General features: G+C 48.2%; 1 protein-coding gene across 2 annotated transcripts; it reads left to right on the top strand.

Moving 5' to 3' along the window:
* Nucleotides 1-28,446: 28,446 nt before the first annotated feature.
* PEMT (phosphatidylethanolamine N-methyltransferase) lies at nt 28,447-135,926 on the top strand. Of its 2 annotated transcripts, none has more exons than XM_024102295.3 (7): nt 28,447-28,717; nt 36,608-36,715; nt 78,736-78,851; nt 97,213-97,358; nt 108,531-108,642; nt 130,324-130,398; nt 132,118-135,926. In XM_024102295.3, exons 2-7 carry the CDS (start codon nt 36,623-36,625, stop codon nt 132,170-132,172), a joined length of 597 nt encoding a protein of 198 aa, XP_023958063.1. In that variant the 5' UTR covers nt 28,447-28,717; nt 36,608-36,622; the 3' UTR covers nt 132,173-135,926. The 2 variants fall into 2 exon arrangements, with proteins under 2 accessions (XP_023958063.1, XP_005289078.1); XM_005289021.5 differs by lacking the exon at nt 28,447-28,717 and adding an exon at nt 29,008-29,272.
* Nucleotides 135,927-143,741: the final 7,815 nt, after the last annotated feature.

Here is a 143,741-nt window from a genome sequence, read left to right as displayed (position 1 = left end):
GAGAATACTCAGGGTGAAGGCAACTTGGGTGTGGGGCTTGGCTTTGCATGGCACACCCTCAGCCCCGGCGCAGCATCTCTGGGTTACAGCGTGTGGTTATAAGAAGCCCTTGGTTCCTGGTTACCACTGTATTTGCATTCCTGCAGTTGTCCCAGACTATTCCCCATTCGCTGAGTGCACCTTCCAGCCAGCCCCACCAGCCAGCCCTGGACCTGAAGAGAAGCATTGCTCTCCAACCTGTTGAGACCGGGCTATGCTCCAGAATACAGTACACCCGTTGCTGACAACAGGGTAAGCCAGAGTAGTGCTGAGCAAGTTGTGCTGCAGGTGTAGGCAAGGACAAATGGCCATGAGTGATGCTTTGGAAACCATGGTTCAAACCCCCTCCAGAGGTGCAGAGGTTTTGGGCCTTCACCTGTGTAACTCTCCTGCCAGGCTGTAACAAGGGCTGGGGTAAAATATCTAGGGATTTCGCTAACAATTAACAAACATCTGGGCTCGAGCCCCTACCCAGGAACCTGGGAAAAACTAAATACCTTCCCTAAACAGGCATCATTTTCCCACCTGCAAGCAAAGAGGCTGTGTATGCACCAAGGTAACTGGGGGAGGAGCACAACATTAATTTGAGAAAACACAGCAATAAACCAGCAGTATGAATAGTAAGTAACCACCACCCTCCTCCCCGCTGCACACACACGTACACACACGTACATCGTGGGCAGTAGTTCTTTGACTCAGTTTCCCCACCTGCCAGGATGAAATTCCTAAGGACAAATGTCCCTTGACGCCTCACTTCCCTGGTTCCCCAGTAGATGGCAGCAGAGAGCTCCTTCCCCTATGATGCTTGGACCACAGGGTTACACCTGCAAACTGGAGTAGGCTATAGGCAGCCCCTACAGTTACGTGACACAGTATTGGCCCTTCTTAATCCATAGCCATCGTGAGCTGCTTCTGACCCAGGGTGTCCTTCGTAGTGGAGCAGAGACAGGACTCCGTCGTACTGAGTATAATGGGGATGCTTTATGGAGGCAGACCCTGTGTTCTGTCTGGCTGCCTAGCACCCAGGCTGGTGTCACCATGGAGGAGTGCCCTAAATCCTGATGTGGACCTAGCAGACGTAGAAAGGGCTGCTGACTTCACTACACTCAGCAGCCTCCTCCGGGCGTCTGCCCTTCCGTCTCAGGATATGCTGAGACATGGTATGACCCGGCCAGTGTAGTAATGTAGCCCCCATAACCCATACTCTGGCTCGGCCGGATGTGTTGCCACGTGAGACTGACACCGTTGATTACCAGAGCCCCTGATGCAACAGGCTCAAGGATCTGCAGGGACTATCGAGAAGCTGGTGTGATCCGCAAGAGCGGGGTGACTTTCGCCTCGGAATGGCGGGCGCTGCTGGTGCCGTCATCACCATCGCTGGCGGCGTGTGATTGGGGCCCCTGACGGACGCCCCTTTTCATCAGCAGGTCTGGAGGAGGTTTGGTTAGCGTGGTCACATTTGGTTGTCCCAGGCAACTCATGGGAGAACATGAGCCAATGACATTGCATTGCCTTCCATCCGCTTGGCCTCTAACTAGCCACATCTCCATATGCACGTTGGAGGGGAGGAGAAGTCCATGGAATCCAGACTCCCAGGCACTATTTTTGTTGCCCTTTTAAGCAGCCTTGATTCGTTTCCTTTGCAGAAAGCGAGGGGAAAGGGACGTCAGAAAAGCTTCCAGCTCTTCCTGCATTCTGAAAGGGCATTTGGCAGGTGCCCTGGAAAGAAATAAGGCCCACAAGAACTACAGTTGCCCCAGAGATGCTCACGAATAAAGGATCAAATCCCGGCCCAGTACGAAAGCCAGAGTAAATGTGCTGGGGATTGCTGGGAAAATGAAATCCTCCCCCTAAACTGGCCAGTGCCAATGGGCTTGTTACTACAGGAGGTAAGCTGTAGCAGCTGCTGGGCCTGTATTCCCCCTGCACAGTATGTTTTGGCCACTGGATGGTCATAGCCACTAGTCCACAGCCTGCCTGCCCGTCCCTCCCACAACACCCATGCACGCTGCTGCAGAGAGGGAGCTACCATGCAGCAACTGAGCTGTCAGGCCCCTGGTGCTGCCTCCCCAAAGCTTCCCTCCTCCAGTCAGTGGGATTGTGGTATTTCCACCATCTCTTGGACCATTTGTAGTCAGGTGTGCGTGTGCATGTGTGTGTGTGGCAGGAATAAAACCGAACTAATTACTTCGGGGGTGGGAGGGAGGAATCTAGTGGTTTTACAGCTGCGTCTGAATTCCGCTGGCGTGCGGGTATGGGATGCTGGAGATGATGCTAGCACAGTGAGTTCTGGCGATGCCAATGGCTGACGTATACAGCTGCCCGGATTTTGCTTAATAGGGCAGAAAACCTAGTCGTGTTCCCATTCCACTAGTAGCGCACACCAGAATGACTGGCTGTGTACTTTCACTGCCCGACAGCTGGGAGCCAGCAAATGCAGTTCGACGGCTACAAAGGCCCATGTGTGTGATATGTGTCTATGACGCCCCAGTATGGGCCCTGCAGGCGAAACTCATGATTGTCATCAGCTCGCACACCAGGCATATTACACACAAACAACCGCACCTCCAGATGCTGGGGAAATGCATGTCCTGATTGCTGCAGCCAATGTGTGTGCATGGAGGGGTGGAATATTCAATCCCCCACCCCTCCAGCCAAATACTGGATTGGTCTGAAAGGGGGATATCCGGGAACCCATGCCAGACACTGGTTTGCCTACTGTGGATGCCCTGTGGAGACAGACACCACGGTCATCAGCAAACCTGTACAGCTGTGGTAATGGGGGAGTAGCACCCAGGATGTTCGCTTTTTGTAGTTTAAAGAGGAATCTCTGGTAGCTGTAGTAAGACCTTTAGCCTGCTTGTGGGCTGCAGCCCGTAGGGGGCGACGTATCGCATCCACACAAGCAGGTCTGACATTGCATCCAGGAGACAGGTGACACGGGCACATGGCACGGCCTCCCCCCATAACAGAGAGGCTCAAACCTGCAGGAATTTAGCAAGGGCTCCCCTAAAAAAGGCTGCCTCTGACCCAGTGAGTACCTAGCACCTCCTCCTCCTTCTCCCCTTTCCAGAGACTGTCCCCAACACTGCTCACTGAGCATGATGGGAGCTGCTGCCTAGATGGGAGCTGGTGCACGCTGAGCTCGTGTGGGGCCCGTGTGGGGTGGATTATTTGGTCAGAGCTGCTCTGCATGTTTATACTTCCAGAGATGCGCTCTGAGCCCAAACTCTGGGAGGGTCTGAATGCGAACCAGGCTCCTGATCTGGATCTTGTAGGAGGCAGGGCCGGCTCTAACTTTTTTGCCGCCCCAGGCAAAAAAGAAGAGCGCTGCCCCACCCCCAAGCACCGCGCTGGGCTGCCCAAACCCCCATCCCTCCCCCAGCGCCATGCCGGACTGCCGAACGCGCCCCCCCCCCCCCAGTGCTGCGCCGGGCCGGGCTGCCCAAACCCCTGAGTGCCATGCCGGGCCGGCCAAACCCCCGCCCCCCCGGAGCGCTGCGCTGGGCCGCCCAAACGGCCGAGCGCCGGCCGGGCAACCCCCCGCCCCCCCTCGAGCGCCGCACCACCCAACCCCCCGGAGCGCTGTGCCCCTTCCAGCGCCGCGCCGCTGAAACACCCCCCCGTGCTGCCCGGCCGAAACAAACAAACAAAAAAGCCCTTGAGTGCCGCCCTGCCGAACAAAAAAAAACAAAAACAAAAACACCGTGAGCGCCCCCCGCCACCCCAACATTGGCCGCCCCTTCTAAGGTGCCGCCCCAAGCACATGTTTGGTCGGTTGGTGCCTGGAGCCGGCCCTGGTAGGAGGCCTGTGATAAATGAAGGGGGGGAGGAGCTCCCTTTTATGGGCACCCAGCCAGCCAGTTAGGTATAAAAGCCCTCTTAGTAGCTGTTCTCTACTTCCTTTACTTGTAAAGGGTTAAAAAATCCATAGGTAAAAGGAAGGGAGTGGGCACCTGACCAAAAGAGCCAATGGGAAGGCTAGAACTTTTTAAAATTGGAAAAAAACTTACTCTTTGTCTGTCTGTGGTGTTCTCCATGAGAGCAGAGACAAGGCTGGAACTATACTGTAAGAGCTGCACCAGGTACGAAAAATGATCAAATCATACCTAGAAACTACTCATTTGAATCCCCAGATATGTAAGTAGATCAGGAAATGTCTAGGAAGATGTGATTAGGTTTATCTCTTTTATTTCTATATGGTTTGTAGACTCCTCTGTGCTAACCCCAGGTGCTTTTGTTTTGCTTGTAACCTTTAAGCTGGACTTCAAGAAAGCTATTCTTGCTTCTTAATTTTTGTTTTTGCTCTTTTTAAATCTAGCAATAGCCTGAGTTTTTAGATGTATTTTTTTATTTTTTTTTAATAAAGTTTACTTTTTTTAAGAACAGGATTGGAGTTTTGTGTCCCAAAAGGTTTGTGCACATGTGGTTTAATTAGCTGGTGGCAACAGCTGATTTCCTTTGTTTTCTTTCTCAGCTCTTCCCCGGAGGGGGTGTGTGAAAGGGCTTGAGGGTACCCCCATAGGAAAGAATTCCCATCTGCGCCTTCCTGGGTTCTCAAAGGGGTTTTTGCACTTGGGTGGTGGCAGCATCTACCCATCCAAGGTCAGAGAAAAGCTGTAACCTTGGAAGTTTAATACAAGCCTGGCATGGCCGGTATGAATTTTTAGAATCCTTGCGGGCTCCCACCTTCTGCACTCGAAGTGCCAGAGTGGGGAATCAGCCTTGATAAGGCCCCTATGGTATGCACAGTGGGAACAGTGGGGAAGGTCATACTCAAAGCCAAACACGGCGACCTGTGGAACGCTGAGCTTGAAACTGTCAGTTTCTCAAGACAGCGTCCCTCCTCCTGTGGGTCACATGCCATCGGCCGGAAATGTTACAAATGAAAAACACCGAGCTGTTCAGGCAACAGCGGTGGATCCGGATTCTGAACAGCTCTCAAAGATCTCTGGGACGTTTGGTCCATGCCCAGCTCTAAGTGACAGTCCTGCAGGGGCTCAGAGCAGAGTTGAGTGAGTGGCAGGGAAATTAGGTCTATGCTAGAAATGTACATTGGCCCAGCTGCGCCGCTGTAGCGCATCTGATGAACATGCTCTAAGTTGACGGGAGAGAGAGCTCTCCCCTGTCTGCTTAATAACGCCAGCTCTGAGAGGCGGTAGCTATGTCGAAGGGAGACGCTCAGGTGTGTGGATCCCCTGAGCGACATAATTAAACTGAAGTAGTGTAGACCAGGGCTAAGTCTCTTCTTGCCTTCCACAGCCCCCCCTGCCCTGGTATGAAGGGAGGTTCAAAAGCTGAACAGTCAGTGCCTCTTTTCCCCTGGCCTTCCAGGAGATTGCGGAGCGTGAGAACAAAGCTCGGGAAGGCTGAGTTCTAATTAATAAATACATAACAGCTGATCCCCCCTCCCCCGCATTGACCACTATGGAAACATGCTGCCCAGAGTACTCTTTATGCAAGACTTGAGGGACTCATCAATTGCTCTGAGAGCAAGAGCTTCGTGTGTGCGTAGTGAAAGGGAGCGAGCGTGTCACAAGAGTCAAAGAACCAAGGCTGTAGTTGCTGGGCAGAATCTATTGGCTGGAGCATGGGCTAATGGTTAAAGTGGGGGACTAGGAGCCTGGGTTCCAAGCCCAACTCTGCTACTGACTTTCTCTGTGTCCTTGTGCAAGTAATGTCTCCGTGCCTCAGTCTAGCCATCTGTGAAATGGGAGTAACAGTGACCTACTTCCAGGGGGTTGTGAGGTTAAATTCATTAATATCTGCAAAGTGCTCTCTCAGCCTTTAATCACAGGAGTCCCATATAGTTGCAAATAACGATCCATTTATCCTTCCACCCTTAAATCGAAGTTGGTTATCATATAGCATCTGTCATGGTTGAGTCTAAATGCTTCACAAAATTAAAGAGCAAAACGCCCCAGAAGGATTGATTAATGACAGTAATTATTATTCTAGTAAATATCCGTGCAGTAAAAGATACCCGCTCCTGGGGCAAAATGCTAAGGAATCTCCCCTTCTAAGCGGCTGTTCAGTTAGTGACCTTCCCGGGGAAAATATCTGTCCTGGAGAGCTGGTCCTCTGCTGCTTATCTTGTATTTGTTCCTAGGCTGATGCAAAGTATTTGTAATGTGATGCAAGAACTGGCCACATGAGATAAAAGAAGTATCGGTTTCAAGTGGAGGACAAAATGGTGTGAGCTGACCACCCCCCCCAGCCTGTCCTACCCATGGCGGTGGCTCAGATCTGCTCAGCTCTCGTAGGTGGTAGGAATGGACCCTCCCTAGAAGCAGCCTGGGAGTTGCAAGGCCACCTAATTCCGCTGTCCCCATTTGGGATCGGAGGCTGTTGCCCCAGGCGACCCCAGCTGATGGGCGAGGGCTCCTGAAAGGGAAGCATTTGGGGGCTTAGCTTGACGGAGAGGAGGAGGGTGTGGAGATAGTGTTATGGACCGGCAGGTGTGGGAAATTCACAGCCCCACCTCCGAGCCTTTGGTGGCTATTCTAAGCTTGGGGGTCATGGTGATGAGCAGTGATGTTTTGGTTTGGGGAGCGCACCTGGGAGCCGCCCCTTCCAACTCGGTGCCCCCACGCCTGGCCCTGAAGCTTCCACTGTCCCTAAGTGACACTAAGGGCCGTGTTCACTGCCGCATTGCAGACACAGTATGCTGGCTGTAAAGACACTATAGGGGAATTCCCCTGTCCTATGGGAAGTCCCTGGTTGCTGTAGAGTCAATTTAGGTGAACCTACAATATCCCCTTGTAGGATCCCCAGTGCAGGGGGCATTCCAGGGGGAAAGGAGTGTGCCTAGAGTGCACTGGCTGTTCCCAGCTGCCAGCACAGCCCAGAGGAGATGTTGGACACTGGCTCCAAGTTAGGGAAGAACAGAAGGTATCTCAGCTGCACCGGGGGCTGCACGAGCTCCTGACAAGCCTAAACAGACCTGAGGCATAAAAGTGACTTCAAACCACTTTGTTCTGCTTAGCTGCACTGACGGATTAGGGCCACAGCGTCTCTTCTCCAGCATCCCAAGGCCATACAATGGAACGAAGGGTGGCGGTTTACTCCCCTGCTGTTCTGAGCGTGCGCTTGACCCTGTAAAGTGACTGGAAACGGCACAGTGGGGTTCCGTGTTTATGGAGGCAGCGGATTTCGTAGGCAGTTCATTCAGTTTCCAAGCCAAAATGAACTCAGCCCAGGAGTTGAGAGTCAAGCTGCCTAGATGTGACTTGTGCATCGCAGTCATCACCAAAAAAAAAAAGGGGGGCCACAGGTCAGGTTATCGCTGTGCAACCCCAGCACCTTCAGATCCTGCTTCACTTGCACCTCGCTGGGTTGCACAGGAGAAGGCCGAATGCGGCAGTGCAACCGGAATTGGGCTTATCGTAGGTGAGCCAGAGCAGAATCTAGCTCGCTCCCCCTTAACTGCTGCCCTGGCATCGCTAACAGCAGTTAGCACCTCCTTGGGTCACTGAAGCGAGCAGATGCAATTCCGAGCACACTCCGGGAGCAGCTGAAGAAGGCATCGTTTTTACGCAGTCCCTTTCCAGAATAGAACGGCACTTTGTGCCAGATCCTTCGCACGATTGACCTCCATGGATATTTGCCTTCTATGGCTCTAAACCTCTGAGGAGCTGACTTTAAGTTTGTCATTGAAAGGTTAAAATAAAGTCAAGTAAAATAATGGCTCTTTTACTGGGGAGCGGGTGGAGAAATGTCCTACTGCATTTCTAGACCGGTTACACTTTAAAATCGCAGCCTGGCTCTCATTAATTCTCTGGCGTTTATTAGAATCTCATGAAGCCAGATGAAATCATTGTGTATTCATGTGGGCGTTAGAAGTACACTAGTATCAATAGGCCACTTATGGTAGCTTTATTTTGTAAGTGTTACCCATTTTTCCCTGGCTGTAGAGAGCTGATGGCAAAGGGAAAAGGAAACCGGTTTTCTCTCTTGGAGATGATGATAGATATGGGTTTATATAGCTTTCTTGCCACAGAAGGAATCAGAAAGCACACCACAAGTAGAGCCGGGTAATTACTGCTAACCATTTTCTATGACTGTCCATTCAGGTTTGTAATTAAATTGGCTTTGTGCATGTTCCCCCCTTCTTTAGCACCAAAGTTCCAGGGAATAAGCTGGCAGGAACGTTCAGGCAACCAACAAATCTTCTAGCACATTAACCTACAACTAATTTTGAATTTGCAAATGTGACTATTCACACCAGCAACCTGATTCTACGGGTTCTGCTCCATCTCACTTCTCCAGTCAGGGAACAGAAACAGGATCATGTGATCGGTGTGTCCAATCAGAGCTAACCGACGTGCTCGAATTTCGAAGCTTCGCAACAAAGGAGTTACAGGCCGGGAATCCTTCACAGAAATTGTTTGCACAAATATTTTGTATACTAAATACAGACAAAAAGTGCCTCAAACAAACTGCGTAAAGCTATTCGGGGACCCATTTGAGAGCAAAGAGGAGAAATTCTTCCCACAAATGTTTTGCTATGAGCAGTTCACCAGGCTGCTTTTACAGAAGCGAGCGAGACCGTCGAGTGGCAGCGTGCTGAGCCATGTTTTAGATTTTACAGTGGATTTGGCCAAGGGTAAATACCGGCCCAGTCACTGAAGTCAATGTGCAGTCGTCGTGTAACTCACACTGGTGAGTGTGTTACAGGTTCTCTTCCATGCCTGATGCACAGAGGATACGAGTTGGTTACAGACCCAGCTGAGGAGCGTTGGCTCTTTATCTCAACCTCTGGCAGCTTTTGCCTTTAGCGCTGGAGGTCCCTGGTGTGGCACCCAAGCAGATTTCTTGAAGAGAGAGAGAGAGAATGTGAGCCAGGACAGACATCAGGGTTTTCTCCCACCCCTTTCAAAAAATGTAGTTTGTTGCCCCTATTCCACCCCGCCAGCAGCTTCCCGTCTCATCTGAAGGACAATGCCTCTGTCTACGCTACAAACCCTTAGTCCCTCCCTAGGACTCGAACGCAACGCCCCATTGGCTCCCGCAGCCCCCCCGCAATGACATGCTGTCACCAGTTCAGCAAGAGCCTGCCATGAAAATTCTCTCCCGTCGCCTCCCACCATCAGGGGAGCCGTGGTGGCACAGAGGAAGGACCAAATGCCACCACCCTCACTAAGGAGGCAGGCAGCAACGCTGGGCGCAGCAATGCGGTCAGCTGGAAATCTTTGTGCTTGAAAACCACAGGGCCAGATCCTCCGCTGGTATAAACGGGTGTAGCACCATGGAGGTTAAATGGAACGAAGCCAATTGACATCAGCCGAGGATCTGGCCCGCTGGGTAGCATGGCACAGCAAGATGTCCAAGTAGGGTCATTAGATTGTGAAGCTCCTCAGTGTCTTCCTACCAGTGTGTGACTTCAGTACAGGAGATCATCCCTATTGGGCACAGCACTGACGCACATGCTTACGTCCCATTTAATCACGTGCTACGTTCGCCCAGCCCCTAGCAAAATGGTCTGACCTGTGGATTCCCAGATTTTGGGCACTACTGCAATACAGTTAATAATAGTAGTAATGACACCAGCTCCAGATGGGTTCGTGGCTCAGGTCCATTGCTAGTTATTGACCCACCAACCCCCGAGGGGCCCGTGGGAAACACCCTGATGGGAGACTGGCAAGCTTTTGCCTTTCCCTGCACTCCCGTTAATTAGAAGCCGCTAACTCTCTAGCAGCGACCGCCAGGAACTGGTTTCCTCTAGAGGTTCGGCTTCCCACAGTAGCACTGACGAGGCTTCAGCGTCACCCTTTGCTCCGTTTTTCTGCCATGTATGTTGGTAGAAGGTAGGCACGAGAGAGCCGACCAAGAGGAGCAGTTACTGACGAACACGCTCTGTGGATCCTCCCACTGTGAGACCAAAGCAAATCAGTCCCCCGCAGAAGGAACACACGGGCCTGTGTGGGGTTTAGTGCTATACGTTATTTATAAAGCACTAACAGCTTGAAAAACAGAGGCAACACGGTCTAGTGGGTAGAACAGTTGCCTGGGATTTAGGAGATCTACGTTCTAGTCCTGCCTCTGGTACTGAGCTGTTGTGTGACCGTAGCCAAGTTACTTAACATCTGTTTCCCTCCCCCCCTTCTCTTTGTCGACTTGGATTGTGTGCTCTTTGGGGGCAGGCACTGTCTCTTGCTATGTTACTGTACATCAGCTAGCGCAGTGGAATCCTGGCATTGCTTGGGACCTCTAGGTCCTACTGCAGGAGAAATAATTATAGCTTCGCAGCAGCTCTGCTCTAGTTAAGGCTGATTAATAGCAATCAAGGCTCTTGGCCTGTTGAGATTAGTCTAAACAGAAACACCGGGATCAAGAGTAGGACACAACAGAGCACAAACAGCGGAGCAGTGAAATTCGCTGTGCGGTTTGTTCCTATGCTGTTCAGGGTTCAGGAAGTTGGTGTAGGGAGCTGGCATTACCTTGATGTGTACGCCTGGCAACAGGGCCCTAAGGGAGGAATACCCACATGGGCCCAGTGGCCAGTGTAACACAGATCAAAACGTGGTGCTTCACCGTGAGGCAACCTCTATGAACTGAAACTCTTCGGAGCAGGGCCATTCTCCTACTATATGTATGTACAGCGCCTAGCACAATGGAGCCATGATCCTCACAGGGGTCACTAGATACTATCACGATACAATTAATAAATAAAGGAATAAAGGTTTAAAATAACATGCCGCCGAGTGAATTGAAGGGAAACTAATAATAAATTAAACGGGAGGGAAAGGGTAACAGATCTGGTGTGTGCGAGAGAGAGCAGATATTTACAGCAAGCTCTTAAAGTTCCTCACAATAAACCCATATGGCTCTATAAAATTGCTTCCTACGCTCCCCAGTGTAATAAAGTATTAAGCTCTGTGGTTCCCAAAGCAGTCCTTTCCCAGGGTTTTTCTGTTAGGGGTGACTTGGGTGGGAGGGGTAGCTGATTGGGGCAAATGTTTTTAATGCGGAGGCCCTGGGAAGTTAGCTTCACGTGGTTTTTAGACCCCACTTTGAAATGCAGAGAGATTTCGGAAAGCTGAGCTCCGATCTCTGGCTAGCTGGGTTTTATTGTATCAATGCAAAAGGAAAAAAACCCAGCCAAGGGCCAGATCCTCCGCTGGTGTACGTCAGTGTCACGTGCGATTGAAAGTAATAGGGCTATGGTGACTTACTCCAAGTGAGGATTTGCTTCCCTCCCGCAATATCATTATTGCTGCCACCGTGTATCTGTGCCGCTCACACGCCCGCAGCGGAAGTCGTTTGGTCACAGGAGCAGCGATTTTTTTTTTTCCAGGGCCCTTTGCAAACATGTCTCTTTCTAGGTCATTTTGCAACAATCTCGCTTCTTACCCCAGCTGGAAACAAACTGGGATTCCTGTAAACAGGAACACAAGACAAAGCCAAGGCAATGAATGTCACGGTGGCTGCTGTACAGTGTCTTCTGGGTGCCGTGACTCATACCCCCTTTCACATCCCTCTGGATCAAGTGCAGGATGTTTGTCTGAAGCATTAGCCAAACTCTTCCACTCCAGGGACGGTGATATTAAAAGGCGCACGCTGTTCATTTGGGGAACTGGCTGAGCAGATAAAGCGGGGCTTTGTAGTCAAAGACCTTGTTCCTTTGGCTTGAGAGGCCGCTGCTGGGTGATGCAATTCTCGGCTCTGGTGTCGCTGTCACACTCTTTGTACGGGCACCACCTGTGGATTCTTTCCCTCTCTTCCTTGCTGTCATCTCTTTTGAGTGGCAGCGTTCGCTGGGCGAATACACTGTGGCTATTCTGGACTTGCCAGGACCGGGGAAGCTCATCATGCATTAAAGCACGCTTGAAACTGCTCTAACTTGCATCAGGCCTTGGCCAGACCCAGAATAAGGAGGGTTGGTGTTATCTTTACCCCCTCTCCTGTCCCTGCCCTAAGTGCAGCATCAAGGTAACTGAAAACCAGGGCCACTGTTTTCAACTGGACACCAACAGAGGGAAAGTCTGCTCTCTGCATGGGGTGGGAGGAAGATCCCTGCTTTCCAGTGGCTTCTTGGGCTCCCCTCCCTTCGAGCCCATATATTAGTACATATGCAAATCTTCACCACTCTCCTGATCCACAGGGGCACAGGGATCTGCCCCGGATCATCTTACAGGATTGGGGCCTACGAGGGGAGATCTAGGAGAAAAGGGCTTGCTTAGCCGGTACCTCTCCTTGTCAGCATGCTGGAAGCAGCGCCAGTGTCTCTCCTAAGTCCCCGCATCAGGCACTGGGGGACCGTGTCTTTACCCACAGCCAGGAGCTGCTGTAGCAAGACACTCACCTGCAGTCCTTGCTGGGAGCAGCAGGGATCCTTCCTTAGCTGCTGGTGGGAGAAGCTTTCCCCACTTCGCCATGGAGAGTAGCCAGAGAGCAGGCTCACCCCGCCGCTTTCTGCTGTCCCTCTCCTGAATCCCCTTCTCTTACTGCCCCTCCGTCCTGGCCAGAGCTGGGCAAAAATTTTCGGATGAAACTTCTTTGCTGAAAAATGCAGATGGGGGTTGAGCGAAACATTTAGTAAATTCATGGTGAATTTGCTGGATTGCTTCAGTCTAAAAAAAACAAAACAAAACACCCTCCTTCCCCCCCCCCCCCAACAACGTGAGGAATAAATTGAAATGTTTCATTCCAATTTTTCAATTTCTAAACGACTTTTCAGTTTGAATTTTACTTCACTTTTATGTAATAAAAGGTTTTGGACAAAAACCCTCAAGCAGATGTTTTATTCAACTGAATGTTTTATTCAAATGAACTGAATGCTTTATTCAACCCCAAAGTATTTTGTTTTTCTACTTTTCGGGTTCAATGGGAAATGTTCGAAGTTTCGTTGTGTTAGCCCTAAACATTTTTTGTAACATTTCAGTTCCATTTTTTGCCCAGAAACCCAGTTATCGGCACAGGTCTTATCCTGACCTGTCTTGTTGTAGCAGTCCTGAGCCCCCAAACAGAGCTGCCCTTGATTTTTCCCCTGGGATCCCTCCTGCCCCTGTCCATTACACCTCCCCTGTCGTCTAGGCTCCCTGCCATTGTGCTGTCTGCTCCACTTGTTGCGTGGCTATAAACCCGTATGGGGCCTGGATCAATGTCAGGAAATACTAAGGTTGCAGGCTGGTTTTGGAGGGGATGGTATGATGGGATAGCCTAATTTTGGCAATTAATTGATCTTTGATTATTAGCAGGTAAATATGCCCAATGGTCTGTGATGGGATGTTAGATGGGGTGGGATCTGAGTTACTACAGAGAATTATTTCCTGAGTGTTTGTCTGGTGAGTCTTGCCCACATGCTCAGGGTTTAGCTGATCGCCATATTTGGGGTCGGGAAGGAATTTTCCTCTAGGGCAGATTGGCAGAGGCCCTGGAGGTTTTTCGCCTTTCTCTGGAGCGTGGGGCACGCGTCACTTGCTGGAAGATTCTCTGCACCTTGAAGTCTTTAAACCAAGATTTGAGGACTTCAATAACTCAGACCTAGGTTAGGGGTTTGGTATAGGAGTGGGTGGGTGAGATACTGTGGCCTGCGTTGTGCAGGAGGTCAGACTAGACGATCATAACCTTAAAGTCTATGAGTCTGAGTCTATGGAGCACATGCCGACTAGAGATGGTCCTTCCAGTAAGGAGCACTGATGGGGGAATCTCCCACTGCCCATGTGTGGGACCGGTGGATAACAGAGAATGTCAATCTCCAGGGCTCTAAAACCCAGCCCTGATTTTACCCCCTGCTGTGCGAAGGATTAACTTCCTTCCCATGGCCCCTCCATCCTGAGAGCATAATGTTTGGTGTCAACAGGGTGATGATGAATGGGCTGGTTTTATTTTAGCCGGCCAGATTGTTTAGTGTTAGGATAAAAAAAAGGCCACCAGCCAGAAAGGACTAGACTCTGCCTTAGTCATCTGAGTCGAAGAGGATTTACAATTCCGTCTCCACGGCCACCTGTCACCAGACCCTAACCGGAGCTAGCGCAAGGCAATGGCTTAACAGAACTGGGCACCCTGACCTCCGAGAGGCAGCCGGGGGGAATGGCAACCTAGGGTAAAGAACACTTTGTCCTTCTATGTCTGTCTGTCTATGATACGTCAGTAGCCCTTATCCGTCCTAATACTGAGTGCCTCACAGTCCTTCATGGACAAATCATGCACCAGCCCTGGGCGGTAGGGACGTGCTGTGGCTCTTGACAAACTGGAAGGGGTTCAGAAAAGAGCTCCCAGAATGACTTGAGGGCTGGAAAACCGGCCTTACAGTGAAAGATTAAAGGAGCTCAGGGTTTTTAATGTAGGTGAAGAGGTGATGTGATCGCACTCCAGAAGTACCTGCGTAGGGAGAAGATGTCTGACAGGAGAGGGTTATTGGATTTATCAGACAGAGGCAGAACAAGATCCCTTAGCTGGAAGCTGAAGCTAGACCAATTCAGATTAGAAATAAGGTGCACATTTAAAAGTGGGTAATTAACCATTGGAACAGTTGACCTGGGGACAGGGGTGGTGCCAGCCTCTTCCTGGGGGGGCTGAGGTGAGCTAGACAGAAAATTGGGGGGGGGGGGGCTGTGCCCCCCTCGCCACAAAGCCGGGGCTGCGGCTGCTCCTCAGGTCCCCAACACCCTTCAACTGCTTGCAGCTGGTAACAGCCGCCAGGACAGGGGGATCCGGCTCTGGGTCTGGCAGAGCCCTCAGGGGGCAGAGCCCAGGCCAGAGCGGGTCAGTGTGGGCAGCTGTGGTGAGCCCTGGACCCTCCACCTGCCCTGGGTGGTGCGCCCTGGCGGGCAGGGACACCGGCTGGGAGCTGTTCTCAGGCTCCCCTGCCTCCTGCCTGGGTTTTCTCCTGTGCTGCTGCTGGCAGTGGCTCTGCCGCCTTCAGAGCTGGGCGCCTGGTCAGCAGCCACCACTCTCTCTGCTCTGCCTTCAGAGCGGGACGGCCAGAGAGTGGCAGCTGTTATGGGGGGGGGCAAGGCAAATTTTGGGGTGGCTACAGCCCCCGCTAGACGCCCAGCACTGCCCCTGCCTAGGAAGGTGGTGGATTCGCAGTCATTTGAAGTTTCTAAATCAAGGTTGCATAGCTTTCTAAAAGATACGCTCTAGTTGGATATTATGGGCTCGATGTGGGAACCACTTGGTGAAATGCTGTGGCCTGTGGTATGCAAGAGGTCAGACTACATGCTCACAATGATCCCTTCTGGCCATAAAATTAGTTATCCCCATTTCACAGATGGGGAGCAGAGTAGATTTAGTGACATACCCAAAGCCATACAGAAACCTGTGGTAGAGCTGGGAATTAAACCCAGATCATTTCACTCCCTATCCAGGGCACCATCTTCCCCACTCCATGGCACCGTTCATCCTAGCAGCTCAGTGTCTGCACAGACATTAATGAAATGAGCATTAGAGTGGAGACCGTATTGCCCCATTTTACGGCTGGGGACAGTGACGTGCACAGTGGTTAAGAGTGACTTGGCCAAGCCAGGAAGAGAACCCAGAATGCCTGATTCTTATTCCCCTGCTGAAACCAGTGTCTGCTGCTCCCATCAGTATGTAAATAGCCCAGTGAGAGAGAAGGGGAGACTAAAGGAGTGGAGGACTTTAAACTAACATGCAGCCACAGAAGGGAATTTTTTGTGGGTCTGGCTTTTTCCCGACTGGATATGATTTATTTATATTTTCAAATTAGTACTTTTTTGCCCTCTGGCACACACAAGTTTTAATATATTCAGAGTAATTTCTCTGAATCCCTAGGGGGAAGGGGGAGGGTGACCAGACAGCAAATGTGAAAAATCGGGACGGGGGTGGGGGGTAATAGGAGCCTATATAAGAAAAAGACCCCAAAATCAGGACTGTCCCTATAAAATCAGGACATCTGGTCACCCTAGGGAGGGGGGGGAGCCATCTGATGACAAGGACTTTCTCATTTCCATCCAGATCTGGTAACCTCAGTCTCCTCAGGCCATGAGTTCATAATCTCCCCTGAGATGAATTACAGTATTAGTGATCAAGTATCGGGGGTAGCCGTGTTAGTCTGTATCTACAAAAACAACAAGGAGTCTGGTGGCACCTTAAAGACTAACAGATTTATTTGGGCATAAGCTTTCGTGAGTAAAAACCTCACTTCTTCGGATGCATATGGTGCAATGAAAGCAATCCACCTCCAAGACTGTGAGGGAACATGCCTTAAAATAGACCTGATGAGCCAGAAGGAGGTAATATAGCAACCTGCATGGAACTTAGAGGGAGAAGCACAGGTTGCAGGAGGGAAGAGTTTGAAGGAGCCACCAGGAAGTCAGTCTATGTGCACATGGCTGGAATGCTGGCTGCAATCGCAGCGTCTCTGTAAGTAGGTCTCATAATAAAGCCCAATTTAGTTTTACAAGCATGGAGTCCTCTCATGTTATTACCCAGCGTGCGGTGTCTGAAACATAATGGTGGTAATACTAGGTATTTTAGGCTCTGCTTAGGGGCAAACAGTGTGTTACATGGCAGATTATCTACCGTCACAGAAAGGAGGAGGAGAAGAGGAGGCCACTGGGGAAACTGGCCAACCTGAAAGCTCTCAGGCACTGTTAAAGGTGGGATGTAAAGTTTAAACTGGCTTTATGCTGTTTGGCTTGTCTTCTAAAAAGACCATTGTTTATATTTAAAAAAACAAATGATTCCTGAGGTCTGTACACACATACACACAAAATCAATGAGCAGTGGTGCCAACCCCAAGCATTCAAAAATCATGACTCAGCCCCCCCACCCCTGCATGAGATTGTCTACAAAAATCATGAGATTAAAATAAAAAAAATGGTTGCGATTGTCTTATTTACCATCTGAATTTTGAACTTTTAGGTTGCAGTCAGGTCATGTTTTTAAACTTTTCTCCCAGTGCCAAGGGCTAAAATCTTATTTTTTAACAAGATGAAAACTGAGAGTTTCATGTATTCACAAGACTCGGGCAGCTGGGGATTTAAGAGAGATATCGACTCTTGTGTGACTCGTGATAAAATGGATAATAACCCAAAGCTCGTGGAATTTCTTCCCTGTCAAAGCCTTGAAGAATCCTCCCTTTTTACAACCCATTGGAAACCTCTCTGGAAGGGCCTGAGTTGAAGACAGTGTTCTCCCTGGCTGCAAGAATTGTTGTAGCAAAGACTTCCTCTGCGTGCTGTCCCTTAATCAACCACAGGGGACTGCAGTTAAGCAATGCACAGTACCGCAGGAGCTGAGTGCACTGTTTGAGCCCAACTCACGCCAGCCAGGCTCACTGATTACTCCGTTTTATTAGAGGGCTGAATCTAGCCCTGGGGACTAGTTTTAAATCCACCACAAATCCTTGCTCAAACTTTTGCCGGGGCTAAGAAGTTTGGCTGGCTCGGAGCATAGATGCTGCAAAGCCCCTTAAAACTCAACACTGCTCATTTTGAAGCTTGCTCCCTTTGGAAGAGGCTGCAGCTTGGGCAGCAAAGGCCACGGTTTCAGCTTGTAGTGAAACCCAGGCAGGGCGGAGCAGCGTGAAATTTGCTGTGGTCAGAAAGATGCTCAGTAGTGACATTGCCTGAGTTCCAGTGCTCGCTCTTTGTTGCTCTTTTGTGCAGACTCTTGTGTGGAAACTACTGTGGGAAGGTGGCTAAAAGGTTTTGGAAGGCTTGTGTCGAGCCTGGTTTTATTTCTGCCCAGCTCTTGATTAAATCGATACAAATCCCAGCGACTTTCCTGAATAAAGCAGTGAAGCGAGATCAGTGAGGCTAAATCACCAGCTCCAAGCAGCTGTGATCCGAAGGGATATTTTGATGGCGGCTGTGAGGGCCATGCGCCCATTGCCACAGCAACCGCAGGGCACCATGAGGAGCAGTGGGCATCACTGAATAACAATCATTTGTTTTTTAGGAGCTGCCATCACATATGGGGCCGTGTAGAGCCAAATTGATAGGAGTCCAGTGAAACAGACAAGCGGCCAGGGCGCCCTGTGGTGAAATCAGCGACGATGCAGACAAAACAGCACAGCTGACATTTGGGGAGACCGGAGAGGATTTAACAGGGCAAAGGCGAGTGAAGATGATCAAAGCTGACACATTACAAATGGCTGCAGAAAATCGCTGCCTCGGACAGAGCCCCTTAAAAATTCAGTGTTACGTCACCTGAGAATGCAGCAGGGCTGGGAATATCAGGGGGTTGCTTAATATGTGGTCCGTGCATCCTGGAAAAGTAAATGCACCATTTTAAACGTCACTGCACAAAGGCGGGTCACTGCATGGTTATAGGCCCTTGGGCATAATGGAGTCCAGAGGTCCAATTCCCCATTGCCCTAAGGCCCCTCCAAACTGCTGCAGTGGGGTGAAGAGTTCTTAAAGGCAGCAGACATCCTCTCCCAGGAATACACCTCATGTCAAGGGCTCCCAGTGCCCGTGAAACTGCCCGGTGCTGGTCCCACCCGCAGCCCCTGGTGCAGGGAGCTTGTGGAGGGTGGGATTAGAGGGCTGCTGCTGCCTGTTAATTCTCAGCCACGCACAGTCCCTAGGACTGTGTCCTAGGAAGAATGAACAGACAGCGATTTCTCCATCTGTTTTATGTGCATTTCTAAGGCCGTGTGTACACGTACAGCGCTACCTGCTGTGGCGCAGATGTACCGATGCAGCATGTCTGGTGAAGACGCTCTGTGCTGAGGGGAGAGAGCTCTCCCGTCGCATAAGAAAACCATCTCCGCAAATGGCAGAAGCTTCTCCTGCCAACATAGCGCTGTGCACACGAGTGCTTAGGTCGGGGTCACTTATATCGCTTAGGGGGTGATTTATTCACCCCCTGAGCGACAGAAGTTATGCTGACATAGCCTAAGGCCCTCACCAACGTAGCCTCCTGCTGGGCCAGATAACTTAATAATGACTCCTATGACTGTGTCCTCCTTGGTACTGCTCATGGGGGGGCCCAATCCTGCTCCCACAGGAGTCAATGGTAAAATCCCCAATGACTTCAGTTGGGGCTGGGTCAGGCTCCTACGAAATCCATCCAAATTCTCATCCATTATTCTCGCTGTCAAGGAATCCCTATTATGATGCACACGTTAAAATAGCATTTTGAGTGGCTGAGGGGCGGATATTTCCTTCTGTGCAGGAGGGACAGCGTCCATTGTGTTCCCTGGTGTATTTCTGATTTCCCCTCTCTGATTGGCGCCTCCTATTGTGAGGTTTCCTATCATAGCCATGCAGCCTTCAGACAAGACCTATTGGATACAGCATTATTGCCCTGCAATGCTGCTCCTTGAGTCACCTGTAGGGGGTGACATTGAGCACTACAATACAGCTGTCTGGTTTTGTGCCCCACACCAGTCTCGCTGCTGCCTACTTAGGATTACTCCGTTAGGCTAGGATGGTTACTCTGAAACCTTTGCTCAGGCTGAGTTGTACGTATTCATGCAAGTAGTCCATTTATGTCAACAGTTCCCATTTAAGCCAGTGGAATTGGTCCCTCACACAGTAAGAAGCCGGGAGGAGCTGAAAGTCAGATTTGGGTTTTGGAGATGGGAAAACAGGATGCTACTTTGAGATGACGATCCACCATGTCTTCTGTAAGGCAGCTGGGAGTACAGATACAGTGGCGATGGCATTATTGTGAAACACGGGCTAGGGAAACATGATGTGCTCTTAGGCTGAACGGGGATCTACTAACCATGAATATTTAATGCCTTCTCCTTGCCACCTTTGTTAATTAGCAAAGTGGTTTGCGTTTGAGGTTAGGGTCCTGTCAAGGCTGGGCCAGGGGCAGCCGTCAGCTGCTAAGTTGCAGTCAGTAGACGAATAACAGCGTCAGGAGTGATCCAGCTCAGAATGCCAGGCAGTCAGGGTCAGGCATCAAGTTGCAGGTGGCAAGCAAAGAGCAGAGTCGGGGTCGAGCCAGGTGAGGATATCAGGAAGTCAGTGGCAGGTGCCAGGTTATAGACAGCAAGCAAATAGCGAAGTCAAGGACAAACCAGTGTCAGAAGCTGCAGTCTAGGATCTACAGTTAGCAGGGCCCGGAGTGGAAGCAGAGGGACAGTCTGTATTCTTGCTCCGACACTGCCCCATGCCGTCTTCCTGCTTTAAATACATCAGCCAATCAGTGGGGTGTGAGGGGCCCTGGCTGGTCACAGAGTTCTCCAGCAGAAACCCAGCCTAAGCTTCCCATGACAAGGCAGAAGTGTTATCAGCCCAGAACCCCCCAGGTTCCAGTCCCACAGGTTCTTACAGGTCCACTACCTAGGAGCCCATCTTCACATGGAAGTAACAATGTTTCCAGCACCATATCAAGCACCTACCAGGCAGAAGAGCTGGGCCCTGGGAGGAAGTGTGGATGCAAACACAAATGTCTCCAGTAATTTACTGAGAAACTGCTTTCAAAGGAACTAGCCGTCTGCACGTGATGCATAGAGCCCTTTGTGAAAGTCCCACTTTAGCTCTGGTTGCGTTTGAGGGTTGCTGTTTCGTTTAGAGCTGGGCTCAAGCCACGAAAGCCAGACCTCTAACTCACCAAACTCAAAGGGTGTTTGGATCTGGGTTTCGATTCAGCCCAGTATAACGCCTGCGGACATGAACAAAATACGTTCACCCAGGCCCAGTTTCAGAACTTGAACATCTTAAGATTTTAGGGAATTCAGAAACAGAGTTTTTGTCCAGGCTAATCTCTGTGTTAATGGCTATACATGGTGGATAATACATGTCTCTGTACCTTTAAAGAAAGGGAGGGCAGGTGGCAGTGAAGGGATGAGGAGGAGGAGCTGTTACTCCAGATTTACACTAGCATAACTGAGATCTGAATCTGCCCTGATGCAGATACTCCAGATTTACACAGATATAAGTGTGAACAGAAGCTCACCATGCATTGTATGTTCCAAATTGCCAAGTATTATGAAGCCCAATAAAACTGATAAAGGAGCACTGAAAACCTGGTAATTAATTCTTAATGACCTGTAATAGTGGAGCAGTAAGCCAATTACCCTGGTAAATCATTCATTGTATAAACAGAGCTAACTTCTTCCATAAACACTAGAGACCCCCACTAGGACTGCAGGTCCCTGAGGTACTGATGACAATAATTGTAGCTAATGGAGGATGGGATAATGTAGGCGATTTCAGAGCCACTGACTGGGTTTTTCTGTTTCAGAAGCAGTGCTGAGTAGGGTTTGACGTCTGTGAGGAACCCTCCAGGTCTGGCATTAGTCCACAGCAAGTTTGCCTTTTTGGGCCAGGGCATGCAGTCACCAAGGGGAAGGAGATGGTCTCTTGGAAGCAGACTGGATCTAGTGAAGACGGCACTGTTGCTGACTCTTTCAGAGTTCTATGAATAGGGCAGGTTGGAACTCCTCTTCCCCTCAGTAGTGATGGACAAAGCTGGCTCAGGGTAGTTCCCAGCTGGTCTAAGATCCAGGAAAGCAGTGTTGCTAGGAAATGTAGTCCTTCCTGGCAGCCTTTTTGTAGCCCTAGCCTGGGGAAAAGGATGTTGGGAAATCAGGGACATATGTAAACCCTGATCTGCTCTAGGTATAGAGAGACCTGAAAGGAGGTAGGTTATGTTGATGGGACTCTCCCAGTGCTTGGTTTGTGCTAGGGCTGAACCTCTAGGCTTGGCAGTTCATAGCCCCCGGTACCTCTGGGCCTGGCAGTTAAGAGCCCCGGCACCTCTGGGCTTGCCATGTCAGTTATGAAAATAAAAAAAAATTGTTTCAGGCCTAGCACCTAATTGCTCCATCCCTGGCATCTCTTTCATTACAAATTAAGCACTGTGCTCCCTGAATGCTTTAGGTAAATGAAGTGACTTGACTTTGCTTTGTAAATGTTTAGAGTACAGCTCTGGGGATTCTGTTTTGTGGCGGATTTGGAAGTTTGGGTTCTGGTTTGGAATGGAAAGCAAACACTTTGAAACTCTCTGTGAAACGGAGCCCACTTAGTGGGCTGCCCTGGGGCCACTTAGATTCCAGGCTGCTGCGTAGCCATGAGCTTGCGAACGGGTTTTCTGGCTCCTGGTCAGCAAACCAAAGGCAGGCGGCTGAGCTGGTAGGGAAGCAGGCAGGCTTGGAAACCTGCCTAGATTCTGGGGGGGATTTCCTTGAAATTGAGCCACCTCTGTGAAATGTGTCGACTTTTGTGAATTGGCAAATTCTGATGAAACCGTCTCTTGTCAGCTAGCTCTACTTTGAAGCACGCGTCTGTGAGGAGAGTCAAGGCCACGAGTTCGTTATACTCCACGCTGAAACAAAGCCCCTGGGCCAGGACTTTCCTCTTCTGTTAGCAGCATGGGCCTGCCTGTCTGTCCGGGGCTTGTCCTGCTACATGGCCTTTATCAGCAAAGGGTCATCTTTCTAGTGCGGACAAGCCCGTTCTGCTCCATTGCCATGACCGAGATCCACCCAGTGGTTATCACTGTCAACCCCAGGAATTCTTTACCTGTGGCTGGGAAGAAGGGCCTTCAGTCAAGGGCTCCTGCCTTTGCACTGCCTTTCCCCCCACCTGTTCACTAGACTCTGGGTTCAGGGCAGCCAGCAAGGACACTTTTGGCAGTCGAGCTGTTGACAAGTGGTCGTGAGACAGATGCCTGGCCAAGTCCACCTTTGAGCCGTTAGCTACAGAGGCAATGAACAAACTGAAACAAAGGGAGCGGCTTATTTCTCTTGACATTAGAGCAGCACGACATCAGGCTGTGTTTGCTGTCTTCCCTTCGCCAGGCCAGTTCAGCAGTGCCATTAATGGCCGCATAATTGTTTTCACCCACGTGAGCGTCTGCAATTCCATTCCATTCTCATCAATGACCTCTCAGGGGCCGTAATGGGGACTGAAAGGGCGCGTTGAGTGTTCAGAGGGTAGGGGGATTCAGAAGGGCTGGAGGAGGAAGGGGCTGAGCTTTCAGCCTCTGCTCTTGGGGAAGGAGAGTTAAATAAAACACGACTGGCAATGGACGAGGAAGGATCAAACTAAGTGAGAAGTGCCTCTTTGTTTTGTTACCATCTGTCAGGGTATGTCCGAGAAGCAGGATAAAAAGGCTAAGCTGGCTGAGGTGGATAGGGGCCCGGCTTTGGAAACCCCATTCCCTTGCTATGCGGTGAACGCTCTGGTAACAAAGGACTAAGCAGTACACTGGGATTAAGGGAAATCCTGGGGACCTCAGTCCTGACATGTTTCCTGCCTCCGCTTCCTCACAACCCAGTCCGCCTGGTGGCAAGACTGCGTTTCAGTCCATTCCAGCCCAGCTGAAGTTCTTGCAGCTGCCTGTTTGGTTCCTAATCAAGGCTTTCGGGTTGTCCCTGTCACCACGCTACATCCCTGCCAGTGGGGAAGTGGCCTTCCAACCATAACGAGTATTAGCCTCCTCCGCACTTGCTGTTTGGCTGAGGAACCCCCAGGCTTCCTGGCTGGGGTCTTGTGGTTAAAGCAGGGAGCCAGGGGCCTGGGTTTGATTCCTGATTCTGCCACAGAGGACCCTGGCATGTCACTGAGGGCCTGGTTTTCAGAGATGGTGGGTGCCTGCAGCTCCCATTGATTTTGTGCCCTTTTTGAAAATCAGGCTACTGACCTGCTAATGCTTCAGAGGGGTGACAAGGCAGAATTCAGTGGGCTTTGAGAGCCTCGTGTGGAGGGTGCTGTGGAAGTGCTAAATCAGGGATCGGCAACCTTTGGCCCGCGGCCCGCCAGGGTAAGCCCCTTGGCGGGCTGGGCTGGCTTGTTTACCTACCACGCCGCCCGAAGCCCCCGCCTTCCGTCCGAGCGCCGCCCGAAGCCCCGCCCCACTCTGAGCGCCGCCCGAAGCCCCGCCCCCGAGCACCACCCGAAGCCCCCGCCCCCTCCGAGCACCGCGCCGCCCGAAGCCCCGCCCCCCTCTGAGCGCCGCCCAAAGCCCCCGCCCCCCTGCCGAGTGCCACGCCGCCGAAAAAAAATAAAATACAAATTCGAGCGCCGCCCTGCCCCAAGGTGCCGCCCCAAGCATGTGCTTGGTCGGCTGGTGCCTGCTGTCAGCTCAGCTCCCCACCCTCTGGCTCAGGATGGGGTAGGCGCACACCTCTCCAGAACCAGCACTCATTTCCTGCTCGCCAGCCAGGCCGGCCAAGACTGAAGGACATTCAGAGGTCAGGGACATTCTGCATTTGTTGCAGGGGTTTCTCCTTGCTGACTCCATTCCAGGAAAGGAGGGAATGGGTTACAATCGGCCTTCCCCACTAGTTTTGTTGACTCTCTAGACTCACATTTCATTCCCCCGCCTGCCCAATCATAAGGAGCTAGGTGCTGGCACTGCAAAATAAACAACATCCTCTCATCTGCTCTCATATCTCTGCTTCGGAAATTATAGGGGTGCTAATTATACACTCAGCACAAGCATCACTGCCATCTGCTGTGAGGAATTATCCAACTAGAGGGATTAAAGGCCTGAACTTGCTGTAGATAATCCATTTGGGTGGACATCTAGCTCAGCCCACACCTCTCTCCTACGGCCTGCTCTATAGCCCATTGAAATCAACGAGAGTCTCCCTGACTGTAATGGGCTTTGGAACAGGCCCATAATTATTATTTGTATCCTAGTAGTGTCTAAAGGGCCCTAAGCAAGATCAGGTCCCCCTTGTGTTACATGTGCACACAGCCACTAGATCTTACTATCTAAATAGACTGTGAAATCATATGTGGTGTTAAAACCTCATTGAGATCGGGTGCAAACACACCCTTCAATTAACATAACTTTCCAGGTGAGTTAATCAGATGCTCCCCATCCCATCACCACTTGACCCCAAGACAAAAAGAGCTTGTGAACCCACCCAGATGTTTGAAAAGGAAGAAGTTGGAACACTCAGGCACTGAGAGGGAGGCAGAGGAAAAAGGCCTGAAAGCCAAGCAATAGCCTATGAGTATTGTGTGACCCTGGAAAAAGCTAGAGAGACACAATTTGGGTTGTTGGATAAAGAGACTTGGGGCTGTAAGCTAGGAAACTGGTCCTTTGGTTCCTGGTTCCTCCTGCAGGCAGAGAAGGACTTTAAACAAGATGACATTAAAGAAAAAAACAGACTTCATCAACATCCCAGGGCCCTGAACTTTGACTGGCCGCCCAGGTTCAAAAGGAGCAACATGGACAAAACGAGAGGGGGAAACAGCAGTGAAGTGACTTGCCCAAGGTCACAGAAGAGGTCAGTGGCAGAGCTAGGACTAAATCTCAGGTCTCCTGACTTCCAGTACTGTGCCCTGCCCACTGGACCCTGTTTCCTCTCCAGGAATCTGGGCTACTCAAAGGACTACTGCAGGGATCTCCTCCTATGGCATCCTCGCACCTCTCCCTGTACCTAGCATTGAATGCCCATGTGAGCCGTGAGGGGCTCTGGCTGGTTGGCACAGGGCAGCAAAGTGGTGCTAAGTGGTTCTGTCACCTACTAGAAATTGACTACCTCCCATATCCTGGGGCAGAACCTGACTGGCAGCATATCCATGAGCAATACCAGATGAGCAATGAGGTGGTTCTGTTCAGGTTCTTATTCTTATGTCGCATCCCCATCACCATAGTGTCTGGGCACTGGAGCCGCATGTGTATCCTTGGATGACGCTGATGCCTCAATGCCTCATCCCCACTCATGGCATCCTGATATCATGTAGAACTATTGTCTTGGCCAACGTGTCCCACTGTAGTCAGATGCGCCCAAGTGTTTGTGTCTAAGTTGCCTGCTAGTGCCCAGAAGTGGTATAAGTCAGAATGTTTCTATAACTATTGGAGAACCTTATTGACCCAAGCAAGAGAGTCTGTGTTTTCAGAGCAGAAGGTCTCGGGTGCTGTCTCTTGTGATGACCAGGGTGGCTGTAACTGTGGGTTCCTGACAGTGTCGTTGCTTTTATAAAATATTTGTCATCATTCTATGTCAGTAGTGGCTAAGGCCTCTGATGTGACAGCACATGTAGTTCGGCTCCTCATCAGCTAGGGTCTTCTTTACGTAATGCCCACTGTTGTATATGCCTTTATAATGCCAAACATGACTTCCTTTTGGCTGGCTATGGATGGGGCAGTGATTCATAAACCTCCATTTTTCCTCCTGGAAGAGGATTCCCAGTCTTCCCTAGACTGCTAAGAGCACTGATGCTGCCAGTTGTGTCCTTCATGGTTTTGGGAGCTTCTTTTCCTACAATCTTTCCTAATGCTTTCCTGCTTGTGTGTGGGGAGAGCCGCTTCCTTTGTAGTGACCAGTGGACGGGGATATATTGGTGGGTCTCTACTCAAGCTGCGCCCACAACCCCAAATTCCACTTACAATTCAGAGTAGCTGAATGTTTCTATTAAAAGAATTCACAGCGAAATAGCTAACAATGTTGACATTCCAAATATCACCATTAGGCTCCAGAGTTAACACCCAATTTAGAGGTATATCTATAAACATGTATATGGTTTCAGGCTGTCACTCTGTAGACTCAGGCAGACAGCAAACTGAGGTTTCTTTCTTAACCATAAGGGCTAAACATTTTTTATTAAGTAAAAGCTTAAATTCTTTAGAAATTAAAGGGGCAACCAGAGAATTTGAGTGCATCTGAGTCTCACCCCATCTAATCTCTGCCGGAGATGTGATTGCTTCAGAAGCAGAACCGGTGGGCTCAGGGAACTATACCCAGCTGGCTGTAGCCAAAGTGCCACAGGTAGTAGCGGGAATATAGGAAAAATGAATGAATCTTCCTTAAAATAGCTGAGACTTGGTGGATCTGAATTTTATCCTTAATAAAATAGGTTTTTGTCACCAGCTCGCATTGTGCCAGATGGAACACTGTATGTGTTTGCTGACACTTCTGATTCCAAAGCGAACACTACATCTAGGTTGTAGGCATTGCCATAAAGAAAAGACTTCTCTGACTGACTTGAGCCTGCTTAATGAATACACAGACTCATAGAAGATTAGGGTTGATCATGGTTTTGGGAGCTTCTTTTCCTCCTGAGGTCCCCTCTAACCCCCTACTCAAAGCAGGACCAATCCCCAATTTTTTTTATTCCTCCTTCCTTAAATGGCCCCCTCAAGGATTGAACTCACAACCCTGAGTTTAGTAGGGTAATGCTCAAACCACTGAGCTACCCTCTCCCCACTCTGACTACAACTGCAGGGATTATTCTATGGCTGTATATATTGCAGCTCTGAATAGGCATATTAGTTTGGGGTGAGTCTCCTTGCTTCTGTGTTCAGTAGGGTGACCAGATAGCAAATGTGAAAAATCAGGACATGGGGTGGGGGGTAATTGGAGCCTACATAAGAAAAAGACCCAAAAATCGGGACTGTCCCTATAAAATCGGGACATCTGGTCACCCTAGTGTTCAGTGTTTTTAGTAACAGATTGTCTTTATTTTCAGGGAGGAATGTTACACAGCCCAGAGAGGATGAGGGAACAGCTGTAGGACTCTGAGGTAGTGGGGGGCTGGGCCAGGCTGCCCTCTGTACCTAGGGGCCCTGGATATATGATGGTGGAACATGGAGTCCCTTGGAGTAGCCTAGCCCAGCCCAAGGATCCACTTGCAGGTATCCGGCTCCGTGCTGTGCCATTTAGCTATGTCTGCAAATTTGGAACTTTGTTGGGCTTCCCACACCTCCCCTGCTCTACAGCCCTGGATGTTTGTGTGGCTTCCCTTGCACCAGAGCTCCAGCCCTTTTGTGGTGGCTTCCCTCTCCAGCAGCCTTGGTTCCTCCAACCCTAGCTTTTCTGCCCTGACTTTCCCCATCTCATGTAGGAACTTCATGTATAAATACAACTCTGACACAAATCAAAGCTCTTCAGTGTCTTGTTAGTTGCAATGAAACTGGCACGGCACTACCTATAACAGGTTTCCTTCACCCCATCCTGAGGATAGTGCAGAGGCCTGGAGGGAGGTGTGGGGGAGGTTTGTGCTGCTCTGTTGGGAGATGGATAGGACCTTGCTCTTCTTACTATGCATGGGGTCATAGGCGCTGACTTCCCCTCTGCCCAGTGGGTGCTTGACCCCCACCCCTGCCCCCACCCTCGCCCTGCCCCCATTCCACCCCCTTCCCCAAGTCCCCACCCCGACTCACCTCTTCTCTGCCTCCTCCCCCTCCCTCATGGAAAGTCCTAAGCACTGCCAAACAGCTGTTAGGCGGGGGGGGGGGGGAGGGAAGCACTGGGAGGGAGGGGGAGCAGCAGGGATGCAGTGCGCTCAGTGGGGGTGGGGAAGGAGGTAAGGAGGGGGGAGCTTGGCTGCAGGTGGGTGTGGAGCACCCGCTAATTTTTCCCTGTGGGTGCTCCAGCCCTGGAGTGGGGTTTTGCAAAACGTAAGGCTGGCCCTGCATATAAAACCACCAGATCAGGCCCCAGTTGTGCTCTGGGAGGGGCTGAGAGCCAACCACAGCAACCCTTGAAATCAATATGAGTGGAGGGGGTGGTCACCTCACAGGATCAACCCTCTTGTGTTGTGGAAGGGCGCCAATCAGGATCGGCCCCGTCGGACTAGGTCCCATGTGAGTACGTTCGGAGGCACGGTCCCAGTCCTGAGCTGACTGTGATAAAGAGGGATGAAAGCCCCAGCTCGGCTGCAGACTTTGGGAAGGACCGATCGATCTGCCCCCTCCTCTCTGGCACTGGTTGTGACCGCCACGCAGCTGGACAACTGCCTAACTGCAGGGCGAAGTCCAGTGCAGCCTTGCCCTGCCGGAGCCCCACCGAGCCGGCCTCACCAAACCCCTCCAGCCGGCAGAAGGTGGCACCGTACTAAAAAAGGTCAGTGATTTGCAAATTAATTCCCATCCTGCCCTGGCCCGACTCCCTGGGGCCAGGTTTCAGAGGGGTAGCCGTGTTAGTCTGTATCAGCAAAAACAACCAGGAGTCCTTGTGGCACCTTAGAGGCACCTGGGGCCAGTGGCTCTAACCAAGGGGAGCATGCAGCTCTGAGTCAGGAGGCTTTTGCCAAGCACTGAGCCGCCCTGCGTCCTCTGGGCCTTGTAGTTCTCTGCGGAGAAGCAGCTGGGAGACCTGGGTGGAGGAAACTACACTTCCCAGAATGCCCTGGCAGGGTTTAAAGTGGTAACCAGGAAGCAGGGCCGGATGCTTGCTGGGGGAAGGGCTGCCACAGTTGATCAGGGGGTGAGGGTGTCCAGAGGTTCCATTGAATGCCCCTCACCCCCAGCCTGGGGATGGTTTGTGTCTAGACAGGTTATAAAATGCTCAGGGGCTGGTCAGCTTAGGAGATAAGCTGAACTTTGAATGCTGGCAGGCCGTGCTTTGCCATCCCACTTGGACTGCTGTGGAGGACTGAGTAATTTGGATTATAGCAAGGTATTGGTTGCAAATTTTGCTGTTCATTTGTTCAGTGGTTTTGTGTGTGTGTCTGTCTGTGTGGGGAGGCACGAGGCGTGCGTTCATTCGCTAGGATTTAAAACTAGGGCTTAGAGAGCAGCTAATCGTGTGCATTAACCAGCTTCCCTAGTCTGTAACATTGACACCCACCCACCCACACACACCCTCTCACCCAGGCGTGGGGTGAGACAGTTAGCGCGCACACACACACTCGCTCACTCTCTCTCTGACTCTCACCCAGGTGTAGGGTGAGGCAGTTAGTTTGTGAGTGCATTTCCGTTTTTGCTTCCTGATTTAGGGATGAATAGGTCAAATCAGGGGCAGTTCCCTTCCCACACCTCACACAAGAGGCAGCTGTGTTAACAGGACTGTTTTGCACAACAGAATCTGACTGTAGGAAATCGTAGTTATGACCTGACACTAACATACCCTAATATTGTCATCCATAAGCATTCTTCTGTTCTGTGCAGAGCTGCACTGATAAATATCTCCTCCTCCCCCTCTCCTCCCTACCCCTGCCCATTATTCCATTGAAATTAGTGCAGGGCTAGGGACCAGCTCCGCTTTAGTGGGAGGCGGTGGAGGGAAAGGGCCTTTATCAGCCATTAGCTGCTGCTTTGGGGTTATGCTGACCTCACAAAGTTTGCTTTCGCTATCAGTGCACTGGCAGTTACAACTAAGCCATTAATGGCCAAGTTATTTATTGTATCTTTCAGAAGTCTTTCTGCAGAGTTTAATAATAATTTGTATGGCAGCATTGCTCTTAGCATGGGGGTTTAGGTGGGGGACTATTGCAGATGTCAGTGGCTTAGGAGGATTGAACATTCCTAAAATGATCTGAGCACAGTTTGGCAGAGTATTGCGTCTTGTGTTTACATTGTAATTCTTGCAGCTGCTTTGCTCTGTATTGAGAATCAAAGCAGGGAGGAGGGGGAGGCTGTTTTCTCAGCTGTTCTAGGCCATCCTGCTGATTCTGGTGAGTGTTGTTCGGGGGCTCTCGGTACCTTGCAGGATGGTCGGAACCCCATATTGCTGCAGACAGGGGCATGCTGTAACTTGGATTGTTGTAAAGATGAGCAAAAATGTGAAAGCAGGAGAGCTGTGTCACACAAATCATATGTAACTTCATCAAACTATGCTGAAAACAAACCAACATACGTCTGGTGAATGCTACACTCTGGCTTTAGCAAACTAGTATAATAGTTTATGTGTCTGCTTTCATATTTATTTGTGTTGGAAGAAATCTCCAGGGTATATTTAGTTCTTCCCCGTGCATAGATATATTCGTGAGTAGTCGCGGTATTTTTATTGCCTACGAAGCTAGTGACATATTATTTCATCCTTTATTTCAGTGACCTTTTAGGGTGCCAGTTCCAATATTTACCTGGATATATTCGGTCAGATGAAGCCCTGGTGTAAAGCAGGTGGAACTCCCTTAACTTCAGTGGAGGTACTTCCATCTGTTCCAGGGCTGAATGTGGTCCACTGTGTACATTTTTGATACCATTGTCTTTATAAATTACTTAGACGGTCGAGCCCAATGGGAGTAGAATCAGAGTCCGAGCAAGGTCGCTTTAGATGGGCACTGAGAATCCACTCCATTTAGCTTATCTGGTTTTTCCAACGCTCCTATAACTGGAGTGTGACTCCAAGCGTAATGTTTACAAAAAAAAATATCCAGTGGCTTGGCTGAGGAGCAACTGGGGAAAGCTGTTACTTATCTGTGTAATTACTAAACAAAATAAAGAATAGCACGTGTGCAAAAATGTGATCCTCTTCCCCTATCCTCTCGATGATATTTGCTTTTTTAAATTGTAAATTCATCAAGGCAGGGACCATCTCTACCTCTAGGGCCATGATCCTACAATGGATGGACTGCTGAGTCTACGGGCAGCCTCACTGACATCAATGCAGTGACCCATTGCAAGAGTGCCCCCTGTGTTTGTACAGTGCACGGTCTGATGCTGGATCAGGGCCTGTGTCTGTACAGCGCCTAACACAACAGGGCCCTGGTCTTGATCCAGGCCTTTGGGCAGAGCCATAATATAATCTAGGCCGTGTTTCAACTCTTCTATCCCCCCTTTTTAGAGCGCCCCTTTGCAAGTACCCCAGGGACTGTGATTTCTTGTGCTATCTTTTGGAGGAAAGTGAACGGCCCTCTTGCTGAGATGAGTCTTTCTTGTCTTACACATACAGTTTACTTAGTGACTGATGTGGTGCCGAGTTCAGATTGTGCTGCGTTTGTTTTAATTTCATAACAGTACAAACCCCTTGGAGAGACACCATCCTAATGAGTTCCCCCTTTGCCTGCGAAAGCACAGCCAAATCTGTTTCATGCTGGCTGCAGTGAATTTGATTGGCTCAGGAGGAGAAAAGAAATTCAGTCTCCTATTAATGATGTTACTGGCAATGAGTTAATAGGTCAACAAGCCAGGATGTTGCTTGTTAGGTACTGACAGGGTGCTCAGTGCTGTACGAAATGGAGTAGAAAGTCCCTGTCCCTGTCCCTGCCCCAAAGGGTTAGAATTTAAATTAGGTACAGACCATACAGTCCAGACATGTTGTGCATTGGATTATTAGAAGATGGACCATTGGTTAATGCTGAGAATTCTTGTCTTTTAAGGAGACACTTGACTGAAAGGAGGAAATCTAACCAAGGGATTGTCAGGGACCAGAGTGTAGCTGGTCTGGCCTAGTGACCACAAGTCAAGGACCGCCACGAGGCAGTAATCAACAAGCAGGGATCACAGTAATCTAGGGATGCCAACTTGGTAATATTTAAAAACTGGACACTCCAGCAGGAGTGCTAGAACCTCCCCTGCCCCCCGTCTTCCTCCCCCCCGAGGACCTACCCCTGCCCTGCCTTTTTCTCCCTGCCCCCATCATTCCCTGCTTTTCCATCCCCATCCTCCCCCCGCCCAGGTCAGGAGGGACTTGCCTGCAAAGCTGGGGCTGGGAGCTGCAACCACCCGATGAAGGTAGGAGGCAGCCCTGGCTGAGTAGGGGCTGGCGTGGGTGATGACCTGGCGCCTCCCCTGCTCGCAGTAACCGGACTTTGGGTGTCTGGTCAGTAGGTCTGACTGGACACTGTCAGGTCCCCTTTTCAACTGGACTTTCCGGTGGAAAACTGGGGACCTGGCCACCATACAGTAATCGCTAGAGCTAGGATTGATAGGCAAGGGTCAGGACCCAAGTCAGGCTCGGGTTGGAGACCAGAGATGTGGACTCATAGCAGGCCAGACCTCTGCATGGTTACCCAGACAACTTCCTGGGGCCAGCCTCCAGGGTTAAATAGAGAACATGGGCCAGTCAGAAGGCCACAGGGTGCTGTCGCTCTGATCCTTTGGGCGGTACTTCCTGGGATGCCTAACTTCCATAGTGCTCTGCATGGCCTCCAGTGGTGATGCAGGAACGCCAGTTGTCCCAGGCGCGGAAGGTTTCGGTCCCATGGATCTGAACTTATCGGGGCAGCAAGGAGGCTTGGAAAGGAACGGCAGACGGTGGTTGACATGGAGTGCAGCTTGCTGGTAGGAGTTAGGAGGAAGGAATGGTTTCAGAGTAGCAGCCGTGTTAGTCTGTATCCGCAAAAAGAAGAACAGGAGTACTTGTGGCACCTTAGAGACTAACAAATTTATTAGAGCATAAGCTTTCGTGGACTACAGCCCACTTCTTCGGATGCATATAGAATGGAACATATATTGAGGAGATATATATACACACATACAGAGAGCATAAACAGGTGGGAGTTGTCTTACCAACTCTGAGAGGCCAATTAATTAAGAGAAAAAAAACTTTTGAAGTGATAATCAAGATAGCTCAGTAACCTATCCTTGTAACAAACCCCGATGCCAACTCTGTCCACATATCTATTCAAGTGACATCATCATAGGACCTAATCACATCAGCCATACCATCAGGGGCTCGTTCACCTGCACATCTACCAATGTGATATATGCCATCATGTGCCAGCAATGCCCCTCTGCCATGTACATTGGCCAAACCGGACAGTCTCTATGCAAAAGAATTAATGGACACAAATCTGACATCAGGAATCAAAATACTCAAAAACCAGTGGAAGAACAGGAGGACTTGTGGCACCTTAGAGACTAACAAATTTATTAGAGCATAAGCTTTCGTGGACTACAGCCCACTTCTTCGGATGCATCCGAAGAAGTGGGCTGTAGTCCACGAAAGCTTATGCTCTAATAAATTTGTTAGTCTCTAAGGTGCCACAAGTCCTCCTGTTCTTCTTTTGGCGGATACAGACTAACACGGCTGCTACTAAAAAACCAGTGGGAGAACACTTTAACCTGTCTGGTCATTCAGTGACAGACCTGCGGGTGGCTATATTACAACAGAAAAACTTCAAAAACAGACTCCAACGAGAGACTGCTGAGCTGGAATTGATATGCAAACTAGACACAATCAACTCCGGTTTGAATATGGACTGGGAATGGCTGAGCCATTACAAACATTGAATCTATCTCCCCTTGTAAGTATTCTCACACTTCTTATCAAACTGTCTGTACTGGGCTATCTTGATTATCACTTCAAAAGTTTTTTTTCTCTTAATTAATTGGCCTCTCAGAGTTGGTAAGACAACTCCCACCTGTTTATGCTCTCTGTATGTGTGTATATATATCTCCTCAATATATGTTCCATTCTATATGCATCCGAAGAAGTGGGCTGTAGTCCATGAAAGCTTATGCTCTAATAAATTTGTTAGTCTCTAAGGTGCCACAAGTACTCCTGTTCTTCTTTTTAGGAGGAAGGAAGACGTGCTGGCAGTAATGCAGCAGACCTGATGCCTGGAATGTGACAGTGAGATGTTGGAACGTGGCGTGAAAGGCGAGGCCTAGCTGGTAGAGGGGAGAGGAAGATGGGTTTACTCACAGTATTTTGTATATGCTGGGGGTGTGGAGAGAGAAATTAAATGTACAGAAGCCTGCAGGATGATGAAAGTCAAGGCATGATAGGAGGGTTGCAGTGGGAATGGAGAATAAGGGATGGATATTAGGTAGCTCTTGGTATCCAGTATAGGCCTGAGCCTCCATTGGGAGTTCTGTCTGGGCAAGGAAGGGCCGGATCAGGCCTTATGTGAGCTATTCCTGTAGTTTAGGGTGACCCAAATGTCCTGATTTTGTAGGGACAGTCCTGATATTTGGGGCTTTGTCTTATATAGGCACCTGTTAACCCCCCCTCCCCACCCAATGCCGATTTTTCACACTTGCTATCTGGTCACCCTACTGTAGCTCCTTCCAAGCACTAGTCATTTCCAGAAACACTCTGTGTAAGTGCACCCTTGTGGCCTCCCCCTGGATTTAGTAATTCCCCATTTGTCCGTGGTTGTAAAGCATCTGAAAGACGCCCTGTGAAATAGCTTGTGTAATTCTAGCTTTAAAGCGAAAAGCACGGAAAGGTTGCTAAAAGAGCACAATGCGGGAATGGATTCCTGAGGTGTGAGAGAATTCAGTTCTCTGCGGTGCTTTTGCCTTGCAAAAACGGGGTTGAGCTGTAAATAAATTGCATCTGATCTAATGGCCCAGCTCTTCACAGATCGCACTGCAATTCCAGATAATTCAGAGGACCCATGAGGAGGTCGGGAGTGCGCGTGAGCTCCTTTCTCTGTGTGTGCGAGATGAAGCTATTTCATGCTTGATGCACTGCGTACCCTTCAGGGAAGAATCCTCTTTCAGTCATTGCTCTCATTTAAATATTGGTATTACTTGCACGGTGGGATCTGAGATGTTGGCTCTGAGGATCCGACTCCAGTTGGAGCTCCCATCTAGTTGTTGTGTGGCCCCTCCTTCACCATGGTATCTCAGTGCCTCACCAACAGAGTGGTTCAAAACGTGAAAACCTTCGACGGCTTGAAGTGCTTTTAGCTTCAGAACTGTTTGAAATGGACCCATTTCGCAGGTTTTTTGTTCTGAACTGTTTTTCAAAGTGGTTTGCAGAATGTTTTGGTTTTGCTAACCCCCAAATTGAGCTGTTTTCAATTTAAAAAAAAAATCGGGGTGGGGGAATAAAGGTGGGAAGTTTTTTACAGAAAATATTGACAATTTTCTCTTTCAAAAAAGGCCTCCCCTCCCCCGCCCCTTTTTTTTGATGAAAAATGTCTTGCTCAAAAGATCCTGATCCGCTCTACTCGCAAACATGGATGAATTTATCCTCCAGACACTTGGAGAGGCAGGTAGGTATAATTCCCACTTCAGCCCTCAGGTTTTCCTTCTGTGGAGTTGGGGTAGTGACTACCAGGTCACACAGGAAGTCTGTGGCAGAAGTGGGAACTGAATCCAAATCTCTGGAGTCTCAGTCCAGTTTTAACCACAAGACCACCTTTCCTCTCTGGCAGTGAGTTGAGACACTATGAAATACCATCTCCTTTTATTTGCCTCAGAAACACATTTGGATTTCCCCCCCCACTAAACCCACTTGTGGTGCCTACCCAAATACCACCCCTCCCCCTTAAACCCGTTTAGTTGTGTCTGAGTCAAGATGAGAAATCTACAGGATGGAAGTGGTTGATGCCCTTGTCTCTGAGCGCTTGCAACTTCTGCCGGTCTGGCAAGCACTTGTGGCCTGATTCTCAGAAGCACTCGGTAATCTAGTCAAGGGCAGGAGATTTGGTATTAGTCACACGCTGTTCGTCTTTAGAACCTAGCATCCTAACGCCACAAAGCACTTTGCATATCTTCCCAACGTCCCTCGGGGGCAGCAAAAGGATTCGTCCACCAGTGCCACTGAAGCCAGTTCTGGGGTTACACATGGCACAGTAATGCTTTGCCACAGTTTAGGACAGGAAGTGAAGAAGAATACTATATCCACCTGACACTTGGGAGGGAATCTAGAATGCAATGTCAGAGTTCAGATTTCAGCAGGACACTGGCGATAATGGGCCCCTTTTACCAAAATAAATAAGCCGTGGATTCTTCATTATTTCAACTTTTATCTTTTGTTGGTGCTTCCAGCATTAGAGCATCCTTTAGTGGCCCCCAGCCCGGAGGTGCCTTCTACTGAACTGTAAGTTTCCTTGAATGTCCGTTGGAGGTCTCCAGTCCAAGTACTGACCCACTCCAGCCCTGCTTAGCTTGTGGGAGCTCATGGGACCAGAACGCACCGTGTTAGGACTACAGAGATTTATACAGCAGGAATATACTGCAATAGACTCAGTTGCTGGAAGAATCTGATTTACCCTTCCCATGAGCCTCTTGCTAAACACGCTGTATTCAGCTTTCTAAAAGACGCAATCTAGAAGCTAGCTAGTGACGATGCGAGATGGACGCCCCTGCTGACTTTGTTCCTTTCCCGCAGGTTGATTCCTCAGCCATGACGCTGCTGCTCGGCTATGTCAAACTGACCGATTCCACCTTCGCTGCCGCTGTCCTTTGCATTGCTTTTAACCCGCTTTTCTGGAACGTGGTAAGTGTGCTATCCAATGTTCCCTCTATCTTTTCCCATGCATGTGCGGAATGAATTTTGCGATGTGCACCAATATGGAGGTCATGTGTGGCGGGGGTGAGGCCGAGGGGTTCGGACTGTGGGAGGGGGCCCCAGGCTTGGGCAGGGGGTTGGGGTGTGGGCGGAGTGGGGAGGACTCCAGATGGGGGTGCAGACTCTGGGGCGAGGGGGCAAGGAGGAGGGATTCGGGGTGTGGGCTGCAGTGGGGAGAGAGGACTTCCTGCAACGGCACCTGGGGACAGGTGCCTCTCCGCGGCCCTGAGCGCCTGCACGGCCCTTGATAGGCGGCTGTGTGACTGCGCAGTTTAGAGGGAACTTAAGTGCTATCCATTCCCAGGCCGATAGATATTAACTTGGTTGTTCATTTTGGATGCCATCTGGGGCAGTGACTGCGTTTGGCCTGGTTTCCCGACTGGTCATTTTGTCTCTAATGATTCCACCTGATAGTTGGCGTCTTTTTTTTCTTAGTAGAAGCTTGGAGGATTTTCAGCCCTTGACTTTCTTTTTCTCCCTTGGGGGTGTGTTTAGTGCGCTGGGAACGTGGGAGGGCTGCGATGGGATGGGGTGGAGTCTGTGATGCAAGTTGAGTGCTGTCTCCCTGAGAGTTGGATTGTGCCCAGTGTAGGGGTGGAAAGCTGTGCTTAGAAACACACGATTAATAAGGGGTGAATAAAGCAGAGACTTGCCGGCCTAGCGCAGCCTTGCAGTTCAGGAGCAGGCTGGGCCTGATTCAGTAAAGAAAGCACTGCTGCCTAGGAGCATCAGGGAGACCCAGGAAAGGGAGTGCTTAGCTTGATGCCTTCTTTTAGCACGAGGATCACATGTAAGCTCATGCTGCCTGCGACTCACCCACCCTTTGCCCCCAACCTGCCCCCTTGGACTCTATGAATAAGGGAGAGTGGCTTGAAACTTACTACCCATCAGCCTGGAGGTTGCTATCCTTACACATGCCTGTGTGTTGCTGCTGCTTGCACCCCCTGTCGCAGGTGGCAGGATCTAGGTCTCGCTGTCTGCCCACCTGGTTCTGTTGCGGGCTGCTTAGACCATTGCTAAGTTACGTTGCTTAGGTACATTTCTTCCCCACAGGAGGCCAAACAGAGGAGGAAATGCAGTAACGATTTATCTTCATTTTGTTCTTGTTACTTCAAAAATGCTTCATCTCCTAAGCCTGCCAGAGCTAGATTGTCTCTCTGTTACATTGGCTTGAAACTGGAGAATAACTCCCTGACTTCGGCACAGCCACTCCGGATATAAATATCTGCAAAACAAAGACCAGAATGTGGTCCTTTTGAGTAAGTGAAGTTAACGTCATTGAATGCCATGGAATTTGGAAGCTCAGGGACCTTGTTCTATTTGCAGCTGCTATGGCCTTTGGCAATTGCATCAAATAACCCTGCGTTTCCTGCTGAATTACTGTGAAAAGGGCTACTTGGGAAGTTGGCATGATCCCTCTTTAGAAACAGATTAACGCTGCTTCTAATACCTTGAAATGCAGATGTGCAATAATGCCTTACAACCTGGAAGTCTCTGGCATGTCCTTTTGTCCCTGTTTATTGTGCACTGGCACTATACAAAGAAGACCGTCCCTGTCGTGGGTTCCTTAAATCAAAGGGCCTGTTCTGTTATTCCTTAAAACTCCTGAATTAACTCCTGAATTAACTTCAGTGGGATGGCTCACATTAGTAAGTGCTGCAGGATTGGGCCCTGGATCAGATGCAGACCGTAGAGTAGAGGTAAGTATAAGACACCGGCTGGAGGATCAGTCGGGAGGTGGCGAAGATCAAGGCTTTTGCATCAGAGCGTTTTCCGAGGGGATCTGAATGGAGAGGGAAGGCTGCGCACTGCTGAGCAGTGGGAGGCTATGCCAAGTGTAAAGACAACGCAGAAGGTGTGAAGATGAGCCGGAGAAGGATGGAGTGGGGCTTGGGAGGTGCATAGCAGGAGGTGAGCAAGAGGAAATGATAAACATTATTCAGTCCTTTATACAGTACCTATCATCATGGCAGCCAGGCCCTAATAGTTACAAATATAAAAACATAAACTGCATTAGCCACCCAGGATGAGCTGTTAGATAAGTCACCCGCTGCTGCTGCCAAAAATATGTTGACAATCAAGTCATGGGGCATTAAGGAAACAAAACAATCAATGAAAGACTAAACCAAGTAAACACGCTTTCCGTCATCTCCTGAAGTCCAGCAAAGAGCAACTGTTTTTTTTGCAGAGGCCATAACTCAGTGCTCACGGATCCCGGCCATGGCTGAATGCACGAAACCAACATTGGTAGCTGTTGTTGTGTTAGGCCCGGTGGCACCCACAGTGTGATAAGCACCGTCCATCCCAGGATCACAAAACTCTTAATAGAATCATAGAAGATCAGGGTTGGAAGGGACATCTAGGTCATCTAGTCCAACCCCCTGCTCAGAGCAGGACCAATCCCCAACTAAATCATCCCAGTAAGGGCTTCGTCCAGCCTGACCTTAAAAACTCCTAAGAAAGGAGATTCCACCACCTGGGGGGAGGGATAGCTCAGTGGTTTGAGCATTGGCCTGCTAAACCCAGGGTTGTGAGTTCAATCCTTGAGGGGGCCACTTGGGTATCTGGGGCAAAATCAGTACTTGGTCCTGCTAGTGAAGGCAGGGGGCTGGATTCGATGACCTTCCAAGGTCCCTTCCAGTTCTAGGAGATGGGATGGGATATCTCCCTAGGTAATCCATTCCAGTGCTAATAGGCATTAATGAATTTTAATTTCACAACACCCTTATCAGATAGGGAGGTATTATTGTTAATATCCCTATTTTAGAAGGTCACACGGCAAATCTATGCAGAGCAGGGACTAGAACCCATGTCTGACTATAAGCCATGTGTCTTGACTACTTTCTCCCTGGGTACATCTAGGGGCAAATCCTCAGCTAATACAAATTATTGTAGCTCTATTGAAGTCAGTGGAGGGATGTTTCTGTCTGGGAAACATTTATGGAAATTCGACTCAAAGTGGAATTTTGACCAAGGTTTTCAAAAGTGACTAGTGATTTTAGGTGTCCTGATTTTTGGATGCCCAACTTGAGCTGCCCTAAGGAGCCTGATTTTCAGCATGAAGGTGCTTAGCATTTTCAGAATATCCAGGCTCCTTAAAGTGTCTCAGTTGGGCATCCAGGAAAAATTAAGCCAGTCCAAATCAAAATGGCTGGAGTTCTATTCACGTTTAGTTCCCTAATTTTTCAGGTCATCCATTTATAAAGTCTAATTGTGTCTGTATCTCAAAAGTGAATATGCCACGTGAATTCCTTATTGGAATCCTTATTTAGCATAATCCTCACCACCTCCAAAAATATTCAGACTCTGGTCTGTTCGGAAAACATGAACTCTAGAGGAAAACTTCATTTAAAAAAAAAAAAGGGGGAGGAAAAAATTCTCCATGTTCTTGTTTTGTTTTTGAGTTTGCTGGCTAGGATTCCTGAGGGTTCGGATTTCTGACTCTCGGAATGTTTGTGAATACCTTGAGGGATGGCTAAAGAACTAACATAGTTTTGTCTCACCAGCTTGTCTGCTCTTAAAGAAAAGGGAGAGGGGATGCACCGGCAGAAACGTCAAGTGATTTTTCTGGGTCCGTTCTATCAAACTGAACCACTTTGTCTTTACCAATAGGTGGCACTGCAGGCAAAATGTGGAGGGTCTCTTTCTGGTAGCAGCGGGAGGGCGAAGAATGAGCCAGACATAGGTGTTTGGAATTGGGTATTTCTTCGGGTGCAGGGGATCTGAAGGGGCTGTCGCTATCTACTGCTCTGCTGCAGATGGCCAGTTGATTTACACGTCTCTGCTCGCTGCTAATGCTGCTCTGGAATGTATCATGAGGGATTGCGTGTCTCGAATCCATCTCTGGCGGGTTCCCAAGTGGTACCCAGACCATCACCGCTAACCGACGGCTCTCTGGCACCAGCAGGGAAGGGGGCTAGCAGAACTCTGGCCCATCAGAGGCTCCAGCCCCACCAACTGGCCCAGATGCACTACTTAAACCAGATAGAGGCACAGGAAGTTGTCTGAGCAGCTGGGTGGACTCTGGATCTGCTGCTACACTGGCTCTGGTTTGACCCTGGTACTGTTCCCTGACTCCTGTTTGACCTTTGGCACTGCTGTCTGACTCGCACTCTGGCTTTGGCTTGACCCGGCACTGCCCTCTGGTTTCTGAGTCTGGCTTGACCCATGGCATGGCTGTCTGACTCCAGTCCTGACCCTCAGTGTGACTCCTTCCTGACCCTGATTCTGGCTCAACCTTTGGCGTGACTCCTGACCCCGACCGCAGCCTTGACTCTTGGCCTCAGCCTGACCCTAGCTCGGGTTCTGACTCTGACTTTGTTTCCTGGGTTCCAGCCCCGGTTCCGTCCGCTAGGCCTGACTGCCCATGCCCCAGTCTCTACACGTATCCATGTACTTCCACCTCGCCGGGCACTACATACTCAGTGTTGCCATGAGATGGGGCTTAAATATTGTGCTTGCTTATTTCTGGGCAGTAATATCCAGTAACTAACGCTCCTGTGTGTTATCACAGTGTATTCTGTCTGGGAACGTGACCTGTCTGAGGGTTTTCTGTAATAGTCGTTGCCATGATGACTGAATGCTTAGGCTGAGATTTTCAATGGAGGCCTAAGGTACCCAACTCCTACTGACTTCCAGCGGGACTTGGGCCACTAACTCCCTTAGGCTGCTTTGAAAATCCCAGCCTGGGACAATAGTGCTCAAAAGACTTGCCTGGCAAGTTTAGGAGCACTTTGGACTCAGTTCAGGCCTGCTGTAAGGGGGCGCAGTGCTATTGGCTTCAATGGAGTTGCAACTAATGGCACCACTTCTGGATTCACCTTTGTGTCTTCTTACATTAGTAAAACAAATAGGCTTAGAAATGGAACCTGATTCCCGTTTGTTTGTCTTGCTGTAGTACCCAGGTGCCCTAGTAATGCGCCAGGCCCCCATTGTGCTTGGCACTATACAAATACAGAATAAGAAGAGGGTCCCTGCCCCAAAGAGCTTCCAATCTAAGTGTTTGACAACAGCTGGATACTGACTCTGCCTTTGCCCTTCCCAGCCCCCTTTCTTTGTATCCTCCCCTGCCAGACTTTTCTTTGCCTTCTTCCATGCCGCCAGCCTCCCCTTCACGCACCAAACCACCTGCCTTTCTTCCTCATTCCTCCCCGAAGGCCACTCCTGCAAAGCCTGTCAATAATGATCTCTTTGATTTCTGTACCAGCACCCAATGTACTATGTGTCTGAATTGTTTTGTCTGTGTCTGCGCTAGATTGCAAGATCCTTGGTGCAAGGCCTGTTTCTCTGTACAGTGCCAAGTACGCAGTCTGCGCTCCGTACATAGCGGGATGCTGGCCAAAGGGCCGCTTGTGTGTTTAAAATACCGACGCTGTGATTAGAAGGTGACTTAGCGATTGGGTGCACCAATTTATTTTGAGTGACTCATTTTGCCTGTCTCACTGAATTTCTTTCTGTACAATTTCTTGCAGTGGTTGCCCTGGGTTTTCCATCTTTGCATTGCAGTGTGTTAGAATAAAGGCTTGGGATGCCATCCTGGCCCCACTGCAATCAATAGCAAAACTCCCACTGACTTAAGTGGGCACCGGATTTCATCCTTGGTCTTGATACTTAGTCCTTCTGTATTTGGGCTGCGTGTACTTTCATGACAGCAATCAGACGGCAGCTGGCCACCTTCTTTGTGTTATAACACCAGGTGTGTTTGATATGCATTTGTTCCTGTAAGCATAAGTCTGTGTAAATACCCATTTGTGTGTGTGTGTGTGTGTGTGTGTGTGTGTGAGAGAGACAGACAGACACACACACACACACACACACACAGAACGCGCCTCTAACATAGAATCCCATAAAATGTATAGGGACAAATCTGCTCCTGGTGTATCTCCACTGGAAGTCAAAGGAGTTGCACCAAGGATGCATTTGGCTCATATTGTCTATCCTTTCAGCATCCAGCGCTGCTTCTCTCTGTTCTGGTAGCCAGATGGATGAAAACTTAAAAAACCATCCCAATTAAAAGCCGACTATGCCCAACAGGTGGCCACAGAGTTATGTTGCTTGTGGACTAAACTTGGACATGTTCTTGCAGTGATATATATATTTTTTTCCCCCATCCGTCACCTCCGGTGTACCGCCTGCTGTTGACCATTATGAAATGAGCTGTTATGTGCTGTGATTCTGAGTCAGAATCCAAGAGAAGAATGGGAAGGAAATACGGGACACGCTGGAGCTTCTGCTTCATATAACTGACTTCCTTGTGCATTTTTATTGGGGGGCCAGTGATGGTATGTAGTGGTTAGTACATGGGACTGGGAATTAGGTGATACGACCTAGGTTTTGTAAAGCGGCTAGTCATTTTGGGTGCCTGACTTGAGGCACCTTAGAAGGGCCCTACTGTCAGAGGGGTGGTTGCTCAGTGTTTTGTGAAAATCAGGCCCCTTTAATGTGTCTTGAGTTGGGCACCCAGAACCAATAGTCAACTTGGAAAATTGTGGCCATGGGTTCTAGTCCCACCTTGGGCAAGTCTCTCAAAAGTCACAGACTTGGATTTTCAAAGGGGCCAAAGGAAGTTAGATGCCGAGATCCCATTGAAATTCACTGGAACTCAAATACCTTGGGCTACTTTGAAAATCCCCGCTTCCTCTGTTTTGTAAAATTAGGGATAATAATGTTCACCCACCTTAGGAAAGTGCTTTGAGATCTTCTTATGGAAGCTGCTGTACACCTGTGATTATTATGTGCTTGGGCATGTAGAGGTTGTCAAATCTAATAAGGGTCTGAAAGGTACATTTGCGGGCCAATAGAGTGGTGAGGCATTTCTTTATTGAGGGAAATTCGATGATGGAGTCTCAAATCCATGCTGACATCTGTTTTTACAATGTGTCCCAGCTCAAGATCTCATACATTATGCAATTCTCTCCCAACACGAAGAATGACAAAATCATCATCATCAGCCTTTCAAAGCAGGCCGTGATAACTGTCTTCATCTCCTACAACTCATGGCAGTACCAAGTAAAAGTTACTAGTGATTTTTATCTGTGTGGCTAGTCAAACCATAGTGGATTTGTGGTACTTTCCACCTGGGTAGGAGTGAAGGTTGAGACAATGCTGCGTAATGCTTGTTGCAAGTATGTGACCTCTATCATCTTGGCTAACTCATAACAAAACACCCCAGGATCTCGATTGTCAGGACTGTAACGTTCTTTGTCTGTGCCAGCACACCTGTTTTAGCAGCTAAATTTAGAGTTTCAGCATCTATGCACCGGCTCTGATACGTACAACAAGCACTAAAATCTGGGTCACAACTCATCCTACTGTATTCAGTGACACAGTTGGGAGACTTGTCATCTTGAGACAAAGCAGTACCCGTTGTCCAAATACAATTGGCAGAGGGGAAGAGTGTTTCTCTTTCCTATTATTTCCTTTCCTCTGTACATTAAGTATCTTGGGCTGTTTTTTGTTTTTTGTTTTAAATCCTCTAGAAAACATGCAGCATCCGTTGTTAAATACTTCGAATGGCTCCGATTTTTATAGTTTGTGTATGAGAGGAGGGATGGCTCAGTGGTCAAGGTGCTAGCTGGGATTTAGACTCGTAGACTATCAGGATTGGAAGGGACGTCAGGAGGTCATCTAGTCCAACCCCCTGCTCAAAGCAGGACCAATCCCCAGACAGATTTTTTTTTCCCCCCCAGATCCCTAAATGGCCCCTGTCACGGAGTATTGGGGAACTCAGGGCCCTGCACCCCCGGCTTCCTGCGATTCACCATGACTCTCAGCCAGCCAGTAAAGCAGAAGGTTTATTTGGATGACAGGAATACAGTCCAAGACAGGTCTTGCAGGCACAGACAACAGGGCCCCCCTCAGTTAGGTCCAGCTTGGGGTCCCAGGGCATCCCAGCCCCCCCCCACTTTGGGGGGGGGGTCAGAGCCATCTCTGCCTCCCAGCCATCTCTCCAGCCCGCTTCCAACACTCTGCCTTCAGCGACCCCTCCCACAGCCTTTGTTCAGTTTCCCGGGCCAAGGTGTCACCTGGCCTCCAACCCCTTCCTGGGTTCTCATGTTACACGCTCAGGTATTCGCCTTCGGGCAGACTCCCATCCCCCAATGCAGACTATCCTAGCCACACTCCCCTGTCAGCATTCACACACCCCAGTAAGAACAGTCCCAGTTCGTCACATCTCCCCCCTTCGAGACCGAACTGAGCAGGGTCACTTTAGCCAGTGACCCGGGGAAGTTCGAACCTACCCCCGTTCCCATGGATGCCCCCGCATCCCTCCCATTCCTTGGTGAGAATTACACCAGGCCCCTCCAGTTTCATGCCCCCCCCTTAGGTCGGGGGTGCTTGATGGCACTCGCAGTTCGCATGTGGGAAGGTTTATGCGGCCTGTGCCCTTTTCCCACCCCCATACCTCTGGGGTTCCAACTGGGCTGTGGTCTTCTCCCAGCGCTCCAGTCTGGAGGTCTGTGCTTTGGGCTCTCTTGGTTTAGAGCTGCCCTTTTAACCTTGGCCACCCTCCGGAAAGGATCCTTTATGCTGGGCAAGGGTCCTAAAGCTATTTTCCCCTTGTCCCAGGCCTTCCTCCCCCTCTGACAGGGGTCACAGGATCCGCAGTACTGTCGGACAGTAACAAAGACCCCAGGCCAGTAAAAGCTCCGTAGCAGCCTCTGCTGGGTACGCCAGGTTCCCTGGTGCCCTGAGAGGGGAATGTCATGGGCCCGGCACAGCAGCTGGCGGCGATACTTCTGGGGTACCACCAGCTGCCTCCTGATCCCCCCTGACTCCATTTTCCCTGGGGGAGCCCATTCTCGGTACAGGAACCCCTTCTCCCACAGGAACCTTTTCCGGCCACCTCGTCCCATGGTCTGTACCGCATTGAGGTTGGCCAGGTCCCTTATCTTCCGCAAGGAGGGATCTCTCTGCAACTCGGCCTGGAACTCAGCAGCTGGGACAGGGATGGCCACCTGCTCTTTCTCGCCGGCTGGGTCTGAAGCTGCAGCCTCCCTGAGCCGTGTCCCTGGGCGTTCCCTCCCCACCAGGTTAGGGTCCTGCGCCTCAGGCAAGGCACCCCCCCAAGGCCAGGGCGCAGTGCCCCTCGCCGGCTCTGACTGCGGGTCACAACCAGTGCCCTTTGGGGGTTGCTTGGCCAGTTCTCCAGGTCCCCCCCCATCAATACCTCAGTGGGCAAATACGGGTGTACCCCCACATCCTTGGGGCCCTCCTTGGCCCCCCACTTCAGGTGTACCCTTGCCACGGGCACTTTGACTGGTGTTCCGCCCACCCCCGTCAGGGTCAGGTAGGTGTTGGGCACCACCTGATCTGGGGCCACCACCTCGGGCCGGGCCAGCGTCACCTCTGCGCCCGTATCCCAGTATCCATTGACCTTCCTCCCATCCACCTCCAGGGGAACAAGGTACTCTCTCCGGAGGGACAGCCCCGCGCCTACCGTATAAACCAAAAACCCTGAGTCTGGAGCATCCAGCCCCCTAGAGGAGCTGGCCTGGAGCTCTCCTCCCTCCTTAGCAGGTGGTACTCTGCCAGCCCCCCTTCCCTGGGAATGCGGCCTCTCGCCGGGCTGGGTCTCTACCCAGTCAACCCTCTGTGGGTTCGGTCTGCTCAGTCTGTCCCTGAGCCTGGGGCACTGGGCCCGTATGTGGCCTTTTTGGCCACAGTGGTAGCAGCCCAGGTCCCATGGGTCCCCTTGAGTGGGTCGGATGGTCCTGACGCCGGATGTTCCCCTCTGATGGGGTTTTTCTGTATTTTCCCACAGGGAGGTCCCATGGTGACTCTCTCTCTGCGTTGTGGTGGGACTGTTCCTTTGGGACTCCTCCCTTTTATCTCCTGACCGGCTCGTTACAAACTCATCGGCCGGCCAGCCAGCCTGCATGTCGCGGGTTCTCTGGCTTTCTGTCCACCAACCACAGCCTCAGGTCGGATGGGCACCGCTCATACAGTTGCTCCAGTACCAGCAGTTTGACCAGGTCCTCCTTCGTCTGGGCCCCATCAGCCCACTTGCTGGCGTATCCTTCCATGCGGACGGCTAGTTGCAGATATGAGATCTCAGGGGTTTTATCCTGACTCCGGAACCTTTCCCGGTACATCTCAGGAGTCAGCCCAAACTCACGTAGCAGGGCCTTTTTGAATAGTTCGTAGTCCCCTTTCTCTGCCTCTTCCAGTTGGCGGTACAATGCCACGGCTTTAGGGTCCAGTAAGGGGGTAAGGACCCGGAGTCTATCCGCGGGATCAACCCGGTGCAGCTCGCAGGCCGTCTCAAAGGCCTCCAGGAAGTCATCCATGTCCTCCCCCTCCTTGCGTGGGGCCAGGATGCACTTATCAAAGCTCCGTGCAGTTCTGGGTCCCCCCTCACTCACCGCAGCCGGGGGTTCGCTGCCCCTCAGTCTCGCCAGTTCCAGTTCATGCTGACGCTGTCTCTCTTCATGCTGATGCTGTCTCTCTTCATGCTGTCTCTGTTGTTCACGATCCTCCAGCTCTCTCAGTTTTAGCTCTTTCTCCCATTCCAGCCAATTCCGCTCCACGGATGCCGAACGTCGCCGGGAGGATCCTCTGCTGGCCGGCGGGCTTCGCCGGGAGGGTCCCCTGCTGGCCGGGGGGGTCACGGCACCCTCGGTATTTGCTGGGCTCCTCCCCACCCCTCCCCTAGGCATAGGAAGGAGGGGTCTCGGGAAGCCCTCAGCAGCCGGCTGACCACTCCCAGCTGGGACAGACACAGGTGCCTGCGCTGCATTTGCCAGGCTGCTTCCCTGAGACACAGGGATCAGTTCATTCGCGCGATCTTCCGCCTCCAGCCGGGCAATGAGCTGTTCTTTGGTGAGCCTCCCAATGCGCAGCCCCCTCTGCTTGCACAGCTCCACCAGGTCGCTCTTAAGCCGCTTGGCATACATCTTCCTGCTGGCCACTCACCGGCCTGTGTGCTCACAGCTCCCCACAGTTCCCAGGGGGACCCCTAGTGTGCCAGCCCTTCTCGAGGTCACCACCTCTCTGCCAGGGTCGAGCTGCAGACTCCTCCGCCCCTGGGACCACTCGCTGCGATCCCCCCGGGGGACCCTGTTACTGCAAAAGTCCTTCTCGCTGGTCACACACTCCCAGGGGTAATAACCGTCTCTCTCTCACTCTTCAGCACGCCTGGTCCCCGTCAATCCCCCTTCGTTTTACTGCTCCCCAGTCACTTACTGCAGGAAGCGCCGTCCACGGGGTGCAGTAGATCCCACCGCTGCCACCAGTTGTCACGGAGTATTGGGGAACTCAGGGCCCTGCACCCCCGGCTTCCTGCGATTCACCATGACTCTCAGCTAGCCAGTAAAGCAGAAGGTTTATTTGGATGACAGGAATACAGTCCAAGACACAGGTCTTGCAGGCACAGACAACAGGGCCCCCCTCAGTTAGGTCCAGCTTGGGGTCCCAGGGCATCCCAGCCCCCCCCCTTTGGGGGGGGGGTCAGAGCCATCTCTGCCTCCCAGCCATCTCTCCAGCCCGCTTCCAACACTCTGCCTTCAGCGACCCCTCCCACAGCCTTTGTTCAGTTTCCCGGGCCAAGGTGTCACCTGGCCTCCAACCCCTTCCTGGGTTCTCATGTTACACGCTCAGGTATTCGCCTTCGGGCAGACTCCCATCCCCCAATGCAGACTATCCTAGCCACACTCCCCTGTCAGCATTCACACACCACAGTAAGAACAGTCCCAGTTCATCACAGCCCCCCCTTAAGGATTGAACTCACAACCCTGGGTTTAGCAGGCCAGTGCTCAAACCACTGGAGACCAGGGTTCAGTTTTCTGTACTGCCGCAGGTTATGGCTACACTACGAGTGCTACGGCTGCAACTAGGCTGCTGTAGTGTGGACACTCACAACAGTGACCGAAGGGGGTTTTCTGTCGCCATCCCCTCAAGAGCTAGCATGAATACTGGGCCTTAGCTTGGCTTAACTACGCTCTTTCACACCTCTGAGCAACGTAGCTAGGTCACCCTATGTTTTAGGTGTAGGCCAGGCTACAGACTCCCTGTGTGACCTTGGGCAAATGTTGCTGTAGCTGTGTTGGTATCCGGATATTAGAGAGACAAGGTGGGCGAGGTAATATCTTTTATTGGACCAACTTCTGTTGGTGAAAGAGACAAGCTTTCAAGCCACACGGAATTCATTTACCCCACTAACCTTGTGTCTCTAGTGACCGTGGGCATGTCAATGAGAGTAGCTGGGAGTGTGTTTCCTAGCCCAGGTAGATAGACCTGCCTGCTAAAAATAGCGGTGTGGCCTGGGCAGCGGCTCATGCTAGCCACCCATGTACATAACCAGGGAGTCCGTGTGATTGCACTCAGGCAGCTAGCCCCATCTGCCACTGCTGCCCCTTTGAGTATGCTGGTGCCTATCTGTCTCCCTGCCCCGGGAAGCACGCGCCCAGCTGTAAGGTAGGCGTGCCCTAATTAATGCGTCTGCTGTTTGGCAGAGCAGTGAACTGAATCCTGGTTTTGTAGGTCCCAGACAGGGCAGGCACCCGCAAAGGAAGCAGGGGCGGCAAAAAAGCTGGAGCCGGCCCTGGTTCCAGATTAGCACCGTAACCACCGCACCCTCCTGTGTATCCCACCATCATAAGAATCTGGGCCATTCGACGCTGTTAACAAAAGGTGCTGCAAGTTTTCTACAGGATTCTGTTTTTTTTTTTTTAAAGAAAATGCTAAGATAATTAGAAGCATGCCCAGAAGAAAGGAAACGATGAAAGGAAGGAGAAACGCCTTTCATTTTGCAACGGAAACTGCATCGTTTTATGGTCTAGAATCCTGCGGCACCAGCTGAAAGTCTGGTTTTGTCCATTTACATATTTTAGATGGAGAAGCCTGTGGGGGGAACATTTTACAAAGCAAGCTTGAGGGGTCCACTTCCCTTGGCGCCCTGGGAAGAGATGCGCACTGTACCTTGGGGTCTCTGGGGGTGTCTAATGGTTTGAGACTTCATCGGATCCATGTAGTGCTACAGCCCACTACATGCATCTGATGAAGTGGGCTGTAGCCCACGAAAGTTTATGCTCAAATAAATTTGTTAGTCTCTAAGGTGCCACAAGTCCTCCTGTTCTTTTTGCGGATACAGACTAACACGGCTGCTACTCTGAAACCTTTCCCGTCCAGTCGCCACATGCTGCTGGCTTTTCAGATTTCACCTTCTGATTCACAGGCACTTTGTGTTTGGCTGTGAGCCTTAACTTGCTGCCAGCTCCGTCATTTGCTTAGCAGAAGGACTAGAATCTCCGATCCCGCTTGGTTGGGAAGCGGGCGGCTTCTTTGTTGGAAGAGCAATGCGCGGATCCAAACTCAGGCTATTCTTGCTTAGTTGCTTTTGATTTACAAATTAATATACACACCACCTGTGCTGATTTGCAGAGGCGCTGTGCGGCCTCAGCTCCTGCTGGAGTCTGACAATTCTGCAGCGCTTCAGATCTGGCTGCCAGCTCCATTACTGCTTTGAGCGAGGAGGTGGGGGGGAGGGAGGGGGCTAAAACAGCAAAAGTAGCCACCAAGATTACACCATTGTAGCCTCACAGGTAGAACTCTGTGATCATGTCTCCAGCCAGACTATAGCTTTTCTGTGCCTTAATTCTGAGACTCCTGAATTCTTCTTAGGCTCATTGGTTTGAGATCCTGGCCACCTGTCAGCCTTTTTTACTCCTGTCTTTTGCTTTTTTAATGCAGACTGGGTGTGAGAGGCGGCAGGTCCACTGAAGTCAATGGAATTGAACCTGCCTACACCAAGAGGCAGAATTTGGCCCATTGTGCTCTTCTTAATAAGTTGGGAGGCCAAGTGGTCTAGTTTGTTAGCATAGGGGACTGACCCCATTGAAATCAATGCAAGCTAAAGTCAGTGGCAAAATGGGGCCCACATTTCACTCCAGGAATCTTGATTTCTGTTCCTAGTCTGTGCAATCGACTTGCTACGTGACCTTCGGCAACCACTTAGCCCCTCTGTGCTTCATGTGTAAAATGTAGGTAATGACACTGAATGATAAAGTGCATTGAGAGCGTCAAGTGCCAGACGCTATGTAAGTGCGGAGTCTGATGATGATGCCTTTACTGTACTACTTAAACTTCTGTTGCTAAGGCATGAATTACTTTGACGACACAAGAACTAGACAGTTGCCCGATAGTCGTTTTCTCAGGCTTCACTTTAGCTGGTGGGATTCCTGCCATTCCTGAGGCATCTCCCTGATTTTACCCTTTCCGGAATTAGGTCTTTTGTAGCAGGACGAATGGACTGGCCTTGTTTTGGAGCCAGCTCGTGTCATTTCTGAAGTTGGTCAGCAGGGGGCGCTGAAGCAACAAGATCCCCCTCCCCCCCATTTTGAAAAAAGTCCTGTGTACTGAAACTTTTCCCCATTGATGAACCCTGAAGTATATTTGTTACCAAGTTCTTGAGCTCAGAGGAAAAGAGATAATAAAATATACTGGTCTCTACCTTTCTCTGTCTCCTTTTTCTTTACCATTGTTTCTCTGATGAAATAAGTAGCTTAAGATGACACTCGACAAAAGTTTAGTGTATTCATGTTGTATTGTGTGTGAAATGAGGTAGCTGTTTAGTGCTTGGATGACAACTGCATTTGTTGGGCACAGAGTCCTGGTATCCATTAGGAACCTTGTCCCAGTTAAGATGTGCATGCGTCTTCCCTCTGGTCCCTTTTTTCCTTCCCTCTTGTACTTATATGGCCTCCATCACTGTAGTATGTGACTACATGGCTTCTGGACATCTGCCATTCTCATGACTAGTTACAAGTCACTTTCTGAGAGTGCCGTGCAGTCGGATACTACAGTGATCGGGGGCCATGTAAGTACCAGAGAGAGAGAGCGAGCGGCGCTGGGAAAACACTTTTTTAAATTGACAGCTCCAGGTTTTGTTAGATTAACGATACGACCCTCATTCCTTTCCAGAACAAGTTTGTTTTGTTTGTAAAGTCGGTTGTGTTGTATGAGTTGACCGGTATTTTGTGGGCATGGGTTAGTCTATGACAGGGCGGGCAAACTTTTTAGCCTGAGGCCACGTCGGGTTTCTGAAATAGGGGAGTCTGTGCCCCCACAAACAGCCAGGCGTGGCTTGGCCCCCCGCCCCCTATGCGACCCCCCCCCCTTGCTTCTCACCCCCTGACAGCCCCCCCGGGACTCCTGCCCCATCCAACCTCCCCCCCCCCGCTCCCTGTCCCATGACCGCCCCCAGACTTGCTGCCCCATCCAACCTCCCCTTTCCTTCCTGATTGCCCCCCCATTCCCTGCCCTCTGACCGCCCCAAACCCTATCTTCACCCCCCCCCCGACCACCACCCCGAACTTCCCTGCCCACTATCTCACCATCCCTGCCCCCTTACCGCGCTGCCTGGAGCACTAGTGGCTGGTGGTGCTACAGCTGCACCACCCAGAGCACCAGGACAGGCAGCCATGCCGCCTGGCTGGACCCAGCCACACCACCGTGCAGCACAGAGCACCAGGTCAGGCCTTGGCTCTGCAGCGGCGCTGCCTGGCAAGAGCTCGCAGCCCCGCCGCCCAGAGCATTGCGCTGGTGGCGCAGTGAACTGAGGTTGCGGGGAAGGGGGGGAACAGCAGGGGAGAGGCCGGGGGCTAGCCTCCCAGGCCAGGAGCTCAGGGGCCAGGCAGGAGGGTCCCGCGGGCCATAGTTTGCCCACCTCTGGCCTATGAGCTGAAGGAGGGGAAGGGTCTGGCAAGCAGGGTCAGAAATCCCTTGAGAGATGTTGGACCAGATACTCTTTCCATTCCCTGCAAAACCAGTGTAGCACCACCTCCCACAACCTGTTACTCTTGCTTTGCGCACGGGGTTGTGAATTTCACTCACCAGGCATCGCCAGCCTTGTGGCATGTGAGTACCAGGAATTCAGACTGTTCAATAAAAATACTAAAGACCCAGTCAGCAAATGTATGATGTAAGCTTTCTCACTTTCCAAGTGTGGCATCCTTTCCCCCCAGAATGGGGCACTGCTCCCATATGTGGGTGGGTGGGTGGGGTCTTTTCCCCTCTAGTCATGAAACCTAAGATCAGATCCACTATGTAACTGTGCTGTCTCTGTGTCATAAAAGTACAGAAGTGTTTTTAGGAACAGGAAAGTTCCTCTAGCCCAAGTGTTGCTCTTCAGATGATCCTTTAGGGCCACCTTCCTGGTCTTTCCCTGCCCTTTTTCAGAAGCAAATGTATGCATCCCTTGAACTAATCTGTGGTCTTTGCTTTGCTCACTTCCCCAGCAACCGCGAGGTGAATTCTACCTTTGATGCACATACGTTAAAGGGTTAGAAAAGATGCCTTGTAGTGAAAGACTCAAGGAACTCCATCGATTTAGGTTATCAAAGAGAAGGGGAAGGTCACGGTCTCTTAGCACCTACATGGGGAACGGAAATTTGTTAATTAGCTCTTTGGTCTAGCAGAGCCAGGTATAACCAGATCCAATGTCTGGGAGTTGAAGTTAGACAAATTCAGACAGGAAATCAGGTGCAGCTTTTTAGCAGTGAGAGACATTCACCATTGGACCAACTTACCAAGGGCTGTTTGGTGAATTCTCTCCATCCTGTTGTAACAGGTTTTAATTCAGGGAAGTCCTATGGCCTGTATTATACAGAAGGGCAGATAAGTTGGTCACAATGATCCCTTCTGCCTTTATAATCAATCTATGAATACACAGCTCCCATTGATTTGCACTGGAGCATTGCACATGCAGAATTTGCCTGGAGTTGCTGAAGGCGTAGGGTGGCTAGCTGGTCCTCTAGGGTTTAACATTTGACGCTAAGGGCACTATGATTGGGAGAGTAGCTCTGCTCACAGCAGGAAGAAGCGCTCTGTCCAGAAGACTTCCCCAGGTGCCCATTCCAAAAAGGATGTGACTGGTGGTTGGAAGGCAAGTTCTTTGCCTTCATAGGTTAAATTAGGAGATATGTGGAGGAACATCAAAGCAAGCTAGAGAAGCAGAAGAGATTGGTAAATGCTTCACCTACATTTGGGTATAAATGCACCTAAGGTTTGACCTGTTTTGTGCATTGATCACCCTCTGTGTTCAAGAGTTCTGCCTGCATTTGCTACTTACTCTTGGCTTCCTATGCCCCATTCTTATCTATGCTGGGGGAACTGTTTATGGCGGCAGGAAACTGAGTTTCTTCCCAGTTATTCTGGTGGGCTGAAGATTCCTTGTCCTTAGAGAACAGGACCCCATTGATGCCTGTCAGGGCAACACCCCATCTAGAAGACACATGACCATGTGGTCTTCAGCAGCAGACAATAAATCTACAAAATTCAGAATTGGGGAGGACGGGGGAGTGGGGAGGAAGTGGGGTTTATTTCAGATCTGCAGTTCCCACTGTATCTGTTAAATTCAGATCTGGGTTTGGATTTCAAATAGCCCTAGAGTTGGGATTGAAGGTTTGGTGCAGACCCATCTTTGATAATAAAGATGCTCTATCTCAGTGGTTCCCAGACTTTAACAACCTGGGAACCCCTTTCACTAAAATGTCAAGTCTCGCGAACCCCCTCCTAAAAATTAATATTTCCAGGGATTTTCTCCTTTACCGGAGTATAAATGATAAAAGCCGTGATCTTGGAAATATAAAATTTGGTTTTTTGACGTGCTTATTACACATTATTTATTATTAATTATTATTTATCATTACAGTATTTTTATTACATTATGAAAATGGCCACACTCTTCCAAGATATCACTTTCGTAGCTTGTGTCACTTTGAATAAGCCTGTTATAAGACAAGGCTACTATGTTTCATCAAGGAGTATCAGATATGAAACAGCAGGAAGGTATTTAAGAAGCCAACTCAAAGAGTTCCTCCTACACAAACATTCAGGTCTTGAGCAGTCCTGGCAAATAATGCACGTTACAACAAAGCTTAAACTTGTTCTTCATAATAATTTTAAAAACAATACTAGCTGCCTATTTAATTTTAAAAACAGCAAAAAATATCTACCTCCCTTTCCATTTCTTCTAAGGAGTCTTGAAGTTTAAATCTCCTCAGTGTGATACAGACGCTGGCTTTGATCTGCTTAGCTCTTGGAAGTCCAGGGGCTCCAGGCTGCTGGCCCCGTGCTGTCCGGGGTCCCTAGGGACAGCTCTGTTCGCCATTAGGGAATGTTTTTCCGAGAACCCCCAGGGGTTCACGAACCCTAGTTTGGGAACCACTGCTGTATCTTAATGTCCGACTATTGTGGGGAGAAAATTGCAACATATATGTGGGAATATATCCCACACAGGAAGAATACATTTCCCTCCCATTTCCATCCTGAATGTCACCGCTACAATAGATGTCCCTGAAAGGGGGCAGAAGTAGGTTAATGCTTGTTCAGGTTGCTTTGCAGCTAACACAGCCACTTGTATTCAAAATGGGATTACTGTACCTTCCCCAAATTAGATTTCACTCTTAACTGTGAGCTGTTCCTAGTAAGTGACCTTTCAGATGTATTTTTATCAGTTTTTTTCTTTGAATGACTGTATATCCAGTCATTTAACTCTCAAGGCTGGCAAACTAACTGGAACTAATATTGTTCCAAAATTTTCTCAAGTGTTTTCCAGAGATGGAATTGCTCAGAAAGTAAAGCGAGCAAATGGCATGTGTTGCAGCGGCATAGACCGGAAGCTTGGACACTGGCTTTGAAGCTGTGATCTCGTTGAAGGATCTAGGAATTCCTAATCATTAGCAAGCAAGGGCTCGTACCATGAATTGCTGACTTGGTAAATAGTAATGTGCTCCAGAATAATGATGTACTTGGTGGCTCTTTCATATTCACTGACCCAATAGCCCAGAACAACTTAGGGTGAGCCACTAAAAGTTTTCCTGCCCGGAGCTGGTTGGGAACACTTGGTTTCACAAAAACTTGACTTCTTAGTGTGTTCATTTCCTCCTAAATAGCTTGTCTTTTGGAGTTGTTATGGTGTAACAACGCGGCCTTCGGTGGGACACAACTGAGCGTATCAATTCAGGACAAATTGCTTAGAGCAGGGCAGTCACAGCCCAAGGCAAGCCAGCCAAATAGAGAACTTCGGTTTTACCCCACTGGCTAACCAGAAGTCCCACAAGCAACCCTCGGATACTCCAGTTCCCTTGTATTACCACCAGCACCACTCCTTAGGGGGATGAATGGTTATGAAAACCAATACCCTAGCAGAAGGAAAAAAGGTTCTCCCAATCCCAAAGGACGAAGCCCCAGACCCAAGTCAATATTCAAGTCAGATCTTACCCACAAATCACGCTGTTGCCAATTCTTTAGAATCTAAAGGTTTATTCATAAAAAGAAAGAAATGTAGATGAGAGCTAAACTTGGTTAAAGGAATCCATTACCTACAGCAATGGCAAAGTTCTTGCTTCAGGCTTGTAGCAGTGATGGAATAAACTGCAGGTACAAATCAAGTCTTTGGAGCACATCCACAGCTTGGAAGGGTCATTCAGTCCTTTGTTTAGAGCTTCAGTGTAGCAAAGTTCCTCCAGAGGTAAGAAGCAGGATTGAAGACAAAATGGAGGGGCTTCCAGGGCCTTTTATATTCTTTGTCATTTGGAAGGACCCCTTTGTTCTTACGGTGGAAAATCGCAGCCAGGTGGAGTTTGGGGTCACATGGGCAAGTCACATGTCCATGCATGACTCAGTTCTTTACAGGTAGAGCAGCCATTGCTCATATGCTACCTTGAATGTCCCCAGGGAGGCTTTTCATATGTGGATTGGAGTCCCCCAAGGTCCACTGTCAGTTAAGTGTTCCCTGATTGGGCACTCAATCTGAAAATTCCTTTCTCAAGAAGCTGACCAAATGCTTCACTAATGCTACTTAGAATCAAACACATTGAGATACAAGTACATAGCCAATATTTATAACGTCAAATACAAAAATGATTCACATACAGACAGTATAATCATAACCAGCAAATTACAACCTTTACATAGACATCTTACTTGACCGCCTTTGTACAAGATTTGGTGCAACTATAGGACCTTGGTTGCAACAATGATCTATACAGTCACAGTTCATGTCAATAATGTCACATATGGTCTTGTATGTCAAGATCTAGCTACGTAGGCAGCCCTTGATGTGCACTTCTGACATACTGTTTATTTCTGGTGCAGCTGTAGAAATGCACTAATACTACTAAAACTCCAGGTTCTGCTTAATGACATCGCTTTGCCGGCCACATTTCAGAAATATAGTGGCTTTTCATTTGAAATCATGGATACAGCTAATGACATTCTAGACCATTCCACACTCTGCAATGAGATAAGTTTGGAGGTACACAGACCATGAAATGAGAGTATTGAGTGAGAAGGTCAGATTCTTCTTTCACTTACATTAACATAAATCTATGGACTTTAGTGGGGGCTCTGTTATGCCAGTTTTATACCAGTGTAACCGAAAGCAGAATCTGCTTGAATCTTGTCCTCCAAGTTTGATGCTTCCAGCCATGATCGTTTTCTATGCATAATAAGTCAACTGCATATGTGTTTGTCAACTCAGCATTTCTTTATAATGTGCCCAGCCTGAGTTTGTCCGTTGACTGTGCTCTATCGGTTTTGTGTAGTGTAGTAAATTATGGTGTGAATCCTTGCAAAAATTGTTCCACATGTAAAGCTCTCCTATCCATTTGCCAGACATGCTCCTCCGATAAAAATGTGTGAAGGAAAAAGACCATCTCCTGTATAACATTCTTAGACTTCATACAAGGGATTTATGTACGCTGCTGCCCTTAGCATGAAATACCCATGCTATAAAATGAGAATAAACTCCTATGCAAGCAGATCATTATTTCTATTAAAGACTCTAATAGTTTTTGATTTTTTGAGTTATATTTCTTGCATTGAGCATACACATATAAGTGCGTGCAGGCTAACGCTGGTGTCTGCTATAAAGATCCCAGTGCTCAAAATATACCTGTTTCTTTATCCCTGTCACTCCTTTTCCAATCTACTTAGGTACTTAGCTCTTTGGATTCTTTTTTGCAGTTGTCTAAAGAGCAGCTCTGCTCCCCAATATCACTCGCATTGCACTAACTCCTTTGGAGTCCAGTAATGATTCCATTACGATGAACCATTATGAAAAAAGTAAGGCAAGTCCAATTATTTCTGCAATGCCTTTGAAAAAGAAGTTCAAAAAAAAACCAAAAAACCTTTTCTGAGCTAGTCTCCTGCTTGTTATGTTGTGGAGTTTGAACATCTCATCCCCAAGGACAGAAGAACAGAATGCTGCACTCCCTGTATTAGATAAAGATCAAATTGTCCTTATCTATTGTTGGCCTTTCAGATGACAGCAAAATCATAAACATTCTTGTCCTCAAAGATCCATGGGAAATGTTCCAAAGTATAAGTTACCATGGAACATGGAACATGATATTTTGAACTGTGGTTGTACATAGAGAGAATCAGAAACCCTCTAGCCGAATTTTGTGCTCAGTCGAGTGAAGCCAATACAATCAGTACTCTTTTCAAATTAACTCTCACTTCTTTGTGAAGGGGTATTAGATTTCTCTCTGGTTTTGTACTCTGAGGTTGGTTTCCCCCCCCCCTTTTCCTCTTAGCACCCTTTGGGAGAGCTTACGCCAAGTACAAAGTGTCCATAAGGGTGAACTTGTTATGAGCTCTCATTTGCAATGCAGAGAAGTAGTCCGCAGGCTGAAACTAACGATGGCATAAAAGAATTCGTTTCCCTTCGAATTTGTTTTTAATCTGATTATTTTGCCCTATTGAAATGTATGCACAGGATTCTAGACATCATTTCCCCCCCTTGTTCTTTCTGCTAGACCTATGCTGCAGATTAAGGCTGTAGTCAGCAAAGGACTGCACTTCCATAGCTACATTATTGATTGCAGAGGCTCCTGAGGATAGCACCCAAGGAAATGAATGCTGATTTAGCTTCCCGCCTCAAGGGGACTAGATGGCAAATGGGTTTTTTCCCTCCACTTCAGCAGAACTGTGTGACTTGCTGTGAACGGGGCCACACTTTGCATATGCTCACAGGCGCTAAGGTACCCCATTCGTCACTAGGTATGTCCCTTTTATAGTCCTGACCAGGACTTCGGAACAGCCAAAGAAAAGACTGCTCCCTGAGAGAACAGTGCATGCTGGGGCAGGAGTTTAGTGCTGTGTGGATACACAAAGCCCTTCACAGCCCTTGCGCTTTCTGTTACTGTGTCACTGCAGGCCTCTCCACTCCACCAGTGATGTCAATCTGGATGTTTCTCTGATAGCTGCCTGCATGCTGCCTTCAGTTACTCTCTGGAGTGTTAAATTCCTTTCCTGGTTCTCCAGGCCACATTCTGATTCCTCCTAAAGACCCAAGTTTTCCCCCTGATACCCCATAGAAATGAGTCAAAAATTTCATAATACAGTATAAGCTTTAAAAACACACAAATCTGAGTTATTCTCTGGACTTTTCAGTGCATCTAGTCTCCTCTGTGCCTGATTTACTCAGCTTGTGCTTGGGTGCAGGGCCAGGCTGAAATTCATGTCTGCAGCACACTCATCGAGAAGACCATTCCCCTCGTTGCGGTCTCATTTCTAGAGACCTGTGCGAAGTGCAGTTCTTTGTCCCCCTCTAGTGGTTAGGCCGTGTATAGAGATTAATGTGTGGTGCTCTTGCCTCTAAATTAATAGTCTTTATCCTTTAGCACAAGCCGTAGAAATTAACCCTTTTCGATCCACAGGTCCCAGATTCAGTCCCAACAAATGATCGACCCAGGGATGTCATTACATTTAATGAAGATCTATGATTTGCATAGCACTGAATATACGTTAATGTGTCATTTTGAGAATGTGACATTGAAATAAACAGGAAAGAGACTGCAAAATTAATTACAGGCTAATCTTCAGTCATTTCCTTTCATTGCAGGTTTTTTTTTGCTTTGGTTTCTATTATGGGGGTGTATTGGGTTTTTTATTTTACATTTCAACGTTTGACACCCCGAGCGTTGTAACTGCTCAATGTATACAACACCTTTAATTGTTTCCTGTCCAATTAACTGTTGTGCCTAATTACAAACTGCTGCAGGACACTCTCTGCATTGAAAAGAGAGATGCTAATGGAGAACATTAGGTACCATATTATGGGTGAGCAAGGCTCAGGCTTGTTGAGATGTGTACTTGGCATACTAATCATGCCATCCGGGCTGTTTAGGGATAGCAACACAGTTCCTAATGTAATCAGCCACTGGCTGAGGATTGTAATTTTTACTTGCTGAGGAGATGATGGACTTCGCAAGAGATGAAAACAACCCCTGCCTGCACAGTAGGTAGCAACAGGAATGATCCCGATTTAGTATTGAATTCGACTGTGTGGCTAATGAGGTGGGCAGAGCTGGAATCTAAGCAGAGCAATTAGGGGAGACAAATGGCAAAGCCCTGTTTAGGTTTGAAAACCAACGTGTCAAATTTACAAAGGATGAATATAAACAAATAACCCAAGTATGTAGGGACAAAATTAGAAAGGCCAAGGCACAAAATGAGATCAAACTAGCTGGAGATGTAAAGGGTAACAAGAAAACATTCTACAAATACATTAGAAGCAAGAGGAAGATCAAAGACCAGGTAGGACCATTACTCAATGAAGGGGAAAAAACAATAACAGAAAATGTGGAAATGGCAGAGGTGCTTAATGACTTTTGTTTCAGTTTTCACCAAGAAGGTGGGCGGTGATTGGACGTCTAACATAGTGAATACCAGTGAAAATGAGGTAGGATCAGAAGCGGCTAAAATAGGGAAAGAACAAGTTAAAAATTACTTAGACAAATTAGATGTCTTCAAGTTACCAGGGCCTGATTAAATGCATCCTAGAATTCTCAAGGGGCTGACTGAGGAAATATCAGAGCATTTAGCAATTATTTTTGAAAAGTCATGGAAGACGGGAGCGATTCCAGATGACTGGAATAGGGCAAATATAGTGTCCATCTATAAAAAGGGAAATAAGGACAATCCAGGGAATTATAGACCAGTCAGCTTAACTTCTGTACCTGGAAAGATAATGGAGCAAATAATTAAGCAATCGGTTTGCAAACATCTAGAAGATAAGGTGATAAGTAACAGCATGGATTTGTCAAGAAAAAATTGTGTCAAACCGACCTGATAGCCTTCTTTCACAGGGTAACGAGCCTTGTGGCTGGGGGGGGGAGCAGTAAATGTGGTATACCTTGACTTCAATAAAGCTTTTGATGCTGTGTCGCATTACCGTCTCATAAACCAACTAGGGAAATGCAACCTAGATGGAACTACTATAAGGTGGGTGCAAAACCTGTTGGAAAACCGTTCCCAGAGAGCAGTTATCAGTGGTTCACAGTCATGCTGGAACAGCATAAGGAGTGGGGTTCCGCAGGGATCAGTTCTGAGTTCAATATCTTCATCAATGATTTAGATAATGGCATAGAGAATACACTTATAAAGTTTGCAGATGACACCAAACTGGGAGGGGTTGCAAGTGCTTTGGAGGGTAGGATTAACATTCAAAATGATCTGGACAAATTGGAGAAATGGTCTGAAGTAAATAGGATGAAATTCAATAAGGACAAATGCAAAGTACTCCACTTAGGAAGGAACAATCAGTTGCACACATACAAAATGGGAAATGACTGCCTAGGAAGGAGTACTGCGGAAAGGGATATGGGGGTCATAGGGGACCATAAGCTAAATATGAGTCAACTGTGTAATGCTGTTGCAAAAAAAGCTAACATAATTCTGAGATGTATTAGCAGGAGTGTTGTAAGCAAGACACGAGAAGTAATACTTCTACTCTACTCTGCTCTGATTAGGCCTTAACTGGAGTATTTGTGTCCAGTTCTGGGCACCACATTTCAGGAAAGATGTAGACAAATTGGAGAGAGTCCAGAGAAGAGCAACAAAAATGATTCAAGGTCTGGAAAACATGACCTATGAGGGAAGATTGATAAAAATTGGGTGTGGTTGGGCTGGAGAAGAGAAGACTGAGAGGGGACATGATAACAGTTTTCAAGTACCTAAAAGGTTGTTACAAGGAGGAGGGAGAAAAGTTGTTTTTCTTAACCTCTGAGGATAGGACAAAAAGCAATGGTCTTAAATTGCAGCAAGGGAGGTTTAGGTTGGGCATTAGGAAAACTTCCTAACTATCAGGGTGGTTAAGCACTGGAATAAATTGCCTAGGGAGGTTGTGGAATATCCATCAGTGGAGATTTTTAAGAGCAGGTTAGACAAACACCTTTCAGGAATGGTCTAGATAAGTGATTCTCAAACTGGTGGTCCCTTTTACATAGCAAGCCTCTGAATGTGGACCCCCACCCATTAATTTAAAACCTCATTTTTTTATATTTAACACTATTATAAATGCTGGAGGCAAAGCAGGGTTTGGGGTGGAGGCTGACAGCTCATGACCCCCCATGTAAGAATCTCGTGACCCTCTGAGGGGTCCCGACCCCCAGTTTGAGAACTAGATAATACTTAGTCCTGTCCCATGCACTCATGGCAGGACTAGATGACCTCTCAAGGTCCCTTCCAGTTCTATGATTCTATGTCCGGCTGAAGATTTGGCATGGTTTGGTTTGGTTTTTCCTTGTTTGGTCATAATGGGATGGATGGATGTTGATGTGTTTGCAGTTTGAGAAGCTTATGTTATCGTTTCTCCAAAACCTCCAGGTTGTCCCTCCCACCACCCATTAGCGGAGCATGTTGGAAGGGCTATCATCTTCTTCTGAATCTTTAACAATTGTCCTACTTGACATCTTGGCCGGTCCATCTCCCCAACCTAAATTTTCAGGTGAATGAAGAGGGAAGTCAGAAATTAACCGGATTCCAAGCTACTTGCACAGTGAGGTACAACTCAGCATGAGCAAAGGTGGCAAGATTGGACCCTTTTGCAACCCCTAATGTCATGTTGCGTCAGAGGAACCACCGTGGTATGTTGCAATGTCCTATGGAAGAACAAGAAGCAACTCAAGTTAGTTCTCATGCCTTACTAGAGCAATGATAAGAGGATTTAATAAATGTCAGATTTCTCGGATTGCTTCATTTCTATTACACCTGGAACCACTTGACCTTTCAAAACTGGCTAGAAGTGATTCCAGAGCTCAGTCACTAAAACACTGTGACACCTATTGATAATGCAACTTTTAAAAGATTGGCAGATGGTTAAAATACTTACTGTTTCTGCGGATGCCTCAATGGAGATTTGGCCAGTCAGATACGTTTGTTAGGTGGGTGCATTTGCCAAGTGCTGTTGACCATTTTTAGTATAGCCAAACCCCCTAATTATATTTGACCAATATAAATTGCTACTGTGGGAGTAGGTTGGTTACAGATTTGCATTTATTATTTGACAGCATCCAAAAGTGTGATAGGTGCCTCACAATATAAAAAGACATGAACAAGCCCCCCAAAATCTAGGGCCCCATTCCTGCAGTTGATTCCATCTGGGCCACACCATTGACTTCAGAGGGATTCCATCCCGATGCTCGATTCTGCCCATGTGGCCCAGATGTCAGGATCAGGGTCTGATTTCAGAAATGTCACAATGGAGCAGGGGGGACAGGATAGGAGGGAAGGTCTCTAGAGGAGAGGTGTCATAAGTAAATTAACGTGGTTCCTTGGTGAATACTAATACATCACATGTTGTAGCAAAGAAACTTGGTTTCGATTCTATCTAGGATCTGTAAATATTATTGTTGAATAACTTTTGTAGATGTCACAGTAGAAGTGGATCTTCAGAGTAGAGATAAGGCCTGTTTCAGCAAAGCATGTAGGCATCTCTTTAAATCCCATTGACTTCAATAAGACTTAGGCACTTCCTTTGATGAATCATGGCCTAAACCAGGAGAGGGATGTGACTTTGTGCACTGGCTCAGGAAGGATGCTCTGTGCAGAGAGATTGGCATGGAAACAAACCCAGTTAAGCTTAAGAAAGAGGTGGTCAAATAAGCTGCCGAGGGTGATATCATTGGTAAAGAGGATGAGGTGAGAGGGCAACATGATGCAGTAAGATCTCTGATAACCCGTGTGCGAGTGATTCTGAACATTGTTCTGCAATGTAAACTCTGTGGGCTAGATAGGTTCACCAATGTGGGGAAGGGTGAATTTATATTAAAACAAATAGTTCTGCTGACTTTTGTAATCTAGCCCGAAGCCAGGTGCTTTCAGAGGTTTAGGGAAAGATGTTCTGCCCTGCCCTTAAGATTTGTCAGCAGCACTGAAATGGTAACAGTGATTTTGATATTTTTTTTCCCCAAAAATGTATTCTTCTAAGGCTGGAAGGGACCACTACGATCATCTAGTCTGACCTCTTGTCTAACATCGGCCATAGGAATTCCCCAAATTAATTCCTGTTTGAACTAGAGCATGTATTTTAGAAAACCATCCAATCTTGATTTAAAAATGGCCATCACAACCCTTCCAGTCATTCCAATTCTTTGGAACGTAAACTGGCTTGTATGAAAGCAAATTCAGGTTGAGAGATGAGCACAGTATTCTAAACCACCTGAAAATCCCCTCCTCCCCCCCCCCTTTGTCCTTTTGTTATGGATTTGAGAATGAGCCTGGTCTCTGAATTTTGCAAGGAAAAACGGGCCTGTATTTGGGGGTGAAAATGGCTTTTGCATCAAAAAATGGGAAAATACAGGGTTGGGGGAGTTAGTATGCAGACGTAACCATTTAATTAGAGTTGTAAATAAAATGAAGTTGTGCACAAATCAAAGTTGCTGAAACTGAAAGTCAGTTCCTCCCCCCCCCCAAAAAAAAAAGTTGGGCAAAATTCCATTAAACAAACATCTGTCACTTTCTGTCCTAGGAATAACTGAAATAAGTAACCTCCAGCTAGCCCTAGGACTAGTATTCTTCCAGGTTGCCTCTGGTACAAACCCCAAATATTGATACATTCCCTGAACCCCGTCCACCTGCTCCATCTGGGCCCATTCCTTTGCTCTCTCATACTCGTTGAGGAAGATAAGTTTCTGCAGCTGGCTTTGTGTTTACTCCAAGAGACTCTGCTTGTGGTTGTAGAGGGAGTGAAGTGGGTATTCAGTGTATTTTAGCAATGCGGTCTGGTGACTTAAACACAGGACGGGGAGCCCAGAACTCCTCCATTATATCATGTACTCTGTCTCTGCCACATAATATGATCTTGGCCAAGGAACTTGGCCTGTCTGTGCCACACCTTAAAGTGGGAGTTCAGAATAGCTTTCCACCTCCCCTAGGGTGTGGTGGATCAATTAGTATTTTTGTAGCATTTTGTGTGTGTAAATTCTAAAGCCAGAAGGGACCATTGCAATCATTCAGGGGTAGGCAACCTATGGCACGTGTGCCGAAGGCGGCACGCGAGCTGATTTTCATTGGCACTCACACTGCCCGGGTCCTGGCCACTGGTCCGGGGGGCTCTGCATTTTAATTTAATTTTAAATTAAGCTTCTTAAACATTTTAAAAACCTTATTTACTTTACAGACAACAATAGTTTAGTTATATATTATAGACTTAGAGAAAGAGACCTAAAAACGTTAAAATGTATTACTGGCACACGAAACCTTAAATCGGAGTGAATAAATGAAGACTTGGCACGCCACTTCTGAAAGGTTGCCGACCCCTGATCTAGTGTGACCCCCAGCCTGGCACAGGCCAGAGACCCTCACCCAGTAATTCTTCCATTGAGTCCAATAACATCTAGCTAGAGCATATCTTGTAGAAAGACACGCAGTCTGGATTTAAAGACTCCACCACCTCCGTTGGGTAGCTGTTCCAATGGTTAATTACCTGCAATGTTGTTGGTTTTTTAAATTAAGCCTTATTTACAATTTGAATGTGTCTATCTTCAGCTTGGATCCTGTTATGCAAACAATGGGCTCTCTGCTCCGCAGAGCCACTGTTCAGATTTTTGTGATGGAAATTGCTAGTGAATGTGAGATTATATTCCGCGTCATTTGTTTTTTGCTAAAACGGAAGAGGATTCGGCTCATGGAACATTTACAAACTTACGCTGCTTTAGAGAACATTGAGCGGGGCTTGTTTTTATTGCAACGGGCTAATGAGATGGGACTTCCATCACCAGAAATCACGTAAACACTATTAGAGAAATGAAATTATTATCAGGCTATTTATCATGGGTGGATTTAAGGTAAAAGGCGCGTGTGGAAGTAATCTCAAAAGACTACTCCGAGGTAAACTACACTCTAGTCCTTATGAAACCCTTCTCTGTTTACCTGAAGAACTGTTTTGTTTCCCCAGCTCAAGGCTATTAAACCGAGGTGACCTATGTCGTTTCAGTCCAATTACATTCGCTGGAGATAGTTTCTTTAGGCTAAACTTATGCATTGTTCAATTAACCCAGCTTTTTCTAGTATTGATTTTACCCCTTTTAAATAACAGAGTAGTCTTACTCTGTCCTTGTTATTGAAGATCTGACACCAGCCCCAAATGACTTCTCTAGTATCTAACACGCACCAAGCTCTTTGCAGTAGAGACACCAGAGAAAACCATTTAATTTCTAGTACTTAAATTGCCATTTTCAGCGTGGGATATTGTAGTAACAGCAGCCGGTGCTTAGGAAGTCATTCTAAACCCTTTCAACACAGAGAGATGTGCTAGTATCTTCAACTGGGAAAATGAGACCCAAAAACCTGGTCAAAATTCCAGCAAAGTTTAGGGCCAGAGCTGCTCCGGCTGCTAGGCCAAGCATCTCTCCCAACAAGACACATACACAATCTTGATTTTTGCATAAAAAACCCTTGATAAGTCTGCTGTTTACTGGGATTTCTCTTCAGTTTTCTCAGGTGCTAGTGTCTCTCATGTCCTTCCTTGGATTCTCACCTGCTCTCACAGGAATTCTGCAGATCCTTATTTTCTATGTGAAACTGTTTCTTCACCTGCTGGTTAAATTCTAGTGGAGACAAAAATTAGTAAACTGATCATTCATGTGCCATTTTACCAGGCTAGGAAATGCTACCACACGTGTGAACTCTCCACTGCTGTTTCTTTTGGCTGAAAAAAAAAAAAAAAACCCTCAGGGCCTGATCCAAAGACGAATAAAGCCAATGGAATAACCTCCCTTGACTTCAGCGGCAATTGGACCAGCAGCTTCCACCTGAGGATCTCGAAATCGTTTACAAATATTAATGAGTTAAGTCTCATCATCCATAAAGGGGAATCTGGAAAACAGAGGGCTTGATTGGGTTAGCCTTCTTGTTTAACCTTGGACTTGTCAGAGTCAGAAACAAAGCCCAGATCTTCCAGGATCTAGTCTGATGCTGTAATCACAAAGCCAGCCAGCTTCCTGAACAGAATGGCCTATATTTTGCATGACTGTTAAACCCTAGAAGTAAAACCAAACAAAAACCGTATACTAATTGCATAATAAAAGTTGATTACTGCGATTCGTTGCTGGATAATGCCATGAATGGAAAATAAGAAGGGACGGTCGTATGTCCTATCAAGCTACTGGGAATTACACTTTTCACTGTGAAATGTGACCACGTGAATTTTGCTATGGTACATTTTATACCTAATTATTAGTAATATTGGCATACACACAGCATGTGTAGAAAGACAAGCTCTCCAGCCCAGAGGTCCTGACACTCTAAATCAGACCCTTCACCTGACACATAACACCTTGAGAAATGTTTTAATTTGCTCTTTTTTGGGGGGTAAGTTGCGTGGGTTGGAAGCTGGTGATCTACTAGCTGCTAGTGGAAGATTCTTGACTAAAATTGCTGCATAGGTTTATTCTTTTATTTTTAAAAAGCTCTTTTAGAAATCCATTGCCAGCTCATTGCTGTCTGTCATTGACCACCTGGCCGCTACAGAAAAGACTTGCAGTACAGAGCTGCTATTGTACTCTGTGCAGGAGGGAAGCAATTAAATAGCTTTTAGCAGCTGAAGACACGAGCAGAACCTGTTAGTCTGAGATCAGCTGGTGGGGGCTTCCTCAAGGGTGCTGGAAGACAGGATGGATCATCCTGTATTTATCGGAAACCCTTTGATCGATCCTGGGAATGGAGAAGCACTTTGTCTTTGTGGCCTCTGTGAGTTGGCGTTTCTGGGAATGGCCTTGGCAGGGCAGCAGGTCAGAGTGCTCCCTCTGCATGGCAGCGATGCCCGGAGTATTTGGAATGGCCAATGGAAACAAAATACCTAACCCTTTCCATGCCCCCACTCCCCCGTTTATGGAGAGTGAATTTTCTAAATTTGGTTTGGCTCTTCCACTTCCCTGGCCCACCCACACGTGGACTTCGCAGTGTCCTCATTGTGATGACAAGTCTCAGAGTTCACTTCGTTTGCCATGTGTGCATTTCCCCTCAACAAACTCTTCTGTTTGCTTGGGGCCAGATTCTGATACCCTTACTTGCAAGAAGGGTAAGGTTCTCCTCAACGCAGACCTCTGCCCACGCAGTTCAAGGCCTGGACATATTTGGCAGCCAGTAAAACGGAAATTCAGGTTTACTGCTGTGCCGCTACCCGCTTGCAGCAGGAGCTGCGCCAGCAGGTGCCATTACGGGACTGGGGTCATAGTTTGCCCATTTCCCCTGTGCTTTGGGTGGCTCTTTCACACGGCGAGGGGGGAAATAGTTGCTGGGGTGGGCAGAACTGAGGGGCAGTTGGATCATCTGAAACTACTTTTAATTCTTAATTTTTCAATGGCATTATTAGTCGATATTTGCATTGCATTAGCAGCCCCAGTCATGGAGGAGAGTCCCATTGAGCTAGGCACGGTAAACACGCCATGAAATGACAATTCCTGACCCCAGGACCTTAGAATCTAAGGCTAAGACAAGAGACAACAGGCGGATTCAACGAACCCGTGGGGCCCACAAGGTAACCGTGAGATGACTGTGATCAATGTAATAACCAGCAGTGGTAGAACAGCAGTTGCCTAGCTGTCATTCAGTGTTATGTAGGCATCGCAGTAGAGGTGAGCTCTAATAAGAGACTTGGAGGGTGATGCTGTAGTGGCTTTGCAGGTGTTTATGGGGAGCACCGCCTATGCATAAGGGGTAGCATGGGAGAAAGGATGCAGGCGGTAGAGCAGAGGTGGGCAAACGACGGCCCGCAGGCCACATCCAGCCCACGGGACCATCCTGCCCGGCCCCTGAGCTCCTGGCTGGGGAAGCCAGCCTCCGGCCCCTTTCCTGCTGTTCCCCGTCCTCTGCAGCCATGCTGCCGCGCGGGAGCACTCTGACCTGCTGCTCCTGCCGGGCTGCGCGGCTTGTGCGGCTTGCGCCCGCCCACCTCCCAGGCTTTCCAATAAGCCAGTCCTGCTGCTCTGAGCGGCATGGTAAGGGGGAGGGGAGTGGGAGGGTGGATAAGGGGCAGGGGGTCGTGGGGGCAGTCAGGGGACAGGGAGCAGGGGGCGGTTGGATAGGGGGTGGGGTCCTGGGGGATGGTTAGGGGCAGGGGGTTCCGGGGGGTGGTCAGGGGACAGGGAGCATGGTGTGGAGGTTCGGGGGGGGGGCGATCAGGGGATGGGGAATGGGGGGGGGGGTTGGATCAGCGTGGAAGTCCCGGCGGACCTGTCAGGGGGCGGGTGTGTGGATAGGGGTCGGGGCAGTCAGAGGATGGGGGGGGGGGGTGGATAGGGGGCGGGGTCCCGGGGTGGCGGTCAGGGGACAAGGAACGGGGGGGGGATTGGATGGGTTGGGGGCTCTGAGAGGGGCAGTCAGGAGGTGGGAAGGGGGAGGGGGCCAGTCTGTTTGTGGAGGCACAGCTTTCCCTACCCGGCCCTCCATACAGTTTCACAACCCCGATGTGGCCCTCGGGCCAAAAAGTTTGCCCACCTCTGCGTTAGAGGAAGCATGGGACTGCTGAATGGTAAAGACTGGCATGGTTGACGAGGCAGGGTTGGGAGTTGACGCTCAGCAGTGCACAAGGGTCGACGGGGGCTGGGGAAGAGGTGAAGACCGGTCATTTGTATCTGATGTGCTGGAAAAGCTGATGTCCCTTTAGAAAGTCAGAGGGACATGAACTCTTTCATTCAAGGCAATCTGGCTCTTTTCCTCTCGTGTCCATTCTTTCAGTGGCACCGGGGGAGGCAGACGTGCACCTAAAGGGGAATGGTCTTAATCCGAAAGATTAATTCAGAAAACCAGACCCTCAGATGGGCTCTTGATGTTTATTCTTCTACTATAAGGTTGAGGTGAGATAATGGCTGATTGTAACAGCAAGTCAGGTACTGTTTAAGCAGCTAATTAATGTCTCCTAATCAGCACTTGGTCCGTCGAAAATTGCATGGCAATATCTCATCTGCAGAAACACCTTGATAATTCCTGTATGACCTGCACGGAGAACATATTTAAATAAACTCATTAGAGATTTCATACAGATAGCAGCTACAATTACCAGGTTGTACAAATTAATTTGCGGTTTTTTTCTATTCTTTTTTTTCTTGCCTTGACTGCCCAGAGCTTCTGCTGATCACGTTCTTGCTGACAATGGAACATGAGTCCTGATGGCAGGGTAGTAAATGCCTTCAGAACTCTTGCCGATGGATGAGAACACCCCCTGGTGTGAGGGTGCAGGTGATGTCGTAGGCACACACTGTGATGAATGTAGATAGAGACTTAGAAGAGCTCCTGCTGGTTGAGTCTCCCGCTGCCAATGATGTCTCGTTAAAGCGTTGCTAATGCTTCCATTCCCTCACGGCAGACAGCTGTCACTTTGACAACACCCAGGGATTAGTAATGTCCAATCCTGGCTGAGTATCCATTTCATTCTCAAATCCTTCTTCAGTTACGTGAAAGTGTGCCCGCCGGGCCTTGTCAGTGAACAAGTCCGAGGGGAGGGAATTGGTGTCGGATCAGTTAAGTGATACAATGTGGGGTGATTTATTAATGCAGTCCACAGTAACAGTCATGGCTAAATATAATCCGACCTACTGTGGACATCTACTTACCACTGTTTGTTGCTGGGTGGTTATGGGTTATATGCCCCGTTTCCTCTCTTAGTCCAGCAGCCATTTGAGAAAAGCATGTGGAGGGTAGGGATAGGGTCTAGAGTGACCTAGACAAATTGGAGGATTGGGCCAAAAGAAATCTGATGAGGTTCAACAAGGACAAGTGCAGAGTCCTGGCACTTAGGAAGGAAGAATGCCATGCACCGCTACAGGCTTGGGACCGACTGGCTAAGCGGCAGTTCTGCAGAAAAGGACCTGGGGATTACAGTGGATGAGAAGCTGGATATGAGTCAGCAGTGTGCCCTTGTTGCCAAGACGGCTAATGGCATATTGGGCTGCATTAGTAGGAGCATTGCCAGCAGATCGAGGGAAGTGATCATTCCCCTCTATTCGGCACTGGTGAGGCCACATCTGGAGTACTGCGTCCAGTTTTGGGCCCCCCACTACAGAAGGGATGTGGACAAATTGGAGAGAGTCCAGCGGAGGGCAACAAAAATGATCAGGGGGCTGGAGCACGTGACTTATGAGGAGAGGCTGAGGGAACTGGGCTTGTTTAGTCTGCAGAAGAGAAGAGTGAGGGGGGATTTGATATCCGCCTTCAACTACCTGAAGGGGGATTCTAAAGAGGATGGAGCTCGGCTGTTCTCCGTGGTGGCAGGTGACAGAACAGGGAGCAATGGTCTCAAGTTGCAGTTGGGGAGGTCTAGGTTGGATATTAGGAAACGCTATTTCACTGGAATGGGTTACCTAGGGAGGTGGTGGAATCTCCATCCTTAGAGGTTTTTAAGGCCCGGCTTGACAAAGCCCTGGCTGGGATGATTTAGTTGGTGTTGGTCCTGCTTTGAGCGGGGATTGGACTAGATGACCTCCTTAGGGTTGGAAGGGACCTCATCTTCTATGATTCTATGTGCTGATTCATTGGATCCTCTAGACTCGGGGGGGGGGGGGCGGGGCAGAATGAATTATTCAAGGAAACCATCCAGCAGAAATCAGTGTTTGTTGTCATAGCACACATGCGATTTGGGGGTTCAGAATGGCCAGATATAGGCGTTCTCTAGGCCACAAAAAGCACAAGCACAGACAGGTGGCTTGATTCCTTCTCCCAGATTTGCACTGAAGTCTTGTGTTTGACTTATGAGCAAGATAATGCCAGACACTCACGAGCTATGTGCAGGTGATGTACAGGCAAGCAAACCGTGCCTTGCTAGGGGTCTTATGGTAGAGTTGCAAGGATTTTATTAATTTGCAAGGATCAACTCAGATGCTATGCAGCCCTCTACTCCTGCGCGGTTTAGGTAGCAGGTCCCGGAAGATTGGGCCCATAAAGAGATGTTTCTGCCTTCCCCTCTAACCATATGGAAGTCAGAGTGGACTTAGTCTGCCGTGACTCCTGTGGGTTCACTTGCCACAGACTAAATCCATCCATGAATGACATCTGCCAGCGGGCAGCATGACTTCTGGGATTGTGCTCCCCTACTGCTGGGGGGCTTGGAGGCAGTGTGGCTCTGATCTTTGGCAGATCCCCTAGGATCCTTGAGTTCGGCAGGACATTCTGCATCCCACCCCCCAAACCTTCTCCTTTGCCTCTCTTTGGGGCTAACCCACCTAAGAGCGGCTAGCCCTCAGTAGATCTTCTGCTAATTTTAACTCCGTCGCACTGACTACAGCTTAGGAGCCTAGGAGTTGCCAAACTGGATCAGAATCAAAGTCCATCTAGCCCAATGTCCTGTCTCCGACAATGGCAGCACCAGATGCTTCGAAGGAAGGTGTAAGAACCCTGCAGCTGGCAGTTGTGGGGTGATTTGCTCCCCCGTCCCACTGGGTCTCATCCTGGGGTCTACTAGTTAGAGAATGGCCTGAAACATGAAGTTTAATAACCCTTCACAACCTTTTGTTATCACAAATTATGTTAATGACACTCCCATCATGCTAATTATGCTTGTTTTACCTGCCTGTCAGCTGGACGGCCCCTCTGCTGGTGTGAAAAGAGTTCTTGGTGTCTTGTTTCCTAAACACCACGTAGGTAGAGTTCCTTGTGCCAGTGAATGATGCAATATCCGCTAGGTCTAGGGACAAATCCTCCCCCTTCACTCTTCCTCCCCTAAGCCCAGGTAAAGGGGCAGAATGAATTGGAGACCAGCTCAGGAACACCCACAGATCCCGGCACCCCTTTCCTTACATGTGCCGTGTGCTGGAGCACACCTCTGCAAGTGGGAGAGGGTGCTTCCTACGCGCCGTGGGAGAACACATTAAAACACACCGGCCATCCCATCTGTCCCTTATGGGCATCAGGGTGGCCTTGGAGTGAAAGCACCGAACTCCGGTCTCAGGATATCTGGGTTTACTTCCCAGCTCTGGCACATGCTCCCTGTGCGGCTTTGGACAAGTCACTTGGGCCTCGTCTACAAGGCACCGCAGTCTGGACTATGGGGATGTGAACTGTAGAGCGCTGTACTGTGTTGCAATCTGGTTGCCCCATGTAAACCCTCCTGGTGTGAACTGAAAGGTACCTAGTTTGCATTAATGTAGTTGCTTCTACACAATGCTAATCCTTCCTTACCTCATAGGTGCATTGTAAGGCTAAATTCACTAATGATCGTGAGGGGCTCTGATACTGTGGAAAGGGGGGTCAGATAAGGACCTAGACAGCTGGATTAGCATAGAGATGCCAAAGATCTCTCAGGCTCAGTGGCATCTGGTTTCATCTATGGTAAACCAAATATAAAAATGGAGTCACACAAAATAGAACCAAGCCTCTATTTCAAAGCCGGTGCTGAGCAAATTAAAATGTAACACATTTAAAAGTCAGCTCGCTTGGATGATGGAATAAAATCCATTTCCCTGGAACAAACACTAAATATTAATGAAAGGATATTGTCAGTGGTGCACACAAAGCAATAAATAGCATTTCCAGTAGATTAAATGTTTAAGCAAATTTGAGAGCTGAAGCTGCTTTTGAAGTGGATGTCACATTTGTAATCTGATTTTTACAGTCCTGCTCAAATTAAATGAGTTAGTTGGAGATTGGTCCTGCTTTGAGCAGGGGGTTGGACTAGATGACCTCCTGAGATCCCTTCCAACCCTGATAGTCTATGATTCTATGAAATAAATGCTATAAGATTTTTGCACCTATAAACGACCAGGCAATCCAAATCAATTTCTTGTTCAGAAGCAAGCCATTTGAGGTGTGTGTTTGTTTCCTTTACTTGTGTTTTGAGCATTTGTACAAATCGCTGGGAAAGGGCTCAAATCGAGTATGAATCATGGTTTGTGAGAAACATTGGATTACTTGTAACGTCGGCAAGCTATTCTAGTCAATGTAAAAAAGTTTAACAAGAAATGACACAGAGTACATGGGTCCCTAGAGCAGGCTTTCAAGAGACTTCTACTGAAGTATTTTTATTCTGAGTGTTGGAAAAACGTTACACAAATAACGTTTGGTCATCACTGGACTTATCAAGAGCAGGGGAAGCTTTACCAGGTAGTGAAAGTCTTGGCCTATGTTTCCACGAGAAGCGCTGTGGTTGTGCGGCTATAGTTTAGACCAGGAGCGGAGGAAGTACCCTAAAAGTGTGTGGGGGGGGCTACAGCACGGTTCAGGCACCTGCCCCTGAGGCCCTGCCCTCACAGCGCCACCCATTCCCTCTGAGGCCTCACCCCCACTGCGCTGCCCCCAAGGCCCTGCTCTCCACACCGCACCTCTCCCCGAGCCCCTGCTCTCACACGGCTCCTCTCCCCAAGGGCCCTGCCCTCATGCTGCCCATTTTCCCCCAAGACTCCTCTCCACCCTCTCCCTGCGTTGCTCGCCCTTATGGCTGGTAAAAAGTGGGAGGGTCCTGGCCCCCTGACCTCCCCTGTTCTGGCGCCCCTGGTTTAGACACTCATCACAGTGACGGAAGAGGTTCTTCCATCTCTGTAATAAATCCACCGCTCCGAGAGGCGGTAGCTAAATTCTTCCATTGACCTGTCTACAGCGGGGCTTAGGTTGGCTTAAATCTGTCTCTCAGGGGTGTGAATTTTTCACACACCCCCCAGAGTGACACAGCAAGGTCACCCTAAATTTGAGGAGACCTGGATTTTGTTGTCTACACCCAGGCTTTTGTTGTGTGACTTTTGGGCAAGTCACAAAACCCCTTATTCAATCTGTAAGACTTCGCTACCTCCCTCACACGGGCACTGTGATACTATAGCTGTAGGGTCAGATTCTTTGCGGTTGTGACTGCAGCGAAGTAAAAGAGGGCCTGGCAGCAGAGAATTTGTGCAATTAATGCACTTTTAAGATCCTTCTAGCCACTCCGTACCCCCGTATTGCTGAGGTATCTGGACAGCAGGAGGAGGGGCTAAGAAGTAATAGTCATCTAGTATACTCCAAATCACTTCACGTTAATTTTTGTGGTTTGTATCATTTATTATTTGGAGTGAGGTAGCACCTAGAGGCCCCCAACACAATTGGGTGGGGCCCCAATGTGCTAGGTGATGTGCAAACACACAGCGAGAGACAATCTCTACTTTGAAGAGTTGGAAATCTACCGGTTGGGTGTTCATTCTCAGCTGAAATTAATTGAAAATGTATCAAAGATGCAGAGGGGTTTTTGTTTTGTAAAGGCCAGAAGGGACCACCGCGGTCACTTCGGTGGACCTCCAAAGATTTGTGTTTCAGGAGAGACTAATTGATGCACTCCACTCTGATCCAGCAGGGGCAGCCGTGCCAATCTAGGCGCTGTAGGAAAAGTGTGTGTCCCGATTTGCATTTGACCTACTCCCTGAGTGAAGTACTCTGTGGATGTGTTAGAATCTTCCAAAATAAGCCTCAAGTCACAATCCAATTGAGTGCAGCCAGACTAATTCCCATTGAAATCATAGAATATCAGTGTTGGAAGGGACCTCAGGAGGTCATCTAGTCCAACCCCCTGCTCAAAGCAGGACCAATCCCCAAAAGCATCAGTATTAGGAAGTTTGCATAAATTACCAACATATAGCTACATTCCCCCCATGACTCAATCATCTGTTGTGGTCCCTTTTTAAAAAAAAAATTCAAAAGGCGGTAACTCATCCGACCTTGTTTCTTCCTTTGACAGATTCAAACAGCAGATCCCTTTTTAGCAGCAGCGTGACGCACTATGCTTTAAATTCAATTTAAAATACAAACTATTTATACCAGCAAGCAAGAGACTATAAATCTGATTTCTCAGTCATTAGTGGAGCTGTAATTTCAGGACAATCATTGCATAACTAATTGAATCAACTCTTGGCATGCAAAACTGGTGCCCTGCTTATCTGAGTGTTGCATCTCTTCGCCTGGCAAAGTCTGCCTTACTCGCAAGAGGTCGCACTTTGTGCTTTTGGACCAGCATTGCCTTCCAAATTCCCTCCTCTTGCTTCTAAGAACTGGTCATTTATCAAATACACCTAGAATATATACGTAGATGGAGTTACAAGACACATGCAAGGCGGGCCATGTTCAGCCCTGGTGAAACTTGGTGGAAATCAATGGCGTGGCATTCCCTTTTTACAGGTGAATTTGGTCCTAAATGTGCCACTGACATAGCTGCAGCCACTTCGCAAACACACAGTTATCTGTATGTTCGTGAATCGGGTGGGTACCCATCCTGTGTGTGTGGGCCTGATCCAAATTCTGTCAAAGTCACTGGAAAAAATTCCCATTGGTGATTCATTGATGAATTCCCAGGTGAGTCAGGGGCAATGCTCTTTAGATCGTAAGATCTTTGGGCCGGGGATCCTGCCGTCTGTTTGTCTATACAGTCTCATTGCATCTGTGCTGCCTCAGAAATCATTGGAAATTGAAAACAGAATGTGCTATACTGGGTGTTAATTCATCGTCATGGGATACACTGTGCATGTGTGGCTGCGCGTGAATGAATACAGAACCATTACTAAAAAACATATAATAGAATCTTGGACCTGTAGGGCTGGAAGGATCATCTAGGGTCAAGAGGTCCTTAACTCCATCCCTGTGTGCAGAGTCAAGATTAAAGGCTGGTCTACACTGCAACTTATATTGGCATAATTACGTCTTTCAGCATTGTGAAAAATTCACACCCCGAGAGATGTAGCTATGCCAACCTAACCCCTGCTGTAGGCAGTGCCAGGTCAATGGAAGAATTCTTCTGCCGACCCAGGAGGTGGATTGTGACGGGAGAACCCCTCCCGTTGCTGTACTGTCTACACTGAAGCACTACAACAAAGCAGCTGTCCTGCTGTATCATTTTAAGTGTAGACCGACACTAAATAGCTAGATTATCCCTGACAAGTGTTTGTCTAACCTGTTCTTAAAAGCTTCCAATGATGGGGATTCCACAACCTCCCATGTAACCTGTTCTAGTGCTTAACTATCCTTATAGTGAGAGAGTTTTTCCTAATATCCAACCTAAATCTTCCTGGCTGTAAGCTAAGCCGATTCCTTCTTGTCTTACCCTTGGTGGATACGGAGAACACTTGATCACCATCCTCTTTACAACAGTGGTTTGCGCATTGGCCCGCTAAACCCAGGGTTGTGAGTTCAATCCTTGAGGGGGCCACTTAGGGATCTGGGGCAAAAATCTGTCTGGGGATTGGTCCTGCTTTGAGCAGGGGGTTGGACTAGATGACCTCCTGAGGTCCCTTCCAACCTTGATATTCTATGATTCTATAACCCTTTACCTATTTGGAGACTGTTATCATGTCCCCCCTCAGTCTTCTCTGGACTAAACATGCCCAATTCTTTCAACCTTTTCTTATAGATCATGTTTTCTAAGGCTTGGTCTACACTACCCCCCTAATTCGAACTAAGGTACGCAACTTCAGCTACGTGAATAACGTAGCTGAAGTCGAAGTACCTTAGTTCGAACTTACCTTGGTCCACACTCGGCAGGCAGGCTCCCCCGTCGACTCCGCGGTACTCCTCTCGCCGAGCTGGAGTACCACAGTCGACGGCGAGCACTTCCGGGTTCGACTTATCGCGTCCAGACTAGACGCGATAAGTCGAACCCAGAAGTTCGATTTCCAGCCGTCGAACTAGCGGGTAAGTGTAGCCAAGGCCTAAATCTCTTCTCTTCTATCATGTAATGGTCCTAGATAGCAATGGACAAAGATGACACAGGAGAATAGACAAGACCCCAGTGATTAAAACTGGGACTCACAAACAGGCAAAGGCACAATGGACGTGCAGAGGTAAACCAGTGTGTAACTGTCATTTAAGGAATCTATAGGTTCACAGGAGTTTGAGATAAAATGTACATCTGGCATCAGATCACTGAACTCCGTCTCGAATTACCCTGCAGAGGATCAACCTGTGGGAGCGATACTTCAGCAGGGTCGGGGCCCAATACAGAGCCTTTGAAGTCAGTGGAAAAATTCCCATTGACTTCAGTGGGCTTTAGAACAGAGTCAGGTGCCAGAACTGGGAGGGGAAACTGTACAACCTGAATTTCCTCCTCTTGACTGCTTGTGTTTTCCTTTGTACAGCCCAAGCCCAGATGTACAAGCTAACTTCATGTGACCTAACTCAGTCACTCAGCACTGCCTCGCTCCTTTAGTGACAAGAGTTTTAGCTTGTGAGGCCTGGAGTTTGTATCTTCTTATGGCTTCAAAAGCCAAAATAAAGTATGGGAGCAGGCAAGGAATTGTAGTAAATTGGGCCATGGCTTATCTGATCCAGGGCAAAAGAACTGAGAAAGTATGGAAGGATTGGCATGAACAAGGAACAGCAGAAAAAGAAAATACTACCGTAATATTTTCCCCGCTCTACACAGTAGCAACAGTCCTGGCTAGTGTATTTTAGACTGTCCATTCCTGGCTTCCCTGTGAACAAGTCGTTGAGGTTCTAACCTGATGGAAAAATGTATACACTACTGGGGTTTAAGGTAGCTCCCGAGAGGGTTACAGAATTTAGAAAGGGGTGTTCTCTAACGTGTTCTATTTAAGCCAAGTCCGTTCAATATCTTCTGCTCCTTTCTAATCAATTCTTGAATGATCGTTCTGCTTCCGGTACTTTTTAGTTCTTATCAAAAGGCTGTGTCTATTACGGGGGTAGCATTGTCAGCACTAAAATAAATAACCGCAACATGTCTCACTGCCTCAAACGCCCTTTGTTTTTTGTTCGTTTAGGTAGCAAGATGGGAACACAAAACCCGAGTTCTCAGTAGAGTCTGTGGCTCTCCATATACTGCATGTTACTGCCTGGGCGCTGTCATCCTGCTGCTTAACTTTATACGGAGCCATTGGTAAGGAGCCTATTTTATCACTTCAGGTTAAAGCAGGGATCGGGCTAGTGACTATGGAAACAGGGCTGGCTACATCATGCCCCACCTCCCTTTGAAAAGCCATTTGCCTATTATGCCAAACCCGCCAAATTTCGGAGCCAAGCCCAGCCCCCTTTTTTTGCCGCAACTATGGTAAAAATAAAATCAAAGACGGAAACAAAAATATTTCTATTTCCAAGGCGGGAAGGGTGGGGAGTAAATAGGAAAATCAGAAATATTTCAAGGTGGCCTCATTTAACTGTATCAGTCACTGAGGTTCAAACTTTCTTGCTTTGTATCCCTGTTCTACAGAGAAAAGGGATGGCCCAGTGGTTTGAGTACAAGCCTGGGGTCTGGGCTTTGAATCTCAGTTCCCTGTTTGTACACCTGAGCCAACAGTCCTGCCCTGCCTCCCAGGGGACATGTGAGGGTAAATACATTAAAAATTGTGTTCAGATACTACGATAAGGGGGCCCTAACCCTATACATATGTAAGATCAATAGATTTCTTATGTCTTTCCACTGACCTGATCGTGATTGATAACTAGCAGATTATTTTTAAAAAGAGCATTATACAGTTCCTTGTAAGTTTTATTTTCTATATTACTATTTCATGAACTGGATACTGGCCAAAGATGCCGGACTGCTGGTGTTTGGAGAGTAAAGTCCTGCAGGCGCAGAACAGGTGTGGCATAGGCATTGCCTGGACAAGGTTTTCCCTTACTGCCCCAGCAAGACCTTCATTCTCTCTGTGGGGGTCTTTCTGAGGAGACTCCGAGTCCAAACAAAGGTGCTTCTGGCTCTGTGATCTGAATGCCTGTTGACTAGGCGCTGCTGGCTGAGATCACCAACTTATTTCCCATGGGTCACCACGTATCACCCTTAGGTTGTATCAGCTTTGGGGGACCAGCAGCCTGGGCTAGATTTGAAATGGCAGAATTGGGGAGATGACACCAGCTGGGTCCTAGTGTCCCCAGAGTGTGCGTGTGTGTCGGGGAGTTTCTCCCCTGCACAGTGCTGGGTCCAAGGGGGCATTGCAGGGAGAGGTGGCCCAATTTTATCCACTCCCTTCCCAGTGGAGCAGCATAAAAAGGCAATGCAATGGAAAATTCGGCCCACAAAGTTTACATCCATGGTCTTTGTGGCTCTATATGTATTTAAATCTGAAGTTGCTTCTTTAGTACGTCTGCTACTGCAGCTGACTAAATAGACCCATACATAGAGTATGTGCCGGCGTGATGCTTCCTTTCCTGGTAGGATTGTTGAGGCATTTTTAGCTTCCTTTATTTCTCAGCTGCCTCCAATTAAAAGATTTTATAATCTAATCACATGGAGGCTTAATGCTGAAATATTTCAATAAATTCTGCCTGCGATTGAAATGCTTAACTGGAGAAACATAAGGACTTTGTGAGAGCTTAGATGCCTAATAGGAAACAACCCACCCGTGCTAGGCTGAAAGGAATCTTTTCATACCATGTTAGATGTTGTTCATTTGGGAGGCATGTCCATGGGCCGGGCATTTAGCAATATGGAGCTTTTTACCTTTCACTCACTGGTTGGAATCCAGTCCAAGTTACGAACATGTGATTACGTGAAGTGGCGTTGAGAAGGAGCAGTGGATTGGGTAGCTGGAGAGCTGTGTGCTCTCCTAAGCCCTGCCACTGACACGCTGTTTGATCCTTGACAAGTTGCTTAACTTCTCAATGTATCCATCTGTTTTAAAAAAAAAAAAACCAAAATAAAGCACCAACTCTCCGGGGCGGGGGCTTCCTTGGTGTTTGGAAAACACCCATGGTGCACTTTACGTGCTTTAGTGGTGTAAAGAATAACTCACACTTGGGTCCTTGGCAGGTATGCACAGAGATACCCCTGGGGTATGGCGAATTGGGGTGACCGCCCCAGGCCCCGTGCTTTGGGAGGGGGCCGTGCTTTGAAAAAATTGTGAGGAGGCGGGTGGGGAGGTGAGGTGGGAGGGGGGCTGGGGAGGTGGGTGGGCAGACAGCGAGGAGGAGAGCGGTGGGCGGGGGGGGGCGCGAGGAGGAGCCCCCCTACCAGAACCTCCCCCTCCCCCTAGCACCTCCTGCCTGCCAGTGGGCCTTGCCAATCAGCACCTCCCACTCCCTCTCAGTGCCTACCACCTGCCGCAGATCAGATGTTTCGCAGCATCAGAAGGTGCTGGGGGGGGGAGGGGAGAGGAAAGGGGGCGCAGCGTGCTCGGGGGAGGGGAAGGAACTGGGTGGGGAAGGGGTAGGGCAGGAAGAGGTGGGCAGGGGCAGAAAGAAGCAGGGTGGGGATGGGGTGGAGTCGGGGGGAGCATGCCCCCGGCAGATTAGAAACTCTGCGCCTATGTCCCAGGCCCCGCCAACCCCTAGGGATGACCCTGGGTATGCAGCACCTTTCATCCAACTGCAGCGCGTTAAATGAGTTGGTGGCCTCTCTCTCAGTGGCAAAGATCCCTGATAAAATGGACATTAAGGCTGGGACATTTGAAGGAACATATGGGAGTGAAGTGCCCAAATCCCACTGCCTTTGAAAGCCTCCCCTGAGCTATTTTAAGTACTTATGTGGTCTCTGTTACCACAGTATTCGAGCACTTCCCAACAGGGTGGTGCTATTATCCCCCTTATAGCACTAGAACCCAGGTCTGAGGCGCCTGGGGCAGCCGAGGTTCCCATGTTGCCACCAGGAGGCCGTGTAGAGCCATATCCAAGGAACACCGTGGATATTAGGTGTGGCGACCCTCCCCCCTTATGGGGTCCCAGAGCCTGGGATCCAGCCTGGGTCAGAATGTCTACACTGCAGTGAAACAGCCCCTTCGCCTGAGCCCGAGTCAGCTGACGTGGGCCAGTTGCGGGTGTTGTCTGGGCCCGGGAAGTTGTCTGGGCAACCATGCAGCCATTCTGGCTTGCTGCAGCTCTAGACCTTGCATTGCCTCGCTTTCTGATCTTTGGTCTCTGACCCTGGTCTTTTGAGCCCGGCGCTAGCAGTTACTCTGATCCCTGTTCACCTGCTGCCTCATGGCCGTTCTTGACTCGGTGACACCAGCCCAGCAGTGACCACTAGGCAAGACTGCCTATGCTCCAGTCCTATACACCCATTTTGCTGATGGGAAACTGAGGCACAAAGAGACTAAGCAAATTGCCCAAGGGCACAGCAGGGAACTGAACCCATGTCTTCTAAATCTGCGGCTAGCCCTTTAATCATTGGACCAGCCTTCCTCTCTGGTAATGTCACCTGAAAAGTCAAAGAATGGCATGGCGAATGAGAAACCCTCTTGCTCTTAGAGATGATCCCTCTAGGTTAGGACTGAGGTGCACTGGAAAGGCAGGATGATTAGGGAAGCTCACACTGTTGTGGTCTGTCTCGTCCCTGTTGCCTGGCTAGAGGATATCCATCTAGCACCTTTCATCAATGGGTTGGGATGCGTGTGTGGAGGGTAAGTTTTGAATTCTGTATTGAAACAAACGGGGGAAAGCAGAATCCGCTTTGTGTTTAGTTACTAGAATCAAATGATCTCTGTTAGCAGCCTTTAAGCATCATGTTTTCTTGTTCTGCTCTCTCTGAAGGTTATTTACCCTAACTGATTTCGTACTGGAATGATTGGAGGGTCTTCATCGTGATCTGTTTGCACAGTACAGTGCATGTACAGTTGCTGCTGTAGGCATTTTTTAATCTTCAGGACCAGAGGAAACAAATCTATGCATACTCATTAAAAGTTACAGTATTTCCTGTGTAGAAGAGTGGGGATTACCTGTGCATTTAGCAAGCAGGGTGTTTAAACTCTTTTCTGAGATCTGCCTTGATAATGCCTATGTTAGCTAATAATATAGAATGGATGAGACACTGTCCATTATGGTAATATGTCCTTAAATGCTAGTTCAGTGAAGGTAACACACAGATTCTTACAGATGTCCCCCTTGCCACATTTTGTCTAGGAGTTGATAGATTAGAGTCACTTTAGCTGCAGCGCGGTAATTAAAGATGGGTCTGAACTAAATTCCCACATTCAGTTATGCCAGGGTCAGAGCTAATGGGTTGTTAGTACTTCAGATAATTTCAATGGCATAAAAATCTGAGTGGAATTCGTACATGGTTTCAACAGATTTTGCTTCTTAGAAATGACACGGCCTGCCGCCCCCACTCTCCTGTATTCCTCACGGCCACCGCACGTTGCTGAAACTCATGTAGGGAAGCTTGTAATTAGTTTAGACCATAATTGAATTTAAGGCAATAAAAAATGTCATGTGTGTATTCGGCTTATGTAATACGGAGATAAGTCTGGATTTCACAGGGGAACGGTCTCACCAACCAGTTTCACAGTTGAGCTGGTTGCCGGCTTTCTGGGATGCAGTATGATCTGGTTTTTGACACGCACAACAGCCAGTTCAGAGGTGGAGTACTCCACGTTGTCAGAGGCTGTGCCAGCTACTAAATTTGTTGGCATGGCTTGACCACTGGCATGCACAGCCTTGGCAGAGCTCCCTTTGTGGACACTCACCAGGCTGTTGTTCGGGTCCCATACGCTAGTCCGGCACGCTCCTAACCTTCCCTTAGACTGCAGCACTATCTTTCCCCTGGCTTCTCTGGCACATAGGCACAGGCTTTCTGTCTGTTACCCCTTCAAGGAAATTGGGTTCCACAGCCCAGCTGTTCTAGACTCCCAGGCAGGCCCATTGAGAGAAATTTGAGACCGTAGTACCTCATGTTCACAGGGCCTCCCCTCCCATTTCACTGTATTTACACAGACATTATAGACATGGTGGGGGCCTGAACTGGGACCTCACTACAGTTGTCCCCTATTTCTTCTCCTCTCCTCAGCCCTGCCCCAGGACCAGTGCTGACCCCTTAGATTCCCCAGTAGCTTGAGCACGCCCCCTCCTCGGGCTCCAACTGTATGGGCACTTTGCAATTTAACTCTTCAGGGGCCGTGAGAGGTAAAGCAAACAGGCCCACACGTGGGCTTTGCAGAGGTTCTGAACACAATTACTCTTTACTTTAGATAGTACAAAAAATAAATAAATAAACAGATCCAGACAAAAATAAGAGATGCCTACATGCGTTTCCCAGCCTCAGTTTCCTCACCACTCTTCTTGTGAGCACTCTTTGGGCTTAGGTCAGAGAGTCCTGTCGGGTGTCTAGGATCCTTTTCCCCCAGTTCATCGCTTCTCCTCTGAATGACGGAGTCTCTCACTCTGACCCTATAGTCAATGCCCTTCCGCTCGTGCTCTCAAAATGGTGAAAGACTCTCTCTTTTATAACCTCCTGTCCCCTTTGTTCAGTGATCCTCTAATCAGCCTCATCAAATGATCAGCATTCCTCTCCCAGTGATCCATTGCTTAGGTAGCTTCCCCCTCTGGAGTTCAGACTTGAAAACCTGGGCTGAGTGGCAGCCAGGATCGGCTGCAGGCACCAGTGAAGGAAGCAGGTGCTTGGGGCGGCCAGTGGAAAGGGGCGGCACGTCCGGGTCTTCGGCGGCGGGTCCCTCCGTCCCTCTCGGAGCGAAGGACCTGTCGCCGAAGAACGAAGGGGTGTGGCTGAGCTGCCACCGATCAGGGCTTTATCTTTTTTTCGCTTCGCCGCTTGGGGCGGCAAAAGAGCTGGAGCCGGCCCTGGTGGCAGCCATCTCTTTGTCCCCAAGTGCTCTAGTTGAATGGACGATTGTCAAAGTTTAACGACCTTGTTATTGCTAGCCTTGTGCTGGGTGCAAGAATTTCTCCTATTACCTCCTGTGGATTTTAGCTCAATATGGAGGCAAAGGCTAGCCTCACAGTCAAAATAGAGTTTTCAGTCTGACACAGATACATAGGGAGTTCCCACTATCACCTAGAATTCATAAGCAGTACCTAGACACAGTCCCCAAATCACCACGCAGGTCATAGTGAAGGCTTGAAGGAAGTGCCTGGCTTTATATCCCTGAGTGAAGGCCTAGCTATGGGACAGCCGAGTTACTGGATATCACTAATGTTACACTGAACTAATGTATGTCTCTGTCCAATTATGCAATAATACGTAGCATTTATATAGTGCTCTTCATCTGAAAATCTCAAAGCACTTTACAAAGGCGAGGAAGTGTCATCACTGGTTTGCAGAGGAGGTAAACTGAGGCACAGAAAGATGCAGTTACTTGGCCAAGGTCACACAGCAGGTCATCGGCAGCAACCCAGTTTCATGACTCATGGACTTATCCACTGGATCAAGTCCATCTTAAGTGACCTACTCTTGTAGTAAATTTTTTTTTAATTTGCATTGCTTCCCAAGATGACCATGTTTTTGTATGTGTGTGGTTTTGGTTTTAACCTCTGCATTTAGTTGGTACCAAAGTAGGTTCAAAAGTTGCTCTAGTCCAAACACAGATCTCTGCCGGGTAATCTTGAATAGCGAGAGCTGTGGGGTCAGAATGGTGGTGATGTGTGCAGATGAGTTTTGTTAAGAGCCATCACTTCTCCAAAATGAGCCTGCTTTCAGCATTGCAGGGCCCCTAGTGAAAATGCTGCCCTTTGTTTCTTTGCTCAAAATCTGATAAGTTATGATGGCCTTCAATCCTCATTCCTGGCCCCTGCACATATAAAGACATCAGCAAGCTCAAAAGACTACAGAGCACAGATGGCAAAAGAGCAACGAACCTGTATTGTGAAAACAGAAGCAGTGCCCTGTTGCCTAATGGAGATGCTGTAATCTCAACGGCTGATTATGTCAGGAAAGTGACTGCAAAACCCTGTCTTGCTGGTTCATTGGCTGTTCCTTTCTTTTCTTTTTCTGAGTCATGTCTGCTTCAGCGTGGCAGAGCCAATCTAACTCGTAAAGAGCAAACTGTGCCTCATGCATTAAATAAATTACAGGGCAGGTTCCTAGTCCAGAATCTTTGGCGGTGCACGATGGTTAGTGAAGCCAAAAGAGAACATCTTGTGGTTTGGGGGGTTTTGGTGGTGGTTTCAGGTGCCAGGTTGAGACTGTAATGCTAGCCATTTAACAAACAAATCCATCAAATGTCTTATGTGGGTAAGTGGTGTCTGTGAGCAAGAATGAACTGTGGACTCCACCAGGTGTTAATTTTTTCAATAGCTGCGGTTTTCTATTTTAACTGCAGTTTTAAAAGACTCTCTCAGAGCCAGGGGGAGGGAACAGAGCATCCCTGGAGAAAGCACAAGCGGTTAAAATAAAGCTTTGCAGCGTGTTCGCTTTTCCTCCAGTCTTGGAAATAAATCTTGCTGCACTGGACAAGAGAGGACAATGAAAAGCAACGAGAGCCTTGTGTGTCTTCAGTGGAGTTGGAAATGAATATCTTGGGTCTAAATATATTGTGCACCTTAGACAGTAGGTGCTTCCTATCTGGAACCTTCTTTATCAAACTCCGCTCATTTCTTGGAAATGGCTTCAGGAGGGCCTTTGACCAAGGGAACTGTTTAGCAAACTGCGTAAGAGAATTAATTGCTTTTGTGCAATTCTTATTGCCTTTAGATTAAAATTCTCCATGATCAAAGTTCTTTGTTCTCGCAGGGCCTCTCTTACCTGTAAAAACCTTTTCTGATCTTCTGTTGTTTGGCCGCCCCAGAGGTTTGCAACATTTATCCTAAGAGTGCCTGACTTGACAGGCCTTTATTCTCCTCTTAATTTATGTCTAAAATGACTCTCCAGTGTATTAGCCTAATTGTTCATATCTTTCCCCTGTGTGGACTAAGTACAGTCTCCCTCCAGTGCTGTCACCTGATCCCTCTAGTTTCTCTTTTTGCAGTGCTTTCTGAATACGTATGCCAAAGTCCCAGTTACTTTCCTCTCTCACTCTTGGTTTCTATGCCGTGACCATCACCATGGTATCTGAGCACCTCCCAAAGTTATGAAGTGAACATGCACACCTAAAGAGAGAGACTTCTCTGGCTATCAGAGGCCGGATTTTGGTGGTTTGTGTTGTGATTTATTTTTGGATGCAGTGTTATGGTGTGGGGGCTGGGCAAAGTAAGTGGGGTTTACATTTTCCTCTGCTGGCACTAAGGTTCCTGGCCATCTTGATGTCTTCTGGGAAGGAGTTCCAGATCTGTGAGCCAGTTGTCGAGCCCTGTCTCCTGCACGCTGGAGTTTCTCACCTGAACTTGACAGTTCCAGGAGAATGAAGCCATCCCAATGGGATCTTGCCAACCCCTGCCACGTCTTTCAGGCAGGACAGCGGGGTTGCATAATTGACTATCTCAAATGCTGCTAAGAAGTCTAGCAATGAGTATTGGATGCCCATGGCCAGAGGAGAAATCCCGTGCCATCAGTGCCAGCTCCGCTCCATGCCCTGGGCTGATCGGGAGAAGTCCAGGATATTGGCCGTGTCTAGATAGAGCTGGAGGTGAGCCTTGGCGAGCTGCTCAATTAGCTAGTTCAGGAATGGGAGGTTAGACACTAGGGAGAGGATGGTTGCTTTGGGTGATTGTTTCTTAAGCCCGGGTTGGATTGCAGGGGGATGGTCTGTCTATCTCCTCAAAGGGCAGACTGACCGTCTTGGTAGGCAGGTGCCCCAGCTGCTCTCTGCTCTCTCATTACCCAAGAAGGGCATGGAAGGGAGGCCTCTCTTTTCCTGCCCTGCTTTTAGGACTTCCTGTTGCGAGCGGGCTGAATTCAAAGAGATGTGTTATTGGGCCGACGTCTCGTACGCGGTTCCTGCTTTCCTGAGAAGCCGTCTCCGATGCAGGTGATTTTCTCTGAGAAGTAGGTTGATAATTTGTCACTGCTGGAAGTGCTGATGATTCATGATCCACCCCGGGTGTGAATGAATAACCTGGGGGGGAATCAGATGATCTAACATTGGGCCCTGTGGTATCATTTAAACAGACACTGTCAACTTGAATTTCTTTTAAATGGGCTACTTTTTGAAAATGCATGTCCCTTTAAAGAGCACTGGGCAGGAGTATTTAAAATTCCTCTGACAGACACATTTGATAAGGCTTTCGCTCCTCCCCTGCTGCCGTTGCTGGTAAAATACAGTCTTGCAAGGTTTGGGGGAACAGTATCCAGGAGCGCTGAATGCACCTCCTAGAGCAGGACATGAGAGAATGATGTCTGCCACACTTCAGGGTACCTGCACCTGTATTCCCTCTCCGTGGTCCCTCAAAGGTACCCACTTAAGGTTTCTATCGCCCTGCCATAGTCGCCGGCTCCGTGGGTGCTCCAGGGCTGCCAAGCTCCCCCCACCAGTGCCTCCCACCTGCCGGCAGCCCGCGGCGATCAACTCCTCCTCCTCGTCCTCCCTCCCCACGCCTCCTGCACGCCGCGGAACAGCTGTTCTGCGGCGTGCAGCAGGTGCTGGGAGGGAGGGGGAGGAGTTGGGACAGGGTGCGCTCGGGGAGGGGGTGGGAAGAGGCAGGGCAGGGGTTGGGCATTGGGGGAAGGGGTGGAGTGGAGATGGGACCTGGGGTCGAGCGCGGGTCGGCACCTGTGCTCCCCGCCATCACCCCTCTTGAGTGGAGACTCTCATCTGTCTCCTTCCTGGCTGGGGGGGTTTAAGGCTGCATTACCCTGCAGGATGCCTAGCAAGCCAGACTACCTAACAACCAGTGGCTGTGCTTTGCTTTCTCTCCGAGCGCTATGAACAGTGCATCGCCTGCAGTTACAAGTTACCCCACGGCTCTTTCTGAGCCAGCATCTTTGTTCTTAACGTGAAAGCATCACAGAGAAAACATTAAAAAAAAATTTGAAGTTCCTAGACGCATGGTACATGCTTACCAGAGGTGTCTTATGGAACTCGAGGAGGCCAGAATCTTTCCAGTCCTTTGGCACGGGTTGGGACGACCCTTTAACCGGAGGTCCTGTCCGTTGCCTGGATCAGGAAAAAGGCCCTGAGTTGGTTTAAACACAGCCCTTTTATGCTGAAAGCCCTCTCTTTGGCCGCTGGTCTGTGGAAAGCCCAGTTGGAACCAGTCTATGCAAGACTCCCCAGGGTGAGGTACCTCTCAGGAGGCATTTACAACCTGCGTGATTCACCTTAATCACCCCCCACTGTTTTGAGTTCCTGGAGGAGCTAAAAACAACCCTTTCCCCCCCCCCTCCCGTTGCTGTGTACAATCCCTAGCCCGCAGTGATACATAAACCATTCATAACCTTAATACAATATATTCCCCCAAAACTACTGTATGCGGGTTGCAATATCTGTCCCAATTTTGTTGTGCTAGGGCATGGGATAGGAAGTGCAACTGACTGCCAGCAAAACAGAGAAGCTGTCCGTATACACAGTGCTGTCAAACAAACAAGGGGAGCAAACTTTAACGAAAAGAGACCTTATTTTTTTTTTTTTTTTTTTTTAGGGTTCCTTGTAGAAATAGTAGATATGAATGGGCTTGTGGGCTGCGATTGTCAACACCCCCCGGGACGAGTTACATACTGACCTAAATAATATGCAGGCAGACGCTGTTAGAAACGTTAAGTAGTTATCAGTGAGAAGAAGCTGGGAAGAAAAGGATGGACAAAGGAGTGGTTGATGGTAAAGGCAGGAAGAAACCGTCTGCTATTGTGACGCTGCTGGTCGCAGCATTCACTGCTAGTGAATTATTGGATCTTCTACCACAATCGGCCCCCGTTGACCGAGAGGAGCGCTCACTGCCAGTCTAATTATTCCTGTGTAGTAGGACTGCTCTGTGTCAGTATCATTACAGCCGCTTCCATATTCGCTGCACCTGAAACCTTTGTCAGGGAAGAAAAGCTTGCATAATCTCCCTAAATAACCTCCCACTTCTGCCTAGACTTTCCAGTTATTAAAAATCTTGCTCGATCGTGCAGAGACATCCTCTGGTGATGCTCTCTGCCGTCCTTTGTCCAGTTGTTTCACGACCATTATTAGCTCTCTGTTTTGAGAGGGTGGCTAAAATTTGTGGGGCAGATAGTGGGGAGTGCTCATTCTCACAGCAGCAACCCAGCCTTCTTGGCCAGGCCCTGGAGATCTTCCAAAGGAAGGTGCTCGCACAGGGCTATTACTGCAGCAACATGGGGTCAGACCTAGGATGACCAGATGTCCCATTTTTATAGGGACAGTCCCATTTCTGGGGACTTTTTCTTCTATAGGCGCCGATTACCCCTCACCCCCTGTCCTGTTTTTTCCACAGTTGCTGTCTGGTCACCCTAGTCAGACCTGAAGCCACTGTGGAAGATTCAACTAGTGCAGATTTCAGTGCCCAGTTAACTGGTGGAGATTCACACGCCCGGAGCATCATGTTGCAGTTCTGCTCTGGAGACTGTACAGGCTTCCAGGTGGTTTCTGAGTGCAGTTCAAGGGGCTGGCCTGATCAACAGGGAGTGCTGAGCCCCTTTTGAAAATCAGCTCACTGATTTCACTAGCCTAAATAGGGATTTAGGAGCCTAGCTTCAGGCTTCTATTCTTGACAATCTTGGTGTTTGTTCCCTCTGTACCTGGCTGGATTTCCTTCTGCAACCTGTAGGAGAGACCTTCCTTTCCCATAAGCCGAAACCAGTTTTATTCGTGCTTTCTATGTCTTTGTACCCCTGGTCCGGCACAAGTTTGAAAATCATTCCCACCTTTATGGGCTTTATTCTCTGCAATTTCACACCTCGTTTGTTAGTTTATTTCTAGTCCATTTGTTTTAGCTCACAAAGTTAGCGTCGCGTGCAGAGCAACAGATGGGTCATCTCAGTGAGCTTGTCTCTCTTAAGAGAACAGGTGGGGAGAACCGGGCCTGTTACCTTGGGCTCTTAATTTAAAACCCCCCATCCATAACAACCTACAGAAACGTGTTGTGCAGCACTGTTTCTTTGTACTCTATGCAGCCTCTCCAGACCGAAGTTTATTGGAGAGTGCCTTCAGTTTTATAGATTCAGAGACTTTTAAGGTCAGAAGGGACCATCTAGTCTGACCACCTGCACGTTGCACCCCCAGAACCTCACCCACCCACTCCTGTAATAGACCCCTCACCTCTGGCTGAGTTACTGAAGCCCTCAATCATGGTTTAAAGACGTCAAGTTACAGAGAGTCCACCATTTAAACTAATTTAAAACTGAAAGTGACCCATGCCCCATGCTGCAGAGGAAGGTGTAAAACCCCCAGGGTCTCTGCCAATCTGCCCCGGGGGGAAATTCCTTCCTGACCCCAAATTCTTTTTTCTGTTTATTGAAACAGTCAAATAATCCCCCTCTAGCACATCTGCCTATGTGACAGCCACCATCTTGGCTGACACATCAGAGATTGAACTAGAACTAAAAGGAGGAGCGGCTGCTGAGCCAGTGCTCACTAGCTGTGGCTATAACAGACTCCTATCCTGTGCTGATCAGGCATGGGAGGGCTGGGGGGACTGTAACACACTCTAATCAGTTGGTTGCACATGTTGCTTTCTTATGGTAGGGTTCATTTGTAAGGACATCTGTGGGCTAGGCAAGGGGTTCCGGAAACCTTTCCCACCACGCTGACCACATCTTCGGAGACTGACTCATGGACAACTCACCTCCCACTTGCAATTGTGCAACCTGACAACGACCAAGTTGTGGGCAATCTTGCCTAATGGTTGGAGCAAGCGTCAGGCCTATGAGTTAGAGCTGAATTCAAGGGGCAGTCCTGAAGTGGAGCCAAGGGGTTAATTGGAATGGCGATCAGGAGGCGTAACTGAGGGAGTTTGAAGCCAGGACAGAGGTGGGGGCTAGGGCAGGGGCAGGTACAGACTGGGACTGGGACTGGAGCAGGCCAGGAGCACGTTGAGCAGCTAGTGCTCTGCTGTTGCTGCTGGGCTTATAAACCAGGCTGCTGGCCCTGCAGCCAGGCAGGTGCTGCGATTAATCAGGCAGTTCCAGATCAGTGCAGCTGGGCCTATTAGTTGCCTAGCAGCAGAGTTAGCAGGGAAGCAGGCCAGTAGCTGGTCCTAGTTGGCCAGACCCCGATGCAATCCACCTCCCCTCCCCGCCGCAGCAATTCTTTGTATGGAAAAATTAATATTGGGGAAGTATTTAATGTCTCAGACTTGGCTTTTGGAAATGCAGTCCGGCAGGTGGAAACAAGAAGAATCCGGAACCAGGAGACCTGCCAGCACTTTGTATACCCCCAGTCGGTGCATCACTGCTCCGCGGACTACAGCTTGCGATCCACTGGGACAGTCCAGACAGTCTCTTGCATTAGGCTGCACTGAGTGTGCTCTGATCTACAAGTAGGCTGCAGCTGGCAGAGCCCAGGATGGATCTTCTTGGGGGCTGAGACAGGGCATTCTTTATGGAGGGTCCTTAGCTGTGCGCTACCTTCTGCCAGAGGTCGAGTCAGCTGAGACCTCACCACTCCCAGAGTGCAATGCACAACTCACCTCTGTACACAGACCTTCCCTTTATAAGAGTTGCTGAAAAGTGGCCCAGGGATGCAGCTTCCTCTCCCGTGCCATCCAAGCAGTGCCACAGAACATGTTCTTCCGTCAAAAAGCAGTAGTGACTTCTTAATCCTTCTGATCGGTCAGGTGCTTGGATCCCACGGTGATCCGGGCTTTAGAAATGCACACAGTAGATAGGTAGACTGCTGTTAGGTCACTGGATCTGGGCCTCAATGCATGTGCTTTGGGGTCATGCCCAGGGCCCACTTCAGTGGTGGTCCACCCTCCTTCCCTGCCCTGACTGCATGAAATAGGGGGAAGTTCTCAGATCATGGCGTTTACAGCAAGAAGGGTCATAGGGTTCCTATTTGCAATGGATTTCAAACCTATCTGGACACAGCATGGAGTTAATTGTCTCCTCCTCGTAACAGATGACATGGTGGTTTGGTAGGACACTGGGCTGGTACTGTGAAGTTGACATGTCCAAGACAAATGGTGCAAGGAGCATTGCAGAGACATATGTTAAAAGGGTCATTTTAATGATGCATCTACTACTTTTCTTTCATCCAAATGAAGGGTGATTGGCTGGTGCCTTACCCACACAACAAGGGTACCGGATAGTGCGATAAGATTGTCTTGCAGCTGCCAACGTCATGTCATAGATGCAAAAATGATTAGAGTTGCTGAAGGCTGTGTGTCGATTGTCATGGCGCAAGTTAATAAATGCTTAAAAGGTTTATTTACCAATTCAGAAAAGTCCTGTGGTCATCATGTATAATGCAAACAGAGATTCTGTGTAGGAAGATATAAAACTTTACTACAGGGGAAGACAGTCCATTATCTCAGTGCAAACACGTCCCTCTGAGCTGTAAGCTAAACACCAGGGGACCAAGCAGACATGCTGATTAGAGGAACTGATGTTTGCATGAGTATCCGCGCATGAAAAGAAAGGTTGAGATCATTTGGAGATAACGGTAAGGGAGGGGCAGACCCTGCCAAAACAAACCACATCACCTGCTGGCTGTGGCTGGAAAGACCTGAGGTCTGATTCTCAGTTACCTCATCCTTGTGCTTTAAGCCACCTTTGTGCTCCTTGTACTCTGGGGCCACGCAGGGTCCCCAGTGTAAGTTAGAGCAACCTTGTGGTTGCTGTAACGTAAGCTTTAGGAAGCAGAGAATAGCCTTAGTGCCGTGTGCTCTAGCCATGCTGCCAATGCACCTTTTATGCTGGGGACTGGGAGTAAGACATGCAGAGCCTTGACACTAGCTCTGCGCTGGCCAGAGAGGCTCCCTGCACCGAGAGGATCTTTCCTGCCCACTTTGATACCTCTTTGCCTGCCAGAGCAGTGTAGACAGGCCCTAGCGCAGCTAAGGGGCAGGCCCTTAATGCTGCGCAGACATTAGCGACCTAATCTGCAAACATCTGCATGACTGAAGAGTCCTGCAGCATCCCTAGAGGGTTGCTTTCATAGGCTGTATAGTACTCTGCTTAAGGCAAACGTGCTTTTATTTTGAGGCGAGCAGCATCTGAGCGTGAGCGGGCAAGATGACAAGAGGTTGCTCTTTGCTGTGGGCTGTGTCCCTTTCTTGCTGTCCTCCTCCTTGTCTCACTCTGAGGTTTGTGCAGATCATTTAAGACAAACTGGCCACACCTGGCCTTACCAGCCTGCTTTGATCCAGCTGCCCCGGGGCCATGCTTCGGCTGCTTGGCCGTATCCTGGTGCTGTTGAAGCCAGTGGCAGTTTTTGCATTGACTTTGGTAGGAGCCGTTCTTGGATCTATGCACACAAATATTCCACCCAGGTTGTAAGTGGAAAGAGGTGCTGCATATAATGTTTTCTGTCGGGCCTATTCCCTTTGTCTGCCATGGGCAAAATATTTGATCTGGCAGATGACAAACCTGGTTGAGATGTTCTGTTTGATGTATCTTGCTGACGTACTCCTGCTAATACTGCTCCTTCCACCTGGGTGTGAGTAACCAGCCTGTCAGATAATTGCAACCATTGCAGAGAGTTTTGGAGTGACCTTGAGCTGTGCGGAACAGCAGGAAGGAGATGAAAGCGGCAGAAGACGGAAGAGATGATAAGATGCAATATGGGAAGGTACAAGCATTAGCTTGTAATGTTAGAAGATGCCCACATGACCACTTTGTGTTTTCCATCTGCAGCTGTGTACCTGATTCTTTTGCATAGGAGAGTATATCTGAATGCTAATTCAGGGCTGTTTAAATCACAGCATGGTAGTAAATGGGCACCTTGCCTCCCTCCTTCCCCCAACACAGATGTATAGTTAGGGGAGCACATACTGCTCTATGGTAGGGTGACCAGACAGCAAGTGTGAAAAATCGGGACGGGGGTGGGGGGTAATAGGAGCCTATATAAGAAAAAGACCCAAAAATCAGGACTGTCCCTATAAAATCGGGACATCTGGTCACCCTACTCTATGGGGAGTCTGAGCTCAGTTCCTCACTTCTGAACCAGCCACTTCCCAGCAGGGCTGGGAAGTCAGTGTGATCTGTCCCTGTAGGAAGAGCACCTCCGTCTGACTGGCACAAGGAGCCCCATTAGCAGGAGCCTGACGGAGCCATGTCTAGTGGCCTGTCTAGATGAGGAAGTTACATTGGATTAATTTCAGGTGTGGTGTTGAACTGATGCAGAAAGCTGTGTGGATACTGTTGTTTCAGTTTAAGCCAGTCTTTTTTCAGCTTAGGTTAAACTAGCAATTACGAATCAATTTAAACTAAACCAAAATAAGCCTGGCTTGGTTTCAGACGAAATGGCAGTGTCCACACAGCCTTTTGCACGGGCTAATTTAAATCAGTTTAAAAAACGATTGGTGTAACGTCTGTGTGTAGACATGGCCTTGTGCTTCTTTACCAAATGGGGGAAAGAGGGACAAAAATAGCTTGGAGAAGGAGTCAGAGGGTCAGAACATGCACTCTGAGGCTGGCCTGCTTACCTTTCATGCACATTTGCAATTTAAGAGAAACTCTGTGTTGTGCCGGCTAGTTTATGGCCTGTACAGTCTCAAGTGCTTTTGGGGCAGCACATGGGCCGAACAGACTCACCATGGATATTATGTCTGTAGACAGCTGAAGTGGGTTGAATGCATCTGTGCACACCCAAGAGTGGTAACTATTGACCTTTCAAAATGATGTGGTGAATGCTTCACCGCCTAGTTGTGGGATTGCTCTCATGACCCTTGTGCAGGCTGGTTTATTTGTGTCAAGAAAGGGGTATGTTTAGGATGGTTAAGAGAGTGGGGAATGTAAGTAGGTATGTAACTGATAGGAGATGTCATTCCGTGCCTTTAAAACAGAGAATCCCCCCAGGCCTGCTGTAGTGTCAGCTACCTGTTTGAGTAGCAGAATGTTATAATTAGATACTGTGCGCTTGCTCGTCTCATGAATACTTTACCTTTGTTCTTTCTTTGTTGGTTGTTTTCCTTCGTCTGAAATAAAAAAATAAATATCTAAAGACAGAAGAATGCAGAGTTTGCTCTTTGTGCAAAGGAAAACAACAGCCATGGTTAATTTAAATGGTACTGCCAAACTCAAAAGCGTTCAAAAACCATAATTTCAGTCCCCAAAAGTCATATGATCAGTTTAAAAATCATGAGACTTAAAAAATTCCCAATAAATGTTGGGTTCTTTTTATTTGCCTTCTGGTTTTTCAAGTCTGAAGACTAGAACCTTTCAGCTTTCATTTTAATAAAAAAATGAGTCTCATGTAATCACATGACTCCAGAAGCTGAGGCTTTAAGAAACACACCACTGTCACAAGATTCACAATAAAAGCGTGGGAGTTGGCAAGACTGTTTAAGGGCCACATCAGTGTGAATGGGAAGAATAAAGTTGTACTCGGTCCGCTCACAGAAATTGGGGCCATAAGGATATGTTAGTGAAGGGAGTTACGCAGAATAGGTGCAGTGTCACATGCACAGCTCATAGGGACCACTTTGTAAAAATCGGTTTGAGTAGCAGCCGTGTTAGTCTGTATCCGCAAAAAGAAGAACAGGAGTACTTGTGGCACCTTAGAGACTAACAAATTTATTAGAGCATAAGCTTTCGTGGACTACAGCCCACTTCTTCGGATCTGGGCTGTAGTCCACGAAAGCTTATGCTCTAATAAATTTGTTAGTCTCTAAGGTGCCACAAGTACTCCTGTTCTTCTTTTTGTAAAAATCATTACTCGGGACTCTACAGCAGCCAGGGTGACCTCACATGGCAACAATTTTCATAGAAATAATGTGCATAAACTTGCAAGTCCTCTTTCCTTTTCTCCATTTCCTAATAATAGCACTATCTCACGTTGAAATGTAAATGTTTTCTATCAGTATTGCCAACCCCCACCCCTGGGCATAGCCTTTAAGTCAATCGGGCCATAAGTATTACACTCAGTAATAAGTCAACAGAGGATTGCACCCTAAATGTCAAAGTCAACATGTAATTGTAAACCTGTGCTTGCTTGAAGTTATTGTAGGCTACATGTATCAAGTATATTCTGGGAAGAATTTCCCCACTGTCTTTTCACCAGTCCAGACCCACCCTCCCTCTTGAATTTCTAATCTTACATTCCAGCTGTGAACCATTCCTGAGCCTGTGTCTAACACTGCAAAATGTTTTGTTGAGGGCATACAGGGGAGGATGGACAAGATAACCCCGCAGGTCTTTTGTAGCTCTTAATTCTTGTAAAAGTCCTGCCTTCCCGTCAGACTTTACAGCCTGAAGCAGTAAATGTGGACAAGGCAGGTGACTTTTTTTTCCCAGAAGCTCACGTGCGTGACACAAAATGCATTTAAACATGCTACTATTTTTAGCCCTGTGTTGGGTTCCAAGTAAAAATGACTGTCGGCCACAGCTCTCATTGCTCATAAACCTCTGACATTTGGCTTTTCTCGGGAAGTAATCAGCACGTCCGACGAGCTGTATTCTGAGCTTAGCTCCAGAAAGGGAAAAAAAGAGTCTTTCTACCAAATTTATTTTCCACGTTCTATTCCCCACCAATGCCAGAAAAGCTGTTAGAGATGCTGCAACTAAAGGTCTTCATTTTATTTCCCCCCCTCTCCCCCCACAGTTTCACAGAAGCCATGAGGAGCCAACCGAAGCTGGAAGGTCTGGATTGCCTCTATGTCTACTATGCAGGCTTGGCTGTTCTCGGAATAGGGTTCTTGTTCGTCATCTCCAGTTTTTTAGCACTGGGATTCATCGGGACGTTTTTGGGTAAGGCTGCCATCAGGCACGCATAATGCAGTTTTCACAAACCATGTCTACCCTATGAACTAGGGGTGTTGTTCCCAGCATGCCGACTACAAACCATCCGGAACCCTGTAGGTAGGTTGTTGGCACAGCTAAGCCGGGCTCCTGCTGCCTGTGCGACTGACTCTCCACTGCTGTTTATACCCACGCTAGCTCTCCTTGAGCTACTGCGGGGCTGGGAGTTGAAAACCCCACCCCTAAATCGTGGTGTAGATGTAGCCACAGAAAGTGGTCCTGGGGGCATCTAGCCTGTATTTTTCAAAGGTGATTGGATATTTTGGATGGCTCGGTTGTTGTTGTTTTTTTGGCGGTCCAGCTCGAGACGCCGGGAGGGGACGGGTGCTCAACCAATTCTGAAATTCAGTTCCTTTCAGATGCCTCAACTGAGAAGCGAGCCACCCAAAACTACTAATGACCTTGGCTATCTGACCCAGGGAGAGCAGACAAGAGACCAGTTTTCAAGATCTTGGGTAAAATTTTCAAATGTGCATTGACTTCCAAGGAGACTTCTGTTCCTAAATGCCTTGGGCACTTCCGAAAAAAAATGGGATGTAGGCACCTAAGCAACTTAGTCATTTTGGAAAATCTTTGCCCCGCCCGCTCCCCCTCCCCCATCAGAAGGGAGGTAATGATCATTCCCACTTTGCAAAGGGGGAAGCCAGGGGACAGAGAGATGTATTGACTCGCCCGAGGTCTTGCAAGTAGGAATAAAACCCAGGGCTCCAGAATGCACAGTCTGGCCACTAGTCAGTGCTTCCTTATTCCTTAATAGATTGTCCTCCATGTTTGTTGGTCACCCAGCACTCACTGTCTTCCCACCAGCATTTGTCTGACAGCCACCTTGTGAATAGCTCCTCCATCACAATTTCCTCTTCCAGATGGAGGGACCCTAATTGACTCCTGATACCTAGAGCCTTGAAACCAGACAGCCAGAGTCCTGGGGGCCTTATTTCCCCTCCTCCCTGTGTCCAGGCGCTGTGTAAATATGGTTATTTGGTCAGGAAATATGAGCCCATTAATAGTTTGCAGTGTTGTTGTAGCCATATCGGTCCCAGGAAACTAGAGAGACACGGTGGGTGAGGTAATTTCTTTTACTGGAGCAACTTCTGTTGGTGATAGAGCCAAGCTTTTGAACTTACACGGAGTTCTTCTTCAGGTCCCTAGATAAACAGGACTCTGAAGAAGAGATATATTTACCTCACCCATCTTGTCTCTCTAAAACCCATAGTACTCAGCCAGCAGGTGTCACTCTAGAATTCAAATGGGTTTAACACTCCCGATATTTAGACAGGTCTCAAATTAGTTCCATCGAACCTGAGTCATGGCTGACTCAACGGATCCTTTGGATTTGAATTTCCATGGAAAAACAAACAAACAGGAGTCAGATTCAGTGGAAATGCGAAGAGTACTCTCTCTGCATGGCTCCAATTTTCCCCTTAGACCACTACTTCTGTGTGTAAATGCATAGGGAAGAAGGAAGATCTTGGATTTATTAACATTAGTGGCTAGCCTAGATCAAATATTGCATATTCACCTCTACCTTCAGAAGCTCCCTCTGCCATGAAATTGGATTATAGCTGAGATTCTATGGTTTAGAGGCTATCACGACTCAGCAGGGGAAAAACATCCCACTCCCCTAATTGGTCAGATTTCTGTGCTTGGTGTAACACTCTCTTGACATGGATGAGACCGTAAGCCCTTTGCCCAGCCATGACTATGGAGGGAACATCGCTTGTGCTGGTGACCTCAGATGTACAAAGCTGAACAATCCAAGGAGAAGAATTGATAGTTGTCCAAGGGGAGAATAGGGAAGGGATGAGCTGTGCCACTGAAACAGAGCATCCCAGAAGGGAAATGGACTTGAGACTGGTTTCTATAGGGCCCTGAACTCACCTCTGCAGTAGAATTACTGCTATGTGCCACCAACTTTACTTGAACTTTACTGCAGACCCAGCTATAACAAGTGCAGTGCTGGAGCCCTGCTATTCTCTTCTGAGACTCATAGACTTTAGGGACCATCATAATCATCTAGTCTGACCTCCTGCACGTTGCAGGCCACAGAACCTCACCCACCCACTCCTGTAATAGACCCCTAACCTCTGGCTGAGTTACTGAAGTCCTCAAACCATAATTTAAGGACTTCACGTTACAGAGAATCCACCATTTACACTTGTTTAAACCCGCAAGTGACCTTTGCCCCCATACTGCAGAGGAAGGTGAAAAACCCCCAGAGTCTTTGCCAATCTGACCCAGGGGAAAATTCCTTCCTGACCCCAAATATGGCACTCCAGGACAGCAAGGAAATGTTTTTCCTCTCCGTTATGGAGCTGTCTTTTGAGTGTGCATTTCTGCTCGTTCCTTGAAACTATGGGCACCTTTATCTTTGAGAAAGAAGCGGGGTGAGTTCCCTAGCGCTGGTGGGATCTACATTTTGCTTTGGGTTAGGAAAGCTGTGTTTGATCCGTAAGAATGAGGTCATTGCTTTACATCCAAGGGAGAGGAAAGCCTGAAACACCCAACGGCCTCGAAAACATATGGGAGTAGGATTCAACCCTTCCGCAAAATCAAGTTTCCTTTTGTCTTCTGTTACAATGATGGGGGCCATATAAGCATCCGGCTAGGCAGATAGCTTCTGGACTGGCCTCTTCAAATAATACATTTAAATTGCTTAGAAATGGCAAAGCATTTTGCCTTTTCAATGTAGGCTAAGCTGCTGAAGCCTATGGACAACAATGAGTCACTCTTCCTAAAGAAGTTTTTCTGTGCCACCCAATTTTCCACCCAGCAGTGTTGGTTCCAGGCTCCATTTTGCGGCTGTTGAGTTTGTTCATTTCAGTTCATGCAGCTTCATTTTCTTTCCCGCTCACAAAATAATTCTTCTCAGCGGTCACTGGGGTTGGCTCACCCGCATTTCCTTTCCTCATTGTGCCTTCACAATTGGAGCAATTTGCAGAGCTATAAACACTTGCTGGAATTCTGGTTTAATGTTTGCTTCCAGTGCGGTTTGCCCTATTTTCTGACATGCATCGTGGTGGATAGTTGCCTTAAATGAGGTAATGGGATTTTTTGCATGAGGGAAGGAGTGTATTTTTCAGTCCATCTCTCTCCCGTCTATGCATTATTCCTTCCAGCAAGGAAAGCATTGACCATGGTTGCAAGTAAACCCAACTTGACCAAACGCTGTCAGGTGGGTTACATTGAAATTTATTAGTCTCTACAGAGAAGCAATGGTAGTGAGGCTTTATAGCAGAGGTGGTTTCCAGAGGAGGCTGTAGAAAGCCTGACATATACACCTCTACCTCGATATAACACGACCCGATATAACACGAATTCGGATATAATGCGGTAAAACAGTGCTCCAGGGGGGGCTGCGCACTCCAGTGGATCAAAGCAAGTTCGATATAACGCGGTAAGATTTTTTGGCTCCCAAGGACAGCGTTATATCGAGGTAGAGGTGTACATACTAAACTGCTCTTGAACCACAGAGATCCAAAATAACCCCTATAGGGTGGACGGACACCTTGAATTCTTTCCGATGAACATAGGAGCTGGAAGCCCCAACCAAGACTGCAGATCCCAACCTCCCACTTCCTGAGAAAGGACTGTTCCCAATTTTGGGGGCTTCCTCGAGACTCAAGTGGTGCCCAGAGCTTGTGCGGACACTCAGCACAGGGGTAAATTTCACCCTCCGAGAAAGAGATGCTCCAGTGGACAGTCCACCAGAGGTTTCAGGGCTTGAAGAGAAGCAGTGTAGCCTAGTGGTTAGAGAACCAAACTGGGACTCAGGAGACTGACCCGGGTTCTAGTCCCAGTTTGGCCACGTCACTTCTCCCTGCATCTTCGTTTCCCCACATGTAACATGTGCCTACCTCCTTTATAATGCACTTTGATCTCTTCTGAAGAAAAGTGCTTTATAAGAGCTAGGGTTATTTATTGTTATGTAAAGCTTCTCCACTCCCCTTTGGCTGGAAATCTTACCAGATCTGTCCCTGAGATGACCAGGTGATATTGGCATTGTTCCAGCTGGAAATGCTGCAAAAACTGTCCCCCATCTTGGGATTTTTGCTTCCACTTTTGGCTTAAACCAGGAACTGCAGAAGCACCAAATATATATAAAAATCATAGCTATGAAAACAACAAACCAAACTTTTTTCAAATCTCAAAACAGTCACAAGAAGTTCAGTCTGAGATTGGGAAAAGGTTCCATCAAGTTCTTCGTCCATCCAGATTGGTGCCCCCAAGTCTCATAATCTCTACCATCCTATTATTGTTCATTAAAGGGAGAAACCTGGAGTGAAACCTGAGATCTGAGCCCCATTGAACACTGGCACAGCCCTAGCAGAAGGCTTCCTAGGGACTTGGAGGCAATGCAACTGATTTCCAATGTGGGGAGATATTATTTTATTAGCGATATTAGAAATGACATTTACCTAGAACCTGGGAAGTATCTGAGCCAGAGATCAGACAAGCTCCTAAACACCCCACAGTTTGAGTCTAAATTTCTGGGGTTTAGCTATAGCCCATTAGCAAGACCCAGGGCCATTTATAAAATTGAGATACATAAGAACGGCCATATTGGGTCAGACCAAAGGTCCATCTAGCCCGGTATCCTGTCTTCCGACAGTGGCCAATGCCAGGTTCCCCAGAGGGAATGAACAGAACAGGTAATCAAGTGATCCATCCCCTGTCACCCATTCCCAGCTTTTGACAAACAGAGGTTAGGGACACCACCCCTGCCTATCCTGGCTAATAGCCATTAATGGACCTATCCTCCATGAACTTATCTAGTTCTTTTTTGAACCCTGTTATAGTCTTGGCCTTCACAACATCCTCTGGCAAGGAGTTCCACAAGTTGACTGTGTGTTGTGTGGAAAAAATACTTCCTTTTGTTTGTTTTAAACCTGCTGCCTATTAATGTCATTTGGTTCATTAATTTCATTTGCCATCAGGTTCATCTTTCCCATTTTTTGGGGGGCGGAGGGGAAGATGTTTGGATCTAAGATTTTAGCCCATGAGCCCCCCTTTGTAAAGTGTTGCCGGGCTGAGGGAGGACAGTATTGTGTTGGGAAAGGCTATCTTGGACTGCAGAGATTGCTACATCACTGATATTGACTAAAAGCTTCTTAGCTGAAATGGTCCATTCAGTGTTCTTAGATTTGTTTTTCCTTTCTGCACCATGCACATTCTAATCTTTGATTTGTTACTTGTTTCAAGGGTTGGCAGACGCTGGCTCTCTTCCCATTATCAGCGCTGCCATTGATTTAGCCTCCGTACTCAGACTTCATCTCCATTGTGATTTGTCCCTGCCAAAGATAAAACATACCCGTGCAGCAAAAGCATTTACCTTCTCCAGAAGCTCCCAGTACAAGCAGCGTGGCATTGCCGGAAGCTTTCTTTGCCTTCCTCTGTATGAAGTATTCAGCTGCAGACCAGAGGCTTTTCTCCACAAAGCTTCAAGCCTCTTAGTGCAGTAAGAATTAGTTTGAAAGCAGGGCAATGGAATTGATTCGCTGCGGCCCTGTGACAAAGAACATGCTTTGCTTAGCAGAGTTGTGCAGGGAGTCGGCATATGTTGTTGCCTCCATTAATAGCAGCCCAAATTTACTTCAATAGTCAACGGTAAACAAATGTATTGCGGGAGCAAATAGATGCAAGTGCCAATGTAGATTTAGAGAGATGCCCCGATTCAAGGCATGTTCACATAGCTAGGATGTCTAGTTCTCCTTATTTGTATGTGTGGGTATTTGCAGGCACATTATTATTTATCTGTACTATGACAGTGCCTAGAGGTCCCATCTGCGATCACGGCCCCATTGTGCAAGGCGCTGTACATACACATAGTAAGACAGCCCTTGCTGTCAGACCAGACAAAAGGCGGATATAATTTTGCAGGCCCTAAAAGGAGGCAGGTTTAGAAAAGACTAAGGGAGGAATATGATAGAGGTCTAGACAATCGTGAATGGTGCGGAGAAAGTGAATAGGGAAGCGTTGCCCTGTTCTGTTCATTCCCTCTGAAGTCTCTAGCACTAGCCGCTCTGAGAGACAGGATACTGGGCTAGATGGACCATTGGTCTGATCCAGTATGGCCATTCTTATGTTTTAAAAGCCACGCCTGTGGTATTTTTTGCTGCAGGATGTCATCATTCAGGCTGGCCAAAATGAATGCCGGTTTGTTTTTCCTAGGACTTGGCTTGCTTTTGAAGAAGGGTATTCAAGGTATTTTTCCTTTTGTTTTTTAACTGTGATGATTTAGGTCAGAGCTCCCATTGAGCGGCGGTGCAGGCCTGAGGAATGTTAATAACAGGCTCCTCAAACTCACGGGGCTGCGTGTGTGTTTATTTGTTTGGAACAGGGATTCGCAAATTATGCAGCATTTGCCTCCTTGGAGATCTATGCACTGTGGCCCCTACAAGGCATAACTCTACCGATAAGCCAGTGCCAGCAAGATAGGTGCATTTTTTTGCTGTTGACCTTTGGAGGAGCTAGCGTTGTGCAATGAATGGAGGCATTGACAGCCAAGTACAAAGACAGGAGGGTAAGAAAAAGTGTTTTGCACCTGGATACACCCAAAGAAGGTGCAGGAATTGAGTCCATGGCATATATGTAGCAGGACATACGGTATCAGTGGTATTTGTGGTGAAGCCCGGAGCATTTCAACACAGTCTATAGAAGTGACTCAGAAGATGATTGCCAAGCAACTAAGAGAACAGCTCAAATGTATAACATTTGTACCAGGCAATTATTACACTTAGTCGCATATAGCCAAAGCCATCTAATTGGACAGGAGCTGTTTAATCTTGGAAGCAAATGTTTTGCACTGTGTGAGGCCAAGGAAAGTGCAGCACGATCCAGGTAATAACAACAATAATAATGATAATGGCTTGCCGTCCTATAGTGCTTTTTATCGGAGGATCTCCAAGCACTTTACAAATGTACATTAAGCCCACTACACTCTTGGGAGCTTTGGAAGTATTATGATGATTATTATTATTATTCTACTAAAGCCCAGAGATTATGTGGCTTGCCAAAGGTCTCAGAGCGAGTCAGTGACAGCACTGGGAATAGGACACAGGAGTCCTGCCTCCCAGGTCTAATCATGCTCCGGCCTGTTTTATTCTGATTAACGATGTTGCTTCTCTGCCCTGATGGCCAGCAACAGAAGCTTAATTGTGCCTTAATATGCTTATTTGTTTTGCAAATTAAGCCATGTAGGAGTGAAATTTCCTCCCATATCAGGGCCCTGAATGAGGAGAGATGTGTTGGAGGTGGAACCAACAAAGCATTTCAGATACCGGTTCCAAAATCTGACCGATTCCTACATTAAAGCTTCTGGGATGTGCCTGAGGTCAATGTGTGATCAGACAGGCTGCCATGTACTGTCCAGCCCTTAGGCCTTGTCTACGTGGGGAAATTGACCAGAACAGCTATAGTGGAATAGCTCCTCACCTTGAGTCTTGGCAGTGTGCTAATTATTCTGGCGGAATAAAGCCGTTTTTATTCTGGAATAGGGTTCACATGGGAAGCTATTCTGCAATAACTATTCCAGTCAATTTCCCTGAGGAAGACAAGCCCGTTACCCTGAAATCATTTTTTCATTTAGTCCTTCATTCACTCCAAGCGGAGATCTTGCTGTAACCCATACTGCAGTCTGCACGTGATGCAAGTTGAGGCTTTGATTCTACTTCACTCTCTTGCTGGAGTATCGCTCTGTCCCACTTCTCTGGAGGCAAGTAACACTGGATTTCTTTCTAGGAGATTATGTTCTTCAGAGCTTCCATATATACAACAAACATTCCCCCCCCCCCCCCCGCGTAACACACACATTTTAAGGTCCCACATGAGCGATAACCCTGCATTCCCTTCTGTATCCCAAAATAAAACTTAGAAGCAATTCAAGCTTTGCTTTGCATGCCATTTTCTTTCCAGTCTGTTTTCAAAGCGATATGGAGGAGTCACCATAAGATAGCGGTGTAAGAGAGCTGTGTCAGTGCTCACCTGCTGCTGATTGGATCTGACAGCTCTGAAAGCTTTTCATCATCGTCACACACAACCATAATAATGTCCCTAACCAAGTGAGTTATCGTTGAAATCGTGAGGCATTATCCGAGCTAAGAGATCAGCGTGACACGGTGTGATGACGTTGGGTGGCGATTATTCTGATCATTATAGCATCTTGAGATACACATTGACCATTCTCCCCCAGGAATATTTTTTTTCCAGTTAAGTATTTCTGCTTTCATGTGTTTCCTTTCCCAGTCAGCTGTTACTGAACATGCAGCTTTAAAATCAGTGGGCGGGGGTGCTGGAGCAATGTGTATAGTGGGGGCACTGAGAGCCATTGAACCAAACGAGTCGGAGAACACTTCAACCTCCCTGGTCACTCAAGTACAGACCTAAAAGATGCAATACGCCAACAAAAAAACTTCAAAAACAGACTCCAACGAGAAACTGCTGAATTGGAATTAATTTGCAAACTGGGCACCATTAAATTAGGCTTGAATAAAGACTGGGAGTGGATGGGTCATTACACAAAGTAAAACTATTTCCCCATGCTAATTCCCCCCCCACACACACACACTGTTACTCACACCTTCTTGTCAACTGTTGGAAATAGGCCATCCTGATTATCACTACAAAAGTTTTTTTCTCCTGCTGATAATAGCCCATCTTAATTGATTACTCTTGTTATAGTTGGTATGGCAACACCCATTTTTTCATGTTCTCTGTGTGTATATATCTTCCTACTGTATTTTCCACTGCATGCATCCGATGAAGTGAGTTTTAGCCCACGAAAGCTTATGCCCAAATAAATTTGTTAGTCTGTAACGTGCCACAAGTACTCCTCGTTCTTTAAACTGTAAACTGTATATGATGAAAAGCACTTCAGGCCAAGAGGCGCAGCAGCACCCCTTGTTCCAGCATCTATCTCAGTGGGCCAGAATCATCCCTGATCTCACTATGGGCTTCAAGAGCTGGGTCAGACTTGCATCGGGAGGTGCTGCAGTTCGGGCTTGAGGCGCTTTCGTGGAGTTACATCCAGCATGATTTTGGCCCAATGCATCCGTCCTGCCATGGCATTGAAAGGTGTATGGTAGATGCTTGAAAGGAAAGCCCTAAGAATGCTGTATTACAGCTCTGATCCCGGGCAAAATGGAACTTAGAGCGTTGGGTTTTCTTTGTGAACTTCCTGAATAGTAGTGGCTTATGCAAGTGCGAGTCTGCTAAGCCCTCACTAGAGACAGGTACAGTGTAGGCTTCCCTGCACTCATGCATAGTCAATACACATCAGGTATTTCGGTGATGGGTGGCAATATAAAACCCTAAGATGGAGCCTGAGCTGCGAAATTCTCTCTTGTCCTGCCCCCCACCGTGGTCCTCACCAATGTACCTAAAAACTGACTTGTAGCTCCAGTACTGTTCCAGTTCAGGTGACCCTCGGGAGCAAATGTCGTCCGCCATGTCCCATTGTGTGATGACATTGTGGGGTGGCTAAATATCCAGACGGGACTCATCTGAGACCATTTGTAACCAAGTCTTCAGAGGAGAAAAGTTAGTCCGTTAATTTTCTGGCATATAAACTGCAGGAAATAAAATACATCACTGAGGGTTGTTAATGCACTTTTATAATTATTAATTTCAAGATGTTATGAAGATGTGAAGTTTAGTGATATAAAAACCACAGAAATTGCCATATCAGAACAGTTCAATGGTCCATCTGGACTTGTTCTTTCTGTCTATCTATCTATCTATCTATCTATCTATCTATCTATCTATGACATTTCTAAGGTATTTTACCATCATGGTGTCTAAGCACTGACAATATCTCTGGCAGTGACTAATACCGCATCCTTCCTGGGAACTGACAATTCTCATAAAACATGCAGTTCTGCACTATTGTGTCAAGGGGGTCAAGTTCTTCCTGACCTGCAGCTGGTGATCCCCAGAAGCCTAAACATTAATTGCTCTTGTGGTTTTCATCCCATGTAATGTCACTGCAGATGCTATTCTTAATCCTATAAATGTCGGGTATAATATATATATATATATATATATATAGAATCAACCTAGAGGACTTGAACATAAGAACGGCTACTCTGGGTCAGACCAAAGGTCCATCTAGCCCAGTATCTTGTCTTCCAACCATGGCCAATGCCAGAGGGAATGAACAGAACAGGTAGTCATCAAGTGATCCGTCCCCTGTTGCCCATTCCCAGCTTCTGGCAAACAGAGGCCAGGGACACCATCCCTGCCCATCTTGGCTAATAGCCATTGATGGACCTATCCTCCAGGAACTTCTAGTTCTTTTTTGAACCCTGTTATAGTCTTGGCCTTCACAATATCCTCTGGCAAGGAGTTCTACAGACTGACTGACTGTGTTGTGTGAAAAAATACTTCCTTTTGTTTGGTTTAAACCTGCTGCCTACTAATTTCATTTGGTGACCCCTAGTTCTAGTGTTATGAGAAGTAGTAAACAACACTTCCTTATCTACTTTCTCCACACTAGTCATGATTTTATAGACCGCTATCATATCCCACCTTAGTCGTCTCTTTTCCAAGCTGAAAAGTCCCAGTCTTATTAATCTCTCCTCATATGGAAGCCGTTCCATACCCCTAATCATTTTTGTTACCCTTTTCTGACCTCACTTCTTCGGATGCATCCGAAGAAGTGAGGTTTTTACCCACGAAAACTTATGCCCAAATAAATCTGTTAGTCTTTAAGGTGCCACCAGACTCCTTGTTGTTTTTGTAGATACAGACTAACACGGCTACCCCCTGATACTTGACACCTTTTCTGACCCTTCTCCAATTCCACCCCTCCTTGGCCTGACAAGAGGGTGGAAAAGGGATTGCAGAGGAAACCCAGTGCCTCCTTCCCCTACCAAAATAATACCAGCTCAGTACATTGTGATGAGGTTGGTTCTGTTAGAGTGGAGATGAAAAACTGGGCAGTGAGGGAGCTGGGTAAGGGCTGTGCAAACTGCAAAGAAGGCAGCAGAGTGGAGAGGAGAGATCTCAGATAGCTTAGACCAGTGAGGTGTGTAATGACCCAGCTCCCCTTGAGACCCTGCTGCCTCCCAGTGACCCTCTGGGGTGCTTGATCAGTATTTAACAAGAAACTCTTTTTATCGTTCATAGGCGATTACTTTGGCATCCTGAAGGAGGAGAAAGTGACAAGCTTCCCGTTTAATGTAATGGACAATCCCATGTACTGGGGCAGCACTGCCTGCTACCTCGGCTGGTCCATCATGTGAGTACAGCTCCGGGCAGTCGTGGGCCACAACCCCTTCACCCTGTTATTTCATCATTCTCTAGGGTCAGTGGCAGTGTTCACTGGGTCTGATTTAGGGCTGATCTCGTGACATGCTGGCCAAGTTAGCTGGGGAGGGCATTTGCCGCTTTGCAGGATCTGGCCCATAAGTGCCACTTGGTTATTACACGCTCCTTGGTGTGTAGGTGAAATCCTGCCTTGTCCTGTTACTGGGAGGAGTAGGGAAGGATGTGAGGAGTCTCTTTCACCCATGTAAGAAGCAGGGAGGGATCTCTCCAGAGAGGGCTAGGAGGTCCACTAAGACAATGCCCCACACACCATGTCCTTGGAGTTCCCAACTGTTGAGCATGTATGATGCAAGAGGGAGCAAGCATTAGCTAGGCCTGCCTTGTGCTCCTCAGAAAAACCATGAGAAGCGTGAGGAGGCCCGCCTGGAGCCATCCTGCCTTGCAGTGCTGGATGGCTCTTGTGCCAGCTGCTGTTTTGTGGGGCTGAAACTGACAGCATTATTCCTATCAGGAGCACAATGGCAGACTATCTCTGGAGACAGAGGAGATCTCCTTCAGGGTGGGATTGTCCCAGAACCCCAGGCGGCTCTAGGTATTGTGGCCAGCCACTAGGGGGAGACATGAGCAGCCATGCCGGGCGGATGTATTACACATGAAAGTGGTGGAACTATTTACTGAGTCGTTTCTGCGGAAAGACGATGTGGAGGTGGCTCATTAAAGTTACTCCCAACATCCTGGAGAGGTGGCATAGGTAAAAGCTCACGACGGGAAATTATCTAAATGTTCTAAACTGTGGGGACGATCTGGCAGTGAAGGGAAAAATGCCATGCATTCTGGCTTTTAATTTGCCAAGTATTACCCCACAATCACAAAAATCACTTGTAAACCGTGGCTATATTTAGCACTAATTTGAGCAAAATAAATAATCTCCACATTCTAGAAAGACAAAACCTTGGCATCTGCTCTTCTGCAGTGCGGAGTCCTTGGCAGACTCTGCAGAATGGAAAAATCAACATCCAGGGCCAAATGTATTCCTGGCGTAACTCTACAGAAGCCAAGCAATTGACACTGAGAATCAGTATGGTCCAATAATTACCTTAAAAAAAAAATGACGAGGACTAGGGGAACCTTGCAAGAACACTCTTGGGTAGCATAACGAAGTTTAATAGACTGATTGGGGGGGGGAGGGAAATGAATAGTATGTATTCTGGCAACTAATGAACAATATGCTCTGTGCTGTATTCTAAGTTTGAAGTGGTTTTCGTGTAATATTGCGTTTAATTTTAGTTGCCCAGTAGCAAACGACAACCACCACAACTTTACATCGGGAACTCAGATCCATACAACATCACAAGCTATTTATTATTTGTTACTGTACCTGCCACGCAGGAGTAGGACAAAACAGAAACTAATTTGGTGATTTTATGACTATATAAAGCCCTGTTTCTTCATTTTCTGCCTTTAATGTACATTGTACTGGTGTAACTGACACAAGTCTTCTCTCTTGTGTGCTTCTCTACTGTACATTTTGCACCTGGGCTGCCTGTTGAGATCAGGGAGAGCTCTGTTCAGAGGGGCTGATCCAACTCCTGTTGAAATTGATGGGACATGGTTTGGGTCTCAAAAGAGTGAAGACTGTGTACTGGAGATGGTGTCAGAGGGAGTGCTCTCCACAGGTGATGCAGTGGGGATGTTGTTGGTGAGAGCTCTGCATACGGGATCAGTGCCCGCAATGCAATGGGAATTACGTTGGCGGGAGCTAGCAAGGGGGACCAGGTGCAGAAGATGCAACAGAGCCAGCACTGGTAGGAGCTCCAACAGCAAGACGCAACCCAGATGCCGCTCATGGGCGCAGCCAGGGCCGTCCTTAGCCATAGGCAGCTGCATAGGGCACCAGTATGTCTGGGGCACCACTCTGCCAGGAGCCAGGACGGAGGGGAAGCAGTGGAGCATGTAAGAGTAGGGTTGGGTCCTAGAGAGAGCCGAATGCGCTACCTGCAGCACAGTCTGAGGGATTGGCTGCTGGGATCTTTGGGAAGGGGTGGGGGAAGGAACTCACCTGTGAGTGTGACTCTCTCCCCCGGCGTGAGGTGAGGCAGGCTGGCTGGCTCTGGCAGTATCCTTTGTTGCCCCCCATAACGTGCATTCTCTCCCTCCCCCTGGACCACCCCCTGTTTCTCCTCCCCACCTCCCCACGGAGCACCCCTCTCTCCCCACTCCCCTCCGGCAGGGCTTGGAGGGGCGGCTCCAGGCACCAGCGCAGCAAGTGCGTGCCTGGGGCGGCCTGCCGGGCGCTGTGAGGGCGGCAGGCAGGCGGCTTTCGGCGGCGTGCCTGCGGGAGGTCCGCTGGTCCCGCGGCTTCGGCGGCAATTCGGCGGTGGGGACGCCGATGGCACGGCACCGGTGGACCTCCCGCAGCCATGCTGCCGAATCCGCATGGCCAACAGACCGCCCACAGGCGTGCCACAAAAAGCCGCCTGCCTGCCATGCTTGGGTCGGCAAAAACATAGAGCCGCCCCTGAGGGCTTGGTTGGGTGAGTTGCTGCCCGGGGGGCTGGTTGGCTGGCTGTAGGCCGAGGAAGTGAAAATGAAAGTGACTCATTTCCTCAGCAGGCAGCCCAAGCAACAGGGCTGGATTGGAATGCTCACACACAGCTGGCTGGGCTGGGGATAGGGTGACCAGATAGCATGTGTGAAAAATCAGGGCAGGGGATTGGGGTAGGGTGAGAGATGTCCCACTTTTATAGGAACAGTCCCAATTTGGGGATCTTTTTCTTATATAGGCTCCTATTACCCTCCCCCGTCCTGATTTTTCACACTTGCTGTCTGGTCATCCTAGGTGGGGGGTAATTGGTGCCTATATAAGACAAAGCCCCAAATATTGGGACTGGCCCTATAAAATCAGGACAACTGTTCACCCTAGCTGGGGAGCGCATCTTTCCCCCGGGCTGGCAGCGATTCATCTCATCTGGGGGAGCTGTGCAGGGCAGGAGGAGCTGCTGTGGCTCCGTGGGTGCCCCATCCCTGAGATCAGATGCTGTGCTAACTTCACCATGGTCTGTGGTGCTGTCGGTGGCGCCCAGTGGCGTGTGATCAGATCTGAGGGTTTGCTGCTGCTGTTGCTACTCTAGACCCCAAGAGGTGGATTTTGGGGTCCTGCAGCTTTCTATCTATCTCCTCCTCTCCTGCAGCTGTTGGACCAGCAGGCTAGGGGTGAGCCAAGCATGAAAGCAGGACTGTGTTGCTATTTAGATTGTCATTTAACAACTTCATTTGCCAAAAATCCTTGCTAACAATCCTGAATCCAATTTCAATATATTTTTAAAAAAATCAATATCTGAGCCAAAAACAGAAAATTAAGTTGTTGACAGTTATTTGTGACAGGTTTGGTTTGAGGCAGGGAGTGGGCCAGTTTTCATTAGAGAAACAAAAAACATTGACTGGCTTTCCTATAGCCCTGTTACTGCTAAATAGAGCCCTCCAACAAATGTAATATGCTCATCCCCTTACTAGTGTCTAGAGTGACCATATGTTGTACTAAGATTCTCTTGCTTTTTTCCCCAGTGAGTCAGTATAGCTTTTGCCAGCCCAGAGGTTGGGCAGCCAATGTCTTACGTTTTCACAATGTTTTGTCCAACTTTCATAAAGTAAATACATGGTTAATATGAGTTAAAAAGGCCAGGGACACTTCCTTGTGAAGAATCTGTGCAGCAGATCATGCTAGAACTGTGAAAATGTCAGTTTCTGATGGAACTTTAGAGGCAGTGATTTATCATGTCTTTCTGGCAGTGCCCAAAATGTGCTGCTATTGCTAACATCTTTCCAAACAAAAATAAGGCACAATAGGACTTCTGTAACATTTCTGTGCTACCTTAATCTAGATGAGATGATTCTGTGCTGACTTCATTTTGGTCACTGTGTGCTTTACCTAGGAATAAAACTAGGGTTATATTTTCCCACTGCTTGGAAACCCACCTTATTAAACTGGATAATGCTATTGATCTATTTACAGTAGAAGGTTGATATAGAGTTGTAACTAGCATTGATGCCCACTATACATTTAAAACTAAAAAGTGGCTTTGTAAAAATGACATGGGTTTCCAACTCTACTGTGTCTCATTCAGGGTGGAGCGTCTTGTGAGGTGTCTTCACACTAGCTCAAGGTCACAAGCTCACAGCTATCCTATATTAGTTATTTTAAATAATATTTCTGATAATCTGACAATAAGGTAAACAGTTATTTCTTTAGAAAACACTCTTAGAAGTTATGTCTTATCAAAAACAACTTTCCAGGTCACAAAAAAGAAAATGGAAAGATGAAATAGGATTAGCTATACAAGCACAGAAGGGTTCTATACTTAAGATTGTACGTCATGAAAACAACAAAGTTGATCAAGAACAGGGTTTCTCAAACTGGGGTCGCCGCTTGTGTAGGGAAAGCCCCTGGCAGGCCGGAGCAGGCCAGTTTGTTTACCTGCCGCGTCCGCAGGTCTGGCCAATCGCGGCTCCCACTGGCCAAGGATCGCTGCTCCGGGCCAATGGGAGCTGCTGGAAGCAGCGGCCAGTATGTCCCTCAGCCCGCGCCGCTTCCAGCAGCTCCCATTGGCCCGGCCCGCTTTCCCTACACAAGCAACGACCCCAGTTTGAGAAACCCTGATCAAGATCATCAAGTAACCGTTGAAGAAAATTTTTATGCAGACGAAGCTCAAGAAACGCAACAACACAGAGAACAATAATTTGAAACAGATGCAGATACAAAACAAGAAATTACAACAGTTGAAACTGTACTAGCATGGGATATAGATGACACTGGCGCATGGCCGCAATCTTTAAACAATGAATTACCTGCCATTATACTTGAGAAAAGCCCTGTGAGAATAAAAGCTCTTGAATATCCTAAAGACATTAGAGGTAGGAAATTCACAGAAAACAATTATTACAAAAGACTTTCTAACGGTGAAATTGTCAACAGAGGGTGGCTTGCGTACTCTAAATGCAAGAATGCTGTATTTTGTTTCCCATGCAAGATTTTCGGTACACCTCTACCTCGATATAACGCTGTCCTCGGGAGCAAAAAAATCTTACCGCGTTATAGGTGAAACCGCATTATATCGAACTTGCTTTGATCCACCAGAGTGCGCAGCCCTCCCCCCCCGCCCCGGAGCACTGCTTTACCGCGTTATATCCGAATTTGTGTTATATCAGGTAGCGTTATATCGAGGTAGAGGTGTAGTTGCAATTTTAAGATAGCAACCATGGGTATTAATGATTGGAAAAATCGTGGTCACACATTACCGCAACATGAAAAGGCACAACACCACATTGAAAGTATGCACAAGTGGGGTGAGTTGAGTGTAAGGTTAAAAAAATCAGACAACTCTTGATGCCCCAAATCAAAAATTGCTGGAGTCAGAGAAGCAGCATTGGCATCGTGTTCTTGAAACTCTATTATCTATTGTTGAGTATCTATCAACAAACAATCTTGCTTTTAGAGGAAGCGTTGAGAAATTATTGCAGCCCAAAAATGGCAATTTTTTGGGCCTTGTACAGCTGCTGGGAAAATTTGACACAGCGATGAGTGAACTTCTCCGAAGAGTAACTGAAAATGAAAATGAAGTACGTGACCACTGTTTGGGACCAAGAATTCAAAATGAACTGATCATGCTAATGAGTGATAAAGTGAGAGACAAAATTGTTTCATTGGTTACTTTGGCAAAATAATTCTAGATTGCACTCCGGACATAAATCATCAAGAACAGACGTCATTAGTAGTGAGATTTGTTGACATTAGTGATTCAGCACAGATTACAGTTAAGGAATCATTTATCACATTTTTAGAAGTAGAGGACACTACAGGTTTTGGACTTCTTCAAGCTCTCCTTGATGAACTAAAATGAATGGGATTCTCCGTAATGAGTATTAGAGGACTATGATAGTGGTGCCAATATGAGAGGATGCATTTCTGGTGTGCAACAAAAACAAGCCTTTTTTGTTCCGTGTGCATGCCACAGCCTTAATTTGATGTTGTGTGATATGGCCAAGTCTTCTGTAAAAGCTATTCCTTTTTCTTTTGGTTTACGTGCTCTTTTCAGCATCCACTCAACCATGGCAAATATTCAAAGCACATGTCAATGGTATTACCGTTAAGCCTCTATCTGAGACACGCTGGGAAAGCAGAGTAGAAAGTGCAAAACGTTGAGATATGAATCCGAGGAAGTTTACGAAGCACTGGTTGCTGTTTCGGAAGAAGCCAGAGATCTAAAGCTAAAAGTGAAGCACAGTCATTGGCCTCTGAAATATCCAGCTTCAAATTTCTAATATCTGTCGTAATTTGGTACGACATTCTTGTTATAACCTCAAGTGTAAGCAAAATAATGCAGAGTCCAATGATGCAGCTTGATTCAAAACTTACCTTACTAAAAACACACGAGACTTTTTAGTGAAATACAGAGAAAATGGATTCAAAGAAGCACAGGTTACAGCAAGAGAGCTTGCACAGGCACCCGGTGTAGAACCAAAATTTCCATGTCCGAACGTGACATGAGTTTCAAGGAAAAAACAGCAAGCGGAATATGAAGGAGCAGATGAGCCCATAGACGATCCAGAAAAGAAATGTGAGGTTGAATTTTGTAATGTTGTGATGGATAAAGCAATATCTGCCGTTGATGAAAGGTTTCATACCTTACGAGTAAACCATGAAGAGTTTGGATTTTTGTATGACAGAACTAAATTCACCGAAATAGGAAAACAAGAGCAGCAAATGACAAAGTGCAAGAACCTAGAGAGCCTCCTGAAGCACGGTGATAGTTTTGATCGAACTGTACGAAGAATTGACTACATTGTCCTCAATGTTGCCACATGCAAAATCGGTGATGGACATTGTACAGTTTATTCATACCAGCAAACTTATTGACATATATCCTAATGTGTACATTGCCACTCGTATTCTACTGACAATTCCCGTAACAGTAGCATCAGGAGAACGGAGTTTCTCAAAACTAAAGCTCATTAAAAACTATCTCCGTTCTACAATGAGTCAGGAACGCTTGCTATTCTTGCAATCGAACAAGGCATCGCTTTGTCTTTGTCATACGATGACATTATTACTGATTTTGCAGCCAAAAAAGCCAGAGAGATTGCTTTTAATGAAAAACAAATCCTTGTTTCAATACCTCTTCATAGAAATTTCCAATAAAATGTTGACACATTTAAAAAATTAATTATTTGCATCATTCTGTCACTAAATCAGAATTTTTTCTATAGCGCTACTTCGTTAGTGCAAGTAGAGTCCATCAGCATTACAGTGGGCTTAATTACGTTAAACTGTTTTTAATAAAGTGCATGTGGCAAGTTTTCCAATACCGTAAGCTTATGTTTGTGTTGCTAAGAGCAAGTCGGGCATAGGGGCACCAGTTTAATAATCCCGCCTAGGGCACCATAAATCCTAAGGACGGCCGTGGGCGCAGCCCATGAAAAGGATGCAGGGGAGAGCCACATGACAGAGTCGAGAAGAGAGCTCAGCTGTAAAGAGGCTTTTTAAAATCAACTTAAACATTTCCGGGTCTCTTCGGAAACGAATCAGACTTTGCAGAGCTACTGCAGCCTCGGCTCCGTCTCCAGGGTGGTCGTCTGTCAGAAGCAGAGACTTGTATGTTGCTTAGCTTGATTCTCGGCAATGTAGGTCCTGATTCTCCAGTTACGCACATGCTTTACTTATGCAGTGCAGGCAGTCCCAGTGCTAAGTGGAAGCAGTAGTTTGCTTGAGGGCTATCTGAAAAGGCTGCCCCTATAAATGATGAATGGAAACAAGTTGCTTTTAGTGCAGACCAGGCCTTCGAAATCTGAGTGTTCTAGAGATGTAGGGAGACACTAGGGTTATCATATTTCAGCAAGCAAAAAAGAGGACGGGAGGAGCCCTGCCCTAGCCCTGCCTCCGTCCTGCCCTAGCCCGCCCCTGCCCCTTCCACTCCCTCCCACTTCCCGCCCCCCTCAGAACCCCCAACCCTCCCCCTGCTCCTTGTCCCCTGACTGCCCCCTCCTGGGACCCCTGCCCCTAACTGCCCCCCCAGGACTCCACCCCCTACCTAAGCCTCCCTGCCTCTTGTCCCCTGACTGCCCCCTCCTGAGACCCTCCCCCCATCCTATCTCCTAGAACTGGAAGGGACCTTGAAAGGTCATCGAGTCCAGCCCCCTGCCTTCACTAGCAGGACCAAGTACTGATTTTTGCCCCAGATCCCTAAGTAGCCCTCTCAAGGATTGAACTTACAACCCTGGGTTTAGCAGGCCAATGCTCAAACCACTGAGCTATCCCTCCCATCCTAACTGGCCCCCTAGGACCCTACCTGTACCCTGACTGCCCCAACCCTTATCCACACCCCCACCCCCAGACAGACCCCTGGGACTCCCACGCCCCATCCAACCACTCCCCACCCCCTGACAGCCCCCCCCCAGAACTCCCGACCCATCTAAACCCCTCTGCTCCCTGTCCCCTGACTGCTCCAATCCCTCTCCCCACCCCTGCCCCCTGACAGCCCCGCCCCCAGAACTCCCAACCCCTCTCCCCCGCTCCTTGTCCCCTGACTGCCCCCTCCTGGGACCCCTGCTCCTAACTGCCCTCCAGAACCCCACCCCCTACCTAAGCCTCCCTGTTCCTTGTCCCCTAACTGCCCCCTTCTAAGACCCCCCCCCCACCCTAACTGCCCCCCAGGACCCTACCCCCTACCTGTACCCTGACTACCCAAAACCTTATCCACCCCCCCCCCCAGAAAGCCCCCCCATCTCTTGACTGCCCCATTCAGAACCTCCCTGCCCCTTCTCCGACCCCCTGGCTCCCTTACCCTGCCACTCGTCCCGGCACGCTGGGCAGCAGTGGAGGAGGAGCGTGGGAGGAGCTCCAGACTGCCGGAGGGGATCTGCGAATGCAGGGAGGGAGGGAGGGAGTGATCTCTGCTGCAGGGGAAGCGGAGGAGGGGCTCTCTCTGGCTGTCGGAGCCCCATGTAAGTGGCACCATCTGGCCGGCTGCCCTGTTAGCCGTGCGCGCTCTGCATGGGGGGGGGAAGTCCGGACATTTACAGATTCCCCCCGGACGCTATTTTTAGCTCAAAAAGCCAGACATGTCCGGGGGAATCCAGACGAATGGTAACCCTAGGAGACACCCTCACCTTCCTAAAAATATTTGGTAGTGGTTAATTATCCTATCGTATGGTCTTTAAAAGGTGGCCCACCGGAACCTGAAGACTAAGGGCTTGATTGTACATGCAGCGTGTGTCACATAAGACAGACTGTGTTTATGAGTGCCTGAGTTATAGATGATTTTACGAGGTGTGTCGTGGATGATTGTCAGCGTATCTTCCAGCAAGTTCACGCCCTTAATTTTGAGAAAGCCACAGTGTCCAGTCATATGACGCATCCCCCTCTCCCCCGCACACTGACACAAGCCTTCTCGGTTACAATTTCTGCTCTTTTAATTAGCTGCTAATGGGAACTTGATAAGCTGCTGATGCTTCTTAATGACTCCGTAAACTAAAGACGGATAAGGCACCGACAGAGCCGTGCAGCGTATCCAGGAGGAGTAAATGGAAGCAGGCACAGGACTGAGCGGTGTGGGTGCAGGCTTTCAAAGCTGGGACAAGGAATCTCTCTGAAGGCTGGAGAAATGGCAGGCGTCCTCTATGTGGATCCAAAGAGGAGCCTAGAAATATGGCAGCAGTTAACAGGCCTGTTGGTGTGACACCAGTTGGGCACACGCTAAATTATGTCTCCCAGTCATTTCCACTGAAATGGAAATCAGAATTGAACTAGACATGGAGGGACTTGGAAGCCAGGGCCGTCAGTGGCCTTTTCTCATTTTTTTTTGAGGATTTTGGAGATGCCAGGGCAGTCAGTTAACCCAATGGACTCCTCGGAGTGTTTGGGAGAGACTGGGAGTGAAAAGTCCAAATAGAATTAACACTCCAAAGAGGCAGCATGACAGGCCCCGTGGCCTTTTCTAGGTTTTTTGAGGATTTGGGGGATACCAGCTTTCAAAGCATCCTCAGATGGCACCCGTAGCGATCTGTGTAAGCAAAATGCACATGCCCATCAGGTAGGGTGACCAGACAGCAAGTGTGACAAATCAGGACGGGGCGGGGGTAATAGGCGCCTATATAAGACGAAGCCCCAAATATCAGGACTGTCCCTATAAAATCGGGACATCTGGTCACCCTATCGTCAGGCTGTTTGGTGGGTGGATGCTGGCATTTTGTGCCCACTCTCTCAGGCAGAGGCTTGGGATGAGGGTAGGTACCGGCCATGTTTTTCTAAGAACATCCTCTTGCCAGCCAGGCTATCGGCCATACATTAAAACACGGGTATTGGCTCTGGAGACAGACCCCCATGTTTTTCCTCCCAGCTAGGAGCAAGGTGGGTTATGGACACTGGCAGCATGTGCAGAAGGACCCAGACAAGATTAGTTGGTCTGTCCTGTCTCGTGCTGCTGTTGCAGAGTTCTGCAATGCAAGAGGTAGAGGCCGGTTTTACCTGGGTCCTCGGGGACACATGGTGGGAGTAGGGCGGAAATAGTCTGTTTTCACAGGAGCGTTGCCTCAGACGCCTGGAGGAGTCACTGGGACTCAATGAGATTTCCATGAAATTTGAGGCCAGGCAGCAGCTGCTCTTCCCTGTGTGCAAAATCATTTTAAGAAAACTGTTGGCAGCCAGCCACTTCCCCATAAGGAGGACAGTCAGTGTCTCTGTAGCCTTTCTTTGGGGTGCATAGAATGCACAGTGCACTTGTTCTATCTGGGGGGGTTGTACTATACTCATCGCCATGGTATTGGAGTGCCACGTTTTCATACCATCTGACCTCAGGCGTGGGACCTCGACAGCCATTTTGATATCCTCCACATACGTCTCATACATACAGGCCGATGTTAAAAACATCATTCAGAGCCCAGGGAAGTCTTTTTTCCCTCCAGGATGCTGCAGATATTCCAGATTTCACAGCGAGTGGCTCAACGGCCATGGATGCAGAGATAGCTGAGGGCAATGTGCTGAACCCTATTGCTCCCACTGAGTCCTACCTGACTCCTTGAATAATGGGACTTCTTAGAGAGGAAGGTGAGGCTCAGCATGAGAAGGGGGGTCAGAATCTGGCCCTGAATTTTTGAATTCAGCCACTGAAGCAACACATGTAAAGTTTTGCCTGAAAGAGCAGTAGGACTGGAGGAAGCCATCTGAGATTAGAACATAAGAACATAAGAAAGGCCGTACTGGGTCAGACCAAAGGTCCATCTAGCCCAGTATCCTGTCTACTGACAGTGGCCAATGCCAGGTGCCCCAGAGGGAGTGAACCTAACAGGCAATGATCAAGTGATCCCTCTCCTGCCATCCATCTCCAGCCTCTGACAAACAGAGGCTAGGGACACCATTCCTTACCCATCCTGGCTAATAGCCATTAATGGACTTCACCACCATGAATTTATCCAGTTCTCTTTTAAACTCTGTTATAGTCCTAGCCTTCACAACCTCCTCAGGTAAGGAGTTCCACAAGTTGACTGTGCGCTGCGTGAAGAAGAACTTCCTTTTATTTGTTTTAAACCTGCTGCCTATTAATTTCATTTGATGACCCCTAGTTCTTGTATTATGGGAATAAGTAAATAACTTTTCCTTATCCACTTTCTCCACATCACTCATGATTTTATATACCTCTATCATATCCCCCCTTAGTCTCCTCTTTTCCAAGTTGAAGAGTCCTAGCCTCTTTAATCTCTCCTCATATGGGACCCGTTTGCATCGGGAAGCTTGTTTTCCTTATTGCCACAGCTGAGTTTGATGCTATTCAGAGTCATCTCTTTTTGCTCAGGAATGCCTAACCCCTCTGGCTTACAGGGAGATCAATTTCTCTCAATCCTAAAGATGATAGTCTGCTAAGGAGAAAGAGAGGAAGCTAGCCCAAGGCAGCTGTACCGCAGTTTGGGCCACTTACCTGTGGGATGGAGACTCAGAGGACATTAGTTATTAGTGTTCCTATCTCCTTAGGCCTTCTGGTCAGCATTCCCCTGGAAGAAGAAAGCTTGGGATTATCTAGATATACTGAAAATGTGAAGCCACGGCTGCACATGGCGGGCAGGCATGAGCCATTAATTGCCCAGAAATAGCAAGAAGAAGTCAGAGGAAAGCTGTTTCTCGTCTAGAAACAGTAACGTGTTTCTTCACTGATGGCCTCTTTCCCTAATGAGCTCTTCTCCCTCCTTAGCTCAGCAAGATCAAAATCGGGTCAGGCCCATGAGAAATAGCTGAAAGTTAGAATTTAAAATTCTACTTTTGGTCTTTTGATTTGAATGCTGTCTGCTTGGAGTATGCTCATCGCTTCCTGTCCGTTGCTCAAGAGTCTTTCTCAATAGTTAGCAAGCTGGAGTTTGTCTTCTCTAAGGCTGTATCTATACTCTGAGGTAGGGGTGTGATTCCCCTGCTCAGGTACATGCACACGCACTAGCTGTCATCAAGCTAGCGAGAGTATAAATAACAGTGTAGTGCGGTAGCACCGAGAGCGGCAGGGGACACATGGCTGAGTACAGACCCACTGTTTTCAGGTAGGTGTGTAATAGAAATCATAACATAACAGCCCAGGAGATTGAAATCCTTATCATAGACATAATAGGCTAGAGCTAGGAAAATAACTGATTTTATGGTTTGCTGGCTGCTCAAAAAAATCATGGAAAAGTAATGGTTTCGAGTTGACCCCAAACAAAAAATTATCATTTTTTTCCCTGCAAACTGGGGGGGGGGAAGAAAAAATCATTTTGTGTCAAACAAATCGTTTTGTCCAACCGAAAACAAAACGTTTCATTTTTCAAGTTTCTTTTTTTATAAAACAAAAGCAAATTTTAAAACAAAAAGGTGTTTTGAATTGAAAAATTGAAACGTTTGGTTTCCAAGTGTCAGAATGAAAAGTCGTTTAGATTTTCGGAGGATTTTTGCTTATTTGATTGGTTAGTTTTTTTTAAGTCTGAGTCCGGGGAGGAGCAGAGCAGCTGGAGCCGGGGAGGAGAAGTGCCCGGCCGGCGCAGGGTCCGGAGGCATAGGGGCTGCCCGAAGCCCGAGTGCTACCGGCTTCATGGTTTGCCGGGCAGCCTCCAGACCCTGCGCCCCCGGCTGGGTGCTTCCCCTCCCGGGCTCCAGCTGCGCTGGGGAAGTGCCGGCCGGGGGCGCAGGGTCTGGAGGCTGCCCGGCAAACCGTGAAGCCGGTAGCGCTTGGGCAGCCCTTTTCGCATGGCTGGGAGGGAGGAGGGGGAGTTACGGCGGGGACTTTGGGGAAGGGGTGGGCAAAGGGCGGAGTTGGGGCGGGGCCAGGGTGGGAAAGGGGCAGGGCTAGGGCCCGTGGAGTGTCCTCTTTTTTTATTTTTTAAATATGGTAACCCTACAGTTAGCTTTCTTTCTAAAGTTGCTCAAACCAACAAGTCTTGTTACTGCTGATAATCAGTGGCTCAAAAAGTAACCCAAGTACATTAGGTTGGTACAGTCAGGGCCGGCTCCAGGCACCAACTGAGCAAGCAGGTGCTTGGGGCGGCCAAGGGGAAGGGGCGGCATGTCGGGCTCTTCGACGGCAATTCGGCGGAGGGAAGGACCTGCCGCCTAATTGCCGACAAAGAAGAAGAAAGCGGCGCGGTGGAGCTGCCGCGGATCGCGATCGCGGCTTTTTTTTTTTTCCGCCACTTGGGGCGGCAAAAACCCTGGAGCCGGCCCTGGGTACAGTCCAGCCTAGGGACTCAAGTGACAATTCCTACATTACAGAAGCCAAAACATACTACCTATATTTATAGCATCTCACCCTTCTGTTACCACATAAATCTGTTAAGCTTTCAATAGGAACTGTGTAACTTCCCCATTGTAGCTTTTTGATGCCTGAGTCAAGCAGCCATGTAAATGAAGCGTTAATTATTTAGGGAATGTTTTGTGTATCCTTTTAAAGTGAAATGTTTTAACACATGGTGACAAGCCTTGTAAATCAGTGCTGGAACTGCAGCCATCTGATACAATTAGAGCTCTCATTGTCAACAAATGATCATGCAAATTTGTTCCCTCTGATACGAATCAATAAGGAGACTTGAACAAGCATGTATTAATATGGGGTTGAGGGGTGGGAAAGCTGCCACATAATCCTAATGGGCGGGAGGCTTGGGGGGATTCTAATGATATAAGTATGATAGTGTAATGATATTATAGTATGATATAAGGCTGTTGATCTGTGGAAATCAATCTGTAGCTATAGCAATCAGGAATGAGCTAGACCTGGTTACAGCCCAGTGCTTTACCAGGGTTTGCAGTCAGAATCGCAAGAGCCTCTTCATTCCCCCAGGGCATTATTAGAAGAGGAGGTGATTCTGGGGATGGGGCTAGAGCAGTGGTTCCCAAACTGGGGTTCGTGAACCCCTGAGGGTTCGTGAAATGTTACAGGGGGTTCTTGGGGAAAAATTCCCTAATGGCGGACAGAGCTGTCCCTAGGAGCCCCAGGCAGCATGGGGCCAACAGCCTGGAGCCCCTAGACTTCCAAGAGCTAAGCAAATCAAAGCAAGCAGATCTATCACACTGGGGAGACTTCACCTCCCTTTCCATTTCTTATAAGGAGTCTTGAAGGTTGATATTTTTTGCTGTTTTTAAAATTAAATAGGCAGCTAGTATTGTTTTTAAAATTATTATGAAGAACAAGTTTAAGCTTTGTTGTAACGTGTTGTTTGCCTGGGCTGCTCAAGACCTGAATGCTTGTGTAGGAGGAACTCTTTGAGTTGGCTTCTTAAATACCTTCATGTTGTTTCACATCCCATACTCCTTGATGAAACATAGGAGCCGTGTCTTATAACAGGCTTATTCAAAGTGATACAAGCTACGAAAGTGAGATCTTGGAAGAGTGTTGCTGTTTTCATAATGCAATAAAAATACTGTAATGATAAATAATAATTAATAATACATAGTGTGTAATAAGCATGTCACAAAAACAAATTTTATATTTCCGAGATTTGCCTTTTATAATTTATGCTCAGGTAAAGGAGAAAATCCCTGGAAATATTCATTTTTAAGAGGGGGTTCACAAGACTTGACATTTTTGTGAAAGGGGTTCACAGGTTGTTAAAGTTTGGGAACCACTGGGCTAGAGATAGAGAGCTTGTCTACAGGAACAAGTAGGTCGCAGCAAGCTAGGGTGCGAATCTACCCCACACTAGCCTGCTGCTCACTAACTACTCTGATAACTATCCAAGTGAACCCTGCTAGTGTGCGTTAAGAGTTTGTTAATGTGCTTTGATTTAGTCCTCTTTGAACCAGGACTAGATCAAAGCACGTTATCAAACTCGTAATGTGCGTCAGCAGAGTGCCCACAGACAGTTAGTGCGTGGGTGGCTAGAGCAGGGTCAATTCACACCCCAGCTTGCCACGACCTAAATGTTCCTGTAGACAAGCCCTGAGCCTCGTGTGGCTGCAGCTGGCCAATCTGGAAGCAGCATTGGGGTGTCTGTCCAACCTGCCAGAGAACAACCCTCCCCCCCACTAGAACTTCGGGCCACCATTGTAAATTCAGTCCTGAATCTGTATGACTGCTGAGTCTGCAGCTATGCTCCCAGGCAGGCGGTCAGATGCCATGGTGATGGGCAAGGTATGAATGCCCAGATAGACAGTTAGCGAGGTCTTGGGAAGCCCCGTATTTTGGGGATGTGTCAGCTTTCTGCACCTCACTCCCTCCTGTTCCTCCTACCCTCATTCTCCCCAATCACCTCGCTAACTGCTGTCTTCATCTCATCTCTTCTCCGGGCCTTACTCAACGGCCCCTGGGGCTGGAGCCACCTCCCTCTTCTCAGATGCCAAAAGCTCTCCTTCCCCTCCTCATACTGTACTGTGTTTGGGGTGGTGTCCAGCATGTATCTCAGTCCCAGTTCAATAAATGAACTTGTGGCTTTGCTGGGGCTGAGACTTCAGCAGGGCCGGCTCCAGGCACCAGCCTAGCAAGCAGGTGCCTGGGGCGGCCAATGAAGAGGGCGGGGGGCACGTCCGGCCCTTTTGGCGGCAATTTGGCGGCGGGGCCGTCACTCCCTTTGGGAGCAAAGGACCTGCCGCCGTAGAATGAAGCGGCGGTAGAGCTGCCGCCACGATCGCGACTTTTTTTTTTTTTTTCTGCGCTGCTTGAGGTGGCAAAAATGCTAGAGCCGGCCCTGGACTTCAGCCTCGAGACTGGTGCTTTTCATAGATTTTTAAGGCCAGAAGGGACCGTTGTGATCATGGAGGCCACGGCTACACTAGGACACTTGACCAGTAGAGGAGTACCACCATACTAGCCTGGCAAAGCACTCCTAGGGTGGACGCAGATATCTTGGCAGTCCCGCCCCCCAAACTAAACAAGCTACACCCGTAAAGTTTGCTAGTATAACTGCCTCTGCCCATGGGACTTCTTCCCGCACACTGATGTCGGTCAGAGATCACAGCTCTTCATGGCCCTGAGCGACCCAGCAGGACTCTGTAATGTAGACATAGCCTACGTCTGACCTCCTGCGTAACGCTGGCCTTTCTGGAAAGGCAGCTGTGTTTCTGACACACCTAGCCCATTGGTGAGTGTGTGTTACCGGCCCCCTGTTGTGCCTGACCTGCAGAGGATAGAAGTCTGTGAAGCCTGGGCTCTTAAACTCAAGCTGCAGCAGCTTGTGCTTTTAGCTCTGGAAGTCCCCGGTTCAATCCCTGGTTTGTTAGCCAAGAGGGCAGCTGTCACGCTGACATCCTGCCTGGCTACCGCTGCATCTTGCGATCCTGGTTTGCCCACGGTCCCTGTCAGTCTCTCTGAGGACAGAGTCTCTCTTTCTGCAGATTCTATGCACGAACGCTTGCCAGACAAATTGCTTTCGTGACCTTTTCTTCCCCCCTTTAATTAACAAGAAGGGAGCAATTGCCACTTGTCTGCGCAGTCAATAAGGAGGAAAATATAGTCAAGGCTGGAGATGAGTAAATTACACTTATCTCTTCAGCCCTGAACAGCAAGCAGGGTGCAGAGGCTGTTTGACTATTCATAACGCTGGTTTATAGACTGCCACGGGCTGAGGTTGCATCATTACCATTGGACAGTCTCTAACGTGAGATGGAGAAGCGGTGGGAGCTCTTCCGCCTTGCTTTTGATTCTTCTTCTCCCTGACCTCTGTCGTGTTCTCAGATTCAGTAGTGCCACGCACACGCAGTCGAGTGTGGTGTCTTTCCCGACGGAGAAGAGACGGGACCCCGCTCTGACAAGCACGAAGAATAGTTTTGATGGACACAGCAGCTGTCTTACTCCCAGACTGATTGACACCAAGGCTGTGATTTTTCAAAAGAGGGGGGGCCTGAAGTTAGCCCCCTAAATCCCTATTTCAGCCCCTAAATCCGTGGCTTGATCGTCAGTAGGGCCACGCACCCTGCAGCTGCCACTTGTAACTGATTTAGGTGCCTAAATATGGACTTGGGAGCCTAACGTTAGCCACCCTGTTTTGAACACCGTAGCCAGCCTACGCTGCTGAGGGTCAGCATGCGGAGGGCGTGTTGACACTGCAGTCAGACCTGTGACCGCAGCACATGTAGGCAGCCCCAGGCTAGTTTTGATGTAGCTCGCTCAAATGACAATCGCAGTGAAAACGTGGCAGCACGGGTCGTACAAGCCCACCCAGGACCCTGGGTTTGTACTTGAGTGGCTAGCCCATGGGAGCACCTGTGTTCATAGAATCATCGAAGATTAGGGTTGGAAGAGACCTCAGGAGGTCATCTAGTCCAAGCCCCTGCTCAAGGCAGGACCAATCCCCAACTAAATCATCCCAGCCAGGGCCTTAAAAACCTCTAAGGAAGGAGATTCCACCACCTCCCTAGGGAACCCATTCCAGTGCTTCACCGCCTTCCTAGTGAAATAGTGTTTCCTAATATCCAACCTAGGCCTCCCCCACTGCAACTTGAGACCATTGCTTCGTGTTCTGTCATCTGCCATCACTGAGAACAGCTGAACTCCATCCTCTTTGGAACCTCCCTTCAAGTAGTTGAAGGCTGCTATCAAATCCCCCCTCACTCTTCTCTTCTGCAGACTAAATAACCCCAGTTCCCTCAGCCTCTCCTCGTAAGTCATGTGCCCCAGCCCCCTGATCATTTTCATTGCCCTCCGCTGGACTCTCTCCAATTTGTCCACATCCCTTCTGTAGTGGGGGGGCCCAAAACTGGACGCAATACTCCAGGTGTGGCCTCACCAGTGCCGAACAGAGGGGAATAATCACTTGCCGCGGCTTCCTGTCTATTGTGATTCAAGCTTGTTCCATCACAGTTAGCTTGGATATATCTACACATGCTGCAGTCACGCCTTGATTGCAGTGTAGACATACCTATAGAAGTCAGCAGCAAAACTCCCATTGATTTCAAAGGGCCTGGTCTTTCAGCCATTGTCTTCTTAAGTCCTAGGTTCAAGTAAACAGTCGCAGATTGGACTGTTGCAGTTCACTACATGCAGCAAAAAAATTTCTGGATCCAGAGGTGACTGGAATACTTCAGTTCCAACTCTCTGGCCTCACTGTCCGTGATCCCAATATAAAAAAAAAAAATCCCCCACCTCCTTTCCCGGGCTGGGTGTCTGATGTACCCAGCTTTGCTTGTTTGAATGGCATGTGCAGCCCTACAATCTAATATTACAATAACTGGCTGCTATCAGGTGCTGCTGTGAACGTCATTCATTCATTTATCTCTGCATGGTGACCCATTTCTGAAGGAGAAAGCTCAGCTCCAGCTGGAAGGGGGAAATTGACCGTGTTCTCCTTTAACTAAAACATTTCTAAATGGATTTAAACACAAACACAATCATTTCTTGGTCCCCGTTCACTAAACGTACCACACTACAAGAAAGCAAAGCTGACAACCACCTTGAACGGCAACTCTGTTGGCTGTAGAATCTGCAACATGCCGGCAGGAGCTGAGTTTTCTAGAAGAACAGGCTCCCCACTGGTAAACTGAGGGTAAACAAAAACTTCCGAACATCCATGTTTAAATTCAAGCGGTGTCGGAGGAGAACCAGACTGATGAGCCATTTATTTTGGGACGTGTTTGTGGAAGACTCAGGTTCAGCTTTGGGGCAGATCCCCCGCTGCTATAGAGCACCAGAGCCGTGTTGACGGTCAGTGATGCTATGCTGATGATCTGGCCTTTTTCATGCCCACCACTGTCCTTTCCCAGCAGTTAGTCACAGCTTTCCGATCTCTGATGGAACTGCAGAATATCACATTTGAAACATTATGTTGTTGTTACTGTAGTACCAAAAGCATGCTAGGAGTTTTACAGACAAGTCAGAAGCTAAACTCCCAACCTCAAGAGCTTACAATCTACCCAGATCAGGTCTCACATCCTTTAAGAATACTCATGCAATTTATATGGGTGGTGGCAGTGTGCCTCTACTCTCTACTCTGCCCTCCTACACGTGTGACTTAACAGCTAGACAGAATCCCATGATTCACTGCTGTCTCTCCTGTAATACACATCAACCTTTATTTGATGGGGGGACCAATAGGTTGAAACTCTTGGGTGGGCAGATTTGGAGGTGAGGTTCATCTGGCTGTACAGTACTTACATGATCCATTTTGATGGGCATAAGAAAGAAGTGGCAGTAAGGGGGATCTATCAAAACCCACTGGTCCCCTTGTAAAGCCTGCTTTAACTTGAAGGAGCAATGGAACAAAGGTGGTTGACTGATCTGTCTTCACTTACATGGATTTTGAAATAGCCTGTTTACAACTCCATGGGCCATTGTCACCTCTATCAGTTATCATAATAAGATTGTCAGTTGCCAGGAGACATGAAGTTTCATGATGCAGCAATTGTAATGAAAGAAGAGATGAATCCCAAACAGTAATGTTGGGTCCCAGCAGAATATGATCATCCATTTTGTTAGGGCAGATAGGCAAAGCTAGAATCTTACCTCGCTGGGCTTTCTTTCATCAAGGGTTTTGTGGCAAGCTGGCTGATTGAAATTCATCAGGACTACAGCATCTTTAAACACACACCCCTCCCCCCCCCCACACACACAGACAAGATATGACAGTAGAACTCTTATTTGACACCCTGGGGATTGAGGAGCTCATAAAATCAGAAAGGTCATAACGTGTAACACCTCAAAATTACAGCTGCCAGCTGTAGCGTGATTGCAATGCTGTATGAGTGGCGAACAGCTTTTCAAGAGCAGAGGATAAAATACTTAAAGACAATCTGAGTCCCAGTGGAGAGGTTTTTTGAATTACTCCACCATGGAATTACAGTAGGTATGGTGCATAGCATCACTTTCTTCTTGTCCTTCACACCACTGCAAAGGGATTTCCAATAAGGCATCAGGACGTGAAGGGATTTTGACTTGTTCTTCACCAACGCCACTTTCGTGATGTGATTTCTTTTTTTGTGTTCACCATCAGGAAAAATGGCCCAGACAACTGGTCATTTGTAAGACTGGTGTTCGTAAAATCGAGGTTCTGCTTTTATTATCATTTAAGTGTTTTGCTGTAGCACCTAGACTCAGATCAGAGCCCCTTTGTGCTGGGGGTGTATGGACACATAATGACAGACTGTCCCTGCCCTGAAGAGTTTACAATCTAAACGGGCAAGGCTGAGGCACAGAGAGATTAGGGAGGGGCATTTCAAAGGTGCCTAAGTGATTTAGGAACACAAATACCTTTGTTCCTTTCCGTGGGACTTGTGCTCCTAAGTCACATAGGTGCTTTGGAAAATCCCATTCTAAGGGTGTGTCATACAACCCGCTGGATCGGCGGGCAGCGATCGATCCAGCGGGGGCCGATTTATCGCGTCTAGACTAGACGCGATAAATCGACCCCCGAGCGCTCTCCCGTCAACTCCTGTACTCCACTGTTGCAAGAGGTGCAGGCAGAGTCAACGGGAGCGTCAGCCGTCGACTTACCGCAGTGAAGACACCGCGGTGAGTAGATCTAAGTACGTCGACTTCAGCTACGTTATTCGCATAGCTGAAGTTGTGTAACTTAGATTGGTTCCCCCACCCCCACACCCCCGCCCAGTGTAGACCAGGGCTAAGTGACTCAATGGGACCTTCCTAATTCATGACAGTTTGTTGTAACTGCTAGAATAGAGCCACACAATAGAGTGGGTTTAGAAAGGCCCTGGGTGTCCTATGTTACACCCATGCCATCAGCCTGTGTTCTAACCATTTCAGTTCGGTAGTTCAGTGCCATCCTTGGGAGCAAATGTCCTGAGGTTGGTCTGGCCGTCATTTCCACGTGTCCTGTACACACTAGCGGTATTTCATCTCCCAGGAGCTTCTTCCCTCCTGGATCTGTGTGCATCAGACATTTCCTTTATGGTGCCGGGGCTCCGTGCCCAGTCTTACATAACGGAGTTTTCAGCTCTCAGATGGCCTTATAATCTCAGGACTTCTCTTCCAAGCAGCAGCGCTATTAGCACCGACATAGTTAGACCTGAAAGAAGCTGGTCAGGAAATAACCTTTGCCAAGTGACATCTGTCTAAGTTTACATTCAATACAAAACAATAACTCTTGCCCGTTGTTTATTTAAGACGGGCCTGCTCTCATGGAGCACATCATCCCATTTCACTTACTAAACCACGTTACGTAAACCCATTGACTTACCTGACCTTTCGCTTCTCTCTTTTGAAAACAGGCATGCGAGCCCAGCTGGCCTTTTACTGACAGCTGTAGTGGCGGTTTCTTATATGATTGCAATGCTGTATGAGGGGTAAGTAGATTTTCAAGAGCACAGGATAAAATAATTCGAGATAAAGCCGGAGTCCCAATGGAAAAATTATTCCACTTAGCCCACCATGGAGAAAAAGAATGTTTATTTTTGTTCAGTCACCTTGATAATGGACAGATTCAGGTTTTAAGACGGCTCCTAAGGAAAAAGGAGATTAGGTATTTTTAATGGCCGTCTCTGTCTTGAATTTACATGGTAACGACAATAAAGAAGTCCACAGGAGTAGAGTGGATATCTTGACTGTGCACTGCAAAAACTAGTTTGCATTCTGTAATTCCTTTTCTGGGCTCCTCTGATTTTTTGCACTGCACTCTCCAGGCACATGGTGAACGTGACTGCCTGGAATATCCACCAGAGGCATCAATTGTACTTTAGCAGTGACACATATTTCAAATGCCCTTAAAGGCGATCTGCAAAGGATGAAAATGGGAGGCTGGGCGTTTGCTTTTGATGAATAAGAGAGAGCCTGAAAAGCGAGGGGCTTAGTGCCCTGAAGTTTTGTTTCCCACTTAGTTGTTCATTTTTCTTTACTTTCATTTTTGTCTTGAAGGGGAGCGAGAATAGATTTAAAGGGCGAGATCCTCCTTTGGCCACATTGCCCACAGCTTGAGCCAGAGTATGTGCAAACAAAGGGGGCTTAGAGCTCACCTCTGAGCTGCCCTCATCCTGCTGCAGCTCTGGGCAGAGCCAGTCCGCCTGCACCAGGTTAGAGCAGCCTTGAGGACTGCTCTCATTTACGTCAACAGCCAGTGTTCCAAAGAGGCTGAAAAGCCCAGGGTTGGCATAGCACGTGATAGTATTTCGGCCACACCCTGCTTCCCAAGCTACACTAGCAGTCAGGAGAGGGTTGTGTAGGAGCCCTTGTGCCCACTCTGTGCCACCAGAGGATCACCATTCCCCTGGGGTGATCCTTCTGGGACTAGACAGCAGGCTTTAGGGCAGGAATATGCCTGCAGTGAGAACATAGCCCAGGCTCTGTGCTTGGAACCAGTCTCATTTGTCTCCCTACGGGGTGAGCCTCTTGCCTCCCCACAGTCAGGGATTCTGGGTATTTCCCAGGGTGGGTGGTCTTAGGAGCTGTCATTAAAGCTGGATGGATTTTGAAGACCTCCAAGTCTTGTCTCTGGCTGTCATTGTCCATTCCCCCTTTGCACACATCAGCGGTAGCTGCAGGGGGACATAACTGAGCCTGCTGCAGAGAGAGCTGGCAGCCTCCCCTAAGGCAGCGAGGGGCACCTTTGCAAAGCACCTAGAGGGGTGCAGGGGGCTTAAAGCTACATCGACACCCTGGGCCTTGTTTTGTCACAGACTTGCATGCTGCAGGCAACAGTCACAATCACTAGATGACTCACACACAGGGAGAAGGGGCTGCAATCTTGCTCCTAAAACAAAGGCTAAAGGAGAACTTGGCTAGCTGATGCTAGTAGCAGGTCCCATACTCTCTCCGCAGGCCCAGCCACTAAGGGTGAGTAGTATAGTACACATAGCTACAAAGCCAGTGCATTAGAGAGTGCCACCCACACAGCCGCATTCCAGCCGAGAGGTATGGGAATTACCCGGACTGCTGTATTGTTTCTTGTTCCAAAGCAGAGTCTCCCTGATCTCAAGGTGTTAAGAGGGGACAGGAGCAGAGATCATGGTATCAGTTGAATGGCACATAGTTGTCTTGAATTTTTATCTACCTTTCCCCACCCCCACTAGACCCTTCACGGAAGAAATCTATCAGCAGAAACAGAAGGCGGCAAAGAACAAATAGCAGTAGACGGTGTGTTTGCAGAGTACTGAGGAGAGCGCAAGAGCCGGGTGATTTCAGTAAGAGGAGTCGGTCTGCTGGGCCATCCACCTGCGCTTTGACGGGATACGAGAACTCAGCCTGACTTCTAATTATGCCCTTCCCCAAGCTTTGCATTCGCTGACTCTTTCTAATCCCTCTCTCTAGTTCTCAAGAGATTTTGAACTTCAAACCCCCACAAAACCCAGCTAGGAGGGTTTCTTCACAATGAGTTTTGTTCCCACCTCCCAGTTGGTTCCAAAACAGCCAAGACGAAAGTGTTTTGATTATAGGCTTGAACGTGAAAGAAAGGCAAAAGCGGCAGGGAACCTTGAAGTTAAACGTTTAACCTCTATAAAGCCGCAAGAAAAACCCGGCTACTGCATGAGGCCAGGGTTCAAATGTAACAGGTGCGATTGTGCAAAAGTGCACACGTGCTCTGTGAGCCTGCATTGTGGACATGCAAACCAGGTAAAGCCATGCCTGACTGCCTCATTGCAAGTGGAAATCAGGTCATTCCAGACACACATTTGCACATGCTTGTGTTATGAAAATTTAGCCCAAGCGGTCTGATTTTTAGACTTCCACGTGTAAAGGCCTGTGCAAAAAGGCTTGGGCAAGTACCTGGCTGGTCTGCACGCACAGTTACTGCCATTGCACCTTTTGCTAGTCTTAAATTCACCAAAATTTGGTCAAGATTTTCAAAAGTGACTAGTGATTTTGGAGGCCACAATTTTTGGATGGCCAGAGTGAGACATCTTCAAAGGACTAATGATCAGGAAGTGCCGAGTGGCCATTGGGCCCTGTCAAAGTGCCTCAAGTTGGGCATTCAAAATCACTAGTCACTTTTGCCAGTCTTGGCCAAAGCCCTCTTAAGCTTCCAGCCTACTCTCTAGCATCAATGCGCATCAGATTAGACCTGCCACTGGTCCTACAAAGCATGCCTCATCGCAGCCAAAAGGAACCATGCAAGAACCGGTTCTCCAAAGAATTCCCCTTTGAAATGTATCTTGCTAATTAGCCAAACCAACCCCATCCTGCCAACGAATTATACCACGGCAGTTGTAACAATCAGAGAAACCGCCAGAATAAGAGAGCTAAAAGCACTTGCTGGGACCCAGGAGTTCTGTGTGGCTCAGTCTACCCTTTGTGTCTCCTCCTTTTGCCCTGGCTCACAAAAGCTGCAGCAGATACACAAAGAAAGTAGCCAAGAAGAAGGAGATTAGCTCAGAGGACTACCATGCAGCACCTTTCAACCTTTCTCCCACCCATCTTGGAAGGAAGCAAAACCAGTTTTTAGAAACCAACAAAACAAAACAAAACAAAACAAACCCCAGCAAAACAAAGCCCAGCTGTATTTTCTAATTAAAGGGCCCATGAAGTAGTAAACAGGGCCCCGGGGGGACATTTGTAAATAGTTTCTCAGGACAGCAGTCACCTGTTCCACCTAATCTTTCATGCAGATGTCCCTGGAATGAGACTGTTAAGTAGAGTGACTTTCAAAAGGCTGTACAGTATTGATGTCCGAAGTATTCAGCTAACACTCTGCACTTTTAATACGGTGCATTTAATCTAGGCATGAGCTGTAATTGCACCGTTTGCTTGAAAAGTCGACACCTCGGACTTTGGCAGGCATCCCGCTTTCTCTGAATCCTGTGGTGACTTTGCAAATAGCCTCTATTGTGAAGGAGCATGAAATACATCATGACTCCACCAGTCAGTGGGGGCAGAAGCTCCATCCTCGTGGATCAGATGGTGTCCCACGGAAGGAGGCGCTCTGCCGTCTTTGAACCAGCCACGGAGAAGGAAGGGAGGTGTCTGCAAAGCACTGTGAACTGGGATCATGTTCCTAGGGGAGCAGGGCGAGCGGAAGCACCGTGCGATGAGCGTATTTCACCAGGGGGAAATAATGCGGGCACCTCCGAAAAGGGAAGATGGCAGTGTTGTCTGGGGGGTAACTCAAGGGGCTGGCAGTTGGGGCTCCTGAGTGCCTGAGCTCTGCCACTCGCTCAGTGGACGTTAGGCATCTAATTACCCTTGAAGATCTGGGCCTTAGGGCTCCGTTGTTAGAACTGTTGAGCCCCCGTAACTCCAGTTGAAGTCTAGGAGAGCTGCCTGTGCCTCCCATTGGTAACGCTGACCCTACCCTCACAGGGCTTTGGTGAGGCTTAATTTAAATTAACGTGCGGAAAGTGTTTTGAGATGCTGGGCTGCAAGGTGCCATGGCAGGGCACTGGGTCTCTCCGGACAAGGGTCCCTGCAAAGAATCGAGCCCTGATTCACTGTAGTCTCTACTGAGCTGCCTTTCGACTGGCTTATGCCCCATGTCTTTTTGTTCCACTCACTGACTTGCTACATGTTTATTGACAGGAGTGATTTGATGGTGGTGCAGGGACAGCGGCTACTTGTTTGGTGCTTGATCAAAGCGCAGGCGGGGTTTGCTGTGCAGCGTGAAAGCTCATCAGACCCCCCTCTTCTCTCTCTCTCTCACTCACACACACACACACACACACACACACACTCTCTCTCTCTCTCTCTGTCACAAAATGTTGTACCCTGGATGAAGCAAATGACCTCAGACAGTGTTGCCGAAGCATAGTGCCGCATGAGGAATGTTCCATTTTTCCTCCAGTCCTTTTTGCAGAGAGCCTGCATTCCTGACCACCTTCCCCACTGCACACAAAGCGTCGCCAATGCTAATGATCTTTTCATCTCTGTCCCGTTGCGGGGGATTTAGGTTATTTTTCTTTCTTCCCTATTTGTTTTCATTAGCATTGAGCCATTCAGCCATCCCCTCTGCACACCAGGGATTGAAATCCTAGCCCTTGTGTCTAGTTATTCAAAAGATAGTAGGGTTCGAATTCATTCTGAATGGGAATGGCGAAGGGTTAAAGCTCCCAGCCTGAGTGAACGATGTTTATGGACTCCTGTGATGGTTAGAGGCACTCTGAGAAGAAAGTCATGGGAAGAGTCCGTTTTAGTGAGGGAATGGAAAGCCGCGCGAAGGGGAGCTTGCGTTGTTATTGAGAGGAATTGGGGTTAAAATTAGAGATTGGGAGTTAGGACTCCTGGGTTCCCTAGGACACCACTGACCCACTCCATGATCTCAGGAAAGTCACTTAATCTCTCCATGCCTCTGCACCCCCATTTGTGCATTGGAAGTAATAATCTGACCCACGGCCCAGCATTGTTGTGAGTATTAAGTAGTGTTGGTAAAGCACTGAAATCGTTGGCTGGAAAGAACGGCAACGCTTGGTATAACTGAGCATGAGACTGTCCTTAGTAAATTCCAGTCGTCCTCTTATTCCCTGTATTGTCTGCCGCCACCCTTGGTTCCCCCCCTGGATTTCTTCTCTCAGTCGCACCCAAACAGCCTAACATCCACCTGATTTATTTCCTCCGCACATTTCACTTCACGTCTCTGAAACTCCCCGCCTCTCTTTGCTTTTACCTTCTGAACTGGCTCCAGCATCCAGGAACCTTTGCGCGGGTGCCAGGAAGGAGGGGGGAAATTGCCATGGCACAAATGCTGATTTTTCTGCAAATAAAATGAAACCCCCAAACTGTGCCAGACCATGTGTCACCTGTTGGTGCTTCTGTTTCCTCCTCTTGAGTCCACCCCTGTAAAATAGTGGAACGTGCCGTAGCTTTTGCATGGTTGTGATTTGCTCCGTTCAGCCTTTATAAGTCACTGCCCTGATGTTACCAAAAGAGAATTAAATCCATTTTTGAATCAAAACGTTGTTTGCATCCAATCTGTCTTGCGGACGCTGCGTTTCTGTTTGAGTGTCAAAACCATTGCGTCGGGGGGATTCTTCTTTGTCAGCAACCTTCTTTATAAAGGGGGAGGGATAGCTCAGTGGTTTGAGCATTGGCCTGCTAAACCCAGGATTGTGAGTTCACTCCTTGACTTGGGGATTTAGTTGGGGATTGGTCCTGCTTTGAGCAGGGGGTTGGACCAGATGACCTTCCGAGGTCCCTTCCAACCCTGATATTCTATAAAGACTTTTGCATCGTATTTTATTTTTAGCAAAGTTTCCACATCCCCTTCACAGCTAATGTTTACAGTCAGATGGTAAAGTGGCCCTGTACCCATAGCAACCAATGAGGAGAAGATACATTATTTTATGCAGACGATTTATGTCAGAGCTGCTTGTTGTGACTTCAAGTAACTGATATAAACAATCCCACGTTTGCGGATGGATTGTTAGTGTTTTCAAATGAAAAGATTCCTTCCTAAGAAGTAAACATCTAACTAGAATGAAGATAGGGCCTGGTTATTATTTATTTGTATCATCATAGGCCTAGATCCTCAAAGGTTATTTAGCCCCTGTTGAAACCACTGGAGTTAGGAGCCTAAATACCTTTGAGGATCTATGCCATTGTGCCCGGGAGCCTTAGTGATAAACCAGGGCCCCAGAGTGTTCAGTGCTGTACTGTCCTCTTGTCACTTCGTCCCCGGTAAGGGTTAGATCATGTAACATTTATTCTTGCCATTGGGCACTCAGCAACTAGACATCAGTTGCTGGCCTGGGTCAGCCGACTCGGGCTGTGGGGCTGTTTTATTGCTGTGTAGACTTTGGGCCTCGAGCTAGAGTCCAAGCACTGGGACCCTCCCACCTCGCAGGGTGCCCGGAAGTTTACACAGCAATGAAACAGCCCTGCAGCCCGAACCCAGCGAGCCCCCGTCGACTGGCACGGGCCAGCCACAGGTGTCTAGTTGCTGCATAGACAAACCCTTACCCTAGTCCTGGGGTCACGTCAGTGGGGCCGGTCGTGTCAGTGCTCACCCTTGGGAGACAGGATTGCACAATCTCCTCTGAGCCAGTACAAACACTGGGGTAGGGGCAGCCCTTGCTTGTGTGTTTGTGCAGCACGCCACGCAGTGGGACCCCTGATCCTGATTTGGGCCTCAGGGCAGCATCTCCATACAGAGAAATACCTTCAGCAGCCCCCTGCAGCAGTCAGTGGAGAGACTCTGGGTAGAACAGGGGTAAGCTCAGGATGAAACCAGAGGAGCTTAGTCTCAAGGAATCATAATTCAGAGTTTTCTTTAGATGAAAACAGAGTGGGGGACACGCAGAGGCTAAGGACACTTCAGAGGATGGTTTTGCATCCCTGCCAATCCTGGACCTATCCTCCAGGAACTTATCTAGTTCTTTTTTGAATCCTGTTATAGTCTTGGTCTTCACAACATCCTCTGGCAAGGAGTTCCACAGGTTGACTGTGCGTTGTGTGAAAAAATACTTCCTTTTGTTTGTTTGTTGCCTATTAATTTCAGTTGGTGACCCCTAGTTCTTGTGTTATGAGAAGGAGTAAATAATACTTCCTTATTTACTTTCTCCACACCAGTCACGATTTTATAGATCTCGATCATATCCCCCCTTAGTCGTCTCTTTTCCAAGCTGAAAAGTCCCAGTCTTATTAATCTCTCCTCATACGGCAGCCGTTCCAAACCTCCTCATCATTTTTGTTGCCCTTTTCTGAACCTTTTCCAATGCCAATATATCTTTTTTAGAGATGGAGTGACCAGATCTGCACGCAGAGAGCACCATGGGTTTATAGAGAGGCGGAAGAGAAATGCTAGGGGCAGTGGCCCTCGGGGAAAGCCAAAGAGCAGTGCGCTGGGCTCTTTGCTGTTTTGGGGGAAGGAGGTGGAACTGGGCCATTGCACCAAGCTGCATTTTAGGCTTGCTAACTCTTGTGAGGCATCTGGCAGTGTGATAGGTACAATAGCAATCAACAGCGGGGCAGGCCTTGATTAACTCGCCACCAGTCACTGTGGGGCTGAGCCGATAGACCCCACCTGTGCTGCCTGCCGTCCCCCATCCCAGGCAGGTGCGGTCCATTGCTCTGAGGAGAGGCCATCCCTCTCACTGAGTCACTCCCTCCTGCCCCTTGACTGTGCCGCACACCTGCAGGCTATAAAGAGAGGAGGTTTGGGCCTGCTCCATGTTTAACTCCATAGAGATGTGCACGCCAGGGAGGGACTAGGTGGGAAAATGAGGCCTAGTTTGCTACATACAAGAACAGGGACCTTCGTGAACAGGGACAGTTTGGGAGCGGGTGAGTGAGAGGGATGGAAAGAAAGAGCCAAACTGGGGTGCAGGCCAGCTTAGAGCACAAGGCAGAGCAGGGGCCTGGGGCCTGGGCTGCTCCCCCACCCGCTCACTCTGGAAGACTTTGTCTGAGTTTAGGCAGAGCAAAGGGACCGCGCTGCCTGAGTGCAGAATGGCAAATGGGGGACAGGAACAGCCAGCGCCTGAGAAGTGGAGACAGAGCCCTGTGGATGGTGGACCCCTTCCCACGATGTGGGGCTTGTGCTGGACGGAGTGTGTGGCCGAGCACCCCCGCCAGGCGCTTCCCTAGAGCAGAGAGGGGACAGTTGCTCCTGTCTTGCTGAGAATTCCTGCAGCGCTGTAGGGCTGGTTCAGGGGCATAGCTGGGATGCTGGGCTGTGGGTGGGGAACGGTCCTGAAGCAGAAGGGCCCCTGGACGGAGTGCGTAATTAGCCAGCTTCCGGTTACTCATTTGCATCTCAATAACAGGGATGCTAATGATACCTGACAGCCCTGATCTTCTGGGCTATTCAAGACCCAGAGCCAAGTCTTACAGCTTGAGACCAGCGCTACCACTGGGTCAGTTAAAATTGGAGTCTGTGCACTGAACTATGAAACCTCTTTCCCAGGTGGACAGCCCGAAGGCCAAGTCTGATCTCGTAGTAGTGGGGTAGCTCCGTTGGCTTCAGTAGCGTGAGTCTGAGCTTACACCAGAGTCAGTGTGTGGAGAATCAGGCCCCTAGTTGCTTAGATTGCTTTGCACAACTAAGATCTTCAAGGCCTGACCCCACCACCACCAAAAAAACCCCCCGAAAACCCAAGCCCCTCCCAATGTCTAAATGCACTGCTCCTGCCACTCTCCACCACGGCTTTGTTATTACATTTAACATTCAGCTTCTTGCCATGATCTTTCCTGTCCCAGGCTATATCTGATGTCTTACACCAATTACCCAGTACTTCCCTTTCTTGACTTTTAAATATACGGTAGACATTTTGTTTTTCACCTACAAATCCTGGCTGGAATCCTTACCATTCCTTCTCTGTATTTTTTTTTCTTTTGTTGCTTTACCCCTCTGTGGTGTCACCCCCATGCAGCAGTCAGATGGGGAAAGTATGCTGACGCTAGCTACAAAGGACCGGATTCTCCCATCAGTTTCAGCAGAAGCTAAGCTTACGTCTCTCCTTTTTTCCCCCTTAAATTAGTTACAAATCCTTCTGGTTGCAAAGGCTACTGTACTGATATCTGTTGCAGTGCCGTCTTCCTGAATCTGCTAATGAACAGTCTGAAACACTAGTTCTGAGAGAGCTGAGCTGCCCTATTTGGCTCTTTGGGAGTGTTGACTCTGAAACCTAATAATGTCACTTTAACTTTTCATTTTTTTTTCTTTTTTGCTGACTACTTGAAGAGAAATATTCAGCTACTCTAGGTTCGTGGGAGGAGCATGGGTTTGTGGGCAGAGTGTGATTGTGTACACCACCCTGCTCACCTCCACTCTGACCATTACCCTCCATTCATGCAAAAGGTTCTTTACTACAGTGCAAAACCATAGCCATTCTCACTTTAGTTTTGCTTGAAAATAATTTACAAACAGATTTAATTATGATTTAAAATCAGGATATTCTAAAAGTTGGGGTGAGGGAGTTGGACCTCAGTCAGAACCAGCCCTGTTTGAGGTTTTGCAAAACTACTTCCACTCTTCCATTAGCCCATTTTAAATCAAAATCCAGCTACTTTGATGCTTCCCCATTTTTACATATCAGTCATGCACCAATTTTGTCCAAAAACGGGAACATAAGATTTGTCTGGTTTATGCTAAATGTGTCCTGTTTTTTACTACTTCGTCTAATGGCAGTTGACATCTACTAATATACTCTGCTGTATGTTTGGAACTAGTTTTGCCTGCTGTGAATCTGGGTTTTGCAAAAGTCCGTTGGTAATTCATAGCCATCTGCTTTACTCCTTTAAAAAAAATGAGGCTAAAGGTTGTGTTATAACAAAATTCTGATTGGGATCCAAGGTTTGTCTCTTTTTCCATAGAAGTTATCGCTTAGATTCCATGGGTACCTGCATGGGAAACTCAGGTGTGACTTGGGTGGAATATCCTTTACTACGAAGGCCACAGTGGGAAAAAAAATACAAAGGCTCCCTTTAGAATTTGTGGACAATGTTTGACTTTCGGGGAAGGAGTATGAGACTATTCTTGCCATTTCGAAGGAAAGCTTTAACTCCTCTCTGATGAACTAGTGCAGTATTTCTAAGAAGTTGAAAGTACTGGTTTGACATCATCTCTGCGTCTGGCAGCCTAGTTCTCGCCATGAAAACCACCCAGTAGGAGCCAGTAGTTATTTCCTCCATCAGTGGGGAAACCTACTTAGAACTAGATTGGATAAAGTGCTAGAAAACACAACTGGAAGGGAACAATCTTTCAATAACTTGGGGATGGATTAGATCACCTAATAGATTTGGTAGATGTTTGGGCACTTTGTCTGAGCTCCTGCATAACACAGGCTGAAGCAATTCACCCAATAACTCCTGCAGAGCGTCCAACAATTTGTGCCATAGGAAAGGGCCCCGGAGTCCCATGGCCATTAATAACAAGGAGTCTGGTGGCACCTTAAAGACTTCGCATCCGAAGAAGTGAGGTTTTTACTCACGAAAGCTTATGCCCAAATAAATCTGTTAGTCTTTAAGGTGCCACCAGACTCCTTGTTGTTTTTGTAGATACAGACTAACACGGCTACCCCCTGATACATGGCCATTAATGGGACTCCTGTGGGATGATCCCAGTGTCCCCACTTATCTGACTAAGGCATGGATTCGATTAGGGGAAATGAGACACTCGAGGGGACATAACCCATTTCCAGAGGATTGGGTGAGTGGGGGTTGCATGACAGGTGCTTGTATAGATGGGTTCTGCTTTACTGCGGCTGCACTTAACCATTCCAGCAGCATGGGACACATCTTGCATGGATGCACAAGGACACACTGTCCTTCAAGGGGAGCCCTTTGGCAAAGCAGAGACGATAGGCCACGATAGTTCCAAGGCAATACACAAGAAGAGTCCCCCCACGCCTCTTTGCTGCCCAGCAACAACAGAAAAACCTTGACGTACGCACATGTCAGAAAGAGGTTCGTAAGTGGAGCCCTGATCCTCCTCAGCTCGGGGCGAGCAGTGTAATGGCAAAGGCCGTCTGTGTAGCTGCCAGTTCAGTTCTGTTCATTCAGAGCATAATTATTCTGAATCAGCTGCTCATAAAAAGCAGGGTTCGTTTGCTCAGGCTCCTACGGGCTGGATTGAGCCCTACTGAAGCTCTGTTACTCCCCAAGAGCACCATTCAGATTGTGCAGATACAACCTCTACCATGGTAAACAAAAGGATGCTTTGGGGTAATACAGCTTGTCTGAGAGAATGAAATAGTATTGAATTGCTCCTGAGTGACAAAGTCCCAACCTGGTTACTCACAGAAGAAGACACGTCTTTCCAAGTCTTGAATCCCACAGTGGAAACTTCCACTTTTTGTTTAGATTTGAGCGACCAAAGCAGCTGATCGTGCCACTCAAAGGTAAGTGTCACGTGGGCTCCAGTTCCTTCCATGACCTCAAAGGCCAGGCTAGGACTTAGGGATACGCTGTGTGGTTGACCTTAAACTGCACAGGAGGTGTTTGTTTAGTAAGTCTTGGAGAACACCCAGGGTTGGGTTGTGTCCAGCAGCCTCCATACAAGTCTCCCCATTAGAGTTAGTGAGGTTGTCTCCTGTCTCTCCCCTACAACAAACATCAGGAGAGGCAAGGTGAGCCACAACGTTTCATTCCTGGCCCGAACGTCCCCTGGGGGTTGAATTGGCGTGGTGGGCCCAGCTCTGCTACGGCGTGACTATTTATTCAGGGATCAGAGGCACCTGGCATCTGCTGAGGCGCTAACCTACAGTCCTTTCACTTCAGGTGACCGCATGTTGTTCTGAAAACCAAAGACTGACCTCCAAGCCCTTCCTATCAGCTCTGGGGCACGTGTGATCAGTTGCTAATGTTTGCTTTTGCCCCCGCAAGCTGCATTGCTTAGACTGAGCTGGCATTGGGCGGGAGGGCTATCAGGCATTCGCCACCTTAAACAAACACTGTTAGCCAGTGCAGACCTTTGAAGAATAAACATGGGCTTCAAGGTAAATAAACCCTGATCGTCTCATCTGAACTGGCACGAGTGGAAAATGGTTTAAAAAGAAGTAGCATTTACTCTGCAGCACACCATGTGCTGCCCCACAGCACGGCTGCACTTGCAGTAATAGTATTTGAGAGGCCAGAGGGAAATGAATGCTTCCCGCTGTTTGCCCAGCTCGACTGCATGTTAGCTCCAAGACTCTGCACCAACATTAGCTAATTCCTTCTTATATCTCCCCTAGGAGTCAGGTTGTGGGTCGGGATCTCGGGGAAACTGAAGCACAACAAAGTGACAGGTCTTGCCAACGGTCAGACAGTGAGTCAGTGGCAGATTAGAAATTAGGAGTCCCTCATAGTGACCCGTGTTTTAGTCCACTAGACCACGCGGCTTCCAAGGTGAGGGAGATGCAGCCGTAACAGCTTTATTAAGCGAGAAATCCTCCTGCGTAGGCAAAAGTATTGGCGTGTTCTCTGCACCAGGAGAGATCAGTTCTGAACAATTCTACCCACAAGAAGATCCCCAGCACGGCAGGGAGTGACAATGCACTCAACTAAGGAACCATAAGGTAAAGTCATTATCAGAGATGGGCCCAAACCAAAACCCTGGGTCCTGAGCCGAGCTCGGATCTGAGTTTGCCACTTGGGAAAGCCGGGGAGGTTCACACTGGGATCCAGTTTTTGAATCTACAAGTCCCAGAGTGCAGGGATCTGGGATTCTGGTTCTGCTCCTCAGGGAGAGATCCAGATCCTAGATCTGCAGTTTTGTTTTGGACCCTTCATTAGCCGTTCCATTGTCAACGCAACTCCCATTGGCTGACTAATGATCTCCTAAGCAGGCCAGTGCCACTTAGCTCCTTTGTACATGAACCTTTTCCCGGGCCCCAGACCACAACTACAGGGAACATTTCTTATACAAACACCGACAAAGAAATGTGGATAAAGGAAAGAGGCTTTTGTGTAAACACACCCGGCCCACATTGTGTGTCTTTCAGCCACCTTTAAGTGTTGCACAGGAAGTGGTTTGTGGCAAGGAATCTCAGGTTTGTTCGATTGTGGGAATTTTCAGAACCTCATAATTAAAACCCTGGGCTAACTTGCATCTCCTAATCAATGCCTGAAAACACCATTTTCATAGGAGACCCTTGGGCTCCCTGATCTATAGGAAACAGTCACTCCCACATCTGATTCCAACCAGGCTTGCCCTGCTATCCACTGTTCCTTGATTTCCATCCGTTCTTCCCAGTCCATTAAATTTTCTCATAAGAACTAATATCCCAGCCTGGGAAAATGATTGAAAAAGAACAATAACTACAGAGCCCGGATTCCTGGAGACCATTTT

This window comes from Chrysemys picta, chromosome 10 (genome assembly GCF_011386835.1).
Source record: "Chrysemys picta bellii isolate R12L10 chromosome 10, ASM1138683v2, whole genome shotgun sequence".
In the NCBI taxonomy this organism is placed as follows: domain Eukaryota; kingdom Metazoa; phylum Chordata; order Testudines; family Emydidae; genus Chrysemys; species Chrysemys picta.
The sequence above is the reverse complement of the archived record's forward strand: the minus strand, read 5'-3'. Positions and strand labels throughout refer to the sequence as shown.

Coding starts and splice junctions, on each gene's coding strand:
- PEMT (XM_005289021.5), top strand. CDS start 29,201: ATGCTGGCAGGCCGTGCTTTGCCATCCCACTTGGACTGCTGTGGAGGA. Junction 36,716..78,735: donor ACCCGCTTTTCTGGAACGTG/GTAAGTGTGCTA, acceptor TTGTTCGTTTAG/GTAGCAAGATGGGAACACAA. Junction 97,359..108,530: donor ATTCATCGGGACGTTTTTGG/GTAAGGCTGCCA, acceptor TATCGTTCATAG/GCGATTACTTTGGCATCCTG.